Below are 144,179 nucleotides of genomic sequence, written 5' to 3'. Positions count from 1 at the left end.
TAGGGGACATGATATCAAAGTATTGTCACGGGGTCGTGACGTGGCCGAAGACAGGAGACTTCGTGTTGGCATTTAACTGTTTATTTGGGCGAACCTGTGCCCGGTAAACGGAAAGTCCAATTACAGCAGCAGTCTCGCACAGATAGCAGTCTCGGACTGATAGCGGCGAACGGAGCGTCGGCCTTCGATCAACAACTGACAAGCGGCGAAGCGCGTCGGCATTTATACTCTTGCCGTCGAATGTTCTAGCGTTATCGCTGGCGGTGGCGTAGGTTCCAGAACAATCTGTATCGTTCGCACAGAGGGCGTGATCTTATCGAAATGATCTACTACAGTCCGGAACCTTCTCGAAAACTGCAGGCGCGGTTTGCGCTGAGAATCGTGTGGTGTTTTGGGACAATAACAAAAACTTGGGAAATGGAACGTGGCATTGCCCCCCTCTGAAAAAAGGCATCGTCCCGATGCTTTAACTAAAGATGAAAGTACAATAATAATGTAAGAAAGTACAATGAATAAATTACGATACAACAATAATACAAAAAAACACTGGTTCAGTTTGTTAACGTGCATGAAACGGCTTGAGGCGCGCAACATGGACGACTTCCGGTCGCGATCGGCGTCGTTGAGAGTTCGTGATACCGTCGGGGAGAACCTCGTAATCAAGTGGGCCGAGACGTCGAACCACCCTGTACGGTCCGAAGTACCGTCGCAGAAGCTTTTCACTTAGTCCACGTCGGCGTATCGGCGTCCACACCCAAACACGTTCACCGGGCTGGTATTCCACGAAGCGTCGTCGAAGGTTCTAACGGTGGCTGTCGGTCGTCTGTTGATTCTTCATACGGAGCCGCGCAAGTTGTCGGGCTTCTTCGGCGCGTTGAAGGTACTCGCTCACATCGAGGTTTTCTTCGTCGGTGACGTTGGGTAACATGGCATCGAGCGTCGTTGCCGGGCTCCTTCCGTAGACCAATTTGTATGGAGATATCTGCGTCGTCTCCTGCACTGCCGTGTTGTATGCGAAGGTCACATACGGAAGAATGGCGTCCCACGTCTTGTGTTCGACATCGACGTACATTGACAGCATGTCGGCGATCGTCTTGTTAAGCCGCTCGGTGAGGCCGTTGGTCTGTGGGTGGTACGCTGTCGTCCGGCGGTGGTTTGTTTGGCAGTATGCCAAGATCGCTTGAGTTAAGTCGGCAGTGAATGCCGTTCCTCTGTCGGTGATAAGGACCTCCGGGGCGCCATGACGTAGGACGATATTTTCGACGAAGAACTTAGCTACCTCGGATGAACTGCCTTTTGGCAGGGCTTTTGTCTCGGCGTAGCGGGTGAGGTAGTCGGTAGCTACCACGATCCACTTGTTTCCGAAAGTCGACGTCGGGAACGGCCCCAGTAGGTCCATACCAATCTGCTGGAAAGGTCGGCAAGGTGGATCAATTGGCTGCAAAAGTCCCGCTGGCCTTGTCGGCGGTGTCTTGCGTCGCTGACAGTCCCGGCATGTTCTCACATAACGAGTGACGTCGGTGGTAAGACGTGGCCAGTAGTACCTTTCTTGTATCCTCGCGAGCGTGCGAGAAGCACCGAGGTGCCCTGCCGTCGGATCGTCGTGCAGGGCCTGCAGGAGTTCTGGTCGCAGAGCTGAAGGCACCACAAGGAGGTACTTAGCTCGAAGCGGTGAAAAGTTTTTCTTTTGTAGAAGACCGTTTCGTAGAAAGAACGACGCAAGTGCGCGCTTGAATACCTTCGGGGCTTCGGCGGTCCTGCCTTCGAGGTATTCTATTAGGGCCTTAAGTTCCGGGTCGGCCCTCTGTCGTTCAGAAGGCCGTCGGTAGTTATCGTTCCCAAGAAGTAGTCGTCATCCGGGTTGTCGGGTAGCGGTTGGTCGACAGGCGCACGAGAGAGACAGTCGGCGTCGGAGTGTTTTTTGCCGGACTTGTAAATGACAGTAATGTCATATTCTTGAAGTCTCGGGCTCCATCGTGCGAGGCGACCTGAAGGGTCCTTCAAGGTGGCTAGCCAACACAATGCGTGGTGGTCGCTCACAACTTTGAAGGGCCTGCCGTAGAGGTAGGGGCGAAATTTCGACGTAGCCCAGATGATGGCAAGGCACTCCTTTTCTGTTGTGGAATAATTTGCTTCTGCTTTGGATAGCGATCGGCTGGCGTAACTAATAACCCTTTCAAGTCCGTCAGCGCTCTGCACAAGAAGGCGCCAAGACCTACGCTGCTTGCGTCAGTATGTATTTCTGTCTTGGCGAATTCGTCGAAATGGGCAAGTAACGGAGGCGTCTGGAGGCGATGTTTAAGCTCCTGGAAAGCGTGTTCCTGCGGCGTTTCCCACTTAAACTCCACGTCGGCCTTGGTAAGGTTAGTGAGAGGATCGGCAAAGTGGGCGAAGTTTTTCACGAACCGCCTATAATAGGCACACAGGCCCAGAAATCGGCGCCCGGCTTTCTTGTCAGTGGGCGGCGGGAAGTCGGCAATGGCGGCTGTTTTCCGTGGATCGGGACGAACTCCAGACTTGCTGATAACGTGCCCCAGAAACAAGAGCTCCTCATACGCAAATCTGCACTTTTCTGGCTTCAGTGTGAGTCCGGAAGTCTTGATGGCTTGAAGTACAGCTTCAAGGCGCCGAAGATGCTCGTCGAAACTCGAGGAAAACACGACGACGTCGTCCAAGTACACAAGGCAAGTCTGCCACTTCAATCCTGCCAGTACTGTATCCATAACGCGTTGAAACGTTGCAGGCGCTGAGCAAAGGCCGAAGGGCATCACCTTAAACTCGAAGAGGCCGTCCGGTGTTATAAACGCCGTCTTCTCTCGGTCTCTTTCGTCGACTTCGATTTGCCAATAGCCAGTCTTGAGGTCCATTGACGAAAAGTACTTGGCGTTATGGAGCCGATCAAGTGCGTCGTCTATTCGTGGGAGAGGATACACGTCCTTTCTTGTGATTTTGTTCAGGCGGCGATAATCGACGCAGAAACGTAGGGTCCCATCCTTTTTCTTCACTAACACCACGGGGGATGCCCATGGACTCTTGGACGGCTGGATAATGTCATCCCGCAGCATTTCATCAACTTGTCTCTTCATGGCCTCATGTTCTCGCGTCGAAACCTTGTACGGACTCTGACGGAGTGGTCTGGCATTTTCTTCGGTTATGATGCGATGTTTCGTGATTAGGGTCTGCTGAATTTTCGATGACGACGAAAAGCAATCTTCGTATTGCAGGAGCAGGGCCTTGAGCTGTTCTTGCTTATCGTTCGGAAATCTGGGATTGACGTCGAAAGCTATGGGAGGGGCTTGGTTCCTCTGAGCAGGTTCCGCAGAATCGGCGAGGGCGAAAGCACTGGTGGCTTCGACAATTTCTTCGATGTATGCGACCGTTGTTCCTTTGTTCACATGTTTGTACTCATTGCTGAAATTCGTGAGCATAACCGTTGCTTTGCCTCCCTGCAGCTCTGCAATTCCTCTTGAGAAGCAAATATTTCGGGTGAACAGCAGATGCTGACTGCCTTCAACGACGCCTTCCAAGTCAGAAGATTTAGGAGCGCCGACTGAAATATTGACGCTTGAGCGAGGCGGAATGGTGACTTGTTCTTCCAGCACATTCAAGGCATGGTGTCCTGACGGCGTGCCCGGCGGTAGTGCTTCTTCTTTGGATAACGTTATCAACTTTGTTTTTAGGTTGATGACAGCACCATGGAGGCATAAGAAGTCCATGCCAAGGATGACATCTTTCGAGCAACGCTGTAGGACTACGAAGTCTGTAGGATATATACGGCCATTAATGGTGACTCTCGCTGTGCAGATTCCTGCAGGCGTTACGAGATGACATCTGGCTGTGCGGATTTCAGGGCCTTTCCAAGCTGTCCTAACTTTCTTTAACTTCGCGGCGAACGACCCACTGATGACAGAATAGTCGGCTCCAGTATCGACGAGAGCAGTCACACTGTGGCCGTGGATAAGAACGTCGAGGTCGCTAGTTCGCCGTCTCGCATTACAGTTAGGGCGTGGCGTCGGGTCACGGCTGCGTCGGCTTGTTCCGCTGCTTCCATGTTGCGTCGTCAGGCCACCTTCGGTCTGTGAGCTTTCGCCGTCAAAGCTTTGCCTGTTTGGCGTTGTGTTCGGAAAGCTCCGTCGCGGCGTCGTCATCGAAGGAGGATCTTCGGTAGTTCGTCGCACAGCAACCGCACCTCCACCGGTTGCTGCCCTTAGTTTCCCGGATACGGGCTAGGTGACCAGCCCCGCGTTGGGCCAGAGTACTGCCGGTGGTGTGGTGACGTGCGGCGGCTGGGCGACGGTGAACGCGAAGGGCTTCGTGGTGTCCACCGAGTTCCTGTCAGGTAGTCGGCGATGTCACGTGGTCGTTCTCCTGGCTGTGGACGCGGTGCATTGACGGCGAAGCCACGCAGTCCCATCTGTCGGTACTGGCAACGGCGGTAAGTGTGGCCGGCCTCGCCGCAGTGGTAGCACAGTGGGCGGTGGTCAGGGGTGCGCCAAACGTCGGTTTTCCTCGGCGCACTGCGCTGGCTTGCTGGCGAACAGTAGGTCGTCGGTGGGGGTGGTGGCGGCGGTGGTGTCTGGCGACGGAAGTGCGACGGGGCGGCGTTTTGGCGTGGACGGGGAGGAGCGTTGTGGTGCACTGCAGCGGCATAGCTCATAGTTTCTGGCTCGGGCAGCGGTGTTTGGGGAATTCGAAGCGATTGCCGAACTTCTTCTCGCACAATGTCGGCGATCAAATGCACTTGAGGTTGCGCCGAAGGCAACAGTTTGCGCAGCTCTTCCCGCACGATCGCTCGGATCGTTTCACGCAGGTTGTCGGAGTCACTGGCTTGAGCAGCAGCGCATTCTGGAGTCAGGCGATGATTATACTGTCTGGTGCGCATGTCCAGGGTTTTTTCGATGGTGGTCGCCTCGAATACAAATTCTTGGACGGTGTTCGGTGGATTCCTCATTAGTCCTGCGAAGAGCTCCTGTTTTACCCCTCGCATGAGGAAACAAACTTTCTTCTCCTCAGGCATGTCTGGGTCAGCGTGACGAAATAGGCGGGTCATCTCCTCTGTAAAAATTCCAATCTTTTCATTTGGTAGCTGAATCCGGGTCTCTAGTAGAGCAGCGGCCCTCTCTTTGCGAGCGACGCTCGCGAACGTTTGCAGAAATGCGCCGCAGAAGGCATCCCACGTTCGGAGCGTGCACTCCCGATTCTCTAGCCAGGTCTTTGCGGTGTCTTCCAGGTAGAAGTACACACGACGGAGCTTTTCTTCGTTGTCCCAGTGATTGAGGGCGGCCACACGGTCGTATGTTTCTAGCCAGGTTTCCGGGTCTTCAAACGATGACCCATGAAACGTTGGTGGTTCCCTGGGTTGATGAATGACGATCGCGGGCTGGGACGCTCCGGTTGTCATAGTCGCTGCAGTAGAGGTCATGGCCTAGGCTTTCCGCGCCTTGTCTTGTATAAGCGCGTACTCCGGTGGGAGACCTTGCTGTCGGTGGCTTGTTCGCTGCTCTTGGTTGGCGTCGGTGTCTTCTCCGCGACGTGGGCTGGGTTCACGGCTTGACGGGGGCGTCCGGTACATGAACGAAGCAGCACCTGCACCAGATATCACGGGGTCGTGACGTGGCCGAAGACAGGAGACTTCGTGTTGGCATTTAACTGTTTATTTGGGCGAACCTGTGCCCGGAAAATGGAAAGTCCGATTACAGCAGCAGTTTCGCACAGATAGCAGTCTCGGACTGATAGCGGCGAACGGAGCGTCGGCCTTCGATCAACAACTGACAAGCGGCGAAGCGCGTCGGCATTTATACTCTTGCCGTCGAATGTTCTAGCGTTATCGCTGGCGGTGGCGTAGGTTCCAGAACAATCTGTACCGTTCGCACAGTGGGCGTGATCTTATCGAAATGATCTACTACAGTCCGGAACCTTCTCGAAAACTGCAGGCGCGGTTTGCGCTGAGAATCGTGTGGTGTTTTGGGACAATAACAAAAACTTGGGAAATGGAACGTGGCAGTATGTTGCCTCAGACCACTCCGATTGGGACCTCATTCTTCCTTTTGTGACGTACGCATATAACACTGCTCTACAGGCAACTACGGTCTTTTCGCCATTTTTCCTGTTATATGGCCGAGACCCTTCCACCACACTAGATACCATTCTACCCTACCACCCAGATTCCTCCGAGTCCACGCCTATCTCTGAAGTTGCCCGCCGTGCCGCGGAATGCCGTAAGCTCGCCCAGTCATTTACAACTGTCGACCAATGGAGACAAAAATCTCGACGTGACAATAACCAGCCGTACCCTAACTTTTTTCCGGACACTCTTGTGTGGCTTTGGGTTCCCGCTGTGCCTACAGGCCTTTCCTCGAAGCTTGTTTCAAAATACAAGGGACCCTACCGCATTGTCTCGCACACTTCACCTGTTAACTACATCGTCGAACCCGTTACGCCATCCACAGACCAGCGCTTTCGGGGTCGTAAAACTCTTCACGTACAGCGGTTGAAACCTTATTACGATCCGCTCGTACTCTGTTCACCGTGAGTCGCCAGGATGGCTCCTTTTTCGACGGGGGACGAAGTGTAGTGAAGAGGAATGCCCACTACTAAAGCGACATCGACACGTTGGCGCGAGGCACGAGCTAAGACTGCCTGGTTGTTGCTGCGACGCTGCCCGTACACCCGGCCAGCTCTTGCTACTTCTGTACAAACGCTGATACCGCTTTTGACCTTGCATTTACATTATATACCCTATGTCTGAATTGGCTCGGTGCTCGTGGCTACGTCTATTTCTGCCCCGGCCTCTACCTATCTTAGATACTGGTGCCACTTTGGAATCGTATCTGTTCATACCACCTGTCAAAGAGTCTCCCTGGTTGTTTTCCTCGTCACTAGCTATCCTGCACACCGAAGGGCCCACGTGCCCCCCCCCCCCCCAAAAAAAAGTTACTGCGCGTCCTGCAAGTCGCCAACCCACCTCATGACCTAGCCGCCCATCGAAGTGAATTCTGTCTCTTTGAAACCCACCCCACCTATGCACCTCTCTGTTTATTTCCACCAGCTCAAAGCCTTTCTCTCGACCCATCCGCCATATCTCTCGGTTTGCATGGACAACCACTCTTTGTAGGTTGTCGTCACGCACCGGTACCTCCGGTATCGTGCATATCACTACCTGTACCTGAGGAGAAGTGGCGCGCATGTCATCGACGCCTTTCGCCAGTGTGGCTGCTAGTCCTGCTTTATCTTCATTTAAGACATCGTTTAAACCGCCTGAAATTATCACGAGGTTTCGTCTATAAGCTGTAGTTTTGAGTTTTGCGTTCGCTTGCCTCATGACTGCTTCCAGCTTGCGTCCTGGGAACGTCCCTACTGCAACCTTCTTGTCACATCTTACCCTCTTTTTGATTGCTTCTGTGCATCGATTTAAATTCGAGTCCCCTGCGATTATCTCATTTTGTGGCTTTTCAGCTAGAGCGTCCTGCACCTGGGGGTTACTTGCACCAGTGACGCCGGCTGCTTTGTCCCCTCCCATCCCCACCACTACTTCGCTGAAGCTGGGCCTTGTGATAATTGAACCGACTGAACCTGTTTTTTTTTCAAACTTGCTTGCTCTTTCTTCTCCGCTGTTCTGGTTGCCGGTGGCCTACTGTTCTCTCCGTCGGCCGTTCCTTTGTTCACCTTGGCTAGTGCTTCCTCGGCGTACTTCAGCCTTTCTGCCATTGTCCTCCTTTTTTTCTGCCGCCAATGCAGTCTCTAGATCGGTGATTCTCAACAGCAGTTCACTCCGGGCAACCATCGTTTTCTTCATTTTTTTCCTCGACCTCACATTGTCTACACTTCGCGTCAGCCTCCTCTCCATTTGTTTCTGCACTTGGGTCTATTTTCAAACTCACCCCGCATCCTGAACATTTTACACCCTTTTCAACCATGTCCTTATGACGCCAATTGTCCTTAAGACTTGTCTCACTTGATAATTACAAAACACGATCCCTGCCCTACGAGAAAGTTTAGGCTCTACTACAAAAGTTTGCGTGTTCAATCTACCTGCACCTCCCCCACAGGGTGGCAGGAGAAAAAAACACAAAGTAACAAACACACACACGTACACGCACAAACTAGTAAATACCTGGTGACTGACCCCCGGAAAAGTCGTACAATGTAATAAGTGCTACAAAGATTTTAAACTGCTGCCTTATTAATTATAAAGGCAAGCTCAAAACATGCAAAGCCACTTATCTGCGCAGTCAATCGGGAGCGCTAAAAAAACACGTCCATCCACCGTGCCAGTCCGAATTGAACTGACCATTTTCATAAAAACGCCACCTGACAGTGAGCTTTTCGTAAGTTTTGCTTCGCAAAGGAGCGTGGGATAGCTAATGCCATCATTAGGACATGAAAAGCGAGCCGTCAAATGCCTGAGTGCTGTGATGTTTGTGTTGGCGGCTAGTTATCTGTATCATCCGCTGCAATCGCACCGCTTTCTAGCTTGAACGAGCTCCCAGTACTCTCCGATAAGCTTTACGAGCTGCTTCCGCTGCATAATGAGCAATAATTTGTACCCTTCAACGGGTTAGACGAGCAGTTTGGCTTGTTATGACTGGCAATTCATGTATCCGGCCTGCAAGAGACTCTCATCGGTGTGATCTCCCGACATGGTCCGCGTCCTGCAGGAACGCAAGAGGTGTCAGTGTGCGCTGCAAGAAACGCGCATCAGCGTCGCTGGGATATGGTGGCTAGAAGGAGAGGTGTCAGCATCGGCGCGCCGGAGAGCGAGCGAGAATTCATCCGGATGCGGCGGCGCTGCGCTAGCTTTCGAGATGCCCCTCCTCGTGCCCGCGTATCGGTCGTATTTTGTTGCAAATATTTTACGTTATTCTGCGAATTATAACCAAGTCTACCTGTCACAATTCTGGCTGCGTGCTGTAAAGCGTGTATTGGCACTGAAAACTAGTGTTTTCAATTCACTTCATAGTATATGAGCTACGAAGCTTAGAAGATAGAGAATCATGTGACTTGCCGTGAGCTTGACACCAAAACAAAGTCCGTGCAGTTTTCACTTTGATGCCGCGATGTTCTTCATGAAGTCTCAATGCACGTAAAGGTATCGGCAACCGTTATTTTTATGACTTGTGCAATCAAAGTTCAATTTTACGAGCAAGACATTTATTCTCACGAAAGTGAAAAACAACATGAAAAATAAGCACAGCATTTACATTAGGGATGGAGAGAACTGTAAAATATACGAAACTTAGCTAAAGCAAGTGAAAAAGGCAACTAAAAACAGTAAATATACGATGATACAATGGGCATACATACACACATGACATTGATACAGTCACAAACCAGTTCACGAAAAAAATTGATTTCTGCATATGTGAAACATAGCCAGTGACATCACAGTTGTTAATGGGAGATTTGTAACAATGTGAACAAGACAATGGTAAAATCACAAGGAACAACACAGTGTGAGTAATGCAGAATAACATAAAATAAAACCTTGCTCTCTGAGTTAACACTATGGCAGTTAGGTCATACGTCTCGACTTCAAGAACTTCATTTTTTCTCTCTTTTTCTATTAGACGCATTTTCTCCAGCAACAAGAAAATGCATTCTGGTCATTGAAAAAAATCTAATTATCTGATTTGTCACTTTCAGTTTGTGGTGCTCAGAGCCGACCACGTTTAACCTCTTCACATATAGGCAAGAGATAAGGTCTGTTATGCTGTCACTTTTCAACTCGTTAAAACTGAAGCAATATGTGAATGCATCTTCCATAGCTTTGACGAGGTCTGTTAAGGACTCGGACGGGTACAGAAGGCATAATTCTGCTGGAAGCAAGCAGGAATTCTCAGAGTGAAGCAACAACCTGCTACATTCTTTGCACTTTGCCTTTTTCACCATCTTTCAGGCCACGTAGCTACTGATGTTATAAGTGATCCTGGAGTCACTTTTGCGTCCAATGAGATCAGTGTGGTCAGGGAGGGCTTCACAAGCAACAATCATTTCATGACCTTCATTGAGGTGCCCCACATCTAGAAGCTCATTAAGCTTATTCTGCAATTTTATTGAATTAGTGTGGATGCGCGGGCACATAAGGCTGCGCAGGAATCCAGAAGGTATGTTTCCACTGGAGGGTGACTGTGCCAAGTTGTAAAAACTGAGGCAATTCACAGAGATCAAAAATTGTGTTGGCGAAGGGTGATCATTAGAGCCAGACATTTGCCTCAAAATTCCAAAAAAGATTTTAAGCGCATCTTAGCAGAGGTGACACGTCATCAAATATTTGTAGAGAAAGGTTTTCGTAACATAGTGCAGGATGAAAAGGATGCTGGTTAGAGTGACGCGGAGTCTTTCGGCAGTTCATTCACTCAGGAACCTACCCTCCTTAGGTACAGCTATTTTTCTAGTTGCTAAGAACCCGTCGATAACATGCGTGTAGCTACGGATGATTAATCTTTCGTCAAAATCAGCTTCGCACACAACGTACTTATTTTCTAGAGGTTTCTCAACGCGAGGAATCGCACGCTTCCTGGCCTTGCGCCGTTCATCGTCGGTGGGAACAGAGAAGAGAGACGCTTTCTTCCTTTGTTTGCGGGCTGAAATATATCCCCCATTGCATCCAAGTGCAAAGCAGTGTCTTTGTTGTTTACCCATCACTATGGCATGATCACATTGGCACGTATTGATCCTGAACAAGTCCAAATAGGCAACGTGCAGACGTTGCAATTTGTGAGCACACGAGCAAGCGACCAAACGTGCCGCGCGAGCGGCTGGCGAGCGCTCTCGACCGATCACGGTGGCGACTTGCGCGCCGCTCCACGGCGAACTGAAATACCAGCACGCCTCCCTTCAAGGCGTGGCCTGGACGATGCTGACACCTCTTCTTCTAGCCACCATAGCTGGCGACAGTTATAGCGCGAGAACAAAACGACGACACGGAGACAAGAAGGACACGAAAGACACGAGCGCTCTGTGTCTCTGTGTCGTCGTTTTGTCCTTCTTGTCTCTGTGTCGTCGTTTTGTTCTCGCGCTATAACTATCGTCATGCCATACCAACTAGTGTGGCAGCTTGGGCTAGTTGGTATGGCATGACGATAGTTATAGCGTGAGAACAAAACGACGAGACAGCGCTCGTGTCTTTCGTGTCCTTCTTGTCTCTGTGTCGTCATTTTGTTCTCGCGCTATAACTATCGTCATACCAACTAGCCTAAGCTGCCACACTTCTAACCACAGCTGGGACACACAGCCTGCGTCGTCTGCTGCGGTACCCTCAAAAAGGCGGCAGACTGTAGTTCGTGTCCGCGGAGCTAGGGGCGCCCTTTTTAAAAAAGGCAGTTAGGGGGGGGGGGGCCTTTTCAAAAGGGTTTCAAAAAAGATTTATACTAGATGAATGCGCACATAGAAGATGGGTATACCGACCCGACAGGCAAAATGATCATGGAGATGTGTGAAAGGCGTGATTTGATCATTTGCAACAGTACCGAGAAGTGTGAAGGGCAAATAACATGGGAGGTAGGAAGGCTGCAGTCGACGATAGATTACGCACTGATGTCACATAGGATGTATGATAAGCTCAGGGGAATGCACATAGATGAAGGTGGCTCCAGAAGTTTGGGTAGTGATCACAAACGTATCAAGCTAAGTTTTGGAAAACCAGTGAAAGTGGGAAGGAGACAAGATGAGCAACTACGGGAAAATTTTTATTCAGAAAGGCAAATTGAAATAGCTAAACAAATTGAGAAAGTAATCACTGAGGATAATAAAACAGTGTGGACATACACGTATCTAATTAGACTGAGCTAGAGCTTGCTCATACACGTGACAAGTCACCCCGGAAAAGAAGACACAAACCCAAAAGTTGGTGGGATGAGGAAGTTAAGAGAGCCATAGCAAAACGTCAGGAAGCCTCTAGGGAACACAGACATGCTAAGCAGTGGGGTGAACCGACAGATGATGTTGAAAGAAAATGGGAAATCTTTCCAAGTTGTAGAAGGGATGCATCCTTTCTGATCAATGAAAAGATTAGAAGAAAGGGAGCTCAGTGGCTGAAAGAAGTACAAAAAAAAGATAGAAAGGCAGCTGCGAAATTTCGGAATCATCTAAACTCCCTAAGAAATGAGACAAGCCTAGAGCAGAGGTTTATAACTACAGCTCAAGGTGCTAGGCTAGAAGGGGACGAAGCTATCGAATATATAAGAACAAGGGTGACAGAAAAATTTCAACACAGAAGTGCTTTGTGCACCACAATAGACAAGGATGAATCAAGTGGCACAATGGCTCCATTTTAGCAACAAGAGTGGGAAGGGGCTCAGGAAAGGGTTCCTAGTAGTACATCAACAGGCCCAGATGGCATTCCAATGATGCTGACAAAGACATTAGATCCGAAGTCTAGGCAGGCTTTGAGATAGGCAGTGAGCAAAATAATAATCGATGGAGAAGTTCCCGATGGATGGAAACTTAGCAGGATGAGCATGATCTATAAAGGAAAGGGGGACAAAGCTGACATAAACAACTACCATCCTATAACAGTGACATCAGTGGTCTACAGGCTGGCGATGCAGATTATAAACCATAGAATGCAGGCATGGATAGAGGATGAGGGCTTGCTGGGGGAACTGCAGAGTGGGTTTCGGAAACAGGAGGTTGAAAGACAATTTGGTTTCACTGACGCAGTGCATCAAAATAGCAGAAAAGAAACATAGGCCCCTGTGGCTAGCATTTTTTGATATCAAGGGAGCGTACGATAGCGTGGTTCAGGAGGACTTGTGGAGAATACTGGACACTTTAGGTGTGAAAGATAGAGTCAATAATCTTTTAAAGGATATCTATAAAGGTAACAAGGAAGTTATAAAGTGGGAAAAACAGGTATCCAAGCCTGCAGAGGTAAAACGGGGACTTAAGCAGGGGTGTCCTCTGTCCCCCTTGTTATTCATGGTGTACCTACAAAGATTAGCGGCCTAATTAGAGGGAAGTGGACTTGGCTTCAACCTCTCTTTCGTCAAAAAACGAAAACTCATTGAACAGGCACTACCAGCATTGATGTACGCAGATGATATAGTGCTAATGGCCGACAACAAGGAAGATTTGCAGAGATTGGTGGACATTTGCGGTAATGAGGGAGATAGGCTAGATTTCAGATTCAGTAAGGAAAAATCAGCCGTCATGATTTTTAATGACAATGAAGTTAGTGAGCTTAGAATACAGGAGGTCACGCTAGAGATAACAGATAAATACAAATATCTGGGCGTATGGATAAGCAATGGGGCCGAGTACGTAAGGGAACCGGAATATACGTGTCGACTAAAGGTAGCAGGAATGCAGTGGTAATGAAAAACAGGGCACTGTGTAATTACAATAGGTATGATGTTGTGAGAGGAATATGGAAAGGGGTCATGGTTCCTGGCCTGACGTTCGGCAATGCGGTCTTGTGCATGTGATCAGAAGTTCAAGCAAGATTAGAAATTAAGCAACGTGGAATAGGTAGGCTTGCCTTAGAAGATCACGGGAATACACCAAATCAGGGAGTACAAGGTGATATGGGATGGACATCATTTGAGGGCAGGGAAGCTAGCAGCAAGATAAAATTTGAGAAGCGATTGAGAGAAATGGGGGAGGAGCGTTGGGCTAGGAAGGTATTCAGCTACTTGTACATGAAGAATGTCGACACAAAATGCAGGGTTCGAACCAGAAAATTTACTGGTAAATACTTGGAAAATAGCAGGGGACCAAACCATAATTAATTATCGGTCAAGAAGAAGGTGAAGGAAGCTTAGACCAACATGTGGAGAATTGGCATGATTAAGAAGTCCGCACTAGATATCTATCGAAGTTTTAAGCAGGAAATTGCCAAGGAAAGGATCTATGATAATACTCGGGGTAGTTCTCTACTGTTTGAGGCCAGGACGGGAGTACTGCGAACCAAGACATATCGGGCCAAATACGTAGGGGTAGACACGGTATGCAGTGCGTGTGGAAAGGACGAAGAAACTTCCGAACACTTCATAATGTTCTGTAAAGGGCTTCACCCTATAGTTCAGGATGATGGCGCAGAGTTTTTCAAAGCACTAGGGTTTAGGGACAGGGAGGGCAAAATAGACCTTAAGCGGGTAGAATTAACTAGAAGGAGGTTATCTGATTGGTGGCTAAAGTCAAGGTACGACTGAAAACTAAACCCTTCACTGCAAAGTACGAATCCTCAACCTCACTATTTAAGGGGAAAAAATAAATCTAGTTTTTGATTCATTAAGTATCAGGGCTTGGTGGCGCTAGCCACCGCCCAATGTAAAGGGTGCAGCCTTATCTATTCATTCATCCATTATTATGGCTTAGTGGCAGTCAAGGAGGATATAAAAACCAAGGAGGATATAAAAAGTTTTTATATCCTCCTTGGTGGCAGTGTGGCATTCACGGAGGAAGGAAAGGTTTCCTTCCTTCGTGAATGCCATAATAAACATTTGAATGTCATAATAAACATTTTTTTTTACTTTTACGTTTGCACGTAACTTTTACTGCTTCTATTGTTACGTCTAGACGTACCGCTAAACACTCTCACTATTCAAACGAAGTGTGCGTAATCGAAAAAGTACATGACGTCACTTCCGTGCAGTGCAGCAGCCGTTTTTGTGGGGGAACGGCCATGGAGTTCGGGGGTGGCTTGTGCGCCTCGCGGCGCAGCAGGCTCTGCCCAAAAATTTTAAAAAAAAAAGCCAAGTTTTCGATTTTTAGTAGCTCTGCACTACAAATTCAGCTCATTGGCGCCAGATTTTTCTTTAGGTATGATTGTGAGAAACTCTAAGCGTGATTGTGTGAAAACACAGAACACATATATACTACGTTTTGATGAAACTCCATGAAACTCGGTGGCGGAGCGCCAACGCCTCGGCGCACGCTTTTAGACAAATGTAAGTCTCAGAGGCTGTGCTTTTTGTTTGCAGAAGGCAAATACGCCACACTCACCAAAATTACCAAAATAAACGCTTTTTAATTTACTAAACACACAATCTAACATTTTGTTTTTTACTTATAATACAAAATTAACGTGCAATAATTTAAATTAAATTTGTTACAGTGATGATGATACTCAAAGTTGATGTTAGCCCCGTCTGGGGTGCATGAAAGATACGACTTGAAGACGATGCAGTGCCTCTGAGATGGTGTCGTTGATCTCGTGCTTCGCATGGCCATGACCTACTACACTCCTGACCTGCCCAGAGAGCACCTCTTCCAGCGCCCACGTTCTAGTTCATACCTTCTGCCGCTAGGGCCGTCACCTACGAGCGGCGTGGCGCTAGGCAGCACCTGTTCGCTGTCGTCTGCTTCAGCCATCGCTGTGGCAGTGCAAATCGTTCTTATTGTGCATGAATTGTGTATGAATGTGTAAAATATGGCAAATAAAGCGATATGATTCCTCGTCAGAGTTGGCTGCATTCGTGTGGACGTTTGAAGCAGAAATAGAACCGTAAAAAAAGCACACAAAGGGTCACAGTGGCAAGCAGACGGGAACTTTTCTACAAATGAAGGAAAATTTATTATGAAAATATTTCTTGAATGAAAACGTAGTCCAACGAGATAAAAAAACTATTGTTAGGCATTCATTGTTCACACTGAATCACGATGGTTCCAGACGATACGCATACACAAATTGCAGAAGATACGCAGAAACACAGTAGGTCGTGTGCAGAAACTTGCAGACGGCAGATAGCTGCAGTAGTCAGCTCTAATAGTGGCCGCGTGCAGTTTTTTTTTTTTAGATGAGCTGACACCTCAAATGTAAGTATGGTGTATTGCTGCGTGCCATATTGCAAATCGGAACAAGGCAAACAAAGTAAAGTAAGTTTTCACGAGTTTCCTGCCACAGACATACGGGAAGAATGGATCGAGGCAATTGGAAGAAAAGGTGAGTCTTGTGTTTTTGAGAGTCGTTTCAATTCAGAACGAGTTGCAAGCTAGCAAGAAGCACCAGGGTGCTTTAGTAAACTTTATTTCCGTGTGTTATGCTAATTCACTGAGCTAAAAAACATGAAAGCTTTTTTAAAGTACCGCGGCTAATATGGCAGGCTCCACAAATAGTGCCAAGAAATTTAAATATAGCACACAAGAAAAAAGTAAATATACGAAATCTGTAAATTATGTAAAAATGCGTAGCGGTGGGTTGCGAGGGGTTCGAGCACCCTTCCCGAAGGCTGCCTCAACAAATGCCGCCGAAATCCATAAAAAAATTAATGATATGAAATATTTACGTGCTGCCTCCACAGTTTGTCTCTCTGTGTGTGTGTGTGTGTGTGTGTGTGTGTGTGTGTGTGTGTGTGTGTGTGTGTGTGTGTGTGTGTGTGTGTGTGTGTGTGTGTGTGTGTGTGTGTTTAGCGATGGACAACTCTTGAACACTGGGTGTCACTGAAGTTAGCGACCGAATTTGGTCAAATGTATTTCTCATCTCAAACCTCTATCTTCCCATACAGCTTTGTTCGTTTCTGTATAAGCTTACTTAAGGTAATTAGAAACGTTACGCCGGTAACGAAATGTGGCGATTAACTGTTCACTCTATATAGGGCTGGCAGGCGGTCGGGTATAATGACATAATTGAAGTCCTTCGTGCAATGAGCCCATCGGCTCTGTGAGGGTTAAGAGACCCAGCCGGTGAAACCGAAATGAGGAACCTGGAATAATCAGCGACAGATACTCTATTTATGTGCGTGCTGCATCTGAGATTACATCATGCATGACAAAGATTCGTTTTGGAGAATGCAAAAGAACAAAAACCACTGAAGTCATCGTCGTCAACGGCGGAGTCATTGTACAGGTTAGAGGTTTGCGCTCTAAACCAAGACCAAGGCGCTCAAGTGCGCCTCGGTTTCGGCTCTGTCGTATTGGGTCGCGCTTCGTTACTGAGCAGCCATTAGGAAATTCAGCTTTGTTATGAAACCTTGTATAGCCAATGAGCTCTTCGAATAAAGGGCTTCAAGTATGCCACTGGACTCGACCACGTACCATCACTAAACATCAATCGACGAATGTAGTCATCTAAAAAGACATTTACAAAGGCTGCGAGAAAATATGAAAATGCACTAAATGGGTATACAGGTACTTCCCCAGAATAAAATCGTGGCTATGCTTTTTCTTAACCTCCCCATTTGGCTTGTTACATTTTGGAAAAATTAATTACAAAAAAGGTGTTATGGACTGTTATTTTGCAATCTTGCTAGCCATGCGTATACGCCTTTACCTTTGATGAAGGTTCAGGAAAGCATCGCTGGGAGCCCAGCGACCGGTCGAAGGTATGCAGCCTGCATTTTACCGCTGAAGATTACAGAACAGTGACGAAAAGGAAGATGTTGAAGCCCACAGCCGTGCCTTCCTTATTTCCCGCTTCTCCTGATCCACGTGGGCAAGATCCAATGCCGCGGAAAAAGCGGCTAAAACGAACGCAGGGGGAAACAACGCTGGCACCCATACAAGTAAAAATACTGTAAGTAAAACTTGAAGTCTAACACAACAACGGATAAGAATAATGTTAGCAGTATTCCCTTATGCGTTTAGCGGGACAATATATCTGTCATGCTTCGCTATTTTTTCGGCTTAACAGGGGAACGTCCAACGCAGATTCTTCTCAAGAAGAGCGAGCATCAGCGGAGCCTGGGGAAGTATATAGTTCTGAAAACCCAATTTAAACTGCACAAGAGGCCGAGTGGTTGCATTTTCCATCAAGTCAGGACAACATGGAGGACTGTAGTTCAGTTATACAAGGGGAACACCAGAAGAGGCCAGTGCGGCGCTCCATGACGTCGCAAACGTCGATCGGTTTGAAGAAGATGCGCTCCCTGGTCGCGGCAACTAAGACGTGGCGGCGGAAGTGCAGCAGGCTGAAAGAAATGAACAGTAATTTGCATTCACAGCTAGAGAAGCTAAAGAAAGATTTTTTCGAGATGAAAGCCCTCGCCGAGGCGAATGGCGCTCTAACGCTGCAGGTACGCAGTTACGTCAGTGGACGAATGTTATATTAATCCTTTTATATTCGCACTTAATTTTAAATGACTCTGAACATAATAACAATTTAGGAGTAAGTCAATTCTATCAACATCACCCGTACTACGAGAGGACGTCCGGTGAGCGAAGGAATTCTCGAAACTATAAGAGATTGTAAAGGTGGCGATGCTACCCTTAAGTTCTCGCGCATCGGCTAGCAGTGACGTCATACTTTGACGGCCTCAGGTAATGTCTAAGACTGCTGTGTTAGTAGATGCAAGGTCTGAAGTAGCAAGTTTCAAAGAAATGTTCTCAGCCAATGCGGCCAAGTACACAAGGAGCGACGCAACATAAAGCGACGTGCACGTGTCGAAGATTGTTCGCCAAACTCAGAACATTAAACCTAGTCTTAATTTTTTCTGTTCTAATAGTCGTATGATCGGAACAGGAACGATAGAGAATTATCAGGTACTCATTTATCAGTCTATTAACTTAGTGTCCCTATACTTTTTTGTAAGAAACGTCAGAAAGGGGAGGATGGAAGCTTGCAGTAAAAAACCTGTGAACAGGGGTTGTTCCCATTCTTTAATCGCTGTTTACACACACACAAACACTGAAAATAATCATGAACCAACTCGCTTAATCAGTAGTTTTAGCAAAGTTGTTTCGAGGCGGCGTTTCGACAAGCAGGCTTGTTTTCTGAAAGACTGAAATACAATTATAGCCTTAAGGATGACAAGTCCGCTGTCATGATGTCTGCTCGAGAGAAACTCTGTTTATAGATTTTCTTCTTCATATAAATTTACGTGACATTTTAGTGTACGCCGATGCTGGCAATCTTTCTGGTCATACGAAGGTGTAGGCCTGACATAAGGACACGGAATAAAAGAAGGTTGGTGGGTAAGCGCGCACATGAGCAAGTGTTTAAGATACGAAGGTCGGTGTGTACCCCCTTGCGTGATTGGCGCACCCCGAGTTTATTCCTTTATCCTGCGAACAACGAGTTCAAATTTCTGTCGTCGCAAACAATTAGGGACATTGGACTGACAACTGGAAAGACAGTAATTTGCAAGCTGTGTTGTGTTGGTGCTATGGGCCGATCGGTTTATGCTCGTACAGGAAGCCACGCTTGACGCACATGTGATGTCTGCCTTATAAACTTGAGCGAGCAGCATTGCATTCAAAAAGGAAGGAATGGTTTGGAAAGTGTAAGTGAACAGTTTCCGCTAGTCCGTATGTGTGAGTCGGTGGCCGGTTACTGAACATGACGCAAGTCTGAAGTTGCGCAATTCATTAATGTAGCATAGCTGCAATTGAATGTCCACGTGGTGACATGAAACATCTATTATTGTCTTAAGAGTAAACGCATATCTTTTCTCGCGATTATGAATTGTTGAATAAGGAATGATGCCAAATGCAAGGTTTCGACAATCAGGTGCACTATTCTTTGTCAGGACAGCAACAGCCTCCTTTAGTAGCGTGTGTGTGAACGTTTGCTCACTCTCCCACAACATCTAAACTTGTCTTGACAAGGGCAAGTCCAGTACGTAAATGTCGAATTGTTGGATGCGCCGGCATTCCCTGCTCTACGATGTTTCAGCGGGTCAAGCTTCCATTCTCCCCTGCACTTCCGCTTTCTTCCAGTATGTTATCTTGCGCGTGATTTACGCATTTCAACTGCCCTTTCATCATCAGGAAATGCTGGACGAGAACGACAAGAAGGCTGAATTTTTGAAGGAGCAATTGCAATGCCTGCGTGAGAAAAATCACCGTTGGAAAGAGGTGACCATCAGGCAGGCCATAATGTGGCAAGCTAAATCACCCTGCGGGTACGAAATGTTGCGGAGGTCTGGGTGCCTCACCCTTCCAAGTCGCATGACACTGAAGCGTTACATTGGCTACTGTACTGGAGCAGTTGTTTCGTCGCTAATGAAGCAAAGGCTGCACACGGAAAGCACACACTTGTCCGAACGGGTACGTTACTTCGATCAGAATTATTTACAATATGCACGCGAATAACGAAGGAAGCAGCGCACGCGGCAGTGTTTGACTGATCAAAATACATGCTAGTATAGCCGAATGAAAAGTGATTTAAAGTGAATAAACAGGGACCAGACCTGTGGCAAGGATTACTCGAACGTAAGATGTATTGTTTAAGAGTATACGGCAGTGCGCTATGTTTGCTCTAAACCCTAATCATTTCTGTTAAATTATGGGTCATGTACGGAACAACAAAGAAGGTTATTTATATAATTAACTGTCTCCGCCGATATATAACGCATGTCTGTTAACAGTGAATTCCCCCCCCCCCCCATTTTTTTTGTTAGGAAAAAATGGGCTCTTTGATTGTGGATGAAATGTCTTTAAAGCAAGCACTGACGTACGAAAAAAAAGGAGACAAAGTCCATGGCCTAGTCGAAATGGGAGGCCTAGAAAAAGAAGTGGGCATTCAGAACGAGCTGGCCACACACCTTCTCGCCTTTGTATTTGTAGGCTTATCAACGCACTACACGTAAGTGAATCATCACTTTGTCTATCACTATACGTTTCGCTGTGACTGAAAGACTAACCCCACCTATAGATATAAAAAGAAAACGTTGTCTTTAATTAACCAATGATGTGCTATTCCGCGACCAGGGCTGAAAGTCTGGGGAGGGGCAGGGGGAGTCGTCTTCTATTTTTTAAGGAGGGCTCCCCCCCCCCTTTCCCCCGGCAAGTCAACTTTAGCATTGTGCACTTATTTGACAAGCACTCGAGATGAGCAATTGGCTCTCCTCCTCTCTCCAACGGAGTGAGATTTTAAGCCCAGCTGACACCGACGCTACAGAATACTGCTAATTTTTATCTTTTTCAGGCTACCCGTGGGATATTATTTCACGCAGTCAGTAAAAGGAGACCACCTGCATCAACTAACACTTGAAGTAATTAAGTCCATCGAAGAAGCAGGATTCCAAGTGGTCCGACTTGTAGCTGACAACCACGCTTCGAACAAAAAGATGTTCACCATGTTAGGGAATGGTCGTATGATGCCAGTTGTGCCGTAAGTTGCTAAGTATATATTTTTGCTCTCAGCTCGCATTAAGCTGTGCGCAATGCCTAGTGTAAATATTTTTTTATATGTATTCGCAGTGTGCCCTCAATGTATGCATGGATCGAATCCCAGCTGCGGCTGCTGCTTTTCCGATGGAGGCGGAAATGTTGTAGGCCCGCGTTCTCAGATTTGGGTGCACGTTAAAGAACCCCAGGTGGTCGAAATTTCCGGAGCCCTCCACTACGGCGTCTCTCAAAATCATATGGTGGTTTTGGGACGTTAAACCCCACATATCTATCAATCAATGTATGCACGCGCATGCATGCCGTGTTTGAGTGAAAAAAAAAACAAAAGACTTGGTCGCACAAAAAAAAAAGCCTGTATCAGCATCAGAGCCCCCCCCCCCCCTTCTTTTTTTTTAATCAGCGCTGCCATATAAGAAAGCCGTGTCCATAACAAGATTGCTATCAACAGTACAATCGCTGTAAATAGCCCGTCTTTACAAATCAATTGACGTTACGCGTTTGCGTAATGTATGCGCACCTGCATGCGACTGTATGAATGGGTGAGTATACTTAAAGTTTCGGAAGATTTAAGGTGTAGGTAATCTCAATAAAACACACACACAGACCTGCAGGATCATGGCATGAGTGGAGAAATTTTATAATAAGGTAATAATTAACAACGCACACGTCCTTCGAATGGCTAACATTTACATTACTTTGGTAAAAAACAGAAAACCGTATATGCAACTAATTATTCACACCGCAAACGCCGCCTTTCTCCAATTTATTTATTCATTTTTTTTTGTTGTTGTTGCAGACATCCAATGGATATGAATCGGAGGCTCTTCCTTTCTTTTGACCACTGCCACATCCTGAAAAATCTCCGCAACCAGATGTTGTCCACCAAACGCGTTCTGTTCAACAATGGGCATTACTACAGCCCCACGTATTTGAGAAAGTTGCTGGACATAACAGAAAAACAGTCGTCGTTCAAGCTTGTTCGGAACCTTACGCAGAAGCACGTTTACCCGACGAACTTCGAGAAATTAAGCGTGAAGAGGGCCGTTGAAGTGTTCTCTCCACAGGCATGTATAAGAAAAGGTGTAAACCCATTTAGCGTTAGTGTCACACACTCCCAGATTCTCTGTATTCCTTGTAGACATCACAATGCGTGACGCACACAGGTCATGCAGGAAATGCCTTTTCGTTAGCTGTAAATTATGTATGCTTCCTGCAACCTGTATTACACAAAAAAATACATCTAATTGAGCTAGAATCATGCTCGCAGTTTTCTATCAGTAGTGACGTTTATACTTCTCAAATTCTTTGGCGCGCTCGGGCAAACTTTTATGCGCTAATATTACGCCACAACTCATTTTACATCATATTACGTCAAGTGAATGTTCATGCAGAAGCAGAAAAAATTTTGCAGCTTTTCGTTCAAATGAAGCAGTACAAAAACTGCCTTTTAATAGTAATTCACCGCAAACGATACGTGAATATTCATGTTAGTTTCTGGTTTATTTGTTTGTAGAACCCAAACGGAAGCAAATGGTGAAAATGTAATTCAATACGTATATAACTGCTAACATATTTATCAGTATGGTCACATAAAAACATGCACATGAGCTGCTGCTACTGCTGCTGCTAACAGCGCATGGTTATCTGAACATACAATTTCCCTTTCTTAACGAATGTACCTGCGCGTATTGCTTACCACACAATAATTACGTATCATTAGAGCTTCTATAAATATATGTTCACTAACACAAACTCACTTAAAAGTGCACGTTATTGATGACTGCAGTGCCACTTGTAACTCGTCTCACTTGCTGTATACGAACGTCCAAGCTTAGAAACCTCTCTCTAAATAATTCCGATCATTTTTAATATGTCGCGTCTCCTTGGTTTCTAGGTGACATCGGCCTTACGATACCTCTTACAATACGGCCGCAGATTTGGCATTTTCGGGTTTGAAGACTGCCTGCCAACCATCGAGCTGATGGAAATGATATTTAAATGGTTCACCATACACAACATAAGAAATACAACCTTCCACGTAGTAAGCCGGGACCAAAACAGGATGCCGTTCAGTTCCCCAGATGATGACAGGTACATTCCATTTATCCCGCTAGGTTTCATATTTTCTACAATAAACTGCTTTATTTTCAGGTTGATATGGCTGGAGCAGGAATTTCTGCCCTTTTTCGCAGCATGGAAAGCCGCGGCACCACATAAGAGGGCATTCATATCTCTTGAAACATACGAAGCTCTCCAACTGACCACAATGTCCACAGTACAGTGCACACAATTTCTCATCCGTTCAGGTTTCCTATACGTGTTGACTGCCAAATTCTCCAGTGACCCTGTCGAAGCACTTTTTTCCACCATCAGACAGCTTCAAGGAAGCAACGATCAGACAGACGCCCGTGCTGCGCTTTCATCACTGCAGAAAGTCCTCGTGATGGGAATGATGCACTCATCACCAAGCGGCAGTACAGAGCAAACAACGTCTCCTCTTGGATCGCCCAGTGCAAGGCAGGCGTCGTGCTCCACAGCAGTAAAGCAAGCCGGACAACCTCTGGAAATGCACTCGCTAGTAAACCAGAATCAAGGGTCGTCAGGCGAGTGCGCGGCATCGACATCTGCTACTATAACCCAGACGATGCGGCCACATCTAGAAGCCCTGCAGACTTGCCGTGGTGCGCTTTTCATATCTCGTTGATTCCGTGTAATGGAATGATTTACATTATTTAAAAATTATTACACACCGTCCAACAATTCCCCACTATACGATATTATGCATATATTATAAACTCTGCGCTGCTTACTGTGTTACATGCAAGCCGCGTGAGGCAGCGTTTGCGTCAGTGCACGATGTAGATGAAAACATGCTTCTCAATCAGTTATACTGTGTATGTATGTAACGATAAGTCCATGGTACAAGCAGGTACTATGGCTTACATTTAAAAATATAACATGCTTTCACCAGGCGCCCACACAACTCGACTAACCGACGTCCCTTTCCCGCAATCGGGGAAGAAATTTTCGGCGGTTTTGAATCGCTGTCATAACTGGCACACAGATGATGGCATGGCTCGTTTGCGTTCGCCTTACTCTCTTGAGATGCTGTCCCTTCCTAATCCCGTCGTCTTTCTCTTGCTTCTTCTCCTAGATTTTTTTTTATTTTTAAACGTTTCTCCCTCAGTTTTTTTTATGTTGTTGTTTATACTATTCTCCGGACTTCTTCCCTCCTGTCGTGACAAGCTATAAATCGACGCGGAAAATGTGTAAATATTATTATACCTTGAAAAAGACGGGGCTCTCCCGACGCAAACGTCGGCTGAATGAACAGTTATCTTGATGATATGTGGGGTTTAACGTTCCAAAACCACCATATTATTATGAGAGACACCGTAGTGAAGGGCTCCAGAAATTTCGACCACCTGGGGTTCTTTAACGTGCGCCCAAATCTGAGAACGCGGGCCTACGGCATTTTCACCTCCATCGAAAGTGCAGCCGCCGAAGCCGGGATTCGGTCCCGCGACCTGCGGGTCAGCAGCCGAGTACCTTAGCCACTAGACCACCGCGGTGGGGCAACAGTTGTTATCTGAAAGCGCATTAACATCCATATATATATATATATATATATATATATATATATATATATATATATATATATATATATATATATATATATATATATATATATATATACATATATATATATATATATATATATATATATATATTTCTCATATTTTGTATACGGACACGTGTCGGTTTAATCATGCATGCTTATCTATATACTGATAAAATTCTTGCACACTTTTCATTTCTACCTTCCCACAGGTGCCCCACAGCCAGGCATAAGGGCCAGCACGCTTGGCCTTATAGCGGGCTTCCTGGTGAAAGCAGCTGAGGATTGCATTACTTGCGACGACTGCATCGGCAAAATCAAGGCTCCCAGCTCATCTGGACCAGCTACTGCTGTGATATTTAATTTAGACAGGGGAGGGCTTTCATACCCAACGATCTCATTTCTTTCCTTTGTGAGCACTCTAGAAAGGGCCGCGGAAGCATTTGCGCCATTGGCCATTTCCAAAAAGAGGCCGATGGCACTTTTTGTGCAAACTGTGCTACCTGCAGTGGCCTTGAACCCTCTTTTCAGCCATAAAGGCGCTACTAGCGAGCACCGAGAAGCCATGGCGCGGCTAGTGTTGCAAAAATTTAGCCGTCCTTTCTTCTCAAACTACGTGCGGGACAAAACAGCCAAAGAAGGAAAGAGAAAGAGAATAGCCGAAAAGCCAAAATCTCGCAAGATTTTAAAAGTTTAGTTGCATGCCTCCATTGTATCATGTACGCGCCCAGAACCTTGCTAGCACATTTTATTGAACTATGACCCAAATGCACGCAGCTCTGTACGCGTACATATGTTTTTCTTTATTGCAGACACAAGCCGTCACTGTGTGCCAGCAAGTAGGATATTCTTCGAAAGTGCAGAAACTTTGTTTGAAACATCAGCTTTAACTGGCATATTGTGGCACGCATAAGTAAAGCGACAAATGTGTTTTGTTTCATTTTGAAGTGCTGTAACATTGCTCGAATCACACGCATACACTCGCCAAATTCTTTTAGCAGAAACCTTGATATCACTTTGAGGGATCTGCTTTTCATTGACAAACGAGTATAATGGCACATTTTCAGCATGTGTACGCGCCCCAACTGCGGGTGTCGCCCTTGGGCGCTATCAATCAAACATAACCACTAGTACAACAAAGGCGGTACTATTCCGCCCTAAAAATAAGTCTGTTAATGAAAACATACATTTCAAGTATGGCGATACTATTATTGAGTTAGTAAATTGTATAAAAATTCTTGGAGTTACATTTTCGAGCAATATGCTTTGAAACGATCGCATTTACAGTGTGCTGGGTCAGTTATCTCGCGTAGAGGGCACGGTGTACAGTGGCAAAACTGTTCTACTATACAAGGTAAAATTCTTACTTTATAAATGACTGTTCTGTTGGCATCTTGCTTATTGTTTCTTGGTATGAAGGACTACGACTAACACGCGCTTACAAAAACTGTACCTGATGCAAAAGACGTATATTAGAATAATTTTTTACTGGTCGTATGATGCTCGCAGAAGTGAATTGTTTCAACAGGCTGGAATACCACCCCTACATCGTCTCTACGATTTTAAGTTAGCATTGGTGGTCAGGCGTCAATTTCAAGAAAGTCGACATTATTTGTACGACCTCTCGAAACTGCAGCCAAATAATTTGTTCGAAACATGACATAAAGAAACATGGAAAATAAAAACTTCGAGAACAAACTACTCCACAGATAGGTTGTTCTACACAGTTTCTACGTTAATTGATAAATATGTGAAAGCTGGCATAGATTTCTTACTCTGTACCCGAACTCAATTGCACGATATACACATGTATAGTTTTCAAGATTTCTTTGCAGTTGCTACATTGTTATCATGGTTGCTATTTTTATTTTTAGAATTTGAACTTGATATTTTTGTAATTGTTGCTTAGATAACATTGCTAACTGTTTGCCAGTGCTGTCGTGCTAAAGGCGTCTGTGGGCCTATGTCAAGCTGCCTCTTTCGAAGAGCAGCTTTTACCTGCCGCTGTCCTTCATCAAACTATTGATGAAAAATAAAACATTATTATTATTATTATTATTATTATTATTATTATTATTATTATTATTATTATTATTATTATTATTATTATTAACTATGCTCGACAAGATGATGATAATGATGACGATAAAAACTTTATTGGGGTCGCAATGTGTTGCCCTCGATAGGCACATCACTGCCTTTACCATATCGTCTCATCGCACGGACATATAAAATCATAGAAACGCGCATCGGCCAGCGCTCCCCGTTCCAGCAGACAAACTCCCGTAGCGAAATTTGACGCACAATTTTTGTTGTGTAGGTCACAGTAAGAGTTAAAGCTTCAATTCCTGTGTCTCTCCTTGATATGCGTCCGTGGGCGTATGTGCATTATTCTCTTCTATCAATTGACTACAAGTGTAACACCTGTCCAGGGCGAGTGTCCAAGGTAAGTGCTCAACAGGGGCACTGCGTTTCACCTGACGCGTCCTAAACAACCTAAAATCAGTTTGATATTCTATTACCAATGAGTACATTATTAGTCAAAAGCTTTATGAATACTAAATTGAAGTTTTTTTAGGCTGGAATGGCAAAAACAACCATGCAGCAAGACATTTCTACGCAAATATACAGCTTTAGAAGTCAATCAACCAGTATAGCCTAACTACTAAAATGTAACACATAGCACACGTTAGCCTTTTCAGCAAAAAACAATCACACGTATAGGCAGTTTGTCACAGAAGCAGACGCATGGTATCAGTCCGTCGCCCTCCTGCCGGCCGCACAGTAGCAGACGAACAGGTTATAGGTAGCGCCACCTACGGCGAGCGATTGAACGAGAGCGGGGACACGCGCTCCCATAGGAACCCCGCTATCTGAACAGGTCAGGAGTGTAGTAGGTCATGCGCATGGCTGCAGCGAAGGCGGGAGCAGCGTGAAGTGTCACCACAGAACACCTACCGCTCTCGTCGTTGCATTTGTCGCCAGCTGCTCTTGAGGCCCCTGCTCTGAATGCAGCTGCGGTGGATCAATTACTATGGGGCTTTATTGCAAGAGCCGTGGGAGGGGCTGCTGGCTCCAGGTCGCCGCGACATTGAGGACGACAGCACGAGTCCCATCCCAAACCGAAACGCTCAGCAGGTTAGTGCTGGTAACGTCGCTTCGCGCGGGGCCTTTTGAGCTCGTGCATTATTGTGCACAAATAAAGTAGAGTTGGGAGTGATCGATCACTGCACGACTCATCTGATGTGCCTGCAGGGCTGCCATGTCGCTCAGTTGGTGCATCACCATAGGCACACAAGTATTTTGTGTACTCCGCTCTGTTGCGTGAGTGCGAGCGCTTTCGTGTGCGAATGCGTATTTTACGCAGTTAGCGCAGCGGGCCCTACTTTCGATGCTTGCGTACTCGCTTGCCGTGGTTTCGTTACTACGAAGGACAAATATTCAACTTGAGGCGCTTGCGTGCAGCGACGCAGAAAAATGGGCGTGTTTCTGTGGCGGGCTGCGTTCTCGAGAAGGACAATCCGGATAATTTGGGAAAGTGACGGAACGCTCGCGAAGGCCTCTGTATTTTTCGTCGAAAGCTGTGCCACCCCCCTTGAAAATACGGAAATTTGTGCTCGATTCGTTTCTTTCTAATATTATTATATACCCTTTGCTCTGTTGAGGATGTACTTTTTTAAATAAAACACAATAACCATGTAAACTACACGGACAAACTGCTAGTGTTTTCTTGCAGTGTCTTTTCTAGCCAAAGCACACATTTAATAATCGAAGATATCAGCTGTAACGCAGCTTTGTGCAGAAACTACTTGGCAAAACGATCATGTTTTTTTTTTCGTTTTTTTTTATAATTCATAAGATTCCTCTCTTTGCTAACGACGATGTCGCAGAGCAATATCTACTTTACGTGGCATTGTTTGTAGTAACAGTTGAAAGCACCCTAGTTGCAAAGGTGTCTAGTCGATGCTGTTACACGAGCAACCTGTCCCAGCTGGCCGCGCAGGCTACTTGCCTAGGAGTTGCATTGCAGGTTGATTACTCGTGACGATCATCTGGTGGCAGGTTTGTTCTTTAGATAGTGATAGAAACTTTTTCGCATGCGAAATCAGGAAGTGCCCATAATTCACTACGATAGTCATTTAATGTTATGTGAACACACAAACCAGATGTGAATGCGAAATCAGCAAGTGCCCATAATTTACTACGATAGTCGTTTAATGTTATGTCAACACACAAACCAGATGTGAATCCAAGGCAAAAACCTATGCCTTTCTGTATATCTGGTTTATTTTATCTGTTCGCATGCACCTATGTATTTTCAAGTTCAGGATAGTGACACAATTTTTTGCCAGTTAAGAAATTTTCACCAGTTCACACTTAGATCATGTGCATCAAATGATCACCACAATAAAAATATTTTGATGTAGTTATATCTTGTATTTATCTAATCGGACACAAGTTTGTTCTTTTTATTCACTTTAATATATATCTTTCCATTTGATTGTTGTGCCTTATATCTTCATCCACTGAAGTTCAGGCCACAGATGTTGAAGGGATGTCAATGTTCACATTGGAATCAAATACGACCCTTCAGATTAGCAAATACCTACAACCAATCACGTGGCTTGGTGACACAGAAAAGGAACCTTAGTATTCGTCATGCGTTATGTATTTATTTACCATCCCGACATACGAGTCTGCTTTCTCTTTCTTATATGTCCAGTTTTGTTGGTGAAATTCTACAGGTTGTGCCACAGCATCTGCTGTGGTACTTAAGCACGTAGTGTGTCGGATTGCTAAGCTTAGAATGCAGGTGCAACTCCTGGTCACATTTGGAACTGAACTAAATGCAAGAACACTTGGCTGCATTGTTCAAGAACGCTGGGTGGTAAAATAATTCAGGTTCTGCCCCTTACCTGGGGCATATCTTATAATAATCATATCATGGTTTCCACTTTGGCACAAAAGTTATTATTATTTTTTCCCCTTAGTTTGCCCTACAGTGTCGACACCCTTCACATGAAATTGTGCAACTGCGTTTCCAGTGTGGTTATGTTTGACTGCTTTGCTTTCTTTAAACAACTACTATGTATAAACAGTACGTGTTGGAAGATTAGTAAGAGTGTCGCTGATGTTATTTAAAGTGGTCAAGCTTTGGCTCTTTTTTTTGCTTTTGGGCATAGGAACTGTTGAAAACATGAGTGCTGAAAGTCATGCTCATGTCTTCAACTGAGGTATTAAATGAACTAAATCTATTGAGCTTACTGACCTGTTCACTGTACATCTCCAGCTTAGCTTCCATTAAAAAAAAAACACCAGAAAATAATCGTAAACTCTAATGTAAAGCTGCATTTCTTAATGGTTCTGCAATAAGAAAATGGCCACCATCACGGCTGAAAGCTAAGCTTAAGATTAAGCAAGAATGCGAGACGTATTACAGCGCCACCTGGTTTTGTCATGAATTTCGACAACATCAAGTTGGATCTGGTTTATTGCCTACGGTTACAAAAACAGAAAACTGCATTCTCAAGGTATCTGACACAACTCGGAAGCTTCCAGAACTCTTTCACTGAAACAACTCAAATACTATACCAATAGCAGCTTGACTTGGCCGAGTTGGTGCATATTCGGATAGGTTTAGCACAATTAAGACGAAGACAGGAGTCACACAGATGAGCGTATGTGTTCTCTGTGTCTCCTGCCTTTGTCTAAATTGTGCTAAACCTATCCAAATACTAGTTACTTCAATATCTGTTATGGCAAACTGATACCTTGGTACCAATAGCTTCAACATGAAATTTAAAAAAAAGTGAAGTCTGGCTTTCATTCTGAATACCGTGGCAATGAGCATTTACTGGCAAATGAATAAAAATCGCTGTTTTTAAAACGTAGTTTTCTCAGCTAGACTTCACTTAGTACTGTTGCTTTTTAGTGTCCTTGCTTATTCATTCATTCATTTTTATTTCCTTAAGAACCCCACTGGGGGTTATTACATAAGGGGTGGATACACAGGAAAAGAGAACATTGGAACACGTTAATTTTCGCAGCACAGGTGATTTGTAACGTTTGTCGCGAAGGATGATGGGCAGGTGGTTGAAGCAATGGAGCAGGGAAGGTCGTTCCAATCCTTGACGGCGCGGGGAAAAAAAGAAGCGGAAAAAGTGGCAGTTCTGTTGCGATAACGGGACACTTGAAGTGGATGGCTTGTGCGGTGTGAAATGTATGTCGGGGGGAGAATGTAAAGAGCTGCATTGAAAGAAGAATGAAAAAATTTATGAAAGAGAGAAAGGGTGGCGATACGGCGGCGAACAGAGAGGGGTGATAAACCGGATTGTGCTTTCAAGGATGAAATGCTGATGTCGTATGAGTACTGGGAGTGAATGAATCGAAACGGCGCGATTTCGCACAGATTCGAGGTCGTTAATGAGGTATGTTTGGGGCAGGTTCCATATGGGAGAGGCATATTCGAGTTTCGATCTGACGAGGGACTGATATGCCAGCAACTTCACATGTTTTGGTGCATGACGTAAGTGACGCTTCAAGAAGCCCAGAGTTTTATTTGCCGATGAAATGACGTTAGTAATATGCGCATTCCAAGTGAGATCGCGATACAATGTGACACCTAGAAACTTGTAGGATGGTTGTGATTTTACAGGGATGTTGGGGATATGATATGAAAAAATGAAAGGATTCTTACGGCGGGTAAACATAACAAGTTTGCATTTGTTAGGGTAAAGAGACAAAAGCCAATTACCGCACCATTCTTGAATGTGGTTAAGATCGTTCTGGAGAAAATTTTGGTCATGAGTGTTAGTTACTGTCCGATAGATTACACAGTCATCTGCAAACATGCGGATTTTGCAGGATACGCTGAGGGGTAAGTCGTTGATGTATATCAGAAACAGGAGGGGGCCAAGAACTGAACCTTGAGGTACGCCTGATGTTACTTTGAGGTAACTGAGAACGGTTAGTTAGAAATGCTTTGATCCAATTTAGTACACTTGGGTCTAAGTTTAACTGGGATAGTTTTAGCATTAGTCTTTGGTGGGGTACTGTGTCGAATGCCTTTGCGTAATCTAGAAAGATTGCTAACTGTACCGTAACAACTTGAGAACTCAGGAAGTGCTTCTCCACAGAAACATGCTACACAACTGATTTTTGTGTTATTCTATGTCTCCAAAAGTATTGCAGAATATTGTTGCGAGAAATGCTGATAAATGAGTTTGCTTCTCCCAAATTGAGGTGGCATCGAGTGAATTTGCTTACTGGCACTACTTTACAATTCACCAGAAACACCAGAAAATTGGACTGTGGCACGTTTACTTGCCACTGATTTCTAGGCTGTCACTGACTATATAGTAAAACAGGGCAGTGGTCCACCACAAATTTTCACTTGTCTACAAAACATAGCTGCAAAAGCATGGTAAACTGGGCCTTTTGGTAAATGTTCTTGGTTCAGCAGTGCAAACAAAAAAGAAAAACAGACAAGAACACTAAAGAAGAATATACAAACAGGTGCTGACTATCAGCCGAAGGTTTATTCCAAAAAACAAGCTAATATAAAAGTCAACTCAAGAAAATATACATACACTGCATGACAGATTAAGGGAGGAAGGAGATAATTGCGAGGAGGACCTACATCAAGAAAAACCAAAGACGTATCAACCATGGCACCCTTCAACCCTTCAAACAAGTCCACTATAGCTTGTTTTCATGCAGACTCACAAAAAGAATGCTTACGCATAGCTGCTATTGTTTGTGCTTATGCGTAGACTCAAGTTCACGCACCGTTTAACCTTCATGTTGAAAACGACACTGAGGTGTCCAAAAAGAGTGGTGCGCACCCACCGTTTTTGCATGATGCTGCTGAATGAAGACCAGTGTACCTTTTCAGAGAATTATCCAAGTTTTACATTTAAAGAGTGTCCTGTTTTGCCTACGTATGCATGATTGCATGAAAGGGTATTGAGTATAGACAACATTATATATACAAGATACATGACTATGTGCATGCCTAGTGATACGTTTTTCCTGTGAGACATCTTGCCTATTTTCCACACGGCGGTCTACCTTTGCACATAAAGCACCTAACTACTTCTAGTTTTTCACAATTAACACTGGGACATCATTTTAAGATACAACCTTTATTAGGCGATGAGTAAAACTACTCATAGAAAAAGAACAAATTTTTCTCATCTTCTCAGCCAAGACAAAGTCATCTGCTGAACCTTTCTCAATTTTCTTAAACAATTTTGCATTTTGCACAGACCTTTGACAATAAATTCAAGTCAGAGGGATGTGATTGTGCATCTATTTAGCTTCGCCGTGTTTTTGTAGTCAGTTTGAACGGTATTTAGCGAGACTCGTCTATAAAAAGACACGAACTGTATGCGATATTCTGTACTATGGGACACTACATATATGCGCTGCAGTTAGTGCACAACGCTCTGGTAAAACTGCCAAATGCAAGTTTTAAAGCCGCAATGCCAAGCAAACGAAAAGACCTAGCAATATTCAGCCCCTCTGAACAGCAAAGACGCTGCTTGAATTCTTCCCACCGTACCTCACTACCTGCGTTGTCCAGAAAAGAAAACTGAATCTCTGGAAAAAGATTTGTTGACATTTCGCTAGTCAACACTATACAATTCTAAGCCTGTACTTCCCATCATTCCCATGTTGGTACAATGATTCCAGTGGCAGTTTTCTCTCTAGGTTATTGTATGAAACTCTATGCAACTGGCAGTCTTTTTTATTTTGCTATACTTTCTCTTCTTCCTTTTGTAGGCCCTGCAACAATGCTGTGAGACAAGTGCAAACATGTAAGGCTATGGTTTGGGTCCACCAAGACGGGCAGCAGCGTTTGGGAGATGGATTTGCATGAATTTTGCCTGATGGGTGTAATGAAGAAACATGGACAAGCCTACTCTTAGGAGAGACGCCGTGAAGAGGTGTGACTTTCTTATTAACTCATTAATTGCTCGCATAAGATTTTGCCTTTCTATTAGAGAAGTTGCTGATGTCTGTAACACTGTAGAAATCTTTGCTTGATTAACTTCAGGTGCTGCATTTCACCACATCTGATGTTCCAGGGTTATTGATCAGATGGAAACTCCCGCCATGCGACTACTTGAAATCTGAGGCTACCTAAATTTTTTATCTCTGGCAAAGTTTGAATGCCTTGTGCCGTGAAATCTGTTTGAGTCCTCTAAGGTTTTATTTCAGTGTGTGATCCCAAAAGCTTGTTTCAACAGATCTTTAAAGCAGGCAGGTACGTGGTGACACTGATTCACCGACTCTCTATCCAGTCAACATGTACAGAAACAAGTCGCTCACTTAGTAAACTGTTAAAACTCTCCCCCCTTCCCCCCCCCAACATTTTCTGCATGCATATCCTTGTACCATCATGCCTGCATTTTTGTGCGCTGTTGATGTGTAACAGCTAGTGCAAGAAAAATAAAAAAGTAAGTCTATTAAAAAGTTTGTCTGTTTATTTGCGAAATGAAACACTTATTCAGTTTAAAGTGATTTGAACTTCCATAAGTGTGAAATATAAAATATTGCAGTCTCTCTAGCTTGTGGCTGAAACTGTGGCTTCTTATTCTTGCTTGCATTTTAGCTTTCCATTTACACTTCCCACTGCTTTGTCTACAATGTGCTGTCAGATCCTTCGAGTCAAAGCGAGTTGCAACATTATTCGAGGTATTACCTGTCATCAGTTCCACTTGTATCAGTGTTCTTCCCAGTTAAAATTAATTTGCAGAAAATTATGATGCCTTCATTAATGACATAACCTGCAAATAAAACATGAAAGAAGTGCTGTGAATATTCTAAAAAAAGCTCTTTTATTGGGCTGGTTGGCATATTGCTGAATTGACTTGAAACTAAAATTACACAACTAGGAACGAAGCAGAGCTTGTCTCCTCCCATCTTTGTCTCATTCTTAAGGCTGTTCTTTCTCAAGTTAATCTCAATGGTAATCAATGCTTGCCTATTGTGTCGCTTTAAAGTTTGTTTTTACAAGGCATCAGATAACTTTTATGCATGGCAAGAAATTCGGCAGAAACCAGGTAGTGAAATCCTGCTATTATTGAACTAAGAAATTTAAAAACTTTATTGAAAAGTGTTTTGTACACTTTTCCACCTTTTTACAGACATTTGTATTCTAGGGCAGCACTATACAATGTCTGTACACGTCTGAAATGAAGATAAAGCCACAAATCTTATCAAGTGCTACTGTAATGTTTTGATTTAAAGGGATTTGATTAGTGACTACATAATCAATGCAGTTTCTCGGTAGCCTTTACTAACCTCCTCACAGGTATTCCGTACTCTTTGGCATATTGTCTCATGTATTTTATGCAGTGCATCAAGAGCTATGGAAGTGGATGAAAGTTTCACAGAGTAATTAGTGGTACAAAATAGGCAAAATCATCTCCTTTCTCATAACACAGCCAGCTGTTATCCTGTTCATATTATCACCCTCATTCACCCTCGTGGACACTTTTCGAACTGGGCTTGCCTGGCTTGCGAAGAAGGAAACAAAAAACCCATTCTGCCTTTCCCGTGGCATGTAATACAGCCATGTTTGCCAGAGACGATTGTTGTAGTACTCTTTGCAGAATGTAGCATGTTTTTGCAACATGCTTAAATTGTTCAAGTAGCTTTAGGTGCCCTTTAATTTTGGAGCTCTTTCATCAGCTGCCTGGATGAATTAAGCACATGCTCGTCATATAGATGTAGCAGAAGCACATTTCACGTGGCATCTGCAAAGGTGTTGGTGCTGCCATTACCACAGCAGCAACCATGTTGCAGAGGAAGTTGAAAGTACAGTGAGAAGAAGCAGACAATCTTCAAAGGCTTGAATAGGTTCCGTGTCACGGTTAATGATATAAAGCCAGTGTCTATGCTGAGAAGCTTGAACCGTGCACTCGAATTTTTTAATGAAGTTGGTTTGTTTCATCTATCTGTTCTAATGTGTCTTCTGAGTTGCACCGGTGCACATGCATGACCCTATGCTTTCATTACCTGGTAGGACCTTAATTTGGAGGATTGGCGAAAACCCGTAGTTTGCACACTTACTTTAACAAGGTTCTCAACAGATTAAAATACGAAGTAAAAGCATATTTATTGGGGATCAGATTGTTAGCATTCTTTTGTAGGTTTAAGAAATGTAAGAAGCCAAAGATTGGAATGCGTATTCTGCCCAACCAAGCCCAGTGGCTTTAGTAGTTTGTTGCTTAGCTGGATAAAAGTGGAATGCAAAAACACCGGTGTAGTAAGATTTCGGTGCATCTTTAAGAATCCTAGGTGTTCAAAAGCCATTTACATTAACTTTCATTCGGAGTGCCTTGCTATTGGATTATAGTTTTGCTTTGCGAAACCCTAGAGTATTTTTTTTTTGTGAGGCAGTGCTGCTAAGATTGTTTTTTAGTACTAATGCTTACTTGCTGACTTCCAACTATTTTGGTGAGCTCCAAAAAATGCAGTCACATGTTTAATTTAAAAAACTGCATACTATGTCAACTGATAGTAGCCAAAAGTTTCATCCGAAGTCCTTCATTATCACACTTGAGTCAGGTCAATTTTTTGGTCTTTACTATGCAGGTAATCAGTTGACCAGTCTTTAACCCTTTAAGGATGGTAAATAGTTCTTAAAAGCTTGCAAAAGAGACAGAAATGTCTGTGCACACATGTAATTTTGGTGATCACATACAGCAATAAATAATAATAAGTTTGTCAGAAAAGCAAAGTTTCCTAGAAAAAAAAATTGGCCCCGTATCTGCATGTTACACTGCAAATGTTGTCGAGAGACGATAGTCTTGCGTCTGGAGAGAGTGAACGAAACGTTTATTTGATGTTCTGCACAAGAAAATCTGTGAATGGTATTCTGGACGCGGTGCATTAGAGTGCCTCGAGCGTGCAGCGGAGACGAAAGAGCATGTCAAGTCATATCACATGTGAGACATGAACTTTATTTGGCAGTTATCTTGGAAAACAAAGCTCGGAGGTGATGAGGTGTAGAACGCAAGGTGACGGGTAGGTGCCACCACCGTGTCGTCTTAGAAAAGCGCTGGAAACGCTTGCCTTTTCGTGCAAGCGTTGCATGGTCAGTGCAACGTGATAAACACTATGGCCATTAGAATCACGTATGTATGCCTTTTCTAGTAAGAGACATACATACAGAATATCGACGTGTTGTTATGGTGCCTCAGATATGTGCAATAATTGATTTTTAATTGATAATCGAAGTATGAACACAGAATCTTGAGCAATATTGTTGGGCGCTGGCGGACAGGGTTGGCCGTTTCGAGTATCGTTCGGCCACTTTGGTGCCGTGTAGAATACCGCTAAGGATGGACAAACAGACAGGCAGACACAGACCAAAATTTTTGCATCGAAGGTCCCCAAGAAAGACTATAGTCTTTAAAAAATTTTTTCCTCTGAACGAAAGGGGGGCTTCACTGCACACCACTGTCGTGCCATGTAAGTTCAAAGTCGCTCACATTCAAAGAGGAGAAGCTCCCAAAGTCTCCCAATTTGTTTACTTTTCTAGCACACAAAATTTGTCAGGCAAAGTATCACGAAGGATGCCATTTTAAAATTGGTAGCTAGCAACAAAACCAAAAGTGTGTCAACTTCAGCAGCTCCTTCTGTTATTTAATCTTATCGACAAACCAGCATAATGTAGCACACATATAGATGAGGCATGGAACATCACAGAAGCTCAAGTAGGCTTCAGGCTTACATGGAAAAAAAATTTAAAAAGCTAGGGCAAGCTCGTCCTATATGAAGCCTTTTTTCTTTTTTTTCAAGCATGAGCATGATAAAATCAGCTCGTCATTTGTTGGTAAAGAGTTAAGAAAACATAAATACTACAGAGACTTGTTATTATAACTGAAGTGATGTCATAGCAAAACAGAACATGGCGCATCGTGAGGAAATTCATACAGAGATCAAATGATAGAAGCTGAGGTGCAAGCTAGCCTATGAAGCATGCATACTTTCAAAAATCTTTACTTAGTCCTTAGACAGCTTTTATGTGTGCATTCATTTCTGGGCTAACTTAAGCAAAATTATTCGCTCGTTTTCATGCTGTGCAATCAAATAGGCTGTGCACGCAATTTATGTCTGAAAGCGCTGTTTCAGCAGCCAGTGAATAATGAAAAATCTTTGCTTAACATTTTGTGAACTGTTCTTAACCATTGTGCCACATGTGTGGTTGGGTGGTACAGGCGCCGATGCAAAGTGGCTGTGTGCCTGCTGTTACTCTATGCACTGATTGTCGAGTGGCCGGTGTACTTGGTGGCGCCATACTGGAACTGGCCCCACCTACCGTTCACTGCTGGGATCGGCACAAGGCTCCTGCTGGTGGCAGACCCACAATTGCTTGGTCGTGTCAACACAGCACCTGGATTATTTGGCTTCATTGAGCGTTGGGATTCTGATCGGTGAGTTGTATGCTGTCGTTAAGTACGTAGAAACAGCTGCATTTCTCAACACTGGCTTCTATCTTTCTCTCTCTCTCTCTTTTGTCAAAATAGTGTGTGTAGCTTTTATTTGCATGAAAATTAAGGTAGCTTGTAGCTTTCATTTGCAGATAAATGTACCTTTACCAGAATATACTGCGTAGCATAAAACCAAAATTTGTGGTGTATTTGAACGTTGCTGTAGTGCAGAACTTAGTGTGCTCCTTGCTTCATTGAAAATAATATTGTACTTCTAGGAAAAGCAAACTACGCATTGCCCTTACCCCTGCACACAGTCATCTCATGCTGGGTTCGATTGCAGCCGCAATGGTTGCATTTTCTATGGAGGCAAAAATGCTAGAGGCCCACTTATTTAAGTGCGCGCAAAAGACCCTAGGGGGAGCTTCTCTCGTGTAAAACATCGTGAATTGCTATTACAGAACCTTCAACGACTGTAGGCAATGTTTTATTCAAATCATTGAAAATCGAACATAATGCACACAAGCCCATTGTGTGCACTTAGGCTGAAATATGTTACTGGTTTTCAACCCACCTTAGTTGTAAATATACTACTAAGGTGGTATTAAGGTGGTGGTACTAAGGTGGTGGTATGCTAGTATTGGCTTTAGTGTTCTGCTGCTCTGCTGAAGGTTGACAATTCAACTTTCACCATAGTGACTGCATTTTGATAGGTACTGAACGCAACAATGCTTGTGTGGTATGTGCTGGATGCCTGCTAAAGCATCATAGATGGTCAAAAATTAATGGAGGCTCCCAAGAGCTCTTCACGCCCCACACACTGACAAGTTTGACGTGATGAGTAAATCGGCTAATTATCTGCTGATTTCTTCTTCTCCCGGAATTTCAAGTGAGCTTGTTAGAAGGTAATGCATTCTGATGTGCATTGCGCACATTGCGACATGTTTTTGTCATTTTGGCTAGTTTTCTTCATCAGCCGGAGAAGCCAAACTGCATGCACTTGACACCTTGCACAAAACATGCCATATAAATGCGTCCTACTATTGTCTGCTACATCGTGATTGGAGCATTTCAGGATACATGATCCTAATGCGCCTCCCTCCCCCTACAAAAAGTTTCAATGATGCCGACATGCAAACTGCATCTGGGTTTTGTGTTAAACACCATTTCTTGAATCGCGTGAGGAGCCCAAAATTTGCCCCCTAAATTTTCGTGTCAACAAGATATGGTAGCACCCATCGCAGCAATGGCAACTATCTAGGAGTAGACTGGAATGATTTCTGAGTTACTGATGACATTATTGATAAAAAACACTGCTGTGCACCATGATCTTCTCAAATTTGATGCTTACAGCACAGACTGACAATAGGTTTTTTTTAATGATCGCTTACTTATGAGCTCATGTTGTTGGCAACTGAGAGTTTGATTTTGTTGGCTAATGAAATCAACTAATTTAGGCTTGCAGGACCGATGATGATTGCCTGATTTATACCTTTACATGTTTCAGGTAAATGTTTTGTAGAATGTGTGAGCTGAAGGTCCTGTGCCAGCTTTGAGTTACCGTAATTACTCGAATCTAATGCGCACCTTTTTTCCGGTTAAGCAAGTTCATAAATTGCATGTGCGTTAGAATCGAGTACGAAAAAAAAAACTGAATGCGGTCATTCTATTGCCATCGGCATATCCAAAATGGCTGCCCCCTACGTGCGTCGGCATGGCGCGTCGGCCATTTCTGCCTATATGTTTCCCATGTGCGGCACTTCATACGTGTGCTGAGGAGTTCGTCATGTTGTAGTGCATTAGCGTCGACGGTATGGAAGGACCGACTTCAAAAACTCGAGTGCACCACGATGCCACTTTTAAAAGAAAAGTCATCGCGTGTGTAGAAACGGACGGAAATGGGCCGCGTCGCGGTCGTTCGGAGTTCCCGAAACGTGCGTGCGGGACTGGCGGAAACGAAAGCAGAAGATTGTCGACAGCAAAGCTTCACGCAAAGGCTTCAGTGGACCACAGCAGGGTCGGTTTCCGCAAATTGAAGAGCTGCTCGGCGAGTATGTGCTTGAGCACATACTCGCCGAGCAGCTCTTCAGAGAGGCTGATTAATTTGAACGGTGCCGAGGAGAGGACACGAACTTTCAAATTAATCAGCCTCACCAAATCTACAAACCCCCTGAAAACGCAATCATCAATGGAATGCAGAGTTCAACATAGAAACAGGTGTGCGGCCTGCTGCCGGGAAGTTGTCTATAGGACCCCCCTTTCATGCGGTGCTTGTTATGTCGGTACGACCGGAAGGTGTCTGAACGATCGGCTGAGAGAACACGCTAACAATGTTAGAAACGGGAAAGATGGTTTTCTTGCTCAGCACTACACTGAGTGCAATTTTGTTCCCCTCTTCAAGGACACAGCGACGCTGTACAAACACAGAGATGAAAGCACTCGAGTCATTGTCGAGGCCGCGCAGGTGGCACGCGAACAGGTGCCTTGTATTAGCAAGCCCTCCGTGGCTTTGTCCGAGAAGGAATGCAGGTTCCTCGAAGGTTTCTGTGCGGGCAGGTAGTTGTATTATCTTTACCTTTCTGTTTCGTTTTCTTCTAGATTTTTCTTTGCTGTTTTTCAGTGCTTTTGTTTTTGTGTTGTTTGTTTTTGTTTTTCTTACTCATGTTCTGCTCTTTGTTCCATATGGTTTTTATCACATGGTTACTGTCTCCTCTATATATTTTCGTGCTCTGCGCAATAAACTCAGTTGGAAGTTAGTGCTCGTGTCTTTCGTGTCCTTCTTGTCTCTGTGTCGTCGTTTTGTTCTCGCGCTATATCGACACAAAACACACCGCAATGCGCACTGGCCACTTCGGCTTGGCTTGGCTTAGATTGGATCGGATCTCCGTGCAATACGTTTGATGCTTAAGAGATGGCGCCAGATGGTGCGCGCTATCATCATCAATGGCTGGAACGAGCAGACGACATTATTGCGGCAGTTTTCGGGGGTGCGATAATTACTCGAGGAAAAAAAAAAATCATATTTTTTGGGGGCGATGTAGGGGGTGCGAGAATTATGCGAGTGTGAGGATTACGCGAATAAATACGGTAGTGGCTCGTCATTAAAGGCAAAGCACTATATGGGAGAGACAGCTGGGGATGGTTTGGGTTGTGAAAGCGAGAAACTGCAGCACCACCTGAGGCTTTCAACTCGACGCAGTTGAAAAAATTTTATCAGCATGCTCATTTTACAGTAGTGCACTAATTGTGAAGTTCTATGTCTTGGGATGTTTACTGGCCCTATAAGCTAACTGTTTTGAAATCATGTTAGTATTGCTGTGTGATGAGAAGTTTTGTTTGTACTGTTTCAGGTTATGTTTATACTGCTATCTGATAAGTTTTGGATAGTAGTATCTTGAAACTTCTAGATGTCTTCTATGATTGTCAGCAGAAGCTGTGTTGCAATCTGGCAACTGCAACCCCATTTGTTCATAGAATAAGGCGTTCATCTTGGCCGAAACCTGCTTTGCATGATTAAAGCTCAGTTTGGCAATTATGTATCACAATGAAGCATTGTATATTATATTCTACGCATCCAAAAGCTGCCAGTTGCACTCTTTGAGTGATCGTAATATTTCACAGAACGGACGCCAAGTGGTCAATAGAAAACACTGATACACTAATAGACATGCAGAAATGACCAGTCATATATATATATATATATATATATATATATATATATATATATATATATATATATATATATATATATATATATATATATATATGAGCAGTGTGTTCAAAAATATAAGTATTGTTAAAATGACAGTAATTCATTTTATGAAGATCCCATAAATGAAAAAAAAATGACTATAAAACTGATATACTAATATATGCCATATAAATGACCAATCAAACTGATTCAAAAGCTGGTAGCACTGGTAAGACTGTATCAGTCTGATATGAGTCTGGTAGCACTGGTAAGAAACTGTATCAGACTGATATAGATGTCCATAAGAACTGATAAGATTTTGTATCAGTCTGATACAAGACTGGTACAACTGATAGGAAACTGTATCAGACTGATTCAGACCTCTATCAGAATTTTCGCTAGGGCTGTGAACAATGTACTTCACTGTTTATGTGAAATGTTATTGTCTATTTTTTTTAATTCGGTGCATGATAGTTTGGGACGTGTATATCGACGCAGTGAACTCTCTAAAAACTGTGTCTACTTTTCAATTGCAGGTACATCAGCAAAACGTTTGCTCTGGCCAATGACTACTTGAAACCACATGTGGTCATATTTCTGGGAGACCTCTCGGACGAGGGCGAGTTTGCCACTGACGACGACTTCCGGTCATATATAGAGCGCTTCTTCAATATATTCACACACATCGACTACGGACAGGTGCAGTATGAGAAGAGCATAAGCATTTTGTTTTACTCATGGACATCTTCATGTATTTTGGATGTTTAGGTAATACTTCCATTTGGAAATTCATGCTGTAAGTTTGCAGTGTCTTATACAAACTTTATGTGTGACAAGAACCGAACATTGTCTTGTCACACAATGCTCAATAACCACTTTGTTCACTGTGCATATTTGATAATTGTCAGCACATTCCGTTGAGTAGTTTTTCATTCACTTCTCAGGTTGTCTCAAGCAAAGTGATCTGACCTTCCCATGACTGCTTTTGATATATGTAGGTGTAATACCATCAAGCTTCAATTTTGTAATGGCAATTTGCTTAAATGCATTATTAGAAAATTGCCGTAAAAGTAGTCAATTAACAGGGTTCACAAGGCTCTTTCAGAGCCCAGAGGCTGCCTGCAATGATTTTATGCACAAAACTTGGGTAACTGAAGGATAAAAAAAAGCCAGGTCTGCGCGGAACATGCAGCATTGTCGCAGGGAAAGCTGGAAGAGCGGCCTTTCAGAGCCTTTTTTAACACTCTTTGGGTAGCTGCTACAAGCACACTTGCAGGGTACCCACTACACCATAAATCATTAAATCATTGTGTAGTAGGCAGTCTTTCACCATGTCATCCTTTGTCATTCTTTGGAAAAGTGTGGTACCTGCTGCACACTTGCAACAAACTCTGCAATTTTCTTGGCCTGTAGCTGGCTACGATGAAGAATCATGCCAGAAGATTTCGCGATCCCCACAATACCAATTAATAGGTGAACAAGATCAAGCTTTTGTAGAAGGTTGGAGCATTCGATGACCCACTCGTTGCGCAATTCACAATATCTAACACCTGGTTGTTCATTTGCTCTAAAGCTCCTTAAAGTTACTCATACTAATGCAATTCCTTTCCCAACCTGAAGCCTGCCTAAGGCCAGTTTGCAAAAGAGTTTCAAGCACCGGCATGGCTCAGTGGTAGCATGGTGGGCTGGCACACAGAGGACCTGGGTTTGAATCCCATTGTGTCCTTAGTGTTTTTCATTTACAGAATTTTTTTTCTCATTTCGTGCGATAGTGGTTACGGACACCGGCAGCGGCAGACAAATACGGCGCGCACGTAAACCGTGTTGTGATCTCATAACAGCTTTTGCTGTAAAACAATTTGCATGGAGAGGTATCTCCGATACACTAGCCGTGGTCATAGTGTTGCCTCTGAAGCAGTAGTTTTTAAAAACTGTGCAGTTAAAAAAAAGTTTTTGTCAAATACCAGAGGGAAAAATTTTATTGCGGTAGCATCAGTTTTTGTTTAAGTGTATTTGCAGCTCTATCAACTTTGTGAGCCTGGGGAGAAGCTTAGAGATCAGACAGGATAAACATGCACTACAAAAAAAGAAATGCAGTCGAATCTTATTATTTCGAACACGCTTAATTTGAACTTCCGGTTAATTCGAACTCATGAAGAGGTCCTGTCAAAGTTATGTGTATTCCAATGGGCGAAAACGCCTGGTAATTCGAACGTGCAAGAACTTCCGACGATTGATTCGAACATCCTGCGCTCCGACAATGCTGCCAGCACCCCACCCAATCCCGCGGCGCCACCTGCGACACCTCAACGCTGTGCGCGAAGGAAATGAAAAAGAAAAAAAAAGCTGCGGGGGAGTGTTTGCTCTCTCTCCAATGCCGATCTGCGGCACGCCTGTGTCATGCTTCTCCCTTTTCGCCCTGCCACGTAAAGACCCTTCTCCTTCTAACGCCGCACGCGAACAGAGAGAGGGAAAAAAAAAGAAAGCTGTCGCTGTGTTGAATGAATGTGTGGTTAAAGGAAAGCAAAAAGGCACTATCTTCAGCAGCCCTTGCCCCTTGCGGGAGCACGGCTCTGCGCCTTGAGGAGGGGGTCTCTCAGGTGCGTGCCAGTGCCCCGCTTCTCCTTTTCCCGTCGCTGCCACGTAACCTTTCTCCTCTCAACAACACGCGTGAAGAGAGCAAAAAAAAAAAAAAAAAAGCTGCCGTGGAGTGTTGGCTTTATCTCAATAGACCTTTCCCTGTTTGTAAACAGTGTGACGTCACTGCAAGCACTCTGCCCACCATACCCTCTCTCGGAGCAGGTGCTGGTTAGCAAGAAAGTTCCGCCGGAGGCATCTTTCTGCAAAGCAGAGCTGCGTGTCTGATTCCTTCGACAGAAATTTCTACATTGCTATGTTCTAAAGTCGCAGCTTTTGAAAGAAGGGTGTCGCGGAAGGGTCACTGCTCATAGTGTGGAAATTTGCTCGTCGTTGGTGGATGGAGAAACTTTATTTAGAGTACAGAGAGACGCGACTAGCATGCAGTGGGCTTCACCCACGTGGATGGCAGTCATAAAAAAATCTGATCTTTTTCGAAAACGAACGTTTTCAATGCACACGGTGACTGGCACTTTGAGAAATATTTGCATGGCATGGATGTAAACTTATTCAATTTCTGTCGTGGCATGTGCAATGCAGTTTTAAACGAGGTTTAGCATTGGCGGCAGCATACTTTTGAGCTGCTGTGCGCGACGTCACGGATAAGATTTTCACTCATTGAGCAAAAATCTGATCAGAGAGAATCGAAAAAAAAGAAGTTCTTGCCGTACGATAGGCTGAGGTTAACATATCCTTGTGAAATTTAAAGTGAAATTCTGCCACGGCGTTTCTGAATAACCCAGTGAAAATTCATGTGATGTAAAACCCGACAACTTAATAATATATAATATTATCTGGAACAGTTACCATGCTGCATTTGACACTTTAACATGCTTTCATGTCTATATCGCTCTTTTAGGCTTGATGCACAAACTTCTAATGCGCATTGTCACTTCATAAGAATCGAGCCGTAAAATTACAAAAAGGATAAGAAACGAAAATCTCCACTGTTTCAATTAACACGTATTAGGTATCCGATAATACAATTTATACCCGTGGTGAAGCGTATATGCAGATTCGGCAACGCTACAACATGCTTATAGCTCATGCGTAGTCGTATATATCACCCGGAGATCATGCACTTCTATTTTTAAGCACACCACGCATACGCTGAGATGTACCCAGTCGCAGATGATCGCGTCAAACGCATTTTTATCTTGACTAAAATGTTGGATCGTGAAGTTCCATCGACAAGCGGTTACTGCAACCATTGTTTTCACAAACAGGAGGCATCGCGTTATTCACACTGCACACACCACGCACAATATTTCCAGTTTCGCCATCCGTAAAGGTGAACCAATATTTTCGATACCTTTCAATGCACACTACCGTATAAACCGGACTATAGGTCGAGCGGGAACATAGGTCGACCCCCCAAGTTCAGGTTACCTAAAAAGAAAAAAAAGGAAAACGACCCAAAACTTCCGAACCAAATTTTTTTGCAAATTGGGCACACCGCACCCCGATCGTCGGTGCTCCCCTCAACCGCCATCGCAACTGCTCTTATTCGTCCGACGAAGCAAAACTGTCTTCTGAAGACGAGAGTTTGTCGCTGGCCGCCTCTCACAGTGCGTCGTCTTCAGTGCCATCCAGCGAGTTGCTGATGCAACATTTCTTGAAAGCATTTTCCACCATGGAATCCGGCAAGGAGTGCCAGGCGGAAAGCACCCAGCCACAAACAGTCGCAAGCGGAGGCCTCTGTAGGCGGCCCGTCGGTGTCTTGGGGTTGTCGCCAGACATCCACTCTTGGTATTCCAGCCGCACTCGGTCCTTGAACGGCTTGTTTAGCACAATGTCGAGCGGCTGGAGGGCGGACGTCATACCACCTGGTATCACGGTGAGGTCCGTTTTCCCGTCGCCAAGTGCGCGTTTCACTGCGTCAGTTAAGTGGCCACGAAACGCATCCAACACCAGCATGCTGCGAAGACGCAGCAGTGCACCTGGCAGACGGTTCCACACCACTCGTATCCATTCGAGCATCATAGCCTCGTCCATGTATCCCTTTTTGTTGACACGAACGACAACACCGGGTGGGAACACTTCCTTCGGCATTGTCTTGCGTTTGAAAATGACGAAGGGCGGAAGCTTTCTACCATCTGCCGTGCATGCCAGCATGACGGTGAAGCGCGAGTGCTCGTTGCCAGTGGACAACAGCTTCACATCCTTGGCGCCGCGCTGCGTGATTGTGGTAGACGAAAGCATGTCAAACCACGAGGGGGTCTCATCGGCGTTACCAATCTGCCCCATCATGCAGTCGTTCTGCTCCCGAAGGCCGTTCACAAAGCGCCGAAAGTTTGAGCTTGTCCTCGAACTTTTCTGGCAACTTTTGACAGATGGATGTGTGCCGCCGGAGAGAAAATCTTTTGCGTCGCATGAATCGACGCACCCAAGAGTTCGGTGCACGAAACTCTTCTCTCGTGACCCAGCTTCTCGAGCGAGTTCCAAGGTTTTCTTGCGAATGGTATCCACGGTCACTGGCAGCGAGCGCGCACGAACTTACCGCACAAAGTCCACTAGCTTATCCTCTAGCTGCGGATGAACGGCACTTCGTCCACGAAACCACATTTCTTGTGGATTGCACCTCTGCAGCTTTCCTTTTTGCGCCCTCCAATAGCGCACGCTTTTTTCAAATACACCAAAGCGGCGCTGAGCAGCCATATTCCCGTTCGCTTCTGCGAACTCAAAATCTAGTTTAAACGCAGCTGAGTACTGCCTCCTCGCACCGTTAGACATATTCAGTGAACGAAAAAAAAAAGGCCACTAAAAATGCAGCGCAATGTCAAGCGGAGCGAAAACTCAGAACAGATCAGATGCAAATCACAAACACAAAGAAAACAGACGAAAAAAAAAAAAAAACAGACTGCGAATGGATTTGGATGCGGATATGGCCGCGTCCGGCTTCACAAGCACATGCAAGTTACATGTTGCCAGACAGCGTCGCACTTTTGGCTAAACACCGCTATATAAGACGAGGGGCGACTTTAGCTTATTATTTTATTGTAAATATCTCGACTTATATTCCGGTTTATACGGTACATGCCACAGTTAACACTGCACATTTTCTAAGCTGATGTCGCTGTTGCTCGCACAGGCCGCCACGTGTGTTCACCTCTTCGAGATAAACAGACAGTCAGCGTGGCAAATATTTCATCAGGCATTTTACCACACAACTAAGATGTTCTCTGACGCATACCACAGCTAATGTCGCCACTGTGAGATAAACATTAAGCTTTCAAAAAGAAACAAAAACTTGCCCCAAGCACCGAGCGACTGCACCTCACTCAACTACCAGCAGGAGTGTTTTGCCAACCACTGCCTTGCACATGCACCGGTGACGTCACACTGTGACGTAACCCGTTAGAGGTCTATTGCCGATCTGCTTTTCTCCGCGTGGAGACGCTCCTCCTTTCTTGTCACGTGCTAGCCATGCTGCGGCTGCGTAGCGGAGAGGCTCCGCTGTGCAGTCGTTGTCATCGTCTTTAGAAAGTGTTGGCGCTGGACATTTCCTAGTGCAACTTCTCTTGCCAGGAGAATGCTGAAGCCGAAGTAGAAATTCTTTGCAAGCTGCGTGCGAAATTGATTGACTCGCTGCAAGGCAAACGTGTGCAGACGTGCATCACCGATTACTTCAACTAATAACGGGTGTCCTGTGATTTGTGAATAAATTTAAGTCTTTTGAAACTTCTCTATCATGTGTTAGCTCAATGCACATGCACCATTGCATGGAAAGCCCTCCATTTATTTATCTTTCATTAATTCAAACATTTTTTAATTCGAACAAATGCCCAATCCCATGGCGGCACCTCTCAACGCTGCGCGCGTAGAAGGAAAAGAAGAAAACGAAAGAAAAGACTGGCGGATTGTTTGCTCTCTTTCAAATGCCAATCTGCAACGCGCCTGTGCCACACTTCTCCCTTTTCCGTCTCTGCACGAAGACCCTTCTCCTTTCAAGGCCGCAGGCGGGGAGAGAGGGAAAAAAAAAAATCTGTCGTGGAAAGTCCTTCTTTCTCAATGCAGAGGGTAACAGCATTGCCGTCGTCTTTAGGGCGGATAAGTGAGAGGGAAATCGCTTTGTACCGCGGCGCCGCTTCTCGGTCAAGTGACCCGCTGAACACTTCTTCAATCCTCTCCGCTGACTGTGTGAGGAAGACGGCTTTCTAGGCAGCGCGTGGCGTGGCTGTAAGGTCTGCACAGTAGTTTTGAAAGAGCCGCGCCGCACGAGCGTCAAACTCTGCAGATAAGGATATACTTATCACACTACGGTCGGTTTTTTATAGACTATTTGATTGACTAATTTAGTTCGTTATATTCATTTAACAGTTAATTTTACTTCGTTACAATGAGGTTTAAAATGCATGGTTCTCAATGAAGCTTTCAAAGAGAATTTTATTTACTTTGTTATATCCATTATCTTGCTATATCCCATTACGTTATAACGAGGTTCGGGTGTATTATGATCACTGCAAAAAAAAAAATGATGGCAATCATTCAGAGTTGTGTGTGATGTTCCTGCGGCCCTGAGAAACAATGAACAACAACGTATATATTGGCATTCTTTTTTTCTCCACCCCCATTGCTCCTACTTTCAGAATCTCCTGAATTTCGAGATTGCTGGGCTGGCAGGTTCACATTAGTATTTATTGGCTATCCAGTGATTCGACAACTGCTGGAAATTCTAATGTGGACTTCGTCAGTTTTCACTGTGGGTGGTTCAACACATAGCTTTTATTGAAATGGCACTGCTCACATGCGCTGTACACGAATTAGTAAATGTTGAATGGTTCGTACATAGTTTTGTTTTCTTGTCTAAAAGTATACCTTCAATGTTATACTGCTTGAAATTTGTGATTTTATATTAAATGACGAGTTTTTTTTCGTTGACCTGCTTCAAATTTAGATTCTAATGCTCCAAAAGCAACATTTTGATTCGCTGCTCCAAAAATGCTCCGACACCTATTTTGGTTTATTCACTCCTGATCTTGATAAAAACATTTTGTCTTTGTGATGCCACATCCTTGCGTGTGATATGATCTGAGACTTCAAATATAGGGTACACCAAATTCTTATGATTCTGAAATGAAATTGATAAAAGATGTGTTCGAATTAAGAGATAAACTGTTTACTAAAAGCTCCACCCATCCTTGATGGCACATCAATGTGTTGCAACAGGCAGCAAGTGCTCACTCGGAGCTTTATAAATGACATAGCTTGCCCAGATATAGCCCAAAAGAAGTTGAATATTTTACTTGTATCGCTATGTTAAAATGGCTCAAATGCTGCCAAAACTGTGTGGGAATTTAACTCTTTTTTGGAGGAGGGCAGACTGTGCTTTTTTGGAGGAGGGCAAATAGTGCTCTAATCACAATCGTAGCAAGGAATACCAAAGCCAGTTACTACCTCTTATTCTATGGTCAAGTGCATCTCTGTATGTAACTCATCACACACAATAATGTCACCCATGCCATCCAGTTAGCACAATTTTGCTGTACAATCGGCAGAAACATTCAGGAAATTTTGTATACCCTAGGCATGCCTTGCATTAGAGCAAAACCCCTCACCATTGGTAAACCAGTAAGAGAAAAAAAAAAGCATTAATCGGCAAAAAGCTAATTGATTTACCCACTCTTGAAAAGCATCATCATAATGCTAATAAACAGAACATTAGAGCACACATAAAAATAAGATTGCTAAACAAATACATAAGGATAAAAGTGGCTGTTTCTTATGGCGAATCCCATTGAGAGAGCAGGATTAAAAGCACGCTCGAAGTGCTCTCTTCAGAGCCGGCGTGTTTCTGTGGTCGAACAGGTGCAGGAGCACTGTCATCCATTGGTAAAGCGAGAGTGCTTTTGCTGCGCCGAGAGCAGTCAGGAGCAGTTTGCAGTGCTCTTGTCTGAAAAGTGGAGTAGGCGGAGTACCACGAGTCACGTGGTCCTTGAACATCACAGTTTCTTTTTTTTTTTTTTTTTCAGCCGGTGAGCGCGGCGGCAATGGTAGCAACCATGAGTAGTTTGACACCACTGTTTTGTACGGGTGCCTACGATGATAGCTGGACGTCTGCCGAATGGGTCATTGCACAAACATACTAGGTATCATCAGGATAATGAACACGTGGCTGACCGATTTCACACGTATTTTGCTGCTGCCCCTCAAAGAACATGCCGGGGCTTGGAATGTTTCAGTCACATGGTCTCCCCACTCATCATCCCCTTCAACTGCCCTCCAGAAGCGCACCGCAATCCAGTAGCAAGTTGAGTGGCCTTGCTCTCAGTGCTCTGCCCCCCACTGCTCAGTGCCCTGCCCTTCTACTCCTGTTCTCTCAATGGAATTGGCCATTAGTGTTCATGACTAGCTAAGGTGTACTATGTGGCTGTGATTGCATAAAGCCAGTTTCACATTCTGCTAACTGTTTCCGATTCCAGCTGCAGTTGGCACCAGAGCTCACTTTGGTCGGCAATCGCAGTGGATTGGTGCGCTTTTTGCATCTTGGAAACATTTTACCATGGTGCTGCGTCTGACCAATGCAAATGCAGTAGCAGAGTGTGAAATGAGTGCTGGTGTGTCAATGAAATGCTGGTGTGTCAATGAAATGAGTGCTGGTGTGTCTCAGCTACCATATTTACTTGCATAATGATCGCACTCCGAAATTGCTGTATTGATATGTTGTGTGGGTCGTGTGCCAAGTCTATTGATAATTATCGTGGTTGATCATCTGTCGAATGTTGTGTTAATAACTCTTCAAAACTCGTCAAGTGGACTGCATGCACCAAACATATTTTAATTTTTGCCCTCCGTAGGCGGGAACGTGCCATTTAGGATTGCAGTAAAGGCAATAGCCACAGTTTTCACTGAATGCCTCCAGAGACTCGCTTGCTGGATTCCGTACCGACCAGTTGTGCCCCCGCGATCTCCGACAACAGCGCAGCTCTGGCTGATCGGCTTGCCCTCCGCCATCTCTTGACGCCGTGAAGCTCTCGCTGAGTGGTGCCCCGTCATCCGACTCCTTCGACCGTGCCCCCATCTTTCTCTATATTCTCTTTACTTCTGTATGTGGGTGTACTCGTCTTTATTTCTTTTAATCCTCCCTATCCCTTTTAATCTCTCCTTACCCCCATCCTTCGTGAGCCACTGTTGAGATGTCGCACTATGATGCAAACAGTTACGGGGCTCTTTTTATCTTTTTTCTCTCTTTCCACCAAATACATGGAGGGTGATTTCCAACCAGCTTTCCAACCTTCTCCACACCCCCAATCCCACATACTTATCCATCTCCCGTCTACCTTCCCCAAACACGAACCGATTCTTAACACAAACACTGCATCAACATTTTGTATGAAAGATCCTCAAGCCCGAGTTGTGGGCGTGACTGAGAACATGTGCTGAGAAGGATGCTATCAACGCAGGGCGTCTTACCTTGCAAGTGATAGTGGGGAAGAGGGGACAAGAGGGTGGAGAGTGCTGGGAAGAAAACAGTAGGAGGGAAAATTTCAAGTTTTTCGACGAAGCTCAATTAGCTTTAGATCGCGGCTCACTTGTGCATTGCATTTTTCTTGACTTTCAAAAAGCTTTCGATAAAGTACCTCACCAATTACTCCTCCTGAAAATTAGTGCCTTAAACATTGACCCGAACATTCTTAAATGGATTGAATGCTTTCTGACTAATCGCACTCAGTTTGTAACAACTAATGGCTATAACTCACCTCTTTCTAAAGTAACATCCGGCGTACCCCAAGGTTCCGTATTAGGCCCTTTACTTTTTCTTATATATATTAATGATCTCCCAGACAGCATTAACTCCGCTATAAGGTTATTTGCAGATGATTGTGTAATTTACCGTGAAATAAACAATGAATATGATAACCAATTTCTACAGTCAGACCTTGACACTGTCTCAACCTGGTGCAATAAATGGCTTATGACTCTCAACTCTAACAATTCTAAATGCATGTCAATAACCCGGCGATCTATTTCTCCCCCCTGTACCTACAGAATTAACGCCGTTCCCCTCCAGCATGTCTCTTCATATAAGTACCTCGGTGTTTACATTACCAACAATCTATCTTGGCACACGCATGTTACCTACATCTGTAATAACGCTAACCGAACGCTACGATACTTACGCCGCAACTTTTCTCGCGCTCCGCTGTCCCTCAAAATTCTATTATACCGATCACTAATTCGCCCAAAGCTTGAGTACGCGTCCGCTATATGGGATCCCGTGCAGCAAAATTTAATTAACGCGTTAGAATCTGTTCAGAACCGCTCAATTCGGTTCATTTGTTCTAATTATTCCCATACTGCTAGCATATCAGAAATGAAATCTAACCTTGACCTACCCGATTTAACTGTCCGGAGGAAACTGGCGCGACTGCATTTTTTTCATAAGATATTTTTTCACAATCCATCAATGAAGCGAGACCTCATTTCACAACCGTCATACCACTCATCGCGCATTGATCATCAGCATAAGGTTGCCATTCCGTTTTGCCGCACCAAATTCTTTTCAGCAGCCTTCTTACCGAAAACAGCCGCTGATTGGAACCACCTTCCCTCTTCCGTTGTAACAATAACAGACCCTTTGTTATTCAAGACTGCAATTTCTCAGCAATGCTTGTAACTATACGCAGTTTCCATTATCTATCTTTGTCTTGTTTGTGCTTGAATTCTTATACATTTTTAGTTGACTTATGTTGCCTTCCTGATTTGCGCATCTGACACTTGTTTCTTTATTTTGTCTTTTTTTTCTTGTGTGTTATATATGTTGTACCCACCCCCTCTGTAATGCCCTACGGGCCCTGAGGGTATTCTAATAAATAAATAAATAACATTTTATTGTGATAAGCGTCATATGCAAATTTTCAGAGCCCTCCACTGCAGTGGACGGCTCTGGAAATGATCTTATTCTGCTTTGGGGACGTAAAACCTCAACGATTATTATTACCCCTGGTGCATTGTTTACCGTCAGCATCAGTGTAATGTTCTGTATAAAGTTCAAATAAGCATTCCGCGCGTCGTAGGTCTGATGTGCAAGTAAAAGCGTACAAGTGCACCTGGTGATAGTGGCTCTAGCATAGATAAAATGCACTGGCCATCTTTCATCACATAGAAGGCTCATAGAAGGACTGGGTGTAGGGAACAGCCGCAGGGCTGGCTGGGTGTGTACAATGTGCAGTCAAGTGCACTGCATGTGTACATTGTGCAGTCAAGTGCACTTTATCATTATAGCTATAATTAGCTGCCTCCCAACTTTGTACGTGCTGTAATTACCACTCATTTGTAAAAAGAACCGAAGGAACACCGCCGCACGCGGCGTTCCTTCGGTTGTCTTATTCAGACAGAGGAGGCGTAATTGCAAAAGGGGGTGTGACGCTCCGTTCACCGCATGGCGTTGCACGCCTACTACCCATCTTTTCTTTTATTGTCTATGTAGGATGGTCTGCGGAGCTTGAAAATGTCACTTTATAGAAACCGCGAGCCGGGTTAGCTGTGCACCTTACCTTTTCTCATCCCCCAAACCACCTCACATAAAACAAATAGAAGAATTGATGGCGGTTGGCGCTATATTATTTTTATTCGTGCCCAAGCTCCTGTTATGATGATAGTAGTGACCGAAGCAAGACATCCTCGAGCCAGTTTTCAAGAAAAATTTGGTGCCCGCCTGTGCAACACACTTGATTTATACATATATTGCATGGAGGTTGGTGGAGATGCCTTGGGGTACTGAGGCCTTCAATGTGCAAGTTTACCTGCTTTACTCGCAGACAACTTTTTCGGCACTGAAGATAAGGCTATGGAAGCGAAGTTTCCTGCAAATGTGCTCCTAATAGAAGTAGTCTGGTCTGGCGCACGTCTCGTAACTCTGTGGAAAGTGACGGCTGAGCGCAATCAGTGTTGATTTGTATGCAGAAGCCGCTTGGCATTTGAGGTACACATAGAAGGCGGGTTTTTCACGTGTGGAAAAATGCAATGACACCGTATCAAATGAAATAAATACAGTCGAGCCCACTTATAATGAAGCTGAACGTGACGCAGCATCCGTTCGCTGTATCCCGAAGTTCGCAGTAAATGAAACACAGCTTTTAAAAAGTTGCGAGTGAAAACACAAACTTTTTTTGCGTCAAAAAGTCCATGATGCACGTGTTTCGAAGAGCAAAAACGGTAAGTGAGGTCTCGAGTTCATTTAAAACGGCAGGCTGCTCGTTCGCCGAGGCCCGTGGCATAAGCTGCATGAGGCGCTGGCTCCAAAGCTTTGTCGTTCTCGCAATCCGATTCCTCCAAATCGCTCTCGCCACGTCCTTCATTCACAATGCCCCAATCCGTGCACAGTTCCGCAGTGTCGGCATCACCATCGGCCATAATTAAATCATCGCAACAGATGTCCCACCCGCTCTCCCAGGTCGGAGTTGACGACGCGCTGCCACAAATCGCCGCCGCAGTGGTCCTGTTCGGAAGCTTCAGGCTCGGCATCGGGCCCGCCGATTGACGAAGTCGGTCGCGCGAAAATAGTTTCGCGCACATGTAGCGGTCACCGCCGCCCACGAAATATTCACCATCTCCACAGCTGAATACGGGGACGCCCGAAGCGGCAAGTTGGCTGCCAGGTGGTCAACAGCTATGAGCAAGCGCTCCGCAACGCGGCACCTAACACGCGTATTAGACTTTCGACGTTTTGTTGAGCGGCACGAAAAAATGCTACTCCTCCCATCGGCCATCATGACCACACACGCACACCAAGAGCGAGCAAGACGCGCACACGCGTGGAACAGCTCTGGGCGCGTTTTCAGACGGAAAACGAAACTAATTCAAGCCAGCGTGGCGGCCGTCGCAGAGCGGTGGAGATGGGCGAAGGGGTTGTGATCAAGAGAGGAGAGCAGACTTGCGAGAGAAGGGCAAGGAGTTGTGATAAAGCACAGAGGAATTAAAGATTCCTTCCTCTGTGCGATAAAGAGAGGGGAGGATGCGGCAGGAGGGCGACCTTGAAAACCAAAACACACGGGAAGGAGGCAGGTTGGGTAGCTTGCTTGATAGGTCCGTGAAACTTGCACGTAGAAAAACTTGAAAAGAGTGCCAGCGCGCGCAAAAGTCGAAGCATGGCCGCCTCGTTCGGTGCGCGCGGCGGTGTTCGAAGAATCGGCAGCCGTGATCAAAAAATCGTTTTTGTTGCGCTGGCGGGTTTGCGTGGCCTCACGAACTTCGATATATAGCGATTCATTCCACGCAAATTCGCAGCCGTTTTCGCGCTTTAGCACGTGCGCGGAAGGCATGCTGAGCCGAGTGCGAAGTGAGCGAGAACAAGTCCTAAACACGAAACGAATCGCAAATTATCAGAGTCGGTGGAGTAGCTACGCGCGTGCACTAGACGCAGACTATCGGATACAGTCGAAGGCCGACGACGTTGGCAAAGGGTCTGGTCACTCTAGGCCGGTGACGCCAACGACAGTACCAGCGATCAAAAACAGGGTACATGGCCGACCGGTCTTCGAAAGATCGGTGGCAGTGTGAAAACACGGGCCTCGTCTGGCAATGCGGGGTGCTCAGAGTAGCGGGAAGACAAAGGACAGAGGGGTGCGTAATAAAAAGCGGTAGGGGAGAGCAGCAACTAGAGGAGTGCGGAGGCAGAATCGGCGTTTAACAATAAGAATGTATGGGCACCTCGCCGGTGCTTGATCGGTGGTCGAAATTGGTTTCCCGGGAAGTCAGCCGACCGCGGACTCCGTTCGCTGTAACCGATCAGCGGCGCTCAGAGACATTCGTTGTAAGTGCGATTTTGTGCCAGTGAACCAATTTATATTTTGACGGTCATACGGATATTGTTCGTTTCAAGCGAAAGTTCGTTTTAAATGGGGCCGTTATATGTGGGCTCGACTGTACAAATATAAAGCTGGTGCATGCTACTTGCTGTCTAAAGGAGCTATAAGTAAACTATAAAAAAAAAGTAATTTTAGATGCGAAGCAGCTTAGGATGGGGGCTTATGGTGTGCGCACTCACCAACACACACAAGTGCACCCCTCACACACATATGCATGCACTCACACACAGACAGATGAGCACACTTGCATACACACATCCGCACGCACTCACGTACAGAAAAGTACACACACACACACACATTTGCACACGCACCCGCGCGAGCGCGTGCACTCGCCCACACACACAAAATCACCGGCACACAGCCTAACAAGCTTGCGTGCACACATAAACACACATTCACACACACATACATACATTCACACATGCACTCACGAAAGAGCACACACACATACACGTGCGCACCCACACAGGCAGACTAGCGTGCGCTCACTCATGCACACACATTTGTACACACTCACGCACGGGAGAACACACACACACAATCGCCTCTTCAATCCCTAGCACGAAGCCCTCACTTCTCAGCAGAGACCTACACTTTACCTTAAGAAATACCGAAGTGCAAACGCCATCTTCATTGCATCTACCCCGAATTTTCGCTCACGGCCAATGCAGATTTTCTGCTCACATACATATGCCAATCACATAATTTCTGCTTAACAAACTCTTTAATGATATCACGCTTGAAAACGACAAGCTTCACTTAAGCGAAAGAAAATACTTTGTTCATGGGGTGACTGATCCCTGGGGTCCTATAATTCGCAGGCCACTAGCATCGCCCATTATTTCCACCTTCGTATTCTCCTACATGCGGCCTGTGCTTAGATAAGAATGTCACATTCGCATCACTCTTGTACCGTGGCAACTTACAAATGCTAAGTGTCGTGCCCACAACAAAATTTCGCCGATCATCGTGCTGGTGAAAATGACTGTAGTATTACCAGTATTGCGGTTTAGTTTTCCCCAATGTGATGCTGTGAAGACAGAGCTGGACTGCATAACATAGCTATACAGAGTCGACAACGACAAATGCATTCCTTTTAAGAGAACAAGGCCGCCTAAATTGGCGCGCCGATCCAGACAGCAGTGGGGGAAACGATTACTAAAACAATGAAAAGCGCAGCAGATCGCGTAGTCAGTTTAATATATGTGTCATGGAGACGAAATTCGCAAACAGCTGCGCCACACGAAGTGGCCTCGCGCTGCTTGGCTCTGTTTCGATCATAGCATGCTACAGAGAACGACACTCACTGTATCAAGCCCGATTTAGAATAAATTTTAGCGTTACTTGGTTCCAGTGACCACGTGAATGACGTCCTATGTGCATTTCTCCAAGCATGTCCACGGCGCGTCGGCGTCATCTGCAGGGGAGTGGGAGAAGGGCGCTGCCTCGTGAAGCACTGCAGTACTTCTTCAATTACATTTTTTCACTGGGGCAACCGCTGATGCAGGCGGCCGCGATGTCACGAAGGTCGTTTCGCTTGCTGTAGTGGCTACTGTTTACTTACGCCAGCGTTTTGTTAACTTTTGCCAAGTTGGATGATAAAGGTGCGAGTTTCTAGCCTTACTTTATATAAAATTCCGATTTGTTACTCTGACATTAATTCTCTTGCCTTGGCAGTAAAACTACGAGTTCTTTTTTATTGGCTGACATATTAGAACTTTCATGGCACTTGACAACAGACTGCTATAATTCTATTGAGAAGTCAGTTTGATCTGAAATCCATAATATCTGGAATCGCGACTGTGGTTATTGGTGAAAAACTAATTTTGAGCTGCCGATTAAGAGCACTCTCGGAAAACTGAAGGCCACCGCCAAATTGTCAAGTAACTCTTGAATCAACGCTGCTTGTTTTGACTATTGGCTGGCAATGCCAGCAAAGGTTTATGATTTTTAAAAAATGACTCCGTATCTGCATGTGACACTGCAAATGTCCTCGAAAAACGATAGTCCTGGGTCTGGAGAGAGTGACCAAAGCATTTAGTTGATGTTCTGTGCAAGAAAATCTGTGAATTGTATTCTGGAGGCGCTGCATCGGAGTGCCTCGAGCATGCAGCGGAGGCGAACGAGCGCATCGAGTCACGTCACACGTGAGACATGAGCACTATTTGGCAGTTATCTTGGAATACGAAGTACGCGGCTTGCACACTCATCTTAGAGGCGATTAGGTGTAAAAAGCAAGGCGACGGGTAGGTGCCACCACGTGTCGTCTTAGCAAAGCGTTGAAAACACTTGCCCCTTTTCATGCAAGCGTTGCATTATCAGCCCAGCATGATAAATGCTACGGTCCCTAGAATTACTTATGTATGCCTTTTTTAGTATAAAGGCTCACATACAGAATATTGACGTCTTGTTATGGTGCCCCAGATATGTGCAATAATCGCTTTTCGATTGAGAATCACACAAGTATGAACTTAAACTTTGAGCAATATTGGTGGGCGCTGCGTATGGGGTCTGCCGTTTGAGGTTTCATTTGGTGTCGTTTGGGGTATCGTTAAGGGTGGGCAAACACACAAGTGTACAGACACAGACACCAAAATTTTTGCGTCAAAGGTTCCAAGAAAGAGTATAGTCTTTAAAAAAAAAGGTGGCTCATTTATGAAGGACAGCATTCATAAGAGGATACATGCCACAGTTTGCTCAGCTTTGGCATGCTGTAAAGCTGTGTTTTATGGCATCTCGTATGATATTGTACGATACTGGTTCTTTAAAAGCCTACGTAGGTTCACAGAAACTTACTTGAATTTCATAAGTCCTGCCAGCTCTCTTTTGTATACCACGGACTTATAAATCTTTTGTTGGTGCTTTTACCCTGGCAAAGTTGTTTTCTAACACTGCTGCGAAATTCTATTCAAATTCAAAGCAAGGCACAAAGTAGGACTAGTCGTTTCATAAATTCAGCAAATATTTTAGCTTCACAAAGGAGACAGAACAAAAACAGGAACATTGGCTTAACACAAACTGTGAACTTCAAATTGGCCTTTTTTTGTGAAAGCATGTAATTGATAGCACTTTAAGAGTAGCAGTATACAACAAAAAGTAGCATAGAAATTAGGCATATATTTGTATTACAAAGTGCTGGAATGACCTAATGGGTCCATCTAAAAATTCTATTTTTTTCCTTGATAAAGTTAAACAAAGTGAGTCAGCACTGTTGTCATGTCTTTTAGCAACATGAAACAGCTCAATGATTCCTCTTTTGTGTTCATGATTTCACTTTCAGTAGTTGAAAGTCTGTTATTTATTTGAGCGTCTATTTTCCTGCTGTTAACATCTTGCTTTTGCAAAGCTTACATATTTGCCAGAACAAAAGCCCTAACCATGTAATGAGGCAGGCGCTCACATTTTATATTAATTGTAGAAATTTTATACCAAATGTTTTTGTAAAAAACTACCTGATGAAGTTAACCTGTGTAGTACATAGTTGTTCAGCTACATGGTGTCAGCTCTTGCAAATTTTCACTGCACCGTGCAGGCTATTTTTCTTCCTGGAGACAACGATATTGGTGGAGAAAGGAGGTCTGTGGGGAAGGCGGAGCTACAGCGCTTCAACTCTTACTTCCGCAATGACACCTTCTTGACCTACCGTGGCATTGACTTTATTAAGGTAAGCTTTTTCATTAAGCATGGCACATTTGCCTATTTGCCGCGAGGTCTTCAACGAAAGATGCGGTTTTTGTAAACCGAAAAATCGCGAAAAAGTCTACTTTTGGCAAACCACATATTTGGGCAGTATGTGTCATAAACTACTTTTTCTGTAAATATCGACGTCTAATTCATCGCGAAACTATTTAAATAAAGTTTACAACAAGCCTCCGCAGCCCTCAAGCGGCACGTGAGCACTCGAAATACCCAAACTTGACACGATCCCATTTTCTCGACCGCCCAACAGAGCGCCACAATTTTGCTCTTGTTTTGTTTGTGAATTCTCGCACTCTGTTTTCCCGCCACCCTCAGCGATGAAGGCAGCCCAGGAGAGGAGCAAGCTGCTCATGATTAGAAGGCTCACGAGAGCTTTGAAGTTTCCTGCGGCAGAGACTCGCCGCTGGGATTCGGCGATGCGTGCACTCCTAAAGGACGAGAGGAATCCCGCAACTGCCAATGGCTGCTGCGCACAATGGCTTAGTGCTCTTACGCATAATGTGGCCTCCCGTCATCTGCTGCTTCTCTGCCAACGGCGTTTTCTTTGTGTTCTACTTGTAATTGTCTATCATTGCAGCCATTTGCATAATCTCCGCACTTAAACCATTTTCAGGGGTGGAACAGTTGCATCAATTGCGTCAATTTGACACAATTTCTGATTGTTGTGCCGAGTTGTGCCAAAACTGTGAAATTTGCTGAAATTGCACCAGGCTGTGCCAAATTGCCCATCCAGTCTCAAAATTTTCTCAGGTGTGCTAATTTCGGCGAGAAATGCAGGCCACATCGGCCCCTTGCAGTTTTATACCATCCGTCAAAGCGCGCAGGCCCCAATTATAGTGCCTAGAATGTACTTAAAGAATGACCAGATAAAGTAAAAACGCTGCGAGCCAGTCGGTCTATTGACTGCAGCAGATACTTTGCGGCCGTACGACGAAACTTGAAGACGAAAATGCATTGCTGTAGCCACCAATGCTTCGCAATAAATGTAAATTTCTTAGCCTGAAAACGCGGCTATGAGGAACTAAAGCTGGAAGCGTATACCGCATTTTCCTCATGCAAACAAGCTTAAGGGGCTGCAAACACTAGCGTGGCCAGGGACCATGTCAGTTGCCTTAGCAGTGGCCCATAAAACTTTTTTTTTTTTGAAGTTGCATCGTCCAAGTCACGGTCCTGGCGATAGATATCCGGTACCATCTCCGGGCCAATGGGCGCACGTCATTGTCACTTTACCTGGCTGACCGCGCTTTGCAAGGGAGCCGAAGCAGCACCTAACCCTGCCTCCCCCCCCTCCAGTTAAAGAAGAAAAAAGGTGGGAAGTGGAGGGGAGGTGTAGCAGTTAGAAAATTTCTTGGCTTTGGATCTAACCCGTGCAGAGAACGCTGCTTAAGCCACTGTCGCCGCAGTACACCGGTGCCCAGCGGAAAAGCGTATTGAGATTTGGAAGGGACTGTTAGCGCTATTCATGGAACAATGCACATTTTGCTAAGTTACTCATCCGTTTGTACGCCACCTAATTCTGAGTACTAGTATACTACTTGATGTCTAAATAAGTTACTGGTAATTATATGGAGCAGTATATAACATTTCTGCTTCCCTAAAGAAAAAACGAAATGAATTGTGCGCCAGCTTTTTTTTTTCACCACCCCTACTCCTTGGTTATGCGAATACCCAAATTTCAAGGTCGCGAGGTTGGCAGACTCATATTTAAATTTGCAGAGTCTGTCAAATGATTTGACGGGCACAGCAAATGCTAATATGGACTTCATCACTGTTTGCTCAGTGGGGTTGTTCAAAATACATTGAAATAGCAGTGCTCATGTTTACACTGCTTGATTTAGGGGATGTTGAATGATTTTTAACATATATTTTTAAATGCGATTGCATTTCTTAGTCGGGCTATGTCAGGCATCCATCCGGCGGCAGCGGACGTCGCGCACCGGCAGGTAATATATTTATTCTCCCACTTCTGCTACCATAACAACAGCTGCGGGCGCGCGCTTATTTTCGCCTCTAGCAAGCGGAGCATGTGGTGCGAGAGGGTAGGTGAGTGCATTGCCGCTCCTTCTCTCACTGTTCGCTCTCTCTCTTCCCTGCGCCCCATTCTCCCGTCCACTCGTGCCTCACTCGACCGTTCGCTTGCTGGGCCCCGCTCAAGGCAAAGGCAGAAGTCGGTGAAGGCAAATGTCTGACGGCAACGGCAACGGTGCTCTCTCTCGGCCCAAGAAATGCATTCGTATTTCCTCACATTCCCTTCGGGGAGGTGGGGGCTTTTTTTTTTTTTTTTTGTTCAATATGTAAGCCTTATTATTTATACTGCACCAAATTAGGTATTTCATGATAAAAAAATGTACGATTTTTTTTTCTGTAACCTACTTCAAATTCAGATTTTAGTGCTCCAAAAATAACATTTTGATGCTCTGAAAATCACTACATATGGTATTTCAGCTGTTGCACCCCAGCGTTTTTACGAGACAATTTTCAACCGTCTTTATGAGACTGTTTTTGCTTTCTCCAGATGCGCCCAACCAAAAGAGGCGCGCTACAAGTGTTCAGTGCATGGAAGGTATCTATGAAGCTTGTTTGCATGGCGAGGCTCTTTGCTCTCACTTACTCCCACGGTGATTGCGCCGACAGTACCTGTGGGGAAGCTTCTGCGTCATCTACGCAAGAAAGTGGTTGCACCGGCCTAGCAGCGAGACTCCTGCTCCACTGGTACAAGAATTCGACGTTACAAGTGTGCCTGATGTGTCGTGCTCATCGACATTGGCTTTCACATCTCTTTATCGGCCTTGAAGAGTGCGATCGCGTCGTCAACTGTGCATTTGTGAACAAGTTTTCAGACGTGTGAAGAGAAAGATGGTGGATAAGCAACGCGCTGCTGTTCAAAGAGAACTTGGCGCTATGGCAGCGACGGAGTGGAATTTTCAGGCAATCGTGAAGCGATCATGAAACTGTCAAGGCTACAAGTGAAGGTGAAAATTGTCTTCTTGTGCAAATGAATCCCCTAGACGACCTGCTATCTTTAACCCTGTACCAGCGATGCCCCGCGACTGGGATGATGGTACGAGCAGGCATCCAACTTGCTACAAAAATGCATGTCAGGGTGACTTGAGGGCTTTTGATGTCAATGCTAGAGCAATTATGACAACAAAACAGATATGCAAGGATTAATCAGCTCTCGACTTTTTGGCAGTGATAAACATGTCCCATCGTTGCTTCCATCTTAAGATTTTTCAGAAACACCTTTAGAAGTTCAGGGAACCGCAGACACAATGCTTAAAAAATTTATATGCCAAGTCTGCTTTCATGATGAAAGCCACTTTAAAGAAATAGAATAATCTTTCACCAGGGATATAAAAGTGTGTTATGAAGGAACATGGCACAAGTCTTGACACACATCCCATATACAGTAAACTTCTCAGTAAATGGAAATCTGTTTAACCAAACTGCTGTTTAAATGGAACAAATGCTTCTGACAAAATTGGTTTCATTCTTGCATTGTGTGCCCCTGTTCATCTCTCAGTAAACGGAACTCCTGTTAAATGGAACATATTCACTGGTCTCATCAAGTTCTGTTTAATGAGTCTAATGCAATACAGGGTGCATACAGTTCCTTGAAATTCTTGAAAACCCTTAAATTAGACAAATACGTTTTCAAGGCCTTTGAAAGTCCTGCAATTTTTTCCCGCCCATGAAAGTTCTTGAATTTCTGTGCATACTCGTATCGACATTGCGGCGTCCTAAACATAGTGGATTGGCGTGTCAACCTTTCAAACTCTTCATTTGAAGAGCAGCTATGCAGTGTGGATGCACGTGGTTTCATTTTCGCAAAATGCACGTGAAAAAAAAAATAAAAAGTCAGTTTTGTGGCTAGGGTGAAGCAATGAAAGTGATAGCAACAGTGTTACACAAGCACCAACCAACTTTGTACATGCAGTGCTCCACTTAAGCCCGAAGGACGCTTGAAAATAACACGCACAGGATGATTCTAACGAACTTGCACCATGCTGCCTAATGACAAAGAAGGATGCTTGAAAAGAATGGGCAGGTAGGCACAGGATGAGTTCGAAGTAACAACTGTCACAGTCGTTACTTGTGCACAACCCAACGCTTTTAAATTTTTTTGTTCTTGAAAACTCCTGCGCATGGAGCATGGCCTATGAGATATTGTGGCAACTGGTTTCTCTCTGCTGTCCTAATCTTACGGAGACTCATGATTTCACAGGTTGTTATGACTAACTACTCTGCACCGCACCACTCGCCACCAAAGCATTATCGAAGCAACCGCCACGAGTTTGGTGCAGTTTCAGGCCACTAATATGATTTCAGGCTACTGTATAATGTTCCACTAACTTATGACTGGTGTTTGTGTGCTGCAGTAATAAACGTGTTAGAAACCACACAAAAACATAATGTGCATTCAACACGCTGTGTGCACAGTGGTGTCAAAATGTCTTCTCAGTTCTGCAGCTACGGTTATCCTGCATAAGTGCGCAACACTTCACCTCCGGAAGTTAACTGCTGATACACTCAGATTAAGCTACATGAGCACATAAAAAAGAAACCGGGTCCAGCCCACGCTGAAGAGGGGCTCTAAATGAAAAAGTGACCGAACTTGTCACCCAGCAATAGACAGACATGCTTTCTTCCCCTATGTCGCCACTGCTGCCAGGTCTGAATCAGCCAGCAGACATGTTGCGAAGGCGAAATCTGTGCATGCATAGCCCTCCAGCCTCTGCAGCACAATGCTTTGCGCTTTTCTGATAGCTTCCTGTATTTCCCTTTCAAAGCAGAAAAAAAAAAACACTCTAGCATGGTGCTGCATGCTTCCTTCGCGTGCGGCTGGTGCATCTGAAAAATGGCAATCCCGCCGCTACCGTTCTTTGCATATGATGTCAAGTTCATGCATCGTGTTTGTTAATCTTTGTATAAGTCAAATACCATTAAGCTGAATGTTTCGAATATGTTTGGTAAACTTTACAGAGCACACAGTGGAGAAATCTCAACCGCCGTTGTAAGAGTACACTGTGTTGCGAGCTTTTTTTTTTACTGTTTAGGTCTTGCAAAATGATCCAGGCTACTTATTGTTATACGATTCGAGATATACGTTTATGTTTACAGTAAAAGATGATTAACCCGGATCTAACAGGACTGGTGAAAATGTCCGAGTTAATCGAATTCTGGATTATCAAATGAACCATCAAAACAAAAGCAAAATGTACTTGGCACAGACAAACCTTTTATTTCATGAAAAACTATGTCAACTCAGTCTGCCTTGTCATCGGAATTAGTGCTAGAACGATGCAGAATTATCGAGAACTGATGCAGCACTCCACAAGGACAGCGAGGGTTTCGGCTGCCTCCTGTGCGGTGCGATGTCGCGTCAGCTGATCTTGAATGTCATCATCGGAACAGTGATTCTGATCCTCTTCAAGCACTTTCGATAATATGTCATCATCAGTCAGCAAACCAGCAACGGCTGCACTATTATCAATGCGCACAAACACAACCTGAGAATGTAACGACGGTTTCTATGTCAAAGCGTCAACTTGTTTTACAGTCAACTCTTTTGATGTACCTGAGCTGCACACGCTATGTGCGAAGTCGCAATGCAAAGAAATCAGCAGCGTAGGCGTCGCGGGCAACTGGGGTAGCGGCGGCTGCGCAAACTGTCCCGTGCGATGCCATGTGCGGCGCATTTCGCAGACACTGAATGCACCGGCGGCCCAAGTGCTTCCGCCGGGTAGTGACCAGCGCCACCTGGCCACTTTCCCCCTCATTCACTATCATTATGATCATATCCTGCTGCTGTTCATTTGGTTTTGGTTTCTCCAAAACTTCGGTTCTGCCGTCGGTTATGGCAGCAGAGCCGGGACTTCATGCTTTCAGTAACTGGAATAGCTTACCGAAAGCATAAAATTCCGATAGCCCTCTCTGGAATCGTCAGAGTTAAGCGGTGCGCGTCTAAATCCCTCCGAAATAACAAGCATTTGACACCATTGAAATATACATTTTTGCCGGGACCATGTCACATTTTCTAGTTAATGAGATCCGGATAATTGAGCTTTTACTGTATATAAAATGAAATAACGCTACAAAGGGCAATTTGAATGTACAAGAGAAACTTCAAACTTATGCTGAAAAAATTTCCACCCCTTTAGTGAGCTTCAATTGTGTGTTGTCATCTTGAGAAGTTATAGTCGACTTTCATTAATTCTAACTGGAAAGAATCTGAATTTTATTTTAATTATCAGAAGTTCTCAAATAAATGACTCTGGGTGAGGTGACACCACACATTATGATTAGGCTTTGATTTTGTTTTTTTCTAAGTGTTGTTAGGCCCTAACTGCACACAGTGAACATAAAGCAGAGGTGTAAAGTTCACAACTTTATTGGCTATTTACTGCTGATTAGACCTTTTAAAGAAATCATGCATTGCCAGCGGCTTCGTTGCTATAGGTATGAGCCTTCAGCACAAAGCTCGTTATACCGGTTGAGAAGCATCACGGAGAAGCATGCGTGTGCTTCTTTTTTGGCTATTTACTGCTGATTAGACCTTTTAAAGAAATCGTACATTGCCAACGGCTTCATTGCTATAGCTATGAGCCTTCAGCACAAAGCTCTCTATACCGGTTGAGAAGCATCACGGAGAAGCATGCGTGTGCTTCGTTTCAAACATTTGTTTACTTGCAAAGCCTTTTTCCCTAAAGGCCTCAGGTGCTTATTTTTCATTTTTTGACTGTTTGGAATATATAAGCTCAAAAATTTTTAAATAGTGGTGGGAAAGCAGCTGATATTTTCTGGTATGGACCTGCAAAAAGTATTAATTAACCAAATTATGGAGTTTGAACAAAGAAGCTTGATATTGAAAGAATAAAGGGCCAACCGAAAAATTGAATTGCATTTGAATTAATCAAAAGTATGATTTATCAGAGTTTGAAATATTGTATTAAGACCAGCTTTTTTTGTTATAATTTCGATATTCATTTTCTTTATTGTAAGTGCAGTAAGGCGAGTCATTTTTGATAATTTTGTAGGGGCACTTTGCATGCCGCTCTGAGTTCTTGAAAAACTTGTGACAGGTCTTGGAAAGTCCTTAAATATCCTTGAATTTTTGCCCTGGAAACCTATACGAACTCTGCATATTGGAGTTGGGGCAGTTATCAGAACGCCGGTCTTCTGTCTAATCAGTGCCTTGGTCGCCAAGTAGGGCCAAAGCCTGGAGACCCAGACTGTGTATGCTGGCCAGAGAATCATGTGTGCCGGAAAAACATTGACTCTAAATCCGGGAGAATGGAGATTGAGACAGCTATCATCCTCTTTTCATGCTCACTGTCAAAGCACAACCTCCGTTACACAGAGCTCGTATCTGATGGAGGTAGTGCCACCTTCTCTGCCCTTATACAAGAAAATGTTTATGGGCTGGTTCTCATTTCAAAAAAAAAAAAAGCCTTGATCACATGCAGAAGAGGATGAGGACAGCACTTCGCAACCTTGTTAAAAAAAGTGTCAGCCTGCCTTTTTCTTGGGAGGGAAGGGCAGGCTGACAAAGGCCCTCATCAAAAGTTTACAGGCTATTATGGCTGGGCCCTACGGAACGATTCGGATGATGTGGCTGCAATGCAGCGCAGACAGTGATAGCATTGTACCACCATGTGGCGTCGACAGATGAGGAGCTCCATCACGACTTCTACCCAGAGGGTGCAGACTCTTGGTGTTGTCACAATGCCAGCAAGCTTAATGGCGTTCCACTTACAAAGCATTCGTACAATCTGCCACGCTATGTTGTGGATGCACTTCTGCCAATTTATGAGAGGCTCTCACAAGCTTCTCTTCTGCAGTGCTGCCTGGGAGCAAAGACGCAGAATATATCGGAGGCCTTTCACTCTGTGCGGTGGTCCCTGATGCCTAAGTAGCAGCTTGCGTCACTGATTATTGTGGAGACAGCATTGCTTGAGACAGTGCTAAGATACAATGCCGGCTGCTACAGGGCCATTCAAGAGCTAGCTTCATCAGTGGGGCTAACTCCTGGCTATTCAACGGGCAGCCTAGAAAGATTCTCTGCACTTGAAAAAGCTAAAGTGCCAACCACTGGCACGCATATGCTCATGCCTACGCGTCAAAAGCGCCTCTCGGCATCGGCGTCGGAGGGGCGTACGTGACAAGGCGCAAGGGATACATCACGAGGCGCAAGGGCTTGATATTTTTGCCTACGTCGCCACGCATATGGCGGTGTCAATCAACTAGAGGCCATGCCACCTCTGAATGCTGTCTAATGGCCGCCGCTTCGAAGGCACAGCAGTGTGCTGGACGCAAGCACGGAAGCTACTCCAAATGTTCCTGAATGACCGCTTCGTCACCGAGAACTACAGCGTCACGACAAACGACTGCGAGTGCTACCAGCGTGACGTGGTTTAGTGCCGAATTCGAGCAACGCCGACAAATCCAGCGAATGCCGGCCGGCCGGCTGGGCTTGTGCCGGTCCTGAGTGCTATCGTCGGCCAAGCGAAAACATCGTACAGACTGCTGAAGTGTGCCGGTGTTCCTTTGTGTTGGTTGATCTGTGATATTCTGTGCTAAGAACGAGTGTAACGAAGCTTTGGAGGTTTGAAGCTTTAAGCGTGAGCCCTTGCCTACCGTGAAGTCAATTCAGAGCAGTGTCATTTGCATTCACTGTAGTCCTCTACAGTCGAGTTCGTATGAACCAGCTCATGGGAGGAACATTGGTTGAGAAAATTGACAGTAGTTTTCGTCGCAACGTAGACACTATATACGACGCCTGGAACATCGCGTAGTGTCTATGGAGGAGTTATTATACTCTGTTTGTTTGCAGCATCGGTATTCATCATCACTCAAAGCCAATTTCGCACCAGCCAACACATTTTGGTGATGTGAAAACGTATCAATACTTACATAAGTTAACTTGGGCATTGTACGACGCTGAAACACTCGTTGGCTTCGGTGCAAATCGTTTGCATGTATTGTCAAGTTAACAACAAGTGTGCACTGGTTGGTAGCAGTGTGATGTGATTTTGTGCCGGGTACCAGCGACAGACACATTCACCTGTCAGCAATCTCATTTCCATTCATGTATATGATAGAAACTTGAACTTGCGTTGCTGTGGTGACCGAAAAAGAAAGTTGCATAGTGCTGCTGGTGTTACCTGCTATTTCACTTGATTCTTGTTCTGCTTCTCTGCCAAGCTCGGTAGCACATACATTGTTTGGCAGCATTCTGACGCACACATTCTTTCAAGTCCATTCTGATACTCATAGCTAGGCAAACAATGGCGTTCCTCCATCGTTTTAGTTTACTATAATATAACATGCATTTTGTTTACAACCGGACGGATAATTAGCTGAAAACCTTGAAAGTGAGAAGCATCTAATTTGAAATCAACGGCACGATGACACGATAGTACAAAGAGAAGAGCTTGTCACCACGTGTGTACAGAATGAATGAAAGTGCACTAGTACTGTACTGCACTTTGTTTAGAAGAAATACAAAGTGTACCTCATCTCACTTATGTGACCATTCAGAACTGTGCACGACTTTCTTTTCTTTCTTATTGAAACGCCGACGCTGCAGGTTTAGAAGCGCAGAGGCGAGGAGCAAGGGAAACATGGGAGGGCAAGGTGAGCGTGGCAAAGGGCAGTGGGAGTTGCAGAGCAGGAAGCATGGGCGCAGAAAACCTGAGACAGTGAGGGAGCAGAAAACGAAACGCAAGGAATTTTTTTTTTTAGCTTTTTTTTCTACGGAAGAGGCGATGACAGCTGCGAGGCTTTGGGTTTTTCTTTGTCACTTCTACATGTGTGTCTAAGAGACCAAAGGCGTATAGGTGTTCTGTAAGAAGGCCTTGTCAATTGTGTTAATTTTTTTTCGGTGATTACTTATCGCATCCGTAATGCAAGTCGGCGTTCACGCTGTGGCGCTACTACAATGAGTTCATCTCTGCTTGCGTCGAAGAAGCGAAAGCAGTTTTTGCGAAAGAAAAAGTGGAGAATATGGATGATTTGGAGGCCTTCGCGCTGCAAAGTTTGTGCTGCACGCGTCAAAAAAAAAAAACTTCCTTAAGGAAACGTGCATTTTTTTGGTTTTCACTCACGCATTTGTTTATATCGTGGAAAGTGAGTTCAAGGATCCACCGTTGTGAAGGTAAGTCGTTTCGGTCGCTGGAAATTAAGTATTTATTGTTAATTTTATGGTTTTTCACTATAACAAGCTTTCAAAATAAGGAACAAATTGCTGCGGTCCCCTGAAGTTCGTTATACCGAGATTTTACTGTACATGTAAAAGCGGGCAGGCTTGGCAGGGCAGGCAAGCTCAAGGTCACCGAAGTTTACTAAGAAATGTTTCGCATTTAAAAGTTTGCAGGTATAACGTAGCAGCAAAAAGCACAAGACAGCGTTAATTGGCAGATTATGGGAGAGGTCTTTGCACTGCCATAGCAGAGCCTTGGCAGAGCCTTAAAGCAGATTTGCCGTAATACGAGAATGTGATCGTATGAAGCATATTGAAATCTGAAGGAGTCGTCAATCGGGCATTCGCTGCATCTGCTTTTTGGAAGTTCGAATAGTAAAAATTCCAGGGCAAATTTAATAGCAAACACTCTTAGAAAAATGTTTGAAATTTCGAATGTTTGCACACGCCTAGATTACTCCTCACCTTAGCTAGTAAGCTGATGTTTAGTGCAGCAGTGCCCATGAAACTACAAGCTTTTAATACTTTGTTATGTCCGCATGTCCATGATTGCTTTGACTTGTACACTTAACTACAACATTTTTGGTGTCTTATACTTTTCCTAGGTAGTGTGTCATTCCTCATATTCATTTCCAGAATCTACGAACAAGGTTCTACTTTATTAATTTTGTTGTTTACTGTTCGTAATGTTTAAATATGCATTTATAAGTTTGTTAACTACAGTCTCTCATATATCGAAATTGCAAAAAAAAGAAATTAGCTTGCTATATTGCACAATTTAATCTGAAACTTTTAGTAAATTATCATATTTTAGTTGCATATCTTGCGGCACAAGTGGCTTCATGACACCACATGGAGATTTTTTTAGTATTGTTATTTTTCTGCAATTTGTTGTTGGGGTGTGTGTACACTTCTGTCACTGGAGATATTAATGTCATTAGGTTCAAATGTCATTCGTGGTGGTGCTACACTGGAAAAAGTAATGTCATTCGGTTATGATGTCAGTATCAACAAAAAAAGTAAATGATGAAAAAGTTGAGGAAGGGAAATATAGAGTGATAAAAAAGAAGTTATTCCTTTTAAAAACATGTGGGAAGTCGCTATGATAAATAAATACGTATAGAAATATTATGTTGCAGAGTGTATGGCCACTGCAAGCCAAGACGATCCGCTTAGCCAACAGTCACTGCCAATAGAATGAACTCTAGCAACACAGCGTATGTGGCATTACGAAAAAAAAATTGGTAAATGAACGTCTCGTATCTACTTAGGTTTCCTATAACGTGAAGTAACAGATGTGCATATAGTATACTTGTCAGTGCAGCCGTACACTTATTGAAAACACGCAGCATTTCGCGTTTGTTCGCTTTAAAACATGGTCTCACATACGTCCATGCTGGCAAACAGATTTCAATGGAACTGCCGTAGCATCACGGAAACAAGCGCCTCCACCCGGCTTCATTGCGCTCGTGCGCGGAGGTATCTGCTTGTTTAGGTCATGGCCGACAGTGCTGGCAGCCAAGCGCCACTGAGGGGGAGAGGAAAGACATTTTGTGGCAGCTTTCTGTGCTCCTATTCTCATTAAAATGATAGATGCCCTCAAAAAGCAACATTAAGGGTCAATTGATAATGCCAAATGCCACCTTTCAAGTAGTCGCTGGGGTGGAGGGTATAATTCGGTTCGACTGGGATGGTGAACGTGTTTCTCTAACTCAATCGATTGCCTAAGTCGTTCAATTCTAAGGACATTATATATGTGTAGCAGCTACATAATGTCATTAGATGCGAACGCCATTACATTTTCAACAAAGCGAAAAACAGCACGAAAACACAACACGGTAAAAGAGACGGACAAAGCGCTGTCTTTCACTGTCATGTTTACAAGCTGTTTTTGCTTCGTTAATCATGTACCTACCCGCTTAAATAAGCACTTTAGTACAGGTCATTATATTTAAATGACATTAAAACGTCCTTTGCTACGAGGGTATTATACACAGGGGCAGGTTATATGGGTTATACGTAGAAAATACGGTTTCACTATAAACACTTCAACATCTTAAAAGGGGACGAGAGTCTTAAGATAGCACAAAATTCTAAAAAATACTGACTTTTAAAAATTGCTATTTGAAGTACTTGTAGTCAAAAGTATGTTTTGGAAAAATTTTATATTATGGGCAAATACTATTTCTTTTTGTTAGAAGCTTAATATTGTAATGGGGAGTATTTAATAAGTTAATGTCGGTTGGGCTAACATTGCACACAGTGTGCAAAGATGCAGGACAACAGGTCAGTCCAAACACAGCCCCACAACAAGGTCGTCTTCATTCCTTCTGCATCATTTCTGCACCTGCGCCTGAGGTACCTTTCTATACCTGTGACATTACCCCAGGTGGCAAAGCACCGTCCTGGTGCCTGCTGTTATTAGACGGAAGGGTCACTGTGATAGGGCTTCAGGAGAGAAACATGCACAATGTCACTTCTGGATCTAACAGTGGGGTTCGTAGGAGAAAAAATTTCATAAGTGACAGGTGTGACTTGGCCCAGAACTCTGTAAGGCCCAACGTATCACGATAAAGGTATCTCGCACAGGCCGACACGGCGGGATAGGAGCCACAGTAGCACGAGAGAGCCCGGAGAAAATGCGACATCCCTATGTCTGCTGTCGTAGAGCGACTTTTTTGCTTTCTGGGACGATGAGAACGTGGCGTGGGCTACTGTACGTGCAATCAGAGCACGGGAGATGGCATCTTGTGCGTACGAAGTGGTGGACAAAAGCTCATGCGCAAGCAGGGTATTGAAAAATAGTAAGCGATCATGGCCAAAGAGAAGATAAAATGATGAGTAGCCGGCAGTTTCATGACGCGATGAGCTGTAGGCAAAGATTATGAACGGAAGGGCAGTGTCTCAATAGGTGTGGTCGTCAGAAACATACAAAGCAAGCATGCCCGTCAGTGTGCGGTTGAGGCGTTCAGTAAGTCCGTTAGTCTGAGTATGGTAAGAAGTCGTAAAGTTGTGCCGCTTAGCACAGGATCTGAAGAGGTCGTCAACCACACGAGACAGGAAGCAGCGGCCACGGTCCGTGAGTAGGTGAGCAGGAGCGCCATGCTGAAGGATGATATCATAGAGTAGGAAATCTGCAACATCCGTTGTGCAGCTGGTCGGTAGCGCTCGAGTAATTGCATACCGAGTGGCATAATTCGTAGCTACTGCTATCCATTTGTTTCCCGTTGACAATGTTGGGAAGGGACCTAACAAATCCAAACCCACACGATGAAACTGCTCGACTGGGACTTCAATAGGTTGAAGGTGACCAGCAGGGAGAGACGTAGGCTTCTTCCGACGCTGGCACAGGTCACACGCTGCAACGTAGCGGCGAACGGAACGATAAAGGCCCTTCCAGAATACCTGTCGGCAGAGGCGGTCATAGGTTCTGGAGTCACCTAAATGTCCGGAAGTTGGGGCATTGTGAAGTTCTTGCAATATGTCCTTGCGCAGATGACGTGGAACGATGAGAAAAAGTTTCGCGCCATTAGACTATAAGTTGCGGCGGTACGAAACGTCGTCTTGAAGAAAAAATAGGCTCAGTGAAAGGCCGGATTAAAGATGGTCAGTCATCGATAGCAGCGATGGATCTCGGCGTTGTTCATCGGCTATTCGCAGAAAATCTGTTATGGCTAGGATGTTGGCATCAGCTTCCAAGTCGGAGGAGTTGGGTGGATCAACAGGGTGTCGAGATAAGCAGTCGGCATCGCTGTGAAGCTTGCCAGACTTGTACACTACAGAGAATGTGTACTCCTGCAATCACAATGCCCATCACCCGAGTCTTCCTGTAGGATCCTTAATGTTTGTCGGCCAGCAGAATGCATGGTGGTCTGTGATGACTGCGAACATGCGTCCCTATAGGTACGGACGAAATTTCACAATAACCCAGATGAGAACCAGGCACTCTTGCTCAGTAATTGAATAGTTCTCTTCCAACTGAGAAAGTAGGCAGCTAGCGTACGCTAGGACACGGTTCGGCCGTTCTGCATTTGTGCATGTATTGCCCCTATGCCATGGCCACTTGCGTTGGTGCGAAGCTCCGTTCGAGCGGCTGGATCAAAATGAGCCAACAACGGCGGTGATGTGAGCGCAGAAATTAACGACGCAAAGGAATGTTGTTGGTCTTCACGCCAGGAAAAAGCCACATTCCTTTTAAGGAGATCCGTGAGGGGCTGAGCAATTTCCGTGAAGTTGCTAACAAAACGGCGGAAATATGAACAGAGTCCCAAAAATCTGCGGACTTCTTGCGTGGAATGTGGGATCAGGAACTCGCACACAACGCGTACTTTATCAGGGTCGGGTCGTACACCAGTAGCGTCAACAAGGTGGCCAAGTAGCTTTATCTGATGCCGTCCAAAGGTACACTTAGACGCGTTAAGCTGGAGGCCAGCACACCGAAAAACGTCAAGAATGGCCGACAGACATGGAAGATGGCTTTCAAAGGTTGGCGAGAAAATGATGGCATCGTCTAGATAGCACAGGCACGTCAACCATTTAAAATCGCGAAGGAGGGAGTCCATCATGCGTTCAAAAGTTGCTGGCGCATTACACAACCCAAAAGGCATGACTTTAAATTGATAAAGCTCGTCAGGTGTTATGAATGCCATCTTATCGTGGTCGCGTTCATCGACTGAAATTTGCCAATATCCAGATCGTAGGTCCAGGGAAGAGAAATACTTGGCACCATGAAGGCAGTCAAGCGCATTATCAATTCGAGGTAGAGGATAGACATCCTTCTTGGTTATTCGATTGAGATGGCAATAGTCGACACAGAACCGCCAGGTGTTGTCCTTATTTTTATCAAGCACAGCAGGTGATGCCCAAGGACATGTTGCAGGCTCTATGACGTTTTGTCTAGCATTTTCTCTACCTCCTTTTGGATTATTTGGTGCTCTGAATGAGACACAAGGTAAGGACGCTTATGAAGGGGACTGGCGTCGCCAGTGGCGATGCGGTGGGCTATGACGTTTGTGCGGCCCAAGGAACGGTCGTCGATACAAAAAAATGTCAAAGTAAGAAAATAGAAGACCACGGAGCACTTCAACTTGGGACGGCGACAGGTCGTTTGATATCATTTTGTCTAGGAAAGCTCTATTCTGTGCGGCTGCGACAGGTTCGGCTATAGTCTTGATGTCAGGAGTGAGAGATAAAATTGTACATTGCTCCAGAGTGGGGAGTTATGTTAAGGCAATACCTTGAGACCTGGGTCAACATGGAGAAGTTGAGGACAGGGAGAAGCATCTTGTTGTCGCTAATCCTCTATAGTATGAGGAAGTATGATGTTCCGAGAAAGGATCAGGTCAATGAGTGAAGCTGCCAAGTAGTCGTCATCAGGAACAGGTGAGAACGAGGACATAGAAAGGTACACAGCGGCGCAAGGAGGTAATCGTAGACACTCCACGGACCATAGACATATGCGAGCTGCAGGAGGGACATCAGAGTACAAAGGCAACTCTAGCTGTAAAGTGCTGGTTGAACAATTGATGAGGGCTGAATGCGCGGTCAAAAAGTCAATGCCGAGAATCACATCATGTGGGCAAGGATCTAGAACAGCGAAGAGGACTGAAGTGTGAAGGCCGGCAACAGTGACGCGAGCAGTGCACATACCAAGAACTGATGTTCGGCTGCCGTCAGCTACTCGCACAGTCAAAGACATGGCAGGGGTAAGAACTTTTTTTCAGGCGGAATCGAAGACGTGAACTCATAACAGATGTGTGGGCACCAGTGTCTATTAGAGCTGTAATGGTCAGGCCATCGATAAGAACACCAAGTAAGTTTCGTCTGGAATTGGTGGTCGGTAGAGATTTTTGGTCCGAGTTGTCAATGCAGTGCCACCTCCAGGAGCTGCATCTGTTAGTTTCCCGAGAACTGCCCAGAATATGCCGGTGACTGGGAGCGAGGGCGTTGATAGGAGCGCGGCTGGCGACCCTGAGGCGACGGCGAGCGGCTGGACCGGGTTCTCTGGTCGACGACATCGGCGTAGGATGGTTCGGAGCGTAGCGTAGAACGGCTACTTGGGAGGTCCTAAAAGTGCTCATCGGCAAAACGAGGTGGCGAATACTGCCCACCATCCTGTCGGTGGTCGTCTAGAAAACGTTGCCGGAAAGACCATCTGTTGCGGCAGGGGTGGGAAATGTGGCCAATGCGATAACAAGAGAAGCATATCGGTCGATCATCTTGTGTGCGCCACTCAGATGGATTTCAGTAGCGCGATGAAAACCACGGGACCGACGTGGCACCAGCAACAAGTGGGGCGGCGTGGTAGTGAGCGTTAGGATTTATGGGCTGCGGTGTGTGGCTGGAGTTTCGGGGAACTAAGACGCCCATGTTGGCAAACTCTTGTCGCACAACAGCCTGAATAAGAGATATTGGGGCAAAGTTGTCAGGCACAGGGGGTTGATAAGCGGAAGGAGCCATAGCTTCCAGCTCCTAGTGGACAATTCTTGTGATGTTGGGAGGATTCACGAGGACGTGGTGCCACAGGATTCTTGCAGGAAGAAGTCGCAGCAGTGTTTGGGAGTTGGGAAAAGTGTTGAGTGATTTTCCTGCTTTTGACTTGTTCGAACCGCTGACATTCACTGACAAGTCAATGGTGGTACAGTCCTTGCATATCAGAATATTGAAGGCATCGTCGGCTATGCCCTTCAACACATTGCTGACCTTGTCTAGTTCGGTCATGTCTTTGTCGACCTTCCGACACAAGGCGAGCATGTCTTGGATGTAGGTGACGTGCGACTCTGTGGAAGATTGAACTCGTGACGCGAGTTCCTGCCTGGCTGCCATTTGTCGAGCAACTGACCGGCTGAACAAGCCACGGAGCTTCTGCTTGCACACGTCCCAACTCGTCAGGTCTTTCTCATGCGTCTCGTACCAGGCGAGTCCAGTACCTTGCAGGTAAAAGATGATGTTGGCCAGCATAAGCGTCTCATCCCACCTGTATTGCTTGCTGACACGCTCGTATAAGACGAGCCACTCGTCAACGTCAGTTGTGTCGGTGCTGCAAAATGTACCTGGCTCGAAAAGATGGGAAGGGATCGCTGGTGACGGAGCAGGCATAGACTGAACAGACGGCGCACTGCCTTCAGGCATCATGGCTGGACCAAGCTGACATCCGCCACGGAGATCCAGAGTCGGAATGTTACCCAGCACCTCCACCAAAAATATGTAACGGGGAGTATTTAATAAGTTAACGCAGGTTGGGCTAACACTGCACACAGTGTGCAAGGATGCAGGACAATAGGGGAGTCTAGACACAGCCCCACAACAACATCGTCGTGTTCATTCCTTCTGCGTCATTTCTGCACCCGTGCGTAAGGTACCTTTCTATACCCATGACAATATATGCAACTACAAATGTTTTTAAAACTGGAAACATAATTTTCTTGGCATTGTTTTTGTGAAGTGAATCTGCCTTATGGAAGTTTTGAGCAAGTTTCTGTGAAATAAATATAAACAAACTTGGTACCATTCTTTTCCGCAGCACTTAAACTACAGGCTAAAGCTTTTCTTTTTCTCTCAACTTTGATAGAACTGTAATTATATGATAAATACCAGCTAATTACTAGAAGCTCATTTTTATCTTCCAAGTTTAAAAATTATTTCTGATCTAATTAGCTTTAGCCTAAGGAGTGAACCTTTTACAGAAAACATGTAGTTTTGCAAACTTTCTTTATTTCGAGTTACCCTAACGACCCATAAGAAATTACCTAATTATAATGTGGATATTTCTCATTACTTTTTTTGAATGAGATATTTGAAATTTGTTTGCAGATTTGAAATGTCCATTTAATGGTATGCATGCATGGTAGTCTTTATGACTGTAGGACAACAAATGAAAAACTTGTTTTAAGACCCTCGTCCCCCCTTAATACTCAACCGGGCGTGCTCGTCAGGTGCCAGAAGCCTCTAGTCTGCCTTGGCCCTAATGTTAGGCTTGTTTCTCAACATGATATTCGCCGTGCTTCATGGAATGCTGTATGCACTGGTGACATCAGGCTTCCTTTCTTCACATTTAATTCTCTTGATTATTGTCAGCTTTGCGGAGAACAGCAGGTTCTTCCCTTTTGCGGCAGCCATTGGTTTAGAAAGAGAGCAGAAAAAGCAAATGGCGACCCTGCTCTACGAGCCCAGCTATAAGGAGTCGCAAGGATCCACGAAATGGCGAGCAGTAGTTTCTCCACGCGGCTTAATCACACCACTTGTGCTCCCGTGTGCATGCTAGAAAGGTCCTTTCTGGGAAAATGCAACTTCTTGGGGCGTTTAGGGTTTTTCAATGTTCTATGTATCAAGCGTTCCAGTCATTTTTTTTTTCAATGTAGCCAAGAGCTTTTCTATGCATTGGTATGAAAGCATTGTCGTGCTCACATATAGTTCAATATGAAGGACATTTTTATTTTGCCTTGGTATGATACATCAACTGCTGTTGCAAGATGTCTTGCTACCATGTACAATTTAACCTGCTTGTAATAAACCTCCATTTAATGAATTCCTCAATATAACGAAGTTTTTCTATTCCCCACCGTTGCTCCATAGAAGCACATGTATTTGTGACCTCCATGTAACAAAGTAACAGAGGGAGACAACCTTGATATAACGAATATTCCTCTTAGACAATCTACGAATTTTGCCCCCGAATTTTGGTATGAGCATGTGTCTTCCTCTTGCCCCGCCGGCAATGAAGCGCGAAGCGGCGTAGCTGGCTAGTGCGAGTAGTACTCATGATTGCGCGCGGGTGGTGAGCGCGAGGTGAGCAGGCGGGCCTGCACCCGACGAGCCAGCATTGTCGCCGTTCTTGCTGTTGCGGGCACATGCGTGGATGTGTTCCTTCTCTCTCGAGACAAAAGCAAAAAAATAAAGTAATGAAACTAGTTTTTCCTTGTCAGTACCACGCTTTTCATTAGCGTCATATATGTGGGGTCGCGCTGCAAATGGAGGGAGTTTTACTAAATAATTTTTCACATTGTCTGTGTCCGTGTCGTTCGCTCTTCGTTTTCGACGTCGTGCGCACGTATATGCATGGTTTCACTGCAAGCGCATGGTGTGGCCCTCGATGGTGTTCAGCTGTGCTTTTATTTTTGCTTTTTTTATGCGGACAGCCGTTTCGTCGCTTCCAAGGGGATGTCAGATAAAGCGTTGATGGAAACTCTTCGAGACCACAGTGACTACGGATCTTCGGAGGTCTCGTCACGCGCTTCTGCCTTGCATCGTACCGCGAGTTCGCAAGTTCGTAGCTTTCGCGATTATCCAATCGGTACTGGCAATTGGTACTGACAGTTGGTACAATGGCACGTTGAATGCTATGCAGTGACGCAATAGCAGAAAATTGTTGTGTTATACGAAGTAAGGCTGGCAGTCAACTCTTTTGGGTCTGATATCGCAGAACTCCTACAAAATGCTAGTGTGAGCAAATACGACTGCTCCAGGGAGAAGTTCCCTTTTCACACACTCCATTCGCAGTGAAAGTGCACTGATACTTGCCGACATAGCAAGCGCGCCAGCATTCGCGAGAGCCCCTAAACAGTATGTTCATCGTTGCTTCTCAAGCTATCCCCCCCCCCCCCCCTACATTTTTTCATGCTCTTTCAAGATAAGTGGTTTCCTTTCTGTTTGAGCATTCAACGGCAGTTTTAACACGCGGGGAATGTTATCTTATGCGCCTTCCAGGCGATAGAGATGGGTCGACTAATTAGATCTCTGCTTCAGCGGCGCTTGCGCGCTTTTAAACGCTCGTGAAAGTTACGATGCGCGGGGGCATGTTATCAATTTAGACTTGTTACGGGACATGGTGGCGGCGTCAACAACCCGCAGAGGGTGCCCATAAAATTTCTATCACAATAATCGTGCAGTTTTTTACCGCCAAATAAATGTTTTGGGTTAGCTCTGCCTTCGGTCTCCCTTTTGTTTAAATTATGAGTTTATTTTTCAAATTTTTATACAGAACCTGCATATAACGAAATCCTCTTTATAACGAGTTTTTCCAGAATTTTATCAATTTCGTTATATCGAGGTTTAACTGTATTCAGTAGAGTGGTACCACAGGATTTTTGTGGATTTTATTGTATTGTGCTCGGAAGGTACTAGTGTGCTCTTCACTCAAGAATCACTTATTGGATGAGCAGAATGTTTAACTGAATGTAATTTAAAATATACTTGAAGCCATGTTTGACACGATGTGCGTATGGGGATATAGTGCCTCCATTCACTGTGTACCTTCTTATCTATGTACTGCATCGCAGGTGAACTACCTGACAACTTCATATGCATACCGGTCACATATGTCCCAGCTGGGAAGCAACGTTCGCTTCGTCCTATCTCATGTGCCTTTGTCCACAAGCTTTGGTCACTATATAAAAGATGTAAGTGGGCAACAGTATTCTTTTTAAGCAGTATGATATAAAAGCTTGGAATAACTGAGAGCTGGGGTGGGTAATCATTCTAAAAAGACGGGGCGTGCAAACACGGTGGTGTCCTGACCCCCTTCTTGTCTCCGTGTTTGCGTGCCCTGGCTATAAAAGCATTCTATCTGCGAAAGTGCCTGACGGGATATGCAGAAACAGATGAAGCTATCTTAACAAAAAAGGGCCTCATCAAGGGGCCGTGAAAGCTGTAAATATAATGTGTGTTTTCATGTAATCCAATGCCTGATAAGTATTGTATTGCAGTATTTCTTCTCTTAGTTCTCTTTTAACTTTTCAACATTTTGTTGTAATTGCATATGTTTTAATAATGAATAAGTTGTTTCATTGTGTGGTTGTTATTCCACTCTGATTGATTGATTTGTGGGGTTAACGTCCGAAAACCACCATATGATTATGAGAGACGCCTCTTATTCCACTCTGTCTGTTTTTAAATTATTCTACTGCCTAATTTTAAATAAATGTGGAAGTGAGCCAGTAACAGAGCTTGGGCTAGAAGTCAATGCTAAATGTATTGTTTTCCGACCTTGTTAACCCTTTTGCCATCACGGACATACAGGTACATTTTTGCATTTCCCCCTGCAGTGTCACTAATGTACCAGTACATTCTTCATTATGCCTTCAAAAATTCGCAGCGAAATGCAAAACTCTTATTTTGCATGATCCCACTCACTGCGCAGTGTCTTGTTTCTATCAAGAAGCATGTAATATTGCCCGTAACAGTGTTAGTACTTCGATTAAAGAGTACGGAGCGACCGTGCCTGCCCTTCTTGGCTGGGGAGGCACAGCTGCTCTGTGTGCATTACCCTCACAGGTATAGTGACCTTGTGGCAAGCGTGCAATAATGTGTGCAAGGTTCGTTCTTCCATCTAACGCAGTTTTGCGGGTTTTTTTTGTTGTTGTTGTTCTAAGTAACTGCCTCTGCTACGGCACATCGAGTTCCGGGGTGCTCGCCGTTGCCTCTCTGATACACCGAAAAATGACTCCTTTTGACCTAACTTGCAGCTCTCAGCTACAAATGAGGTTGTTGTATCCCCTTTGTGTCCCTATCGGTCATCTTGACTTCATAATGCACCATATCTCTGCTTTTCAAGCTTTCCTGGTATTCTCGAAACCAAGCCAACAAGGGGGCTACGTCACTGCCAGAGCCACCCGACAATGACAGGGTTAATGGTCCACTGAATGACCCATAGAAACACTCTTATAGGCTCTTAGTAGAAAATTGTAGGTCAGACATCGTCAGCTTTATAAAGCTGTTTTTCTTTTATTGTCTGCTTGTGGCATTTGTGTGTATTACAGCTTTCATAATCATATTGTTTCTGATTTTTTCAATTTTGTTTTATTAAGTTTGTATTTAACAATGCATCAACATTTTGAAAAGCATTGCTCGCTGCTCCTAATTTCAAGTTTCTTTGCTACGTTTGTATTTATATCTCAAAAATGTAGTTTGCTTGGAGAGCTTCTCAAATGGGTGAAGCGCCACTCACATCATCTTTATTTAGTTCGACAGGCCTCTTCTCCTTCTATAATGTTATTGTTGAAGTTTTATGCTAATATGCTGTGAAATGATAAGTCATCATGTGAATTGTAATATGGCTGAAACTTGTCATAACAAAAATTACTCCTGTAAGTCTTAAATGAAATGCTGTACATGTGCCATCACCATACTATTATACTTTCAGATGTTTAATGCTCACTTCAGGCTTTTGTGTGCATTTTTTTTCGCTGTTGTCTTGACCATTCACAGTGGGTCAAGGCATTCTGTAATTCTGCGTGAGGTCGTGAAGTTCAGCCACTTCATTTACAATTAAGTAATGGCGAAAGCACTTCTGCGATTACAGTAGACTCCTATTGAATAAAACTCTCTTAAATGAAGTTGCTGCTTAAGTGGAACAACTGCCACTAATATGTTTGGTTTCATACTTGAATATTATACTCCAGTTTATCTCCGAGTAAACGAAACTTCTCCTAAAGGAAACAGATTTTCCTGGTCTTTTCAGGTTTCATTGAGAAGGAGTCAACGTTTAAAAGGAGTCTAATTTTATGCAAGAATTGTACAAAACTTCCAGCTGCATTGTACCTATTTCACACACACTAAAATGGCACTGAGATTACACCTACAACACAGGCCCCATGCATGTTCTTTTGTTCGTTTGCTTCTGTGATTCTTCTGCAGTTCTCCAGTTCTGCAGTGAACTGTTGAAGTATAATCGAACAAAACTCTACTTCTGATAATTTTGGATTACTATAAAAGAGCATGTGAAGATGGGGGGGACATATTCTAATATAGCACACCCAGGCTTTAGCACCACCATCTCAAATTTCAACATGTTTATAAAACTTCCAGTCATAGTGTACCTATCCAGTTTCCAGAAACCACAAAGCCCATTTTATCCACTATTCTGACGTGCACACTACCTGTGGGCTGTTGTTGATTTTGAGGTCAAGTTGTGTTAGTACAGTTAAACCTGGATATAATAAAATTTATAAATTCTCGGAACATTTCGTTATAAAGAAGATTTCATTATATGCAGGTTTGGTACGAAAATTCGGAAAATAAATGTGCAAATTAAGCAAAAAGGGGACTAAAGGCAGAGCTAACACAAAACACTTATTTTACAGTAAAAAACTGCGTTATTATATGGACACTCTCGGTGGGTTTTTGCCATCGCCGCCATGTTCCGTAACAAGTTCAAATTGATAACGGCCCCCGCGCATGGTAACTTTCACGAGCGGGTAAAAGTGCGCGAGCGCTGCTGAAGCAGAGATCAAATGAGTCGGCCCATCCCTATCGCCCAGAAAGTGCATAAGATAACATCTCCCGTGTGTTAGTACTGTTGTCAAATGTTCAAACAGAAAGTGAACCACCTATCTTGAACGAGCATAAAACAATGTGGGAAGGGAGGGGGGGGGGGGGGATCCCTTGAGTAGCAATAATGAACTTGGGTATTAAGGGCAGTCATGATCGCTGACGCACTTGCTATCTCAGCGAATATCAGTGCGGTTTCAATGGGGAAGGGACAGTGTGAAAAAAGCACTTCTTCCTGGAGCGGCCGTATTTGCTCACACTAGCGTTTCGTAAGAGTTCTGCGATATTGGATCCAAAAGAGTTGGCTGCCAGTCTTACTTCTTATAACATTAAAATTTTTTTGCTATTGCGTTCATTGCATTGCATTCAATGTGCGATCGTGTTGCGAGAACTAATTGGCTAATCATGAAAGCTACGGCCTGCAAACTCGCGGCGCAAGACAGAAGCGCGTGGTGAGTCGACCTCCGAAGATCCATCGTCACCGTAGTTTCTGAGAGTTCCCATCAGTGCCTAATCTGATATCTCTTGGTGGTGATGACACCGTTGTCTGAAATTAGGAAAAGTCACAGTTTCACCGCAAGGGCGTAGCAATGCATGCGATAGCAACAACTTGTAACATAGCACTGCGAACGGCAAGCAGATTGAAACGTGCAGCGCGCTGTTCATGCAGAAATAACGCACGAAAACAACATACACAGGACTAACAACGTTTACCGCTCAACACTTAACGCGCTGTTTAAACAAGAATGAGGCATGAAACAATCACAGGTATACATATGAGTGCTAACAAGCGCCCCAGTTATTAGTTCGCTGTGTTTGAAAAGCACACTCTTTTCAAAAGCGGCACCTGTCCAGTGAGTGAAGTGATCTTTTGCGCCCGGTAACTAAACACAACCATTTTGGTCAAAGTTGAAGGCGGGCGATTCTTCCCACCCAAGGATAAGCGCGCGTGCACAAGCATCTAACCCCTACCCCATTTTGCAGGGCAAAGTGTGCGTGGGAGATTGGTGTGCGTCGGCTCATCGTGATGATCTGGGTGCCGAGCGCGGGCGACTTTTTTTTTTCTTTCTTGAGTTTTAATATGTATAGACATGTAAACATATACGTTGAATGACTGCGGCGAGGGTGAAAAACAATCCGAAACTTTTCATATGATTGCTATCGCAATGAAAAAAAAAAAGCAAAAGTGAACATGGTCGGGGGCGACACCATGCACGCGCACTGCATCAAAAACGAAGAGCGAATGACACAGATACGGATACAGAGAAAAACTATTCAGTAAAGCACCCTCCATATGCAGCACGGTCCCACATCTTTGACACTAACCAAAAGCGTGGCACTGTGAACATGTAAAAATAGGTTTTTTTTTTTTTTTTTTTTTTTTTTTTTGAAGTGGGGGGGGGGGGGGCACACCCGCGCATGCGCCAGCGGTGGCAAGAACGGTGCCAACGCCGTTCTCGCTGGTAGGGTGCAGGCTCACCTGCCCACCTCACACTCGCACGTGTGCAATAATGAGTGCTCGCTCTCACCTGGTGCGCCGTGCGCGCCGCCGCCGCCGCTTTGCACTTTGTTGGCAGCGGGGGCAGCCGGGGAAAATGCTACTCGTAGCAAATGCCAAAATACGGACCGAAATTTCTGGATTGTCCGTGGAAAAAATTAGCTATATCAAGGTTGGCTCCTGCTGTTACTTTGTTACATAGAGTTCGCAAATACATGTGCTTCTATTGAACAACAGCGGGGAATAGAAAAACTGTTATATCGAGGAATTTGTTATATGGAGGTTTGCTATTAGCAGGTTTAACTATATTCTATTTTTTATGGGAATTTATTAATTGATTTTTTTTTGTAGATGTTAATCTATACTTAGTGTTTGCCTTATCAATCATTGCTTGTATTCTGTCTTTTTGACTTGTGTTAAGTGCTGTGCAAATTACTTTTTTTTTACCACAGGTGGTGAAAGAACTAAGACCGGACGTAATGCTGGCTGGGCATCGTCATGAGGTGAGCACTCTCTGCAGATGGATAAAAGAGGCCCACATAAACATGAGGGTTGCAAGGAAGACGACAGTAAATCTGGTGTTTTGAGATGTGTGCATGGCCAAATCACGTTTGGGTCACCACTGTAAGGAAGGCACACGAATAAGAGACTTTATCAGTTGCCCAAGAGCATTCTAGTGGCTGTAATGTGCCTGTGCACATATCACGCAAAACCAGGTTTATTGTCCCCTTCCTTGCAATCCCATTAGATTGTCAATTCTTTCTCGTCTATTGGCAAAAGGCACTATTTTGAGTAAAGCAGATCTTGTCAAAGCTTGTCAGATTTTTGTGGAGCATGCTTTCCAGACCTCTTCTGTTGTACGAGTTGTGGAACTCTTCAGAGGCCCCATTCATCAAAATCCAAAAATGAGGAGGGGGGGGGGGGTCACTGAATGTCACATCAGCTGTTAATAGAAAAATAAACTAATAAATGCCGTCACTGCATGTGACATGGAAGAGTTTGCAACGAGCGTACTCAGGGGCAGTGCCGTGGCGATCTTGTGTTTTGTATTGCTGCTCCCGGATGGTTTGGCATTTTTTACAGGCCTCCGAAAAATGGAGCATAGGCATGTGGGGTTTTGAGGTCATTATTAAACTGCTCAGTGCTGGTTAATAATGAGTTCACACTAGCCCAATCCCACACTTCACTCCGGGTTTTAAAACAGTTTCGCAGCTAATATGATTGAACAACTCTGATGCTTGCATTTCAAAACACCCATGACAACTCAGTCGACTGTTTGAGTAGGCGTGATTGTTTCTTGATCTTTAAAGTACAGCTCGGACTTTCCAAAGCTTCATAGCAGAAACGAGACAGGCACTGATCACTTCCCTGGGGTACAACACATCGACGACACCCTTATTGCAAGCGCCACTGGGGCTTACCACAAGCATTGTGTATGGCGCTTTTGTAATAAAAGAGCCAAATGCACTTTAATTGAAATAGAGAAAAGGATATTTTTTGGCTACAGACAATATTGTCAGACCTGACCTAACTATTTTTATATTGTGCTCATGCATAGGTTGGTAAACTCACTCATGAGTTGACTCTTTCGGACTCGCTCAGACTCTGGTCGAGTCGTGAGCCTGAGTCTGAGCAAGTCCGAGGGAGTAATATTTTGGGATGCCCGAGTCCGACTGAGTCCGTCATGAAAAAATTTTCATGAGTGTAAGTCCGAGTGAGTTTGGCCCAAGAAAATTTAGGCGATTCATGAGTATGTGAGAGTCCAAAGTGCAAGATATATTTCTTGAGTGAGTCTGAGTGAGTCCCACTTTATTTTGCTGACCTATGATCCCATCTACTCAGCTTCAGCATTACTATCGGACTCACCTGGATTAACCTCAATATTCATGTCTCGAAACAGTGTCGTTCATACATCATTTCAATTGTAATGATACACAGTTGCACTAGGCTGGAGTGTCAGCCACCTTCTTTATTTTTAACACCTTTTTCTTCTTCGTCTCCCTCCAGCCCTGCCTAACGTCCACATACACTCCCCCTCTTTGAAGACTCATCCCTCCTGGGGCAATACATGAAGACTTTTCCAATGGTCACAAACTCCAGCACACTGTCATCGTTGGTGTAACCAACCCTTTTGAGAATGCCATGTTGCACTGCGATCTGCACCACATGATAGGGTCCCATGTACACCTGCTTTGTGTCGGGAAGGCCTTATTTGACAAGCACCAGATCGCTCAATTGTATCTGTGATATCCGCGTGTTGTGACGGCGGTCAAAGTTTCTCTTCATATTTTCCCGGTATCGCTCGTAGGCTTCCGAAGTTTTTAGTTTTTTGCACAATTGCAGGCAGTCTGCAGTGCAAAGTTCTTGATCAGCAGGAAGCACGGGTACCTTTCCAAAAGCTGCAAAATATGGGCTAACGCCGATGCTCGCAGTGTGCGACCGATTGTGATGAGCAACAGCTGCCTCCAAGCAGCACTTCCATCCGCCCCGAAAACCTGGGTACATTGAAATGAACTGCTTCAAATTCCAAATGATTCAGCCATGCCATTTCCTGTAGGATGGTATGGAACGCAGCGTCGCAATACAACTCCTCGTTCCTTCGCCTAATCTTGTAAACGCTCACTGAGAAATGCTGGTCCATTATGTGATATTACTATTTTCATATTCTTGAGCATCTCTTGACTCAAAAGAGCGATCACACTATTTTCGTCTTCCCCTCCCGGCTGTGCAGCCACTATTCTTGTGCACTGGTCTACTACCACTAGAAAAGACTGCGTTTTTCTTACTCCTGGAGCCTTCTTCTTGAGCTCTGCGAAATCCAGATCAATGACTTCAAACGGTATATCGGAATGTTGAGGCAAAACCATCTCGTCCGTACTCTGAAGGTACTTGGCTTAGTGAACTTGACATTGATTACAAGACTGAGCATACCGTTGAACGTTCTCTTTCATATATTCCACTGGAAACGCTGACGAATCTTGTGATATGTCCTCCAAAAGCAGTCATGTCCACCTGAGTGCGGGGAGTCGTGGTAGAGTTCCAAAATTCGAGGCACCATTGTTTCTGGGACTGTGAACTTTTTGTTTTAGAACTTAAAATCTTCAGTTCCCTCCCACAACAATGTTGCATTGACATTTTCCTGATCAGGAATTACCACAAGTCTTGAAATTGCATCTACGTCCTTGAGGTGTTCCCCAGGCCTGTCGTGGACCACGAAAGTAAACTGCTGGAGTTCACTCACCCACCTAGCAATTTTTCCTCGAGGTTCAGCGAGGTTAAGGATATACATTAAGGTTTGGTGGTCAGTAAAGAGCGGGAAGCTCCTGCCATACAGGTAAGGTCTAAAATAGCGTACGGTCATTAAGACTGCCAAGGCTTCCTTCTCTGTAGTCGTGTAGTTCAGTTGCGTTTTCGAAAAAGTGTACGAATAGTACCCGACGACCCTTTGTTGGCGGCTTCGGGGAAAGCACTGCGCCTGTGCCATAATAAAAAGCATCAGTGTTCAGTTCAAAGGGCAACTTGAAGTCTGGAAGAGTCAGGACCGGATCCGACGAAATAATGGTCACAATGCTCTGATAAATAGATTCACACTCTGCTGTCCATTGAAATGGCACATTCTTCTTAGTCATTTCTGTGAGACATTTGTTTTTCATCGCATAATTTCTAATGATCGACCGGAAATGCCCTGCAAGACCCAAAAATACCCGCAAAGAGTGCGAGTCATATGGCTTCTGCATTTTTGCTATTCGTTCGACTGATTCCTGTTTTGTTGTCTTGGTTTGGCTGTCAAATACTCTTCCAAGAAACACCACTTTACTTTGGAAAAACTCACTCTTCTTGTCATTAATTTTGAGCTCGGCATCACAAAGTGCTTGAAGTACACTAGCCAGGTGGCATGAGTGCTCTTCCTCATTGCGGGAGTAAACTATTATATCGTCTATGCAGACGTTATAATCGTTCATCATTTTCCGGAACCATTCTGGACTGGCAAGGGTGTTTTTTTTTTTTTTTTTGTCATGGCATCTATTGAAGGTCTCGAAAAATGCTTCAGCACTTCTTCTTTGCAGCTTCTTTTGTGCGACGCCGTTTTATATTACTTCTTCAAAGAATAGATCCGCGCCCAATTTCTTCATTTTAGTTCTCTTGTATTATGCCATCATTGAGCAAAACAAGGAGATGATGTGGAATGTTAAATTCAAAAAGAAATACTAAAAGGCTGAAAGAAGTAGGAAAATTGGCCTTTTACTTGTTACCTTTGAGTTTTGCCTGATGACATCATGTTCTTTAGTAATTACTAATTTGCCCCCCAAAAAAAATTTTTAAAGAACGAAAACATGATAGGGAAGCAACTACGACACAAATAAAACAGATGGGATGAGGCCACATTAGCTAGATTGGTCACAATTGTTAGTGCACTGATGATTTGACGTATCTGGCTCAGTTTAATTAAAAATGGTGCAGGATTTGACTCATTTTTAATGTGCTTTTTTAAGTTCACTTTACTATCCGAAACAATCTCGTTTTGATTGCAATTGTTCTAAAAGGAAAAGATAGCCCGGCATGATTCACATTGCCATGAAATTAAGCCTAGTTTTCATTTTTGCATTTGGCCCTTTTGGAAAAAAACAACTGTATGTGCTCTCGTCTATTCACTGCAACCTTGTCAAACTTGTAGTGAATGCTCGAAAAGAAAGCTGGTATCCCTGGTTCATCCCGCTTCTTCAGGAGAAATTAAGCTTCTTCAATCCAGAGACCAGGCTGCGCTAACCAGGATTTTTCACCACCTAACGCGCTTGGAAATCTACAGTGGTTCTTGAGATTTCCTAACTTCTACTAATGCTTCGTTCTTCTGGACACAGAAACACGTTGAGCTCCTCCGCGACAGAACAAGCCATTCACACTGAAATCTTGTGGTTGTCAGAAACCTAAGCTGCTTTACTTTAAGTGAAACAAGTCATTCTGAGCCCCGCCGCGGTGGTCTAGTGGCTAAGGTACTCGGCTGCTGACCCGCAGGGCGCGGGTTCAAATCCCGGCTGCGGCGGCTGCATTTCCGATGGAGGCGGAAATGTTGTAGGCCCGTGTGCTCAGATTTGGGTGCACGTTAAAGAACCCCAGGTGGCCGAAGTTTCCGGAGCCCTCCACTACGGTGTCTCTCATAATCATATGGTGGTTTTGGTACGTTAAACCCCACATATCAATCAAATCAATCAAGTCATTCTGAATACTACACTTTTAATCTACCCACATGATGATTGTAACGTGAAGTTGTATTGTGCTAGACACATTCAATCTGGCAGTCAGTGCTGTTCTCCTGCAACAAATTGGTCCCAACTAGCACTCCTTGGTGTTCTTCTTTTGAAAACTAATTTGAAGCCGTAGTCTCAAACAGTCGCAAAAAGCAGCAATCGCAAAAGTGTCACCTTTGGTGGGCTCTGGTTGGCTATTGAGCAAAACTGGAAAAGTGAGGGCACCATCTACAGTTGAACCCCTTTATAAGAGTCATGCATGAGGTAGCAGTTCTTGTCTCTTACGCGAGCTCTCTTGTATAAAGGTTATCACATATGTATTTTCTAATGAACCCCTATTTTCTTGCAGCCACAATAGTGTCTTTTATGCCCAGTTGTCTCTTATATTAGTGACTCTTATAAAGAAGTTTGACTGTAGTATTTTCATCTACGTTACAGTGCTCTATAGTGCATGGACATGCCTGGAATAAACTAACACACCTTATCACCATTACTTGGAGATGAATCCTTGTATTTCAGTGGCACAGATGGTAGCTAATAAGTTGAACTCCTTGCCCCGCCGTGGTGGTCTAGTGGCTAAGGTACTCAGCTGCTGACCCGCAGGTTGTGGGATCGAATCCCGGCTGCGGCGGCTGCAATTTCGATAAAGCCAAAAATGCTGTAGGCCCGTGTGCTCGGATTTGGGTGCACATTAAAGAACCCCAGGTGGTCGAAATTTCCGGAGCCCTCCACTACGACGTCTCTCATAATCATATGGAGGTTTTGGGACGTTAAACCCCACGTGTTATCATTACCATAAGTAGAACCCTTTTATAAAAAACATGCACCTGGAAGCAATTCTTGTCTTTTATAAGAGGTGTTTCTTATAAGCAGGATACCACGTATGAATTTTCTTATCAACCCCTATTTCAATGAAAGCACACTAGCGTCTTATAAAGAGATTCAGCGGTTGCTTTCAGCTTTTGGTCGATGTGCCCAGCATTTTCACGCTGAAGCTTTCAGTGAGCATTTCTTAGGTGTGTTCAGTAATGGTTGTGCAAGCACGTGTTTCAACACAGAAGGTTTATGTCAGGGTTCACCAAGATTTCAGTGACATATTTCTATCACAGATATGACGTTGATGAAATGGACACTTACAGATGAGAAAGAACAACTGCAAGAAAAAGTTCCGCCACCACGAATTAAACCTACAACCTCTCGCAGTGTGACAATAAGCCCCTGGTACTCTACGATTTAGCTTTTCATGCAGATGCGCGACATACCACAGACGCACTTTCTCACACATTCTCTCTCGCACCGTGCTCTCTGTTGGCAGAGCTAAGCGGGGGGGTGAAGGAGTCAGTGACTTCATTTGTGAGTGGCGAAACAAAGTAATGAGGCATGACACTTACTAGTGTCGATAGTAAGCCCATGTCGCAGTAAAGTGGGGCTGATGTAAAATATTAGAGGCCATGGTTGAAGCGTCTCGATAGCAGTAAAAACACTGGCCGTGCTAGCATCTTGGAACTACCCTAGGGGCAGTTGCATTCTTTGCCTTTCGCTTTTTGTTAGCGTGTGATGGCTCCTTGTTGGAGTAGTACAGCTTCCACATGCACCTACGATGTTTCTCTGCCTAGCACCGACTGCTAAAATTGCTCCAACAAGTGCTGCAGACAGACAGTGATGTCGATGGGCACGATGTCATGCCTTGGTGTGGGCCAGCAGAATGGGGAACACCCGGACGCTTTCATGGCTCAAGCTACGAACCTTCCTTTGCCTCACGTGTTGCTGAAGTGCAGTCTGGTAGTACATGCATAAGCACCCTATTACTCGTGAGTGCAGTCTGTGCCGTTACTCTCCTTAATTGACAATGCTTTGCAGAAGTGCATATTGAGTACCATTGTTTAATGCTTGTTGATGTCATAATTGCAAGAGATTCACAATGGGCTATGTCCACGTGTATGCAAATGACTTCAGCTACCACAGTGGTTAAATCGTGACCATGGGCATTTGTCGTCACAATGTAGATGTGCCACTAGGCGTTAGTAGGGTGGCTAAAATGGGGAGGTGTGACGAGCGCGGCACTTTTTGCTTGCCAAAGAGGGTCTTTTGGCGCGCCGATGCCGCTAGGGGCTCTGGTAAGTAGTGAGTGGAGCACTTTGCAGGCTTTTCGTTCCGTGTGCTGTCATTTCCTTGCCAGGCAGTCGCTGCTTTATAAGTACTTCGTCAGTCGGAGCTTGCACGGGGTCTCTCTGAATTGCCTGAAGATGTCAACAACAAAAAAGAAGACCCAGCGTCGGCGCATTGTGCCTGGGTGCAAAATTTGATGCCTCAGCTCAGCCGTAGCTCTTATGTCTAGAATAAGCGCAGCGTGACGCGGAATATGATGGGAAACACGACGAAGGACTTCCAGCCGATGCCCTAGAAGAGTCTGTCGCTCACGAATCATGCTCTGCTGAGTCACCCTGAATATTATTGGGCGCGAAGACATAGCCTGGCGCCACCGTGCGGAGGCATCCCTGTGACGTGCGTGGTTGGACTGCTCTGCCGCCCTCCAGCTCGCAGCCGCGTTTGCGTCCCCTTTATTATTTATTATTTTTGCAGTACTTCGCTCAACGAAATCAGTAAAATACTGCTGGAGCTTCGTCGGTAATCTTACGAAGTGCTAAATAACTTCTTCGGGAAAGCGGTACACTTCTCATAATGCCTGAATGCCGGCGTCGTCTGCTATGGCAACCGAAATGAAAACCATGGGGGCCGAGAGCACTGCTTCTCCAAAAGGTATAGAGTTATTCCGAGTTGAAATGAAGCATCAAATGCGTACCAACAGTAAATAAACTTATCTTTGCTGAAAGAAATCCACGCGACCACTCTACGTCATTCATTGTAGGTTTGCATCTAAAGACAGGTCGTGGTTGACATGACAAGCATGCACAAATTTACAGTTTTGTTTGGCGCACATAGCCCGATGAAACACAGCGCATGCGAATTCCATGTGTGAAGCAGCACAGCATTCTTACAGCTGCAACCTTTCTGTTATGATTGTGGCAAATGTAAGAATCCCGCACGCGCATGCCTCATTCAGTGTCCGTAACTTTTCTCTGCGGCACGATCCTAGTATTTACAGTGAAATCTCAGTACAACGAACTTCAGAGAGCTGTGGCACTTTATTTGTCATTTTGAAAGGTCATTATAGTGAAAGCCCAAAAATTAACCATAAATACTTATTTTCCACCACCCAAAATCGACTTACCTCTACAACCCTGGGTCCTTGAACTCGTTTTTTCACAAGAAAAAACAAATCCACAAGTGAACACCAAAAAACGCACGTTTACATTAAAGAAGTCTTTTTTTTTTTTTACGCGTGCAGCACAAACTTCGCAACACGAAGACCTCCAGCTCATCTACATTCCTGTGGTGCGATTCGGTTCTTTGGTAACAACAGCCTGCTCTTTGCTTTCCAGTTGCCGAGGAATATCCACTTTCTCACTTAGCGAAAACTGCTTTCACTTCTTCGTTGCAAGCAGAGGTGAACTCATTTGTAGCAGCACCGCAGCACGTGTGCAGACTTGCTTTGCGGATGCGATAAGTAATCGCCGAAAAAAGATAATCACGACTGACAATTAGGGCCTCCTAGAGCACATGTAGATGTGACAAAGGAAAAAAAAACCTGAACCGTCGCAGCTGTCATCGCCTCTTCCAAAGAAAAAAAAGTGCTAAAAAGAAAATTTCTCTCGTTTCGTTTTCTGCTCTCTTGCTGTCTCAGGTTTTCCGCGTCCATGCTTGCTGCTCCGCAACTCCCACCCTGCTTCGCTGACCTTGCCCTCACATGTTGCCCTCACCTCTGCGCTTGTAAACCTGCAGCGTCAGCGTTGCAACAAAACGAAAGAAAAGAAAGTCCTCCATTTTTTTTTCTCTCCACACTATCGCACATCTTCAAAGAAGCAAGGCGTCCGTTCACTTTGCTGTCTGCTTGTGTACTGCTCCGATGGTGGGGACGGATTTCAGAACATGAGTTCATAGTGCTGAGGCATTGTTAATATAACACGGAACTAAATTAACGCTTGTTATTCTGAAAAGTTCGGTATTCTGAAGTATGTAGTAGTGAAATGATCTTACATTGAAACTATTAGCAGTCGGTCTGGGATTTTTTGAAAGTTCGTTAATCTGGAAAGTTTGTTAATGTTGGGTTCATTCTACCGAGATTTCACTGTATTGTGCTAATTTTCTACGGCGGTCACATGTTGCACATTCGATCGCCATTGACTCATACATGAGTGAAAAGGAATTGTGAATGATTGGTTCAGTTATAGAGCTTTTACCAAGGGGTAAATTGTGATAAAAAAATGCGATCAGCCAGCCGTATCATTTTGCGCCCTTGAATGAGCATGCTGTGAGGTTTTGCGTACTGTGATCTAAACAGTAAGTTCATGTTTCAGTGAAATTGTCTGTGTGTAGTTCTCGGTTTTTTTGTTGTTGTTGTTTTTTTTACAGCTTCATTCATAAGTTGTGCGATATTTCACGGCAGCTCTTAGAAGATGAACCAGTTTTCGAAGCTGACCGCGTTTTCACCTGAAGATCAAAACAACATTGACAGGAAGTGACAGTGGCTATATATGGACCCGTTCTACAGACGTAATCTATAAGCGAGAAACTCTGCGAGATGAAGTCACGGACGGCAGAGGCGCTGGCAGAATTTGGGGGGGGGGGGGGGATAAAATTTCACTTTATCCCCTGGCTACGTTACAGGCAGATGGAAACCATGTGTGTTTGGGCACCCACATGGGGATGGACAGCCGCGTTTGTGTAGTGGCACAAACTGAAGTTAGGTCACCTTGGCGAAAGAAGTAGCCTTAGCAGACTGGAGCAGCACATGTATGATGTAAGAAAGAAGGTTTCATCGAATGCGCTGGCCGAATACACTGAAGCAACTGGCCACAAAATGGACCAGAGTAGGGTTAAATTGACGAAAGCAAAGGGAAAAGAAGTGGACCTGCGAACTCGTTGACAATTCAGATAACGGCGCTCGTTCTTGAATGTAATGTCAGCAACTTCCCCAACATGTACACACCTACGTCCTATTTTAAAAAGCCCCACCACGGTGGTCTAGTAGCTAAGGTACTCAGCTGCTGACCCACAGGTCGCGGGTTCGAATCCCGGCTGCGGCGGCTGCATTTCCGATGGAGGCGGAAATGTTGTAGGCCCGGGTGCTCAGATTTGGGTGCACGTTAAAGAACCCCAGGTGGCTGAAATTTCCAGAGCCCTCCACTACGACGTCTCTCATAATCATATGGTGGTTTGGGACGTTAAACCCCACATATCAAATCTATTTTAAAAATACATAATCGGACTATTTGCAAATTCATTTTTTGTTTTGAACGAGGCTCCCGTGCAGAAACTAAAACGTTCTGCTTTTATGTGAGCAATCACAGTCTGTGATCATTTTAACACTTAAGCTCGAAAACAACCACAACACAGATAGAGAGAGGTGACAGTGGCACAGCCAGCGGCCGTGAGAATGCCCTTACGTACGTAGCGCATTGTGACACGCCACCAGTAACTTTTGCTGCAACTTTCTAGATTGTGTAGTCTGCAGAAATCCGCACACATGAAGCCAGAGCACTACGACGCTCTTCAAAAATGAAAACACTGCGAATTCATTGTAAAATCAATGCATCCGACCCCCAGCTTTCCTTCGCCACAGCGAGGCGAGATCACGTGATCCAACCATGCACGCCACAGCGATTGCAGCGCTTGCGCCTCCAGTGGTAGGCCTCGCCCCCAATATGGCAAGCTATGTTGCGAGAAATCTTGTACTTTGTAATAATCATGATGAGGGCAAGAATGGCTGTCTTATTTCCAGTGTCAGCGGTAACGCGCTGCAAGTAACACCGTTTGCTCACATTACTTTTTTCGGTAATTTAGTAAATAATGTACTCGTTATCATGAAAAAATAAAGCTGTTGCTTGAATTCGGCTAGTTAGAATGATCAGCAAGCCGTCCCTGCAACATAGTGCTGCTTATCAGTCCTGGTTTCAAAACATTGATATGTGATTGATGATTGATTGATATGTGGGGTTTAACGTCCCAAAACTACTATATGATTATGAGAGACGCCGTAGTGGAGGGCTCCGGAAATTTAGACCACCTGGGGTTCTTTAACGTGCACCCAAATCTGAGCACACGGGCCTACAGCATTTCCGCCTCCATCGGAAATGCAACCGCCGCAGCCGGGATTCGAACCCGCGCCCTGCGGTTCAGCAGCCGAGTACTTTAGCCACTAGACCACCGCGGCGGGGCTGGTTTCAAAACAAAATTTGCCTCTGCTGCGCACAGGTCATGGAGCAGTTGTTAAATACCTGGGAATACGAGGCTCACTTTGAACGCCTTCGCATATAAACAATTGCAATTTTCACGGAACCTATATATGTTAGATACATATATTTGTGGGGTTGAACATCCCAAAACCACCATATTATTATGAGTGATGCCATAGTGGAGGGCTACGGAAATTTTGACCACCTTTGGTTGTTTAAGGTGCACTGAAATCTGAGCACACGGGCCGACAGCATTTTCGTCTCCATCGAAAATGCAGCTGACGCAGCCAAGATTCGATCCCGCGACCTGCGTGTTGGCAGGAGAGTACTTTAGCCACTATACCACCGTGGTGGGGCATCTGTGTATGTTAAAGGGGTAAAAATTATTTACGCTGCAAAGGTCTTTTTCCGGTAGCTAAATAATTTAGGGGTTTCTTTATTTGTACATCGGCTGCGGTTATGTCTTGTCCACTAGTATTTGCAAGCTACCAGGATTACTGTAAATCTGTTGAGAAATTGTGATGATTTATTTTCAGACAGAGTTGATGACAAAACATCTGCATTTTGTGCCAATAATAAATTGATTTAACATGTGCCACGACGCAATAAACCTTCACATGCAAATCTCTGATACACATCAGGCCACTGTTTTATGCGTCAAGCATCTTGGCGAAAGTTTCCTAGTTACATAAGTAATTTACCTGAAATAGTTGTTTTGGTCACAGGCTTTATTTCGTTACTTTCAATATGAAGAGCATGGGACTAAAAGCTCTAGAGATTGATGAGGTACCGACCCCGTTACAAGGTGGCAAAGTAGCAGTATTATAGACATATGCTCTCACGAAGAATACAAAATAAACTTTACAAATATAACAAAACGTCAAGTATACAAAAATTACTAAACAAAGCACCGCAAATAGAGAGCGAGGGAATGCATATGTATAGTCACAACGTGGCATGAACATGTAAAGCAACAATTAATAAGAGGAGTGACCAAAATTTCAAGAGATGTACTATTAGGCAAAATAAATGAGCTGGGTGAAGTGTTTAATGTAACAATTTCGATTAGACAAAAGATTGAAATCTTCGTGGTTTAAGATGTTTAGTAGGGAAGGTGGCCTGCAGGATAATGATTGTTCGTAACACTTCTAGGGGTAAGTACAATTCACATTTTATTGTGCCTAGTGAAACAAACACTTGGGTTTACGTTTAGCTTAGCAATATGATACTGGTACTATGCTTAACAAATTCCTCATAACATGTGAAATATAAATATGAGTTTTAATAAAATGTCAGCCTCGCTCCCGCAGTGAGAGCGCAGCGATTCAAACTTCTGATCTTAGAGTATTTTCGAAGAAGATGTGTTATTTTTACTTCTGTAGGGTAACCCGTTACGTTTTTTGTAGGTAACGTAGTGTGGTAACGCAATTTTTTTTGTGTGTGTGTAAGCGTTACGAGCGATGCACCAAGAAATCTCAAAGCCCAGGCAGCGCAGTGGTATCTCAGAGGGGTTTTGTACTTTTGCCGAATTCTCTTGGTGCCATATTATTGGTTCACATGGTCCCAGATCTTTTTGAAAGGTGTGAACCAAACGTAATATGAAAATAAATGGTAAATAGTAACGCTATGAGTGTTGAGCACGTGCAATGCATAAAAATAGTGTTTTTGTAAAAAATGGTTCGCATGTCTGCTGCTGGGGACGTGATTGTTATGCTCTTTATGCGGGACTCGTACAAATTAACGAGTAACTGTACGGCGCTAAAATTGTTACATTTGGAGACCAATAATTGAACGCTAGGGAAATATTCAATTAAGGCTTGCACAAGAATATACGTACAAAACAGCGAAGCGGAGCTGCGCTAACGAAGTTTTTGCTCCTGGTTGAATGAATTTACTGTGTTCAAATTATTATGAAGCCTTCCAGCGATTTGCGTCTCTTAGTGCGCCTGCAGCTCCGCCAGAAATAACTGCAATATCATAAAGTCCATGTAAGTTGGCGTCGAGTCTTACTCGTAGGCCTTTTCGAATATGGTTTACAGAGATGAGACTTCGAAGGGCTTATGTGCCATGTACTGCCTTACACTAACTCAATCAAAACGATTTTACCGAAGAAGGGTGACCGCCACATTGCAAGGATGCAATTTTTGTGGAGAGCAGCGCACGCTCACTCGTATGTTGCCTTCACAAGGGTACCCGCGCCAGTGCGTGTAGCGCCCCAGGCGGCATCGGTGCGCTTTGGGGACCGTTTTTGGCGGCCGCTTTTCACATCTCCTCATTCTAGCGTCAGTGGGTGCATCCACGTCAAATGAGGCTATTGCTGCCAAACAGATAGGCATTGTACAAGCTTTTGTATATCACTGCTCAATAAGCACTACTTCTGTGAAATGATGTTTCACTTTCGTGTTTTAGTGATTCCTATGATAGAGGGATCAGCCATGTTTGTTTTTAACTTGCCAGCAACATGAACTGTCTGTTTTTTACGTTTTTATCTCATGCCAGCTACATGTTTAGGTGTTGAAACGATATCACTAAAGCGACACGTTACAACTGATCTCTAAGTATGTCATTTGAACTCTCAATAAAAACACATGTCACACAAACTTGCATACTTTAAATATTACACTTTGTTTAAAACAATTGTACTAGAAATGTTCAAAGCACTTTCCACGCATCTGATGTTTCAAGTAGCCCCAACCAAGCCTGGCCACTTCTCAGAAGCCAGTGTATGCTCAAAAACGTCGTACTATGGCTGCATTGCACTCATGCAGTACACTCACCGGTCAGTGCAACAATGAAATCATAAGCAAGTAGTGATGCAGTTAATGAACACATCAGATTCTGCATCACAAAATGTAATACTGTCACCTTTCGTGGTCATTTCAGAATACGGGATCTAGTGAGACTTTTCATCTTTTTTGGCTATGAAGTTCTCGCCATCTATGACAGTATTGAACACTTCAGGCACTTTTTCAAAGGTGTGCAGTTTCATAGACTTGCTGATCAGAAGCCTCTGGTACATGTGCTCCACTCCACTACTTCAAATTGTGTATCTCAGAAGCTGCTTCATTTAGCTTAGGCTCTTTAATTTGCCATTAACATTCACTATGTCGAGGACGTGAACAATCAAGGAACCGATGCCCTTTTCTACATTAACACCATTGGATTTTCTGAGAACGTAGTTAAAAGGAGATTCTGGTAATTTCATTATGTCCACTGACCTCAGTAAAATTTTCAACATGTGTTCTGTTCAATAATCTGGTGATACGGTATTTGCAAAACAAGATGACTCCACAATATTAAAGGGAGACTAAAGGTAAATACTTAGTCAGTGATGATCGCTGAAATAGTGGTCTTGAAACCTAGTGCTACTTTTGAGCCAAGGAAGTGCTTATTTTAAAATGAAATCATGTTTTAGTGGTCTGCATTGTGTTAGCACACTTCATATTACCCAACTCAAGTGGAATCTCATATCACTGTTGCTGTGCACAACATATCCCGGCTTTACTGCACAGCCGCCAACACTAGTAGCAGGAGAGGGAAAGTAGCAGGAGCCACATCATCAACAGCCATTGAACAATTTTTAGCCATGGCATTCCAAACATCATCAACAGCCATTGAACAATTTTTAGCCATGGCATTCCAAATTGTAGGCACGATTGCTTCAACTAGGCCCCGCTACATGGCATGACCTGTCCAGTTTAACCACGTGAAAATTCGGCTTTTGAATCACTCGCGCCATTCCCCATAGTAACGTCGGGCAGTTTTTTTTTTTCCATGAATCAAACAGAAACGAACAAGCAGCATTTTATTACGTCTCTCGATGTACATAAGGTTCCTTATTTAGTGCAGCTAGTTCGATTATTAGTGATTAATTGTAGGCGATAAGTCTGACTTCATCGGCATCATTTTGCGAATGTCCTACTTGTGGCGCATGTGTTCTTGTGCTTTTACATTACTTTCTCGGTAAGTAGGGAACTGCTGTTGATAATATTGTCGTTTTAGAGATCATACATTGAGCTCTCACTCTGACTTAAGTTGTTGTTTGACTTTAGTCGCCCTATAATGAGAACTAACAGACAAGTGAGAGAAAAGATGAGAGAAAGGCAGGGAGATCAACCAGATTTGTAGCATCCACTTTGCTACTCTGCAATAAGGGGAGGAAGAAGGGGAAGAATAGTGAGGAGAGCTAGAGAAAAGTAGACACATGAAAAAAAAATTGAGTAGGGGTGCTGTAGCCTATTCAATAGGAAACTAAGGACATTTTCAAAGGAAAGTATAGGGTATGCTAGTAGAATTAATTGTAATGTAATTGTGAGAAGAGAAAAGTGGACGAAAAGATAACTTGCCATTGGTAAGATCCGAACCTGCGACCTGCAATTTCAAAAGTTGCAGGTTTGGATCCTGCCGGTGGCAAGTTATCTTTTCGTCCACTTTTCTTTCTTCACATTTGCATTACAATTACTTCTAATAACATCCCCGATACTTCTCTGGGCATCGCTGTCTGTTAGTTCTCATTGATAATTCCTCTTCAAGCTCTGACAAAAATTTTGCACCTTGGTTTTCTTAGCGGGTAGCTTATGACCAAATTATCACTATTGGAAAGCTTGTTTGCGTGAGTGCGTGACAATTATTTGTTTAAAGACATTTATGAGAACACCCAGTCGCAGTTTAGGTTTCAAAGAGCACCGAGTTGGGCAGGAGCAGGTTCGGTGACTAGTTAAACCTATCTGGCGCACAAAACTGTGACGTGGGCACTGTGTGCGAGTGGGCATCGCATTGATCAGCCAACACAAACTGCATGTACACACTGCATCGTACACTCGTGATAAAACACACTAACTATTCATCACATTCAAAAATGTTAACAGAAATGGACAGCACCACATGCTTGCAAGAAAACTCGATGCCAACAGAGGACACATACCATGCCGTCGCCTTTCTGGCCTGAACGAGCATCCCCTTAGCACCAGTGGCGCTGTGCTGTGGTCAAAGTAGGCAGAACACAAAGCTCTCTCATAGAGTGACGAAGTGGTTTTGTGACCAGTAAAAAGTATTGAGGGGTTATTGTGGGGAGGTGGGTCTGATGCTGCTGTCCATGCCTTCATTTGCACTTGGATTTCTCGTTGTGGTTGTCCTGACACCATCACGATGAACCATGGATACCATTTTCAGTAGCTTTTATTTAAATCTCTGATACATCTTATCAGTAATAAACACTGCTCATCTCATCTGCAACCACTCGGTCAACCATTTACCTTTGGTGCTATTAGGTCTGTGAGCTGTTTACTACTTGGCTCGGCACTTCCTTACGGCTCTTCAGCAACTTCTTTACCTCTATTAGCTCGCTTTTTAGAGCCCCAGCATTACCTTAGACATGTTCTGCATTGCCCCCAATTTTTCAGGCTAGTGCTTCAGCACTCTTGCGATGCCAACATATTCCCACATTTTGACCACGCATCTGCTATGCACTTGTTCTTTTGACAAAGTGCTATCAAGTCACCCGTGACACCTATGTTCGACAGGATCTTTTGTGTCATCAGCTGTACTGCCAAGACAAGCCACAATTTTTCATAATGGCAGACAGGATCTTGTCAACTTAGGTCACCTGAAATCGACTAATACAAAGACTGCTCACTATAATGTATATGCCAGCAGTCATATCATTTCTACCTCCTGTCTAGGAGCTGACAACCTAACAGACACCCTCTTTTGGTCACATATATTTCAATCTACAGTCTGCACAGGGAGACCCCCACCCCTCACAGCTTTTTTCAACCTATAGGGAACATTTAATAAAAAGGGGCTGCCAAACATTTTGGCACCCTGTAACTATTCCATTTCTACAAATATGCTCAAGTTGGTAATTAAATAATTATTCAACATGCTTTTGGCAATTAGTGTTTTCAAGTAGCTTTGGCTGCACAAAAGTATTTTCACGTCAAAGTGCAGTTTGTCTGGGAAGATATTACATGCCTTACGATCACAGCATTTAAATAGAAAGAGGGTTGCAAAAACAAAAACAGGAAAAAAAACATCGGTGCACCAGAGGTGTCTACTTTGGGAGTTAGAACTTGCTCAGAAAATTTGAAAAATATGAAAAACTGTATTTAGAAAAGAAAGTTCCCACAAGCCTGAATGCAGTCCTTTAAATGCTGCAGTCTGTGCACCTGGTGGCCGAGCAGGCTACTGGCAGTGTGGAACACCTGGAGTTGCGGCTGGGCGCGGATCGGCGGCCCTTGAGGATGGACCTATCTTCGGGACGCCTGCATGAGATTCGGCTGCCCCCTTGCTCCTATCGCATGGGCACCCACTGGGTGGGCTTCGGAGCGGCCATCCTCGGCAAGTGATCTATGAGGAGAGCAAGGGACTCCTGAAGCATTATTTGTTTGTGCTTCCTTAATTTTTTCTCATTGCGTTTCTGCGGCTGTAGTACCAAGTTAGTGCACCAAGAGGTCCCAGACACACAGCCCGCAGGCCTCATGCTTTTGCCAGCGACGTAGCTTACACATGACTGTCTTTAGCCCATTTTTTTTATTTCTTAATAATTATATTCATGAGCTAGACCGAAATGACTGATGCTAATGTGCCTCTGCATATGCATGTCACCCTCTATGGTGCACTATTAAGCAGTTCTTCCGTTAGACGCCCCATGTGGTCATCATGAGTTGAAACAACCGTGAAACTATCAGCATTCCAATTTGAGTCATTAGTGAACATCTTCGTCAATATGTTGTGCAAATCTTGATGTCAAATACCCTTTAGAAATGATCCACATATGAAATATGGGAAATCGGTCTTTCATGTGGCAACGTTAGCTGTCAAATTTTAATGAACTATCCCTCCTTCCCCCCTCCTCTTTGCTCTTACACCTTCTTTGCTGTCCTGGCCCTTGTGGGACTAAATTTCATGGCTGTGGCCTGCTAATTGAGATTAGTTCGAAACCCCTGGTTTATGAAAACCACAGATTTTTCAGTAGGTCTTGAAAATGCTATACAGTCGATCCCAGATATATCAAACTCGAAGGGGATCATAAAATAGTTCGATATATCGATACTTCGGAATAAAGAATATGTCTATTTTAGTTACCTTGTAACGCTGTGAATTTTGGAGCAGTTCCCAGAGTCTGTGCCAGGCAGGAGCTTGCTGATTTGCGCAGAATATATAACGAAAAAAGCACGAGAACTATCGCACTTTATTTGGCATGAAAAAAGTCAGTGACCTTAGATTGCCTCATATTTTTAGCCATGAAATTCATGAGGCCATCCTCAATATTGTTCAGCCTCTCCACATAGCCTAGTCCTGCGCCTTTGATAGTGCCACAACAGCGGCGAATGAGGCTGAATGGCGAAAAAAGTTTTGCTACGGTGCACAGTTGCTTCGACGCGTCATCGGCATCATCATCACTGCTCAGGTCCGCGTCATCGGCATCATCATCACTGCTCAGGTCCGCTGCACCGACACCAGTGACGTCGGCCACAATTTCCGCATCAGTGCGGTCCGAAACGGCTTGCACATCATCATCAGTGATCAAATTGGTTGCTGTTATCCGATCAGCAATGGCACCTGGGAACGCCGAGAGCTGGCAGAAGTGGTCTTTGTGGCATTCTAGGTCATCGTCTGCTGTCATATCGCTCCTTAGGTCGTCGGGTAACTCTAGTAGGCCAGCTTTACTAAAGCAGTTTATGACTGTGGTTTTCTTCACATTGTTCCATGCCCCAGCCATCATTTGAATCACTCCGAGAAGGTCGATTTTCAATTCGACCCCCAACGATCAGGAGCTGTTGCACCAGACGTTGCCTGTATTCTACGTTACATGCTTTGATAATGCCTTGGTCGAGAAGCTGTAACCTTCTCATGGTGTTGGGTGGCAAAAACTTGATAGTTATTCTTTTCAAGTGGCTAACGACGTGGTGCGCAGAACATTTGTCTACAGGAAAGCAAATTCTGCGATCCACCTTCTCCGATTTGTCATCTCAAGCGCGGATCCACTCTGAGAAAAAGTCCCGCTTCATCCACGCTTCTTTATTGAAAGCGTATTGGACCGGGAGGGCTCTTCGTGTTCCCTAAGCAGTGCGGCGACTTGCTTCTGCCGATAACAAACGGCCGCAGCTTACAAAAATCATCCAAGTTCATCGCGAGCAGAATCGAAACGCGCACTTTGCTCATCTTACCCCCATGACAGGAAGGCCCCTTGAGGGGGGACACATGTCTTAAAAGGCCGAAAATTACGAAAAAAAACGACTTTTTGAAGTTAACATATTTGGAATCTGCAACTATTTTTGCACTTATCTGAGAAATTTCTAGCTTCTTGTGTCATTATTTATAGTACCAAATCAATTTATAACAACCTTGTGAGATAAATATGAGCACAAATAGATGCTAAAGTCGCGCTTTTTTCACGCCGAACTGTTGCCATTACACACGAGCTATCGTGGTCATCTTGGTCTCGTTTGGAAGGGTCGTTCATCTTCAATTTCCTGCCACCAGTGGCTTGCCTTGCTCATTAGTTTTTCAGCAAGAACGCGTCATCGAAAAGCACTGCCGCGTGCTTCTCGATGATGCATTTAACAAAATTAAACAAAATTAAATTATAGATGGGCAAAAGTTTGTTTGCTTTTTCCTTTTGCCTTTTAGTTCTATCGCAGAAACGAGACGAGACAACTACAGACACAACTGCGTTCGATGCAAACGAAAGCAAGATTGTTCTTTTTCTGTATTGCTTATTACTACTGCACGCGCTTCAGGTGCCCACAGTCTTTGCCTTCCTCTTCTTGTCTCTTGCGAATTTCAACAGGTTCTAGCCCGCGACAAGTTTTTTTTTTTCACGAGAAAACAACTTGACATGCAGGTGATCAGCAGGTGAGGTGTATAAGAAGGATCTGTAGTGACAACGGTGAATACATCCACCACTTGAGTAATCTAAAGGAAACATTAGTTGAAAGAAATTACCCACAAGAGACCCTAAACAAGGTCTACAACGAAGCATGTAAACTAGATAGAAAACCACACTAGCTAAAAAAACTCCCGTTGCATGATCCCAACAAACCGCCAGCATTTATGACCAAATACTCGAATGCGTTCCCAAACATAATCTTCACAAGTATTATCCAATATTGGCAAGCAATGAGCGCCTTAGAAAAGCGTTTCCCGAAGTACCAAAGGTCGTGTATCACCGCAACAGGAATTTTAAGGACATGTTAGTGCATGCAAAAGTAAACTCTCATTTTCTGGCCAAGTAATACCTTGTTCCAGTCTAGATGCTTTGCTAACACCTTTAAGATGACATGATAGTTAAAAGCACCAGGAGTGATTATGTCCATCATATAAAAGCTAGTTTTACTTGCGCTAGTGGAAACGTTATCTACATGATCCGATGTTTATGTTGTCATAAAGAGTACATTGGTGAAACAGGACAGCCTGTTAATGTTAGATTAAACTGTCATCCCGCAGACACACCAAAGAAATTACCAAAAGCAGTGGCACAGCATTTCAGTGTAGCAGGATACAACTTCGATGATCTCAAGCTCTACATTTTTAAGTCACACTTACGGTCTGCAATAGACGGAAAATATATAGAGTAGTCGTACCTTATTCACAAGTTCAATACACGCCCCGCCGCGGTGGTCTAGTGGCTAAGGTACTCGGCTGCTGACCCGCAGGTCGCGGGTTCGAATCCCGGCTGCGGCGGCTGCATTTCCGATGGAGGCGGAAATGTTGTAGGCCCGTGTGCTCAGATTTGGGCGCACGTTAAAGAACCCCAGGTGGTCGAAATTTCCGGAGCCCTCCACTACGGCGTCTCTCATAATCAAATGGTGGTTTTGGGACGTTAAACCCCACATATCAATCAATCAATCAAATCACAAGTTCAATACAATCCTGCCAGTAGGTATAAATGTTTCTAAAGGGGCTCTGGCATCAATTCGGCATAGTACATACACAAAGAAAACCACTGCGATTTAAGCCCTCCATTTGAAATTTCAAACCTGCCATTGTTAACTTCTGACAACCGGTTTGACAACCGGGACCCCGCGACATGTGTACATCTTCAACTCTCCATTGCTTTTTTTTCCACGGAATACCTGTTTCTTCTTTACTCATACAATTAGTCTCTCACTCTCTCTAACACACGCGTATCGAATATGGCCTGTTTCCCTTCTATGTTAGGATGGAGGAGAGGGTATGAAACGTAGACACGCTAGCACTAAAGAAATCAGTTTTATTCTAGCCTTGAGGAAGTCTGCTTCTTGAAACGTCGGCTCGACACAACCCTTGTTTACGGATTTTTCATCGCAAGCTTCGATCTTCCCCCTCCTGTTCTTTTGTTAGGTCTTTGTCACTTTTCTCTGCATTGATGTGAACCACCATTAGTACTTTCATGTTCTGCTCTGTTGTGCACAAGTTAGCTTGACCTTGCACTGTCCACCCGAATATATTTTCTACTGTGGTCAACTTCTCTTCTAGGTGGCTTTCATGCTCCCCCCTTTTACCACTTGCCAATACTGGTCCGAGCTGATAATCATGCTGGTTTCCCTGTGGTCAGCGTTTCTACCTCAGCCATCAAATGGCTTGAATCTATCCCCTTCATACTTCTTTTGGAGTGTTATGGGCAGGAATAGCACTCTTTTGAGTGATGTCCATCTCCAGCATTTCTTTAATAACACCTCTTACTTTTGTAGGCACTTTTCAGTTCAATGTCTACTGGCTTCATGACTCAGTTTCACTTCCTCTGAACAAGCCTATCATGAGTCTTTATTTCTCTTTAACTTTGTGAGACAGGCTTTTTAATATGAGTGACCTTCTGCTGCCCATATCCAGCAGAACGCGACAAAAAGATGACTGTGTTCAACCTTCTGCTACTGCAGCTGTATTCTGTAGGGGTACACTTAAATCAATTTTTCGAGAATTGGCAGGTGGAGGATTGGTCTTCTTTATCTTTACTTTTACCTGGAACAGCCACTGTAGACTTTGCTGTAAGTTCTCTTTGCTAACACGTAGACGTTTAATGCCCTTTTCGACATATTTTGCACATGATGTTTGTCCTACATATTTTGGTAATACGTATGTTGAGGCCTTGTACAGAGGATAACATGTTTGCCTTCTTTAGCTTCATTTTTTTCTCTTAATGAGACATGGTTTTTCTACAGTCATCAGTATAGTGAGTAATAGTATCTCAAAATATGCAATACTTTATAGCTGTACATTGCAAATAAACCATTGTTTTCTGTTGATTACTCTGTTTTGTTGCCGTGACTCATTTCTTTCTATCAGCAATGATTCTCTGCCTTCCACTTGATCTTCTAAGCATTTCATCAAGCACCTAAGACTAATTTCTTGAATTAGAGCAATATTTTGTCCTTCCTTGGTGGTGTACTGGCCACTTCTCTTTATTTAAACTGGAACTCAATGAGCATATTCACTGGTAACGATGTTTTCATTATTGGAAGCAACATCGCCGCATAGAACTCGCTCTTCTAGCTTAAGGATTCCAGTCCTCATGTGTGCGCTTGCGTCTTTTTTGACACTCTTTTCAAACCTTCATAGTCATTGCAGCTTGCTACTTTGTTTAGGTAATGAGTTCTTTCATATGTATTTTTACTAGCACTTTATCTTTTCTATACCGCAGCTTGAGCAAATCAATGGTTTTCCCATAGTTGCTGCCCAAAAATGGTAGTTCCTCTATGGTGGCTGCCACTTTTCCAGTTAGTAATGACAGAAGGCATGTAAATTTCTGGTTTTTGTTTAGGCTGCCTATGTGTAATCAATTGCACACCTTTATGTGTAATCAACTATATGACAACACAATACATGATCACCCGAACCGTTCATCAGCCCGTGCATCCATGCGTCCGTCTGTGTGTCCATTCATCGATCTGCCGTTTCTTTATTCGAGTTGGCGACTTCAATGTAGACATTGTGGACCTTAGGACCTATTGCTTTGCCCAATTGTCGTCATTCACTTCGTGGAAGTGCACTGATTTTTCTCAATGCTCTCGAATTAAAATTAACAATGTCTGTTAGCACCCGTTTGTTGGTTAATATAAGCTCTCAATCACCTTCAGTGCATTGTGCTTAACTACAATTGATCTTAACCCGACATGATGGCTGTATTGTAGGAGTACATATTGTGGCGACGATTAACCACCTATTTCCGGTGACAGTTGTTGGAAAGGGGCCGAGAAAATCTATGCCAATTTCTGCAAATGGTGTCGCTGCCAGTGGTGGCGACAATATGTAAAGTTTATAAAATTGCATAGCCATCACTGCATCCCCAATTGACGCTTCACAAACATTACGGTCTATTTGAAAAGCAGTTGCAAGACCTGGCGTGGCTCTGTGGTAGAATACCTAGTTGCGACGCAGAATGCTGGGGTTCTATTCCTGCTGGGACCCCGACATTTATTCTTTGCATTTGTCGGGTCAACACTGCCTATGGGACCTTTTTTCTTAATGCTCAGACATTAAAATTACCTATGTCTGCTCTCCCTGTTCCTGGTGATTGCCACAGGTGATTGGCTTGTGGCACATACCCACGTGTGGGTATGTGCCACTTTCTAGTGGAAAGTGTGACAACTTATGCAACGGGATTGCGACATTATTCATATCATGACCAGCTGGTCTTATTCGTCAAACCATCTTACCCTCCCATAGTATTTTTGGTTTACCCCAAGTTAAGGCGGTGATCACCAGAGCACCCAGGCAGGCGGGCAGGCAGACGGGCAAGAGAAATGGGCTAGCAAGCAAACGGGCAAGCGGGCGGGCGGGCGGGCGGGCGGGCTGGTTGGCTGGCTGGCTAGCTGGCTGGCTGGCTGGCTGGCTGGCTGGCTGGCGAAAAACGAACGAACGGGTGGGTGGTTGTCAAAAGTTCTTTCAGTACACAAATGCTTCACATTTAAAATACATTGTTTCATGTTTATTAGAGCATTTGGTGAAAGACAAAGATACTAAGGAGATTCTCTGTAGAGCTGCACAGCAGAAAGTTATAAAAAATTGGAACATAACAGTGAAAAGTTTCATCATCTGAAACTTCAAGCATCTCTATACATTTGTTGTTTGGAATATGTGGTGGTGCCACGAAAGCACCCAAATTATCAAGCATGTCCAACAAATCTGGCTTCCGGAGAATTAGGCATTGATGTTATATTTTGGTGCCATTCGTGGGGATGAAATTTCTTAATAGTACAGGCACTTCAGACAACTAGATTTGGTAGGACCAAAAAAGGGTAGCAAGTGAAATCAGGATGGCTGAAAAAATGTGTATGTAAATGGGCTTCAATATTTCTAGTATTCATTGTAGCAGTCTTAGTTTGTTTTGGGGCTTTACTTTGTAGCCATAAGCCTCGTCATAATAAATTTTTTTAGGTGAAAGCATTACACGAGTAAGTAATATACCTTTTAGAGATTGTATTGCCAGTTTGAAATGACTTTGTATTACTCGTCAGTCTACCTTTTATTAATGAGTTATTAATATAACTTAGTTTCTTATGAAGGGTGCCTCAGTCATCTCTAGTCGGTTTTCAAATATGTCACTGCACTGTATGATGATGCAACCAAACGCATGTTGCTGACTATTACCTGGACTGAAATCCGCTATTCTTCCTCTTATTCATTGTCTAATTAGGCATGTTTAATTAACTTTTGAAGCAGCCAAGCTAGGTAAAAAGAATCCACTTAGAAAGTTATAGATGAACTTCCAAAACATCTGATTAGATAGTTTTCAACTTTCTATCTATTAAGTATTAGTGTTTTTCTGCTTACTACTGATGCCCGGAGAACACAAAAAAGTGCACTTGCCATGCACACTTGCGCACTTATGCACGCCATGATAGCAGCACTTCTTAACAAACTGCGTAAAAATAGTATGCTTCCCTTATAGCGGTTCATAATAACAGTAAGATGACACAGCGGTTATCGTATGTGTTAATGCTAGCAAAACATGCGCTGTTGTGAGGCAGCACACTTGGCCAAATGCTTGGTTTGATGCATGGTCGCTTTCACGACCAATGTCGGGGAGCCCTGCAATACGATGCGCAAGTGGGCATGTCACTAGGTATTTTTTTAGGAGCTTGCTCGCCAAGCCTCTTATGCTTGGGACATGTCCATTGGTGTGTACGCTAGAGGCGCAGCTGTGCAATGTACTCGTTACACGCCCACCATGAAGTATAGGAAGCACCCACTAGTGTGCCATTCGTCATTCTGCTGGTAAGCGAGGTACCCACTACACCTCTGTAAGGCATTACGTGCACTTTATGCTGCGAAAAAGGCTCGTTCACAGGCGGACCCCGAAGTGAGGGTCCACTAAGCAGAGGTTGCATGTAAGCGGTGACGAAAACCTGGACTCCAGACCTGTATCGACATTGCCTCCTCCAACTTGCTACTGCAACCTCTAATTCATGGTCCCTTCACCACGTATCACCGACCACAAAATTTCAATCTGCAAAAGAAAACACATCCCACAGCTTTGTAATCAGTAATGTAATCCTTGTATATAATTGCATCAATATGTAAATGATTACATGTTGTGCATATACAGTAAAACCTCACTACTTTGAACTTGGTTATTTCGAAACGCTGCGTAATTTGAAATATTTCCGCAGTCTCGTATTGTGCAATGTAAGTCTAAGTGGATAGTCTGAAGTGGCGGTCAGCACCAGTTCGCTTAATTCGAAAACTTTGGGAACTTTGGGTGCCATTTGCGATACACGATGACCCTTAGGAGTCACAAGGCAATGCGACGTAGCAATACTAATGAGTGGCAGGCAGCTGAAGCACTCCAGCCTCGCTATTTCCAGCAAAAAAAAAAAAAAACATTCTCGTGCCAAACTAAAATGTGCATCTGCGGAAAACGACATGCTTCACTGCAACGCAGTGGTGATGCGCAGGCAGCATATCGCATGCTCTTCGCAACGTCTGTGCATCATGATTTACCCATTCTTTCACGGGCTATAGAGAAATTGATAAATTAGACTTTGGCGGAATTTGATATATGCGAACCTCCGATTGCCAGTAACCTCCAGCAATTTGCGCACTTGCACTGCTGGTAGAGCTCTTGCCGACAACACCTACTTCGAAAACTAAGTTTTTTTTTTCTTTTTGTGTTTAAAAGTTTGAGTCATTGTTTTTTCCAGCCAAACAGATCGTCCATTTTGTCATACTGGTAATGCATAAATTTTTTATTTTACCCGAAAGAATGAGCGAATGGTCGCATCATGACGTGCTGATGCAGAGAGGAACAGGCATCGTGCTGCCTACGTGTCGTTACTGTGTTGCAGTGAAGATATCTTGTTTCCTGAAGGTGTGCATATTAGTTGATAATGACAGCAATTTTTTTCTCTTTCTCTCGGTGCTAGCAGCAAGGACCGCTGTTCCCCCATGTTTGCGGCAAGATTGGGACCAGGTATTGCTGGAAAACGTAACCCTTGAAGCCGCGAACTAGCCACCAGAGCAAACGGCCATCCCTAATTACTTCAAATAATTATAAGTTCCTTGCATCCCCCTTTTTGTATGTTGCATTAATTTGAAAAAAAAAAACACTCAATTCGAAGATATCATATGGCCCTAGTGACTTTGAGTTCATGAGGTTTTATTGTATCAGTGTTTATACAATCACCCCGATAACAACGTGTCAAGTATTTATGTGATGGTAGAGGATTTCTGCCGATCAGTTCCTAACAAGCTCCTCCATCATCATTCACTTCGTGGAGATAGCGGCACATTTAGTGTTTCACAAACAGGAGCAGCAAGCAGAAAAACTTGAGTACTTGATACAAGGAAGTTAAAAACTGTTTAATCGGATGTTTTGTGAGGTGGTCTATAACTTTCTCATTGGAATTTTTTGCCCAGCTTCATATCTTCAAAATTTAGTGAACTCTAAACATGCCTAATTAGGCAAGTAGGAAAAATACAAGAAATAGTCTGACCTACCCCAGGTAATATTCAGCAACCTTAATTTGGTTGCGTCGTCACAGAGTGCTTCGGCACATCTTTATACTCTGGCAAGAAATAACTTGGGCACCTTGTATATACAGGAACTTCTTTTTATAAATGTACCTTTTTTATATTTTCTAGCTGTTTTCCAAGAGCCACTTGGCTTTTATTAAAACAGCCAGTGTACCATGAACAGAGGTTGATCCCTCATTTCTTTTATTTTATATATGAGAAAGCAGCTAAGACAGGCCTCTCCTGGCTGCTTTCTTCTTTCTTGTTTGAATAAAATTTCAAATCTTTGGAAACAATCTTTTTTTCTTCGTTCTTCACTCTCTATTTTCTCATTTCTTTAAAGTATAAAGCGACTGCCTGAAAAACCGGGAGAAAACCTTGTTTTTCATATTTTGACTGTATCGTCTGCTTTATAGTACTAGTAATAAAAAAAAACATTATTTTAAGAGCTCTGTAATTATATGTTTATGTTGTACATAATGTTTTGTTAACCTGTGTAGAATTTTCATTCGGTTGTGGTAGGGGTGGGGGGGAGTTGCGGTCGGGAAGCTAAGGGAGTGAATAAGAGTGTACATCAAAGGTATGGGGCAAGTGGTTAGATACAAGTTTTTTTTTTTTCCTTTCAAATTCTTTGAGGCCAAGTAAGTTGCTTCTAAGCTGGTCTTTTCTCTTTGGCACGCTCAGTTGCCGGCTGTTACATTTTTACAAAACATATACTTATGTAACTTCTGTGATTTGTGATCATTGTAAAACAATGTTAACATGCAGATCGAATTCTAGGAAGGCATTATACTGCGACTAAAAGCTGAGAGATTGGCGCTGTTATCACTCATAGAGTCTCCACTGATGGGGCATGCATGTCTCTGTGGTGGAATGGTTGTGGAATGGAGATTTTTTACTTGAGCAGATTGCGTGTTCGCAGTTGCAGCAGCCTTGTGTAAGGCTTGAAAGTGCTACTCTGCAAAGTATAGAAAACACTGTCTGACTACAGCTGCTGGCTCTTAATGCACCGTGCACGAGTAGAAGGGCCTCGCAAACGTTTTGTAGACGTAGGCACCACAATTTGAACACAGTAGCCACCTTGGTCACACTTTTTACAATCTACTGCGAGACGCTTGACGACATTATGCTGGACTTATTCTGTAACTTTTCATCTTTAAGTTTTTTGGAGTGGTTTTTTTTTTTTTTTTTAAGAATGCGTGCCTTCAGGTTGAAGCTTTGAGCAAATATAGTTCAAGAAAAACTAGGTGTGCATCACTTTCCAAAGTGTAGTCTGTACCCAGTATTGTGGTCCAGAGAGGTGACCTCAGAGTGACTGTTTCTTTTTGGACATTCTGCACCCTCTTTATGGTCAGCAAGGATAAAATATGCCCAAAAATAGGTTTCCCAGCTGTTTTTCAAGCTTTGTCCAAACTGGCCTCTTGTGCCACGCCACCTTCATTTGTATATGCATTCTTTTTCTGGTTTTCAAAAAAAGCAGTTCATATCTGAACATTTCTTTTATTAATAGCTATGCGATGTGGGCAGCATGACTGAAGAGAGGACCAACGCACCTTCATTTTAGTTGCACTGCCCACATCTCAAAAATGTTCAATTACCAGACCACCCAGCTTGTGGTTTCTATCCTTTATCAATGTCATTTTCCTTTGCAACTGCATAGTCAAGCTCAAGTTCCTGTACATGCTAAATTTCACTGAGCTTACGAAGTGATGTGAAAGCTCTTTGTCTTTTCGATGTCATCATCAAACAATCTTGTATCTTCAACCTATAAGAAATTCTGTATAAATGCATTCGGCAACCGGCAACAAGGTATCATGCATCTGCTCAAAAATATTTGTACAAGCACTTAAAAGAAGCCATTTTAAACATAATGAGCAATCATGACTTGTATATGAGCTGCGAGTATGAGCTGAAAACTTAATGTTGCTTGTGTACAGCAGCAGTCAATTCAGAGCTGACTTCATGGCAGTTCAGCTATGATTTATCTCCAATCTAGCTTTAAAGAAAATTTTCTTGTGGCTGAATGAGTCATGTTCTTCAAGCATTCCTCTGATCATAAAAAAATGAATTTCCATGTTCTATTAATATTGATAAGCATTCAATAATTATGATGAGCAAATATTCAAAGATTTGTACACAGATACAATGTCCCTGCTTTTTTAATTTGCACTTGATTAAAAATATTTGAGCAGACTGATGAATCAGGATGCTGCTCCAAATCATTTGGCTATAGGATAGCTGCTGCTGTTGCAAAAGGGCACCAGGTTTTGGGTGAATGCATTTGGCAGATAAGTGCTAAATAATTTACACTCCTTGAATAAAAAGGCTTGTTTTTTATGCATCCTATATACGAACTTGTTTTGCTTTGTTACATGACCAGTGTCATCAAAATTGCATCCCCTTAAAACATTGTGCAGTGCTGTAATATTACACTGCTCCCATTCAGGGAACGCCATGTGCAGCCTGTGTAATATGTGGTTCCCTTGCTGCATCACTGTGACTGTGATGGTGCTCCCAATACTTGAGAGGTTGACCTTTAGCAAGATCCTATGTTATCATGACATATTCGTGTAAGCAGTTTTACATGTGTATGTCATGGTATACAGACTTTCCTTTATTATTGTTACAAATTAAATGGACTTTACATAAAATCTATATTACATGTTGACTTCGAAAGGAGAAAACATTGCATACATATTCGATTTGATGTGTGGTGGTCATTCCTTTTGATATTTTAGTAGGTTTGATACAATCAGAGCTTGTATTTTTGTAATACATATTATAGCTTGCTTTCTATTCTTATCATGTGTTATGTATCATGGCCAATTCCAGCGAAAATAGCAGTGAGACAGCCTCCAAGCATTGTTACAATTAATAAAAGAATGAATTCAGCATAAAATGAGGTTAATCGCCATGAGTACACAACTATAGTGAAAGTCAGGCATGCCATGCGAGCACCAACAACAAATCTCAATGGTTTTGCTCCCATCAGATCAACTAAAAGTGAAAAATAAACCCGTCATAACTCGTTCAGTTCCCGTAGGCGTTTGGTGTGTAGCGACACCACGGACCCGAGCTAACGGGGAAGTTTCTACTCCCTCCCACGCCTAGCCGTGCGTGGCTTTGCCGTGTCCGGGAAAAGGGGGATCCTGGGGGTTGAGCCGACGCTGGGTGATTGGACCGTTAAGGCCCCTCGGCAGAGGCAACACACCCCTTTGGCCCCGGCTTCACGTAGAGGGCACCCCTGGGCTGACCCACCCAGGGGAAATCGGCAGTCGCCTTTTCCTATCTCTCTCTCCCTACATCTTCGCCTTTATCTCTTACTATTTATCTGTCCTGTCTTCTACTCTCTTCCGTTTACTTCCAAACTTCCTGGCAGCTAGGGTTAACCCTGTGCAAATAGCCTACCTTGTTCTAGGCGCATTGGGTTATAGTAGCGTTGTACGGCTGGCGTCTGCAGGTTTTAGCATCCGCAAACTTGTAGCGTCCCCTTGTTGGGCTCCGTGGTGGGTGGCCGCCAACGCTTTTGAAGAAAATTAAACTGGAATGCATAGAGCGTTTCCCTTACTAAGTGATCGTACCGCCTTAAAGCGCGTACGCACCGAAGACTTAAGCTTTTTCAACCGATCAAGTGAAAACTTCCCCCATTTTCATGTTATACATAGTGAGATAAACAACAAGCAAGCCAGAACAATATCCCCCTTTGTAGTAGCCAGATGTCTCACAGAAACTCTTGGAGCCGGGTACAAAGTTACCAAAATGGCCAGCGGAGACCTCCTCCTTGAAGTTCGAGGAAAAGAACAGTTTTGAAAAGCTACAGAATCTTTCAACTTTTGGTGACACTCCCATCACTGTAACGCCACACAGATCTATGAACACAACCCGTGGAGTAGTATCTGATGCTAATTTGCTCGGCTTGACCAAAGAGGAACTTCTAGAGGGGTGGAAAAGTCAGAATGTGACCAATGTTCAAAGGATCATCATTAGACGAGACAACAAGGTAACACCAACGAAACACCTAATACTCACGTTCGCTTCCAGTAATCTGCCAGAAAGTATTCAAACAGGGTACACGAAGACGTCGATCAGACCATAAATACCTAACCCACGTCGTTGTTTTAAATGCCAGAAATATGGTCACGGCTCACAAAGCTGTCGTGGTCACCAAACTTGTGCACAATGTGGAATGTCGGGCCACAATTCTGACAATTGCGAAGAACCATCACACTGTGTGAACTGTGGCGGAAATCATGCCGCATACTCACGGTCTTGCTCATTCTGAAAAAAAGAAAAAGAAATCATCACATTGAAAATTAAAGAAAATATCACATTCAAGGAAGCAAGACGGAGAGTGTCGCCATTTTACGGCGCTACATATGCTGATGCGGCGCGTCGGGGGGCAACGCCGCACCAGCCCTCGCCACTCCTTCGGCCAGCGCAGAGCGAGCCGTCGGCTGTGGCGCCTGCCCCCAAGGCGGCAGTAGTTCAGTGTACTCCGCCTCCTAGCGAATTGAGGCCGGAGACTCCAGGGTCCTCTGGTCTCAAGGCTTCCCCTCACCAGGCGAGGCCTAAAATCCGAACCACCAGCTCGCATGTGCGGGCACCCAGTGCCTCTGAGGAGGCAATGGATACAACGGTACCCTTGGTACCAAAAGCGCGGCGCGACTCCTTGGAGCGCGCCAAGAAAAATAAAAAAACCAATAACGGGGCCGGACGACCGTCCTGCCACCTGAATTAACGAGCTCACTCCAACACAGGATACTCTTTGTACACACAGCAGCACCTCTCTTGTTTAAATATGCAGACAAAAATATTACAGTGGAGCATCCGAGGCCTTCTTCGACACCTCGATGACTTACAAGAACTCCTCCATGAACACAATCCAAGAGTGCTGTGTGTACAAGAGACACATTTAAAACGAACAAACACAAACTTTTTACGTAACTACGTAATCTTCCGAAAGGATAGAGATGATGCCATGCCACCATCCGGTGGTGTAGCGGTTATAGTTAGTCAAGGTACAGCATGCACACAATTACCCCTTAAAACTTCCCTCGAGGCGGTGGCTGTCCGAGCAGTTATTCTAAACAAACTTGTCACTGTCTGCTCTTTGTACATACCTCCGCACCACCGTCTTGAAAAACTTCAATTGCAGTCTTTAATAGACAAACTACCTGAACCTTATCTGGTCCTTGGGGACCTGAACGCACATAATGGTCTGTGGGGTGACTCTCGCTGTGATGCACAAGGTCGTCTCATTGAACAATTCCTCATTTCATCAGGTGCTTGTCTGTTGAATAGGAAAGAGGCAACATACTATAACCTTGCCAACAAAACTTACTCTTCCATAGACCGCAGTATCGCATCTCCTTCACTTGTACCATTACTTCAGTGGAAAGTCATAAATAACCCATACGGAAGTGACCATTTTCCTTTAGTTTTGAGTACACCAATAATATATCAATGTCCTCCACATGTTCCCAAATGGCTGGTAAAAAAAGTAGACTGGGAACAATTTCAAAAGCTTACTCACTTAAATTGGACTGACATATGCGGATTAGGCATAGATGAAGCTGTGCAGTACTTCACGGCCTTTCTTACTGACGCAGCAGCCAAGTGCATTCCACAAACATCTGGACTGCCCGGCAAACGACACGTCCCGTGGTGGAACACTGATTGTCAGAATGCGCGAAAGGAACAGAACAGGGCATGGAGGTTGCTACGGAACTCGCCGACAGCGGAAAACCTTGAGAGCTTTAAGAAAATAAAATCTCGAGGCAGGAGAACGCGTCGGCAGGCCAGAAGAGAAAGCTGGCAGAAGTTTTTGTCAGGAATCAATTCATACACACAAGAGGCTAAAGTCTGGAACATGGTTCGTAGGGTAGCAGGAAGAAAAGTACACTCACTCCCACTCGTAAACACTCAGGGTGATACCTTGGAAGATAAGGAAAACTTCCTCGGTGCACATTTTGAACGGGTATCCAGCTCGTCCCACTATACTGACACTTTCCAAAAATACAGAACAAGAATAGAAAAGCAGAAACTCGAACACAAATCCACTAGATACGAGGCATATAACCAAGCCTTCAGTCTAGCTGAGCTCCGAACATCTCTAAACTCCTGCAGTACTTCTGCCCTAGGTTCTGACCGTGTAGTGTATGAAATATTAAAAAACCTACCAGCAGAAACACGAAAAACCTTACTTTGTTTGTACAATGCTATCTGGTTTTCTGGCACTATCCCTACCTCCTGGAAAGAGGCTATTATTATTCCCATTTTGAAAGAGGGCAAGGACCCTTCTTTAGCTTCAAGTTATAGGCCTATTGCACTTACAAGCTGCTTGTGCAAAGTCTTCGAAAAAATGATAAACTGCCGACTTGTACATATCCTTGAAACAAACAATTTGCTCGACCCATTGCAGTGCGGGTTTCGAGAAAGTAGATCCACCACAGACCACCTTGTTCGTATCGAGGCACAGATCAGAGACGCCTTCGTCCATAAACAATATTTTCTCTCTGTGTTCCTCGATATCGAAAAGGCTTATGATACAACATGGCATTTTGGAATTCTAAGAGACCTGTCCCACCTTGGTGTGCGCGGAAGAATGTTTCACATAATTGAAAGTTACCTGTCAAACCGGACATTCCGTGTTCGTGCGGGCAGTGTTCTCTCCCAAACATTTGTCCAGGAAACAGGCGTGCCACAAGGTGGTGTACTTAGTTGCACACTTTTTATTATCAAAATGAATTCCTTGCACTTGTCCATCCCCCGCAATATGTTCTATTGTACATATGTCGACGACGTTCAGCTTGGCTTCAAGTCATGCAACTTGGCAATGTGTGAGCGGCAGGTTCAGCTGGGTTTAAACAAGGTCTCCAAATGGGCAGATGAAAACAGATTTCGAGTTAACCCACAAAAAAGCACGTGTGTCTTGTTCTCTCGAAAGAGAGGCATGCACTCCGAACCTGACATTCGACTGAATGGGCAACGTCTGTCTGTCAAAGCCGAGCATGAATTCTTAGGCGTAATCTTGGACAACAAGTTGACCTTCGTACTGCACATCAAGTATTTAAAATCAATGTTTAAAAGCCATGAATGTTATAAAAGCGTTGCCACGTACTACGTGGAGTAGTGACAGGCAATGTCTCATGAACCTGTATAGAAGCCTCATTCGCGCCCGCTTAGATTATGGGGCCGTTGTTTATCAGTCTGCGACTCAAAGTGCTTTGAAGATGCTGGACCCCGTGCACCATTTGGGCATCCGCCTTTCTACGGCTGCTTTTCGCACCAGCCCCGCAGAAAGCCTTTACGTTGAGTCAAATGAGTGGTCGCTTCATCTGCAGAGAACTTACATGTCCTTTGTTTACTTTTTTAAGGTGAAAGCAGACAAGAGGCACCCCTCATACTCTACTATTAATGACTTGTCGAGCTCCATTCTTTTTCAAAACAGGCCTTCAATGAGGCAGCCCTTCTCAGTTCGCCTGAAGGGTTTAGCTGAGGACACTGGAGTGTCACTCGAACACAGTTTAATGGCTCCTGTAGCATACCCGCCACCGTGGCAGTGGCAGACTATAGATTGCGATATGTCTTTTTTAGAAGTTACTAAACATGCGCCTATTGCCCATATTCGAACATACTTCTTGGAACTTCAACACAAATACACACGTCTGAGTTCTTTACAGATGCCTCCAAGTCCAACTCCTCTGTGTCCTACGCTGCTGTTGGCCCTTCCTTTTCGGATGCTGGCCCTCTACATCCAGGCACATGTATATTCACAGCGAGAGCTTATGAGATACTTGTGGCAGCTAAACACATCAAACAATTACAAATACAAAAAGCAGTCATTTATACAGACTCCCTCAGTGTGGTAACGGCTCTGCACAATCTTAAAAAACAAAAAAACCCTGTCCTCGTCTCACTTTACTCCATTTTATGCACACTCTACACAATCAACCAACATGTTGTAGTGTGCTGGGTGCCAGGGCACCGTGAGATTCAAGGCAACGTGATGGCGGATCAGCTTGCTGCATCCGTCCACGAAATCAGTGCCCCTACACCCATATCGATCCCGCCTCTTGATCTTAAGCCGTCTCTCAAACGAAAGCTCAGGGACTACTGGCAGAGCAAGTTGGATAGACACACACAAAACAAGCTACACGTTATCAAGCCACACCTTGGCCATTGGCCACCAGTATCAAAATCACGTCTAACAGAGGTAACACTAACAAGACTCAGGATAGGACACACATACACGACACACACACATCTTTTGTCCGGTGGCGATCCACCAATGTGTGACAAATGTGGTGAGGCATCAACAGTTCTTCACGTTTTAATCCAATGTAAACAATTAGACACCCTAAGAAAACAACACTTTCCATTACCCTACAGATAACATATACCATTACACCCCGCAATGTTTGTCGGTAGGGAACCACTTTTTAGTCATAAATCATTGTTAGTGTTTTTAAAAGATAATAATAATTTTCATATATACCCGGGCATCCCGTAGCACGACCTCCCCAGGGAGGTTTTTGCTGCGGTGGATACACAGGAAAGCACTTGCCTCACGGCCCTTGGACGCAAGGGTATGAACGAGTGAGGTACTTGTCCTAATTCCATACATGTCCACCATCGTTTTACATTATCACTAACTTTTGTCACCTATTCACACCACACACACCTTTCACGGCATGGTCATGATTTTATTACTTGTATGTTTTTACCCACCTTACTGCGAGAAATTTTATGGCCCTTATACAGCCGCTTATCACAATCATTGTCCATATTTTTAGTAAGATGAACTGGCGCTCTTTGGCCGTGAAATGGCCCTTGCGCCACAAAACATCAAACATCATCATAACTCGTTCAGTTACTAATCAGATGCAATCAATTTTTACGCATCTCAATGAAATAGTCATACACGTGGCAGCATTGGAGATTGGCAAGCGCTGATACGGAAAAAGTAACCGCATGCTTGCAGGAGATGCTTGGTGGGGGAGTTTTTCATGGCAATTCTTTGAGAAATAAGAAACAAGGTGCTGCCAGAGTGTGTTAATGAAATTTTGGTGGCCTCTTGCTCCGTAGTGATGTTAGGTGGCACTTTGTCCTAGAAGTGCATATTTCTTCAAATGCTTGGCTATTGCCATTGCACATTCATGATCTGTCGTGCAGGACTCTTTCCACTTGTGATCATAACGGGTTCGTAAAAGAATGCTAAAAGATATAACACAGGTAGATAGGCTAGAAAAAGTCAAGTGAAGCTATTGTCGTGTTGCGCCCTAGCGAAAGGGCATGCGCGTCCGGGCCGGCCGCAGGAGCTGAGAAAGAGACTGAGCCGCTTCCGATGGGCGCGAGATAACGTCCAACCTTTATTCCATGCAACCAGCATACATATATAGCAGACACTCATGTGACCAATGACGTCACGTACAAACGACACTTTACAATTGCGGGCGACAGCGCCAGATAACGCGGACACTTGACGCGCCTGGGCGCTATCACCACATCTCCCCTTCTTTAACAATACGCTGACAGTTGCAACAAACTTCGCAGCACTGCCAGCGAAAGAACACTTTGCAGAAAACAAAAAATGCGCAAGAACAATACAGTCAATTACTGAACCCGTAGCGGTCCGGCCGTCGAACAAGACGACCAGATCACGTTTGGTGTTCAGGAAGGTCAGTTCCCGGCAAGGAAGGGCTAGATAGATCGTCAGGCGCCATGCTGTCTGTAACGCAATTAGAATTCTGTCCCGTTTCTACCCGACTATCATCTGCCTGAGGAAAATCATCGCTATCTGCCTCATCCTCACCTTCTTTTGGCTGTGAAACAAAGCGCACCAAGGATTTCCTGTTTCTTTCTAGAACTACACCAGTGGAAGTTCTAACCACATACGACCTCGGCCGCTCAGCAAGTCGCAAGACTCGCGCTTTTGCTTTGCAGTCCGTCACCCAGACTTCCGCGCCCGGTTCGAGTGCTCGCAACGAAGTAGCCCTATGACGAAGGTTGAAGTTCCTACGCTGCCGCTGTCGGGCGGTCGTATCATGGCTTCTGAACTCTCTCAGGTTCACCGTCTGAGGCAGAAGGCTTGTGGGATGGACAGGCACCGTTGTGCGTAGCCGCCTGCCCATTAGAAGTTCTGCAGGGCTTTTCCCAAGTGGCCCCGGAGTGTCCCTGTACGCTAGGAGAGAAAGATATGGGTCCTTCGCTTTTGTAATGAGACCTTTGATTGTCTGGACCATCCTCTCTACTTCACCATTTGCCTGGGGGTACAAGGTTACAAGAGGTTTGTGGTCGGTTTCACACACAATTTCAAGACCGTTGATGTACCCTTCGAATCGTTCTGCCGCCCACGTCATTGCTAGTGCTTCTTTTTCAATCTGGGAATATCTGGTTTCGGCAGGCGTCAACGATCGTGATGCAAAGGCAACGGGTTGTTTTTCGTTGTTTGGTTGAACTTGCATCAGTACCGCCCCCAAACCGAATGACGACGCATCGGCGGAAAGAATCGTAGGGTACTTTGCGTCATAGTTAGCCATGACGCGCGCCGAACCGATAACGTCTTTAATGTATGACAGCGCTTGCTCTTGGGCTGGTCCCCACGTCCATTCAGAACTCTTCACAAGCAAGTGACGTAACGGCGCCATTTTTGAAGCCAAATCTGGTATGAATCTTGCCAGATGATTAGTCATACCGAGCAGCCGTCGAACGTCAGACACGTTATTTGGCGTCGGCAGTTCTTTGATGGCCCGGACCTTTTCAGGGTCCGGCCTGATTCCATCTCGACTTAGAACACAACCAAGAAACTTTATCTCGGTTACTCCAAAACAACACTTTTCTTTGTTTAGCGTAACACCAGCACTCATGAGACGGTCTAAAGTAAGACGCAGACGCTCATCATGTTGAGCTTTGTTGCAGCCATAAATGAGCACATCATCCATCATGTTTACCACGCCTGGGATTCCTTCCAGAGTCTGCGACATTTTCTTTTGAAAAAACTCGGGTGCTGACGTTATTCCAAACGGTAGCCTCTGAAAACAGTATCGCCCAAATGGCGTAATGAAGGTAGTCAACAATTGGCTTTCCGGCGACAACTTGATCTGATAAAATCCAGAATTAGCGTCCAGCTTCGAAAAAACCGATGCCCCACTTAACAGACCAAGGCTATCTTCAACCGTTGGCATAACATAGCGCTCGCGAAGTACACTTTTATTTAGTTGCGTCAAGTCAACGCAAATACGAACGTCTCCAGAAGGTTTGAGTACTGGTACAATACCTGCGCACCATTCTGTTGGTTCGTCTACTTTGCGGATTACGTCATCTCGCTCCATACGCTCGAGCTCCTGCTTCACTCGGTCCCGCAGGGGTAAGGCAATGCGACGCGCAACCGGAATAGCAAAGGGTACCGAGTTCGGCTTCAGTCTGATATTGTATTCCCCTTTCATAGCTCCCAGACTACCGAAAAGCTGAGGGTAGGAAGCTTCGATGGCTGTTGCGCTACTGACCGAGTCAGCGAACTTGATCAGCTCAAGGGCTTCGAGCGCTGGGAGACCCAAAAGTATCGAGCGTAAAGGCGAGACTACGTACACAGTTTGTCGGACAATGCGTTGTCTCCACTGTATAGTGGTAAGAAATTTTCCGAGAACATGCAGTGGCTCATTCGCAGGGCCTGTTAAGGTTATGTCGCACTTGTCTAATTTGGTAGGCAATCCCGGAAATGTTGAGGGTACAACGGACACTTCTGCACCCGAGTCAAGTTTAGCGAACACCGGAGTGCCGTTAATGATAACTTGAGCATACCGAGAATTGGAGTGCTCCCCATTTACCGCGCCTACGAAATATGCCCCTTTTTCCATATGGAGAGAAGAAATCGGTACCTTCTTTCGCTCGCCTGCAGCCTTTTTCCGACACACCACTGCAAAATGTCCGGAACAACCGCAGTAGTTGCATTTCGCAGCTCGTGCCGGGCAGGAGGTCCTCGGGTGCTCTCCTTGACCGCAGTTGGGGCACGAACTGGATGTGAGAGGTCGGTAGGACTGTGGTCTGGTGCGTTGACCTTGTGTGACCGGTGTACTGGTCCTTGACGAGGTGCCAGAACGCTGTCCTAAAGAATTCTTTCGGGGCTGCCGTTGTTTGTTGACCGCGTCCAGGTTGCTGGCTGGCGCTGCCGAAGGTTCGTCGCTGGTTTCTCGCAGCTGTTGCTGCTGTCGTTGGACGGTCTCCTTTAAGCGAGCTTTTGCCAAAGCGCTGGCGAGTGTAAGATTTGCATCCATTTGCAGAGACTCCGAGAGCTTGGCATCACTGAGGCCGACTACAAACCGGTCGCGGATCATGCGTTCCTTTTCCTTGTAGTCGCACCGGTTTGCCAGTGTGTGCAACGCGGTGATGAATTGGTGGACTGACTCGCCTGGTTGTTGTATGCGTCGGTGAAAACATGCGCTCTCGTAAACGAGGTTCCGTGCGGCCACGAAGTGATCGTCGAACTTTTTTCTGACGGTTTCATACTGCTTCTGCTGTTGTTCCGATAGTGTGAAGGTCGAAAAGATCTCTCTCGCTTGCCTGCCCATTGTGTAGAGTAGAGTCCGGACTTGCGCTTCTTCACTTCGCTCATTTAAGCCAGAGGCAAAGCGGTAGTCGTCGAATAGTTGGATCCAGGAAGGCCATTCGGACGTTCGGTCGAAGTCAAACGCTGGCGGAGCTGGAACCGCGAACATGCCGTGAACTGGCTTGACTTCTTTGTCTTCTGACAGGGCGCCGCTTGACGAAGAAAGGTGCAACGCCCCTCGAATATCAGAAGAATCCCACTTCTGACACCATGTCGTGTTGCGCCCTAGCGAAAGGGCATGCGCGTCCGGGCCGGCCGCAGGAGCTGAGAAAGAGACTGAGCCGCTTCCGATGGGCGCGAGATAACGTCCAACCTTTATTCCATGCAACCAGCATACATATATAGCAGACACTCATGTGACCAATGACGTCACGTACAAACGACACTTTACAATTGCGGGCGACAGCGCCAGATAACGCGGACACTTGACGCGCCTGGGCGCTATCACCACAGCTATTGCCTGGGAGGCATGCAATTCTTATGAAAGTACGACTAAAAAAACCATTTGAATCACAATTGTCCGTCAATTAAAAAACAAAATGCACCTACTAAAAGCTAGGCTGCCACATTCCGAAAGCCTGTGTGCACTTTTGTAACATAAAACATTATAACTATATGTTAGAAAAATGTATACTGCAATGTTAAAAAAAAATCCACTCTTACTGTGAAAATTGACCTTTTAATCGGGAAAGACTCTGCACCAAAATACTGGTAGCAATGCTGCCTTCGAGTTTCTATACCAGATCACATTCATGCAGATTTTCTTGGTCTATTCCCAAGCCTATGTAATTTCAGTCAATAAAGGTCAACTGTATATGAGTACCGAGAAGTCGGTTTCATGAACCATCATATAGCCACAATGGTTCGAACATGAAAAATACTTGAACATCAGTGTCATCTTACTCAAGCATTGGCCCTAAGGTTCTGTTGCAAAATTTCAAAAATTGAAATTTGGCGATCATGTTCTCCTCTAGTGAATATTTTACCAAGAAATAATTGGAGTACATATAGCAATCTTAAGATTATTTATTTAGGCAACTTGCTGTTTCTCTTTAGTGTGCCTGCAACATTGATGCACACAGCTGCTGTTTCCTGAGCATTGTGCTTCGTTTTCTTATGCTGTATACGTGTGCTGTCTCATTTGTTGATAATCTTTACAGAATTCACTTACAACTGAAACAGTGTGTTGGATTCAAAATCAAAAAATTTGAATTGTGCTATGTAATTTAATACAATGGTAAGTTCACATATTATGATCACCATACAAGAAATTAGTACATATATGTGACAGACCTGAACCTATTCACCATTGATTAAGGACAGTGACATTTGTTTTGCATATTCTACCCATTGTACTGTCTAGTATTATGACCATAATGTAGCATGCCTGAAGCTAACGTTTTGGACTGTGACATTCACTGCATTATCCCCAACATTAGACTCTTGCTATACTACATTAGTAGTATAATAGTCTGTAAGATCTTTTGCAGGTCACAAACCAGTTTAATGTGAAGTGTGTGGAATGATAGCTTTCTGTTGTGGCACACCTTGTGTAGCTTCTACAGCATTGCTTACAAAATATGAGTCAAAGTGTAGTTAAGGTTGTAGTATATATCATGAATATATTTACTTCAGGCATGGAGAAGAGAAGGAAGATTCACTAAGGTGCTTAAACGAACATGCTTAAAATGAATATAGAATAATGAAGGGAAAAGAAGGCAGGACATGGAAGATTGAGTAAAGAAAATGAAGAAGTAAGAAAGCTGGCATGAAGGGCGTTGTGGCCCGGGGAGAAGGACAGGTAAAATGCAGGGGGCTTTGAAACGAGAAGAGGCATGTATGGGTGGTTGCAGCGGTACGGTATTCCACCGAAGTCCGCCAGAACAGCTTCTGGAAAAATGCCCCAGCCTTCTTAGCAACGCCCTATGCGCTGCGGAGCATGATCAGGAGTGGAGCTTAGCCGAGCCACCTCACCCTCGTAAGGACGGGCAAGATGTCATGCAGCTACGCTTCATACGCTGGACATCACAAGAACTAGTTGTACAGTCACTGTGGGGATCCGACGTTGCAGCTGACAGCTGTGCACCTGTGGTGCGACGAACTTCACAGACGCAATGAGACTTTAGTCAACAGCCGAGCCACCACCATGTCAGGCTGTGCATCTGTACTGTAAGTATGACTCACCAGTCTGCATATACAGTGTAGGGGACGGCTGTAGCTTATTTCACATATGTCTTTTGCTACTTGGGTTTTTCATATTTGGGTTGTTCATTTATAAAGATTTTTCATGCCCCCTTTCGCTCCTGTGTCATGTTTACCATCTAGAGACCATGACAAAATAATGGCAAGCCTGCCAGGATTAATTATCCTACCTCATTGGTCTCTCATGTCACAAGAACATGGACTATGATAAATTGTTGGGAAAAGCGACTGCATTAGGACTCAGCCGAGAGGATTATTTACCTTGTTGGAACGCATGGAACAGGACGCTCGCAAGGTACGCAAAGCTGAGGAGATTCTTCTCTTAAAGCTGCGGTTAGCAGACGCCTCTAATGGAAGAGATGATGACAGCAGTTCATCTGTTTCTGTCAAAAGAGAGTTACCGAGAGAGAAAACTTTATTTAAAGAAAAGTAATGACAACAGGCATTGCTCGTTGCCCCTAGTCGTTGGCCAGAATCCTTTGAGACATGGCAGGAGCAAGGGCTTGACTGATGTCTTGTTGGTTGTTGGGGTCTCAGCTGCTGAGCCAGGCCTCCCAAGATTCTACATTGTGTGAAGCATCGTTTTGACTCGGGCATATCCACACCATGTGGACCAAATCTGCCACCTCATTACATATTTTTCACAGGGACCAGAAAACTTTGGCATGTCACTTGCTGTAAAGAAAGGGGTGTACGCCTCTGTGGATCAGTGGCTAGGGTGCTCAGCTACTGACCTGAAGGTCGCTGGTTCGATCTCGGTTGCAGCGGTCGAATTTCGATGGCAGCGAAATGGTAGAGGCCCTTGTACTGTGTGATGTCAGTGCACGTTAAAAAACACCAGATGGTCAAAGTTTTCAGAGTTCTCCAGTACGACTTCTCTGATAATCATATCATGGTTTTTTGAACTTAAAACCCTACATACTAAAAAAAAAATTATGGGGTTTGGAAAAACTCCCGTCTGCAACCTTCGCCACGTAACCTCGTTTTTCTTACTGAGCGATCTGTCCACTCCCTTGTATACACTCTTATTCAGCTTGTAGTGGGCTACGATTTCATGATATGTATGCATATCTCAGTTATTTTTGTAAGTTGGGGAACTTGAGAGGCTCTGGGGGCCGACTAGTAAATGAGACCTTGGGCAACCGAACGAGTTTTGAAGTTGGTAATAGCCAAGGCTATGGACACTTACTCAGCCTCTACAGTCTCGATACCACTGACTGCAGCAGGCCATCAGGGCGCAGTCTCCCCTGACAGCCACTGCCGTGCACGCCGCTTTGCTCTCATATTCTGCAGCGTCTGTATACATGACGTCTTGTTGACCAGTGTACCTGGCTTGTAATGCCTCTGCTCTGGCTTTACGTCTGCCTTCGTAAAAGGCAGGGTTCATGTTTCCGGGTAGCGGAGGTATCTTTATTTTGTCCCTGATCTGTACTGGTATGTCTTTTGAGCGCACTGGCTCACGATTGGGCTCGTAGCCCAAGCTCTTTAATATTGCTCCCCCCATTTTATATCCAAGTAGCATTTGACGCTGTGTAGTAACAGTAGCCTCAATCAACTCATTGAGTGTGTTCGATACCCCTCACTACACAAGTCTGTCAGTGGACATGTTCGGGGAAAGTCCGAGCGCGACTTGTTATCGAGCTTGTTATCGAGAATGGTATCGAGCTTGTTCCTCTCCACTTGTTTTAATTTGAGATAAGGTGCCACATACACTATCCTACTCATTATGAAGGTTTGCGCGAGTCCAAGAAGGTTCACCTCCTTCATCCTGGCATGCCTGTTGGTTATTCGTCTCATGAGACAACATGTCTGGTTTGAACTGGCTTCTACCGTGGCAAGCTATTCATGATTCTTGTCGTTCACCTGTATTAGGACTCTGATACTGTTGACCATGGGGATCTCTGTGCCATTAGCGTACAAGTGGATGTCCACTTCAGGCTTTTTGTGGGAGCACCGTTTTCTGGGGGGCATAAGGAACAGTAATTCTGACTTTTTGGCCGATTTAAGTCCTTCAGATCCTAGGTACTCTACGATATTACCAGTGGCATTTTGCGGGGAGGTTTCAATTGGCTTTTCACTGCCCTGAAGTACCGTCTTAACAGTTTTCATGATAGGCCACGGCATCAAATAGGAGTCCATATCCAAACTTTCTCTCCTGGCTCGTATGAGACTAGTCGGTAACGAAGGTTGTACCATCTTGAATCGTAGTCCTGCTGGCGACTAATACGTAGGCGTGCAAGTTGTCGGGCTTCTTTGGCAAGCTGGGTGATATAATTGGCATCCATTTTTACGTCTTCGCACACGTGCGGCAGCATAGCATGCAGCATAGTGGTGACTTCAGGACAATGAAGAAGGCGGAATGGCGTTGTTCTTGTTGTTTCTTGATGATCCGTGTTATAGGCGAGCGTGACATACGGCAAGATCTCGTCCCAATTTTTATGCTCCACATCGACTTACATGCAGAACATATCCGCAAGTGTCTTATTGAGACGCTCCGTAAGACCATTCGCTTGCGGATGATACGCCGTTGTTCGCCGGTGGGATGTTCCACTAAGTCTTAAAATTGTCTGTAATTGTCCGGCTGCAAATGCAGTTCTCCTGTCAGTTATTATCACTAACGGAGTGCCATGCCTCAGCACCACATTCTGTACAAAAAATCAGGCTGTTTCACTTGCCGTGCCCCTCTCCAGAGCCTTGGTTTCGGCGTAACGAGTGAGGTAGTCGGTGGCTACTATAATCTATCTGCGATCTGCCGATGAGGTGGGAAATGGGCTCAAAATATCCATTCCGACTTGAGCGAATGGAGTAACAGGCACGTCAATAGGATGTAGGAGGCCTGCTTTTCTGCGCTGGAAATCAAGGTACATCCGAACATAGTGTTGAACAGTCGCCGTCAGTCTTGGCCAGTAGTATTTATGCCTCACTCTGCACAGTGTACGAGTGTAACCCAAGTGGCCGGATGTTGGTTCATTGAGGCATGCCTCTAATACTTCACTCCTTAGAGATGTTGGCACGAGTAAGTAGTCGTTTCCGTGTGACGTGAGGTTCATCTTATACAGGACGTCGTTGCGCAAGTAAAATGACGAAAGCCCTCTCGCAAACAGTCTAGGTACAGCTGAAGTGTCGCCCTGCCGCGGTGGTCTAGTGGCTAAGGTACTCAGCTGCTGACCAGCAGGTCGCGGGATCAAATTCCGGCTGCGGCAACTGCATTTCCGATGAAGGCGGAAATGTTGTAGGCCCGTGTGCTCAGATTTGGGTGCACGTTAAAGAACCCCAGGTGGTCGAAATTGCCGGAGTCCTCCACTACGGCGTCTCTCATAATCATATGATGAGTTTAGGACGTTAAACCCCACACATCAATCAATCAATCAGCTAAAGTGTGACCCTCCAAAAAACGAAATATGGGTTCTAGTTCCGGGTCGTCTCGTTGCAGCTGTGCGACATTAGCCATATTTACAACTCCGACAAAAATGTATCATCTTCTGCCATTGCAGGTTCGTATGGCACACGAGAAAGGCAATCGGCGTCTCAATGTTGCTTCCCCAATCTGTAGACTACCGTCATATTAAATTCTTGAAGCTTCAGGCTCCAGTGCGCCAACCGTTCTAAAGGGGCTTTTAAATTTGTCAGCCAGCAGAGGGAGTGATGGTCGCTGACAACATTAAAAGGACGACCATACGGATATGCGCAGAATTTCATAACGGCCCACACTACCGCAAGGCACTCTTTTTTCCGTTGTGAAATAATTTTCTTCCGCACGTGAAAGAGTTCTGCTCGTGTAAGCAAATAATCTTTCAGCGCTATCCTGCCACTGCACGAGTACAGCTCCTAAGCTGACATTGCTAGCGTCGGTGTGCACTGTTGGGGCGTCATCATCAAAGTGCGCGAGGACTGGTGGCTTCTGAAGGTGTTGCCACAGCTCGTCGAATGATTTTTGCTGTTCTTTATTCCATACGAATGCGACGTCTTCTCTGGTAAGGCGGGTCAACGGCGAGGCAATACGCGATTTCTCAATGAAGCGTCGGTGGTACGCACACAGTCCTAAAGACCGTCTGACCGCCTTTTTGTCAGTTGGTGCTGGAAAATTCATAACGGCAGCTATTTTTTCAGGTTCGGGCCACACACCTTCACTGCAGACAAGATGCCCCAGGAACAGAAGCTCTTCGAAGCTGAAGTGGCATCTTTCTGGCTTAAGTGTTAGTCCGGCGAAACGGATAGCTTGAAATACTGAGTGCAGTGGCCTGACGTGTTCGTCGAATGTGGCAGAAAGTACGATGATGTCATCCAAATACACTAAGCACGTCTGCCACTTGAGGCCTGATAGTACGGTATCCATTAGCCGCTGGAACGTTGCCAGTGCTGAGCACAAGCCAAATGGAAGCACTTTAAATTCAAAAAGGCCATCAGGTGTCACTAAAGCTGTTTTCTCCCGGTCTTTTTCATTGACTTCTATCTACCAATACCCACTCCTTAGATCCATCGACGAGAAATAACGCGCATGCCATACTTGATCGAGTGAATCGTCGATACGCAGAAGTGGATAGACGTCTTTTTTGTCACCTGATTTAGCTTCCAGTAATCCACTCAGAAACGTAAGATGCCGTTTTTTTCTTCACTAATACAACCGGCGAAGCCCAAGGGCTTTTTGACGGCTGAATAATGTCATCTTCAAGCATCTGTCGCACCTGGTTTTCGATGGCTTCACGTTCCTGTGGAACTACCCGGTACGGGTTTTGTCTGATGGGTCTAGTCATGTCATCCGTTATAATTCTATGTTTCGTCAGTGGCGTTTGACAGACCCTGGACGTCGAAGAGAAACAATCTTCAAACTGGTTAATAAGCTGCAGGATACTTTGCTTCTGCGCCAGCAGCAATCTTGGGCCAATATCAACAGATAGAGGTACGGGGTGCAGATCAGTTGAATTATCTTTCTCATGAGTTAGGCAGTCTGTCATCTCGGCGAGCTCTTTCATGTACGCGACTGCCATGTTCCTCGTCAAATGTCGGCGTTCAGAGCTGAAGTTCGTAACATGGACGTGTGTGTGTCCGCATTTTATGCTCACGACGCCTTTTGCGATACATAAACCATGGCTGAATAACAGTGTTGGAATTAGCTAGGCAGCGTTTTCAGAATTGCTCGACATGTCACATGTCGCAAGCACAAGTGCACTCGACTGCGGCGGGATGGTCACGTCGTCGTCGAAGACGCGCAAAGGTTTACGTCGCTGGTCTGTACAGGGCCCATCCGAAACTTCACCTGGGGCCATCCAAAACGTAACAGATCTCTCAGGAACTTCACCTGGGGCCATCCAAAACGTAACAGATCTCTCAGGAATGTTATCTCTCAGGAATAATGGCGCCATATTCACGCAGGAAGTCCATGCCCAAAATCAGGTCTTTGCAGTACTCCAATAAAATTACGAAAGTAGCGACGAAATCTTAACTGCCGATATTAATTCGAGCGAGACATTTGCCCATCGTCGTCACTAATTGACCCCCTTTCGGTTCTTATGTTCGGGCCCGTCCATGTTTTTCTTACTTTTTTTAGGCAGTCGGCGAGTTTACGGCTGATAACAGAGAAGTCTGCGCCAATATCACTAGTGCTGTTACTGGGCATCCATCTATACGAATGTCTAGATTGGTGCTTACGATTTCCGTTGATGCCGGTGGCGTTGTATCGTCCTTGGTATCGTCCGTCGTACAATCTGTGGTATCATCCATCATATCGCGTCGTGGTGATGTTGGAGGTGTGTTAGCATCTCAACGGGCGGCAACCTTCCTCCCAAAGGTCGCTGCTGTTAGTTTCCTCGACGAGGGCTAGGGGAAAATATTGTACAGCAAAGAGTTATCCTTCAACGAAGTCAGTTTAAAATCACAAATTTATTAATAGTACAAAAAAAGTAATCAAACCAAAAAATTTTAACCTGAACAAAGAAATTTCATAAAACCATCAACACTGCTCTAAACAGGGTGAGCATATAAAAAATCGAAATATACATTTGAAGCACAAAGGACTCGCACAATTATCCTGAAAATATAAGTGCTCTAAATGCGGAAGTTTTTGTGTACATAAAATAACATTACATGTGGTGTCTTTCATGCCACCAGGGGAAGTGCTTTCATGATGCAGTAAAAAGCATGTTTGCTGCGCATATTTCACAGAAAACATTTCCTTTCTGTTCTGTTCAATAATTTGAGCAGTAAAAAACAAAGTCAACACCTCATGAAGCGTCGCACAACACCACGGGGCGCAGTTCTAAGCTTCACTCCAAGCTGTCTCCGTGCATGAAACTGCACTTTCTGCGCTGCGGCTGGCAAGGGGTCCCGTCCGAAGGATGTGAACACCCAGCAGATAAGAGCCCTAACCTTGAGAGTGCATCGGATCAACTTACACCAATGCTCACCAGTCATAACGCGGCCCAAGTACAAAGCTAAACTGACCGGCAGATGACCACTGATGTTCCGAGGTGGTTTGACGAACTCTCGTCGTTCGTGCTGAAATTAGAAGTGTCAATGTCGTTTCCCGAGTCTGTGCTGTTATCATTTAAAGATTCCAGCCAGGTGCTCGAGAATCCGCCGAAATTCAGCGTTTTCGTGAAGCTGCTGCGCGCCACGTCAACGCCATCGTTGAAACTATACACACTCACCGGCGTGTATAGAAAGGCACTTTAATATCTTTATGCGGTTGAAAAAAGAGAAACACAAAATTAAAACTGATAGAATACTTCTCCTTTTACACGTCAGATGGTGCAAGGTGTCCAGAAGTGTTTGAAATGGGGCACATTTTCAAGTTGGTAAATATCAACGATGTACTATTGATGGGGATAGGCACGGTCACGAAAATGTTAAAGGCGCTATCTGTGTCCCGATATTCCGATCCCATCTCGTCTGTCGAAGTCTGTTCTCTAACCCTTTCTTTTTCCTCCAGAGATTTACTAATCTCCCGTCAACCACTTCATTGTCCTTTTCGGTTTCCACCACTTCGGCAACTTCCTTAAAGGGGCCCTGCAACACTTTTTGAGCATGGTCAGAAAACCTTGCCGATCAGTAGTAGAGGCTCGTGAGACCACGTGAGCTATTACAGCGGAGCATGTGGCCTGGAATTTACAATAAATTATCAAATTCGGATAAAAAAATCGCTTTCTTTTCTCTCGAGAAATGATGAAAGACGCTCAAAAATCGGGCGTTAGAAGACCATCTATTAGCCAGTGGCTGATTTAAACATGGCGCGCTCGGTCGTTACAGGGATCACCACGAGAGGCCGCGATTTATCCACTCATGCGCATGCGATCACACAGAAAAAGCCACGTATTTTCTGATGTATTTCTGACGTGTTTTCTTTGCCCCTGCCATCCCTCCTTGCTTAGCCTCCAGCGCTTTCGCCGGGACGAGAGAAGAGAGAATGCGATTGCAGCATGCGAAAAATTTTTATAATTACGCTCGTACTGAACGAATTCTTAAAATTTTTGTGGCATTTAATTCATGAGGCAATAAGCTTTTCCAGTGAATTCATTCTGTGGTTATTTGAAAAAGTGTTTCAAAACTCCTTCAACAGTTCATATCACCTCATCACAGCACTCGGCAATGTCAGGAATGGGAGCCGGGTCGTCCCTGAGGTCTCTGAAAAAGTTCTTGTAGTGAAAGTGATCCTCTACTCTCCGTTTCCGAGGTGTTACCAGGCCTCCCTCTACCACCACTTCTATTATCTTGTGATTGTGGCCTAAGTCCTCGTTTGCGTTGCACCACATGGTACTAGTCCCACTCCCTGTCAAAGTGAGGTCGGGTGATGTGTCACTGTGACACTCTCTCTTCCTCGTGGGCTGGATCAGGTCGGTTATTAGATCTATATTTATGAGTTTCTATGTCGTCCCACAATTTCCTGCCCTAATAGATGCTTGCTTATATCTCCATGTCTTTTGGTGAGCGTTGAAGCAAAGAAATCCCCAAAATTGCATCGCCTTTGTCTGGGAGAGCAGTATATATTCAATACAACCAAGCTGGCGGTTTTTTTTTTGTGTTTGTGTGGTATAAGTTCTCCGAGAACACAATCGATCTGTGCATTCCCAATGTCATGCTGCACCACCGTAGAACAGGGTGGCCACCTGCGTACTTACGCCTTTGCTTACGTAGGATTTTTAGCCCAGTAATGTCTCCTTTCTCCGAAATTCCGGTATTTCTATTACCTTCAGTCGATCCCCTTTTCTCGGAAATTTCTGCAGGACCGCACGCTTGCGTGTGAAGCCTCTTCACTTCTATTGCCAAATGTTGTTTTTACTGGGTCTGTGAGCCATGATTGCCACTTAGGTTATTGATCGGCCTGTCTAATAGTTGTTGGGTGAGCCGCTCATACACATGGTCCCTCTTCAAAAATTCTATTTAAGTTCTTTGGTCAATTTATTATCCTGCTGATGCAGCCACTCCGTCAGATTATCTCGCTGATGCAACTACCGTGTTAGATTTCGGAACATCTCCAACATTCGTTTCTCGAAGGCCTTACGCCATTCACGATCCTGGGTAGATTTGACTACAAAGTTTGCCTTCGGTTTTGCAATTTTTTTTTTTCTATCACTATTTCTACATTCTTGTATATTTTAGGCATTTGCGCCTCTGTTGCCCTCTTTTTAGCTGGAGGCGGAGTAGTGGTTTGCTCCTGCGACCTTTGTACATTTGGTTTCTGCAACAATTGTGGTTGGGAAACTGGTGCTGCGTTAGATGACTCAATAGCTATTTGAAGCTCCTCAATTTGCCTACTCATCACTGCTAGCTGCCAATCTCTTTCCTAATCATAAACATTTCTTCATTGCATTTACCCTAGGAGGCCTTCTCCCCCAACCCACCCTATGGTTCGGCGACGTGGGTCTCGCACTGTTGAGGACAGCACTGGTGGAAGTCAGTCACTAGACCGGTCATCAGTGGCGGCTTTTCTTCCCATCTTTTCGATAGTCTTGGGAAAGAAGCTGCCCTCCCTCTCAATCCACTCCTGTGCTTCGACCGGCTCCTAGATCTTTCTTGAATTTCTTCCTGTCTGCTTGTTTGTTCTTCGGCGTCTTTCGCATTCTGCTCTTCTTCCTTCATTTGCCGCCAGGCCTCCCATTGCCACTTCTTTATTGTATAAGGGGTCCTGAAAACTTCCTTGCATTTCTGGTCCACTGTCAGATGACCTTTGCCACACAGCTTACACTTGGGCTCGCATGCGTGGTCCTCAGGTAAAGCTGTCATTCTGCATCCCCGGCAGTGAACTTGGTTGCTGATACACGTCTGATCTGTGTTCTAGCTCGCCACATCGGTAGCACACACCTCGTACCATTTCATGTAGAGCAAGTACTTTAGAGGTACGCCGTAACTGCATCTACGTGCGCTCGGTCTCATTTTTAATGGTGATGACTGCCAAACTGGAGTTGCCCTACTTCCTAATGCCAAGTATCGGTGGGTTTCTTGGGTTACCGAAAGCCTTTGTCAGTTCCTCTGTTGTCAATCTCGGGTTGATGCCGCAAACTACTCCCTGCCCATTATCATTGTGTGGCACGAGGTATGCCGTGACGTTATAGTTCTTGCCTTCGATCTCTGTAGACTTCATCTTGCTTACCTTCATCTTGCCACACAGCTTACACTTGGGCTAGCATGCATGTTCCTCGGGTAAAGCTGTCATTCTGCATCCCCGGCAGTGAACTTGGTTGCTGATACACATGTCTGATCTGTGTCCTAGCTCGCCACATCGGTAGCACACACCTTGTACCATTTCTTGTAGAGCAAGTACTTCAGAGGTACGCCGTAACTGCATCTACGTGCGCTCGGTCTCATTTTTAATGGTGATGACTGCCAAACTGGAGTTGCCCTGCTTCCTAATGCCAAGTATCGGTGGGTTTTTTGGGTTACCGAAAGCCTTTGTCAGTTCCTCTGTTGTCAATCTCGGGTTGATGCCGCAAACTACTCCCTGCCCATTATCATTGTGCGGCACGAGGTATGCCGTGACGTTGTAGTTCTTGCCTTCAATCTCTGTAGACTTCATCTTGCTCACCTTCCGACAGTGTCCATGTCTGAAGTGGTGAATATCAGGGTGCCTTGCTTGTCATTAATAATAAGCACTTCTTTTTCTTTTCTCTTAACCCACTGAACTTGCACTGCCATGCATATTGCTGCACTCAGCCTGGAGTTCGGAACTTTTGCGAGCGCCAGCTCGCTCTTCAGACAAAATGCTATTCATTTCTCTGTCATAAAATACGACATAGTAGTGAAGGGGAGCAGGAAAATCTTCATAATTGAACCCAAATATCAAACTTCCAAGTAGCAGAATACGTGCAAAATAAGCTATTTCGGTTCCTTACACAATACTATATACCCAAACTAGTGAATCATATTTACAGTGCTGGTGCATGGCCTCACATGGTGGCGGCTCCGCTATCGAGCCATTAAGTCTCGTTGTGTTGGGGAAGTTCATCGTGCCACAAGTGCATAGCCGTCCACTGCACCGACCAGTCCCAGCAGTATCGCGTCATGGCAATGTCATGTCCCCGCAGTGACTGTACCTATACGGCTGCAACCGCCCGTTCGGTCTCTCCTCGATCTAAAGGCGCCGGCGTCTTCTATGTAATCTCGTCCGGCCACGTCACCTCTTGTGCCCATTTTCTTACTTCTTTGTTTGTTGATCTTTGTTTTCATACTCTTTACTCAATTATGTCTTTCGAGTGCTGTCTTCTATTTTCTTCATTATTGTATATTAATTTTAAGCACATTCTTTTATCTTAGTCCTTCTTGTTTTTCTCTATACCTCTATGTAAATAAAATTAATGATAGTTCAGAACATTTGCCAGTGATTTTTATGGGAACGCGTCAGTACACACGAGCATAGCAAAACAGCTATGCTCAATTGTGCACCGCTTAACAGCTATGCACAATTTCATTCACTTATTAAGCCTTGTCCCACTTGCTCGTTCAATGACAGATCCCGATCGCTTGCTGACGTATGGCGTGCTGTGGTCCCCAGACCGGCTGCTCTACCTGGCTGGCTACCTGGTTGTGCTGTTCGTCTGTACCGTCCTCTGCCTTCCTGCAGTGTGGCAGCTGTGTATCTCAGTACGGCACCATTTTTGCCCAGGGAAGCCTTCACGGTTCTATGGTGGCAGTCTTCTGCCACTTCTTCGTTGATGGTGCACATGCATATGTGTGTGCTTGCCAGTCACATAGACAGGCCTCAGGTGTAATGGTCCCCATAGTTCAGTGCACTGAGGAGCTGGTGATGATTCCTTTTAATGTGATAGAGTAACATATACCTCTCGAGCCACTTCTCCTAGCCGCAGTGCAGTGGGCCCTAGGCCCACTTCACTATGGCTGCTGCATTGTTCTGCTGACCACAAAATTTCCAATTTGTTTAGGGCCATCATGGCTAAATTTTAGTTGGAGGAAAATGAAAAAAATGCTCTTGTGTCTCGCTTGGGGGTACCTATTGAGAAGAATCCCAAGTGGTCAAACTAATCTGAAGATTTACACATAGTATTTCTCATTGGTGTCTCTGATAGCCAAAGTTGCTTTGGAGCACTAAACCCCATTAACAGACCAACCAAGTAGTTTTCCTTGTAACCTCTGCATCACTTATGCACTTTTTAAGACCCACAAGTCAGTTGATTGGTAACCTTTTAATCCAGAAGAAAGCCCCTGCTATGTGCCTAGTGTGTGCCTTCTGTTAAAAGGCATTTTTTTTGCTGTAGTTTGTAGGTTTTTTGTTGTTTTGCTGTTTTTTGACGCACTCCTTAGGTCAAGATTTTAGTGTAAATCGGCCATGGTGGCTGCATTTCAGTGGGATAGAAATGCAAATATACCCATGTACTTATATTTAGGTGAAAGGCAAAAAAAAACTACAGGTGGTCAAAATGAATCTATTAGCCCACTATAGTATGCCTGATAATCACATCTCGTATTGTAGTATTGGCACGTAAAACCTGAGCATTTAATTTAGCGATTTTCCTTTATCGATGCTTCTCAAGTTGCAGTGTCCAGGCTCTCCCATTTCTTTACTTCTAGAAGCACTATATGCTCCTGATCTTCTCCAAGGAGGGAAGCTGCGAAACTGCAATAGTGTTGCATTTTCTATGCAGAGAAATACTAGAGGGAAATGTTAGTTTGAGAATAAATGGTAGCTGAATGCTCAATAAAGCTGAAACCATGTCAGTAACAGAGCTTTTCTGAAAAACAGAAATACTGAACAGAATTCGATAAAGTCACTGACAAAATATGGTAACAGCTAGAGGTATGCATGAGCCTCGGTTTTCATTTCTCTGCACTATTCGATCCTGGCACTCTCACAAGGCTGGCCCTGTCAGTATGCCTGTCATTTTAGCACCATTAATTTACTGGTAGTAGTAAACAACAGAAGATTATGCACACTGATCTATGCAGCCCAATTTGTTGCATGGAGTTTGGATTGCTGAAGAAGGAGGCACCTTCAATCACAATTTTCTCCTCTCCACATCTCTGCTTTTTTTTATCTTTATTTTCTTTCTTTCTTTGTCCTCTGCTAAATCATGTGCTATCGAGAGAAAAAGAAGTTTGCAAAACTTTTTAAAAATCTATTGAAAGTCAGCATTTATGAAAGGGGTACAGCTATGAAAATTTTCAATTGCTGTTTTTTTTTTTTTGCTTCAAATGAAAGGCCAAACTCTCAAGAGCCTAGAAAATCTACTGCTAAGTTAATGCACCCTGAAAAAGTAATTACAGTGTGTTTTCAAAAGCCAGTTTGGGTTTCTACTGTACCCTGACGTGACAACACGGTATGAGCTTCTCGTCAAGGGCTCATGCAAAATGTCATGTTTCCACGGCCGCTCAGCACTGTGGCCCCATTAGTGACACACAAGCGGCCATTTTGAACATTTTCGTTGTGCACAAGTAGCCATTTTGGAAGTTTAGGAGCCTGATGTCACACAACCCTCCAGACTTCTGTCTTAAGTCACCAGATTTAGTACTTTAACCTGACGTCGAGCTAGTGTTGATGTTGGTAGGTGCACCATGGAAAAAATGGCTTTAATATTAAGATAAAATATCTTATTGGTATTTGCTGAGCCTCACACTTGTTTAGAGCTGCCTCTGTATACAGGATATTTGAATGACAATGTAAACACATCTCTGCAAAATGGTGTCAATACTCCTTTGTTTCCTTTGAGTATCTTTCTCAAATTTGTTTTTGATGTTTTGTCAAGATATTTAGTTTTTTTCTGAATCTCATTTTCCCATAGTGGAGTAGAGTACCACTGAATTATTCTGAATACTATACATGAATACTTTTTATACTAATTGGCAGATGCACTTTACATTGTGAACTAACATGCCTGAATAGCCTGCGACAACCTCGGCATAGTTTATATCGTCTGTTCACATGTCAGAAACTCGATGAAAATCGTGAATGTAGTCCTGCTATCAAACATTTGGACTGGTATGCATAATTCCTGCCAGTCATGTAATATGACCTGTATGAATGTTTGGTGCATTTTAAGTTAATGCTACTGAATTTTTGCTAGGGGATGTCATACAGTACAATTTCATACGAGTTTCTTCTTAAAGGGGCCTTTCAACATTTTTTAAGGTTGTCTTAATTATGGCTCAAGTGAGATTCTCATATTGGGTGATAACAAATACAAAAAATGAAATGGTTGAAATTGGTTCATAGCTGGGACATTTACTTGAGAATAAAATTTTACAGCTCAATTTATTACTAAGTGGCATACAAAATAATAACAATGAAAGAAGATGGGACTTGCTTATCATTATTACCAGTTTGGATAGCTTCCAGCTTGTCTTGTCTCTATATTCTTCTCCAGCTTAAAACAGAACAAAAATAAAATAGGGAAGGGGCGAAGAATTTCAGCTCCACTAACAAGAAGCCCGGGAAGGTTTGAAGGATGCCACCCGCTTTTAGTTAACACGCACGCTGCGAATATTTATTGTTCAACTACGCGTAACAGAAATCTCCAATTGGCGCTACATTGCATGTCAAGATTCAGTGCCTCTGTATACTGGGTGGCCAGTGAGTGGTTATGCAGCGCATTGTCTCTCACCAGTGAGAGAGCATTGCCATAGTCAAGGCACGCTGTTCGCAAACTCTCACTCTGTGGCAAGCGCTGAGGAAGTGGTGAGAGAGAGTGAATTGTCTTGGTGAGAGAAGGCGTTCTCTCTCTCTCTCTCTCTCTCTCTTGTGCTCAAGCAAATCAATCGTCACGACAGCAGCAAACGAAGCGCGCCAGCATGCTAAGGCCCTAAGGTGCTTCGCCCCTAAAGGTAGTTTGCAACTTGAACTTCGGCATTCCCTCTTTCGGTCACGCATTGAGAACATTTTTGCGACCGCACATGTAGGAGACATTTGCTAGATATTCACTTGAGTGGTAATGTCGTCAGTGACCCTACAGCACTTAGGATAATGTTCTTTTCAAATGCTTTAACGACTTTTAAGAGCATGAAAGAAATAAAGCAGCTATTATAAATGGCATACTCCAGGTTTCATTAATCATACCCACACCAGTAGCTTAGTGGCTATGATATTACACTACAATGCACGAAGTGGTGGGTTTAATTTTCGGCTACAGCAGCTGGGTTTAGATATGGCTGAAATGCAAGAACAACTGTATTCTTAGATTTAAATGCACGTTGAAAAAGCCCTATGTTCTATTCTGTCATAGCACATGTAAAAAAATTTATGAGGACACACAGAAAAGAGGTACATTGTGTTATATGCATAAAATGTCTTTTTTTTTTCTGTCTTCATTTTACAGCAAAAGTTGTTAGATCACAACACCGGTCAGGCGCGGCACCATAGTTGTTCACCACCGCTGTACGTAATCACTATCGCACAAAATTAAAAAAAAATGCTAAAACAAAATAAAGAACACCAAAGATTTGAACCCAGGTCCACTGCGTGCCAGCCCAGTATTCTACCGCTGAGCCATGTCAGTGCTAGACACTCATTGGCAAACTTACCTTAGGCAGGCTTGATGTCAGAAAAGGAATCTCATTAATATGAGTAATAAAAATAAAGTGTTTTAGAACAGCAAAGAAACAACCAGGTGTCACACAATGCGAATCTCATTATGAGTGGATCGCCGAATGCTCCAACTCATTACAAAAGCTTGCTCTTCTTCACTTATGAACTATGGCACATACCTACTTCAGGTGTCATTCTTCATCATGGTCAGCCACTGAATGAAACACAAAATTCACATTAAATTTGTTGCAAGTGCTTTAGCGGATACCATGCTTCTCCGAGGAATGATGAAGGATAGCATAGTGAATGCCGGGCTACTACACAGAAATTATGATTATTTATGCCGTAGTGGGTGCCTAGCAAGTGTGCTTCTAGCAGTTGCCCAAAGAGTGTTTAGTAAAGGCTCTGAATGGATGCTCTTCTTGCGAAGAGTGACTGTGACTATGCTGTGCGTTCCACGCAGGCCTGGAGATCTTTTTTGCCTGCACTGCAAGCAATTTAAGATCCTAGAATAATTTTTTTAATCAATCATCTGGCAGTTCTGTACTTAAGTCAGATGGGATCTTCTCATAAAGCCCTCCTGTTGCCACTATGTGGTGACGGAGTCTGCACCAGTGCGTTCATGAACTGATTTCAACAATGAGCCCTACTATGTTGGTACTGGATTAAATGCCAGAAGTGCCTCAAATAGCCATTGTGTATAAGCACATAAAGAAAGGTAGCAATGGTTTTATTTGGGTGGAAGGGCCCCTTCAATGCTGTTGCTTTGTGTAGTTTGTGCACCTATGTACCAGACCTTCGTTACTCGCACACCTGAACGTAGTTTATGTCAGCAAGGCTGGTCTTTTTGAGAATGCATGGGAAATTCTTTGTCAACAGACTTTCAATTAAATACACCAGGGACTCCCAGGCTGAGCTCTCAGACAGCAATGGTTTTGGCAATCAGTATTGTTGGGTTCTCTCTGCATCAGTCAGTATATGTGGCAGCTCCCTGTACACCTCTCAGACGTTAGCTGTTATCTTAGACTGCTGGATAAATTCATCTTCAGCTTATAATATACTGAATTTTACTTCAGTAAAGGTTGAATCCTTGGCTAACATGTCAAAGTTGGGCTGTTCAGCTGTTATCACATTTCTAATATTGTGTGGCTCCTCATCAGCATCTGTGGCAATGACACTACCCATACACAGTAGCATGGCAGGTTTATATTGCTAACTAGTGACACTATATTAAGGGTGATGTGGCTGAAAACATTATACAGCCACCCGCTCTTGTGTCATAGGTAGGCCCTATGTAAGTAAGGAAATCTGGTGCTAAAAATTTGTGCATAATCATATCATGCACGGTAAGCTTGACTGCTCAACCTACCACATGAAGCTGCTTTGCAAGAGCCATATTTGGCCCTTCAGGGTTCTCACTCATCATGTTGTCCACTTTGCTGGAGGAATCCTGCTCCCCAATAAGGGTCTGTCCACTGGCAGTGCTTATTTCTTTTTGTCTCACATTTAGTGTGGTCATCAGCTCTTGTCTTACACCAAAAAGAAGGGTGTAATTACATTCATGGAATGGGCCATCCCCAAGTAGCTGTTGGCATACTGGAATAGTAAAGGGCTCTCACTCTGGTGTAGTACTGAAAGATCATACCTTTGAATACGTGTGCGGGATATATTTCAAAGGGGTTGGGCGAAAATGAAGCACGTGGACAGCTTCTATAAAGATGCTGATGTGTACGGGAATTCAGAACACTCTCTCAAAATACATTGCCTACCAGGTGCTGAGGCTAACGGTATATACAGCAGTAGACTCTAGACTGGTCCCAGTTTTGCCAATCAGCTGTTTGGGGGACTGTTAATGATCTAGCTTTAGACTTCGCAGTAATATAAGGGCTGTTTATGTTTTCATTTAATTATTTTCAGCACTGTGTCACAGTTTTGAGTAAATGTGCCCATAGGCAGTTTGAGGACATGTGTTCTAGGGGAGATATAAGCTATCTGATACTTTTTAAGAAGTGGTGTGGCTACCTTTATTGGGTCAAGTGTTTGAGAATTCCT

General features: G+C 44.5%; 2 protein-coding genes across 4 annotated transcripts; one reads left to right on the top strand and one right to left on the bottom strand.

Moving 5' to 3' along the window:
• The first annotated feature begins 27,018 nt into the window (after nt 1–27,018).
• On the top strand, nt 27,019–142,047 carry LOC119161012 (Metallophosphoesterase). Of its 3 annotated transcripts, XM_075880110.1 has the most exons (10): nt 27,019–27,763; nt 33,410–33,573; nt 37,858–38,073; nt 42,298–42,460; nt 59,744–59,875; nt 80,389–80,508; nt 85,328–85,378; nt 91,738–91,932; nt 102,576–102,756; nt 138,105–142,047. In XM_075880110.1, exons 2-10 carry the CDS (start codon nt 33,536–33,538, stop codon nt 138,305–138,307), a joined length of 1,299 nt encoding a protein of 432 aa, XP_075736225.1. In that variant the 5' UTR covers nt 27,019–27,763; nt 33,410–33,535; the 3' UTR covers nt 138,308–142,047. The 3 variants fall into 3 exon arrangements, with proteins under 3 accessions (XP_075736225.1, XP_075736226.1, XP_037269223.2); XM_075880111.1 differs by lacking the exon at nt 80,389–80,508; XM_037413326.2 differs by lacking the exon at nt 91,738–91,932.
• On the bottom strand, nt 122,336–127,751 carry LOC142776440 (uncharacterized). The gene is made up of 2 exons (XM_075880109.1): nt 124,233–127,751; nt 122,336–122,536 (listed from the first exon to the last, which is right to left on the bottom strand). The coding sequence occupies exons 1-2, from the start codon at nt 125,067–125,069 to the stop codon at nt 122,486–122,488; spliced, it is 888 nt and encodes a 295-aa protein (XP_075736224.1). The 5' UTR covers nt 125,070–127,751; the 3' UTR covers nt 122,336–122,485.
• Nucleotides 142,048–144,179: the final 2,132 nt, after the last annotated feature.

Source organism: Rhipicephalus microplus, chromosome X (genome assembly GCF_043290135.1).
Source record: "Rhipicephalus microplus isolate Deutch F79 chromosome X, USDA_Rmic, whole genome shotgun sequence".
Taxonomy (NCBI): Eukaryota; Metazoa; Arthropoda; class Arachnida; order Ixodida; family Ixodidae; genus Rhipicephalus; species Rhipicephalus microplus.
The sequence above is the reverse complement of the archived record's forward strand: the minus strand, read 5'-3'. Positions and strand labels throughout refer to the sequence as shown.

Coding starts and splice junctions, on each gene's coding strand:
- LOC119161012 (XM_075880110.1), top strand. CDS start 33,536: ATGGACAAGCCTACTCTTAGGAGAGACGCCGTGAAGAG. Junction 42,461..59,743: donor CACACATCGACTACGGACAG/GTGCAGTATGAG, acceptor TGCACCGTGCAG/GCTATTTTTCTTCCTGGAGA. Junction 91,933..102,575: donor GCATAAGCACCCTATTACTC/GTGAGTGCAGTC, acceptor TAAATGCTGCAG/TCTGTGCACCTGGTGGCCGA.
- LOC142776440 (XM_075880109.1), bottom strand. CDS start 125,069: ATGTTCGCGGTTCCAGCTCCGCCAGCGTTTGACTTCGACCGAACGTCC. Junction 122,537..124,232: donor CTGCAGGCGAGCGAAAGAAG/GTACCGATTTCT, acceptor TTTCTCTCCTAG/CGTACAGGGACACTCCGGGG.